The sequence below is a fragment of the Colius striatus genome, chromosome 7 (assembly GCF_028858725.1).
Source record: "Colius striatus isolate bColStr4 chromosome 7, bColStr4.1.hap1, whole genome shotgun sequence".
NCBI lineage: Eukaryota > Metazoa > Chordata > Aves > Coliiformes > Coliidae > Colius > Colius striatus.
The window spans coordinates 17,468,018-17,612,196 of NC_084765.1; the positions used below are offsets into that span (position 1 = coordinate 17,468,018).

The 144,179-nt window shown below is 39.2% G+C and overlaps 2 protein-coding genes across 2 annotated transcripts; both read right to left on the bottom strand.

Moving 5' to 3' along the window:
- Positions 1-574: 574 nt before the first annotated feature.
- LOC104552520 (mucin-5B) lies at positions 575-47,197 on the bottom strand. Its single transcript, XM_061999694.1, has 47 exons — positions 47,116-47,197; positions 45,185-45,440; positions 43,560-43,674; positions 42,143-42,230; positions 40,056-40,189; positions 39,461-39,686; positions 38,534-38,659; positions 38,022-38,139; positions 36,700-36,838; positions 36,013-36,114; positions 34,949-35,018; positions 34,557-34,694; positions 33,708-33,872; positions 32,752-32,846; positions 31,150-31,276; positions 27,218-27,470; positions 26,423-26,475; positions 25,929-26,029; positions 25,492-25,643; positions 23,653-23,791; positions 22,831-22,941; positions 21,933-22,112; positions 21,318-21,554; positions 20,302-20,458; positions 19,986-20,114; positions 19,467-19,551; positions 19,238-19,275; positions 18,043-18,198; positions 16,730-16,822; positions 15,831-16,072; positions 15,128-15,305; positions 14,679-14,929; positions 14,089-14,272; positions 13,345-13,537; positions 12,489-12,667; positions 11,879-11,948; positions 11,611-11,732; positions 11,176-11,207; positions 9,743-9,920; positions 8,671-8,775; positions 8,137-8,177; positions 7,486-7,608; positions 6,669-6,764; positions 5,384-5,512; positions 2,106-2,145; positions 1,287-1,410; positions 575-755 (listed from the first exon to the last, which is right to left on the bottom strand). Exons 1-47 carry the CDS (start codon positions 47,195-47,197, stop codon positions 575-577), a joined length of 6,333 nt encoding a protein of 2,110 aa, XP_061855678.1.
- A 10,903-nt stretch (positions 47,198-58,100) lies between these two features.
- Positions 58,101-112,128, bottom strand: MUC2 (mucin 2, oligomeric mucus/gel-forming). Its single transcript, XM_061999695.1, has 52 exons — positions 112,059-112,128; positions 110,270-110,534; positions 107,718-107,832; positions 106,943-107,033; positions 106,517-106,626; positions 106,069-106,285; positions 105,508-105,633; positions 104,667-104,784; positions 104,204-104,342; positions 103,397-103,507; positions 101,962-102,031; positions 97,953-98,090; positions 97,217-97,381; positions 96,514-96,608; positions 95,492-95,618; positions 94,585-94,840; positions 93,719-93,771; positions 93,399-93,508; positions 92,825-92,976; positions 92,253-92,391; positions 91,567-91,677; positions 91,032-91,211; positions 89,794-90,033; positions 87,694-87,850; positions 87,146-87,274; positions 85,312-85,459; positions 84,432-84,475; positions 83,719-83,916; positions 83,309-83,338; positions 82,468-82,943; positions 81,507-81,547; positions 81,241-81,449; positions 79,585-80,175; positions 71,104-78,594; positions 70,541-70,839; positions 69,274-69,448; positions 68,468-68,715; positions 67,169-67,352; positions 66,839-67,043; positions 65,935-66,122; positions 65,275-65,344; positions 64,855-64,955; positions 64,690-64,721; positions 64,346-64,523; positions 63,627-63,731; positions 62,997-63,037; positions 62,274-62,396; positions 61,687-61,785; positions 60,899-61,027; positions 60,172-60,211; positions 59,778-59,907; positions 58,101-58,356 (listed from the first exon to the last, which is right to left on the bottom strand). Exons 1-52 carry the CDS (start codon positions 112,126-112,128, stop codon positions 58,101-58,103), a joined length of 15,315 nt encoding a protein of 5,104 aa, XP_061855679.1.
- Positions 112,129-144,179: the final 32,051 nt, after the last annotated feature.

The following is a 144,179-nucleotide window of genomic DNA, read 5'->3' on the forward strand; positions in this document are numbered from 1 at the left end:
AATTTTGTAGTGTACATGTAAAACGTGTTTTTATAGTTCTGACTGTGCAGAAGGGAAAATCACCTTACTTTCCTCCAATGACTCAGAGTCACAGCTGAAGTAGGTTCAGGAATAATGGGGAGAACACAAATGTGCCTTTGAGCAGAGGATCCTGCTTTTCCGACTGAGCCTCAGTTGTGGAAGTGATTGCTGTTTCCCTTCCAAGGGAAATGAAGTGATATGTGTTGTTATGGTTTTACAATTTGCAGTTTCTTCAGGTAGGACTTTTGAAAGGCATAAACTGTCTCTGGAGTGTCTTGTAATAACCTTGGTTTATACACAACTATGAGATTAAAGACATCAGCCACTTTGCCCCATTAGCAGCATCACTGAAACAGAAGAACAAGCCCTCTTTGAAATGAAGTTTATTCTACAAACATTTAGAGTAAAATCTTCAGCTAATTTCCATAACTGTGTATAATATCAGAAGGAAAAAGCACAAGGGTATGGTCATTTGAAGGTTATTCACAACTGTTTTCTAAACTACTCACTTGCTAGAGAGGCATTAAATGGGAGCTGAAAGATTTCCTTTAGTTTATGTTCGTGTTCTCCTCATTGGACATTTTGTTTCCACACATCCACATTCATCTATATGGACGTATTTGAACTGGACTGTCTTATGCTGAGAGCAAACCAGTTCCACCTTCACTTCATGACTCCTCTTTTCATGGCAGCAAATACATTTGTGTTCCATTTCCCTGGTCTCAAAGGAATACCTACAGAAATAAAATGTGTATGTCAGCCTGCTGCCTGTTGTCTTCCCAGACTGATCTATATTTGCTGCTTTAAGGAGCAGAAGAGGAAAATTTCATATCTATTTTTCTGTTTATTCACAACAGTCTTTCCTCAGCCATGCAGAGCCATATGCTCTGAAACTAATGGGGAAAATTCCTGTAACACCAATGGATTTTGGATGAGGCCCACTCTGGGAAGAGAGAGAGGAACAATTCCCTCAGAGACCAAAGAGCAGAAAAAACTCCACTAAACATCATAGCTGTTGAAAACTCACATAAGGACATGTTTAAGAACAGGTAGTTAATAAATGTAGCTGATATCTTTTCAAAGTTATAAGAGATAAGGTACTCCTGTCACACTAAAGACGTTTGGTCACACTGCTAATGAGTGCTGTTCTACACACCCAGCTTCCCAACCAGGTCTCTTTAAACAGTAGGAGTGGGACAGACAGTTGTAGCCCATTGGTGTAACCCAGGATGACCAGACATGACAGAGAGAAGTTTCCTACTTACACAGAATAGGTACTGCACGTCCCTTCACAAAAAGGCATGGAGATTGGAGCAGCTGACCTACAGTTCTTGTGGCTGATATACTGCTGCTTCACGTTGCGTTTGCATTTATGTGGCAGGTCTATACCTGTGCAGGAGAATGCCTCTGTTAGACTTTTTCAGACTGGGGAGTAAATGTTTTGAAAGGTATGTTCTAGGAAACTGAGGGCAGATCATTCTATTAAACCTTTATACATATAATACAAATAATTACAAATGCATAACCAAAAAAACCCAAATAAGGATGCAAAAAGACACTACATTAGCAAAGTAATTTCCTACTGGTGAAAGCACTTTTCTATTTCTGGACTACCTTAAATGAAGACTTACGTATATGTAAAGATACTGTTAACAAAGATTTAAAGGATACATGAAGGGCTTGGTTTTTTAAAATTACTAGAAATGACATTTGTGACTCTATAGCAACCTATGATTTCTGGGTGGATGCTACAGAAAAAAGACCCTTTTTTCCCATGCAATTGCAAGAGGAAGAATACAGAGCAAATTTTCTATAAAGATTCCTGTTGGGAGTATAGTTTGAACTAACAGTATTTCTGTTATTTAAAAACACAGAAAAAGAGATCAAAGAACTTTAATGTCCACTTTGGAAGAATGAGGCAGATTTTTAGCTTCATCTGTGTGGTAAAAAACAGCGTTGCTGCTGTAAAAAGAGTCTTCCAGTCTGTGGCACCTGCATGTTCTCAGAACATACAGAAACAGGAATAGAAGCCAGGGAGAACCTAATAGTATTTTAATAGGGAATCAGTAATTGAATGCACTCACATGTCTTACAACAGCCATCTGGAGTCACATCAACTGTCCCCTGGATTGAAAGCAAACATAACCAGAACAGTTCAGATGCACATATTGCTAAGCAGGTAGTAGCAACAACGAGAGCTCAGGTATGTTCCCTCATCTCTAACCAACAAACACTCCTCATATGGTCTGTTTGTGTACCAATTATATATAAAACTACTTAAAAAAAAATCCATCAAGGAAGAGATTGAATTTTCTTAAAACTGTTTAACCTCTCACAAGCCAGGTAAGGTGTTCTGTAACACATCCCTGACCTTATGTAGGTGCCACCGGAGCCAGTACAAAACAACCAGCCCCAGAGAATGACAGCTGTTCCTGGAAGTGAACAGCCTAACCTGCAGAACCTAATCTAAAGCTAATTCAAGTTAATGGCTGGCTTGGTCCCAGCTTTGGTTTCCAGATCTGCTGCAAAGTCTAACAACTCTTCTGAAAGTTAATGTAAACCACTAATGGCTGAAAGTCAGAGCATTCCAGCAGGTTCCTGGAATGTGTGGAGGACAACTTCCTCACCCAGCTGGTAAGTGAACCGATGAGGGAGGGTGCCCTGCTGGAGCTCTTGTTTGTGAACAGAGAAGGTCTTGTGGAGGATGTGGCAGTTGGAGGCCATCTGGGGAACATTGATCACAAAATTATTCAGTTCTTTATTCATAGAGATGTTAGGAGGCGGGACTGCAAAGCTGGCACTTTGGACTTTCAGTGGGCAGACTTTGACTTGTTTAGGAGGTTACTTGATAGAGTCCCTTGGGAGTCAGTTTTGAAGGGTATAGGAGTCCAGGAAGGTTGGACACTTTCTAAGAAGGAAATCCTAAAGATCCAGGAACAGGCCATCCCCACATGCCATAAGATGAGCCAGAGGTAAAGAAGACTGGCCTGGCTGAGTAGGGAGATTTGGATTAAAATCAGGAAAAAGAAACGAGTTTATGGCCTCTTGAAGAAGGGGCAGACCACTCACAATGAGTACAGGAACGTTGTTAGGTTATGTATGGAATTAATTAGAAGGTCAAAAGCCCAATTAGAAGATAAACTGGCCTTAGAGGTAAAGGGTAATAAGAAAAATTTCTATAAATATATTAACGATAAAATAAAGACCAGGGAGAGCCTCCATCCCCTATTATATCCAGAAGGAAATTTGGTATTAAAAGATGAGTATAAGGCTGAGGTGCCTAATGCCTTCTTTGCCTCAGTCTTTAGTAATAGCTGCATTTCCACTGGGGAAAGTCAGCCCCACAAGCCAAGAGACAGGGGTAGGGAGCACAATGTCCCCCCTACAATTCAGCAGGAGATGGTCAGTGACCTGCTGCTCCACATTGATATACACAAATCTATGGGGCTGGATGGAGTGTATGCTGGAGTGCTGAGGGAACTGACAGGGGTGCTCGCCAATCCACTGTCCATCATTTATCAGCAGTCCTGGCTGACTGGGGAGGTCCTATCTGATTGGAAGGAAGCCAGTGTAACACCTATATATAAGAAGAGGTGGAAAGAGGATCTGAAAAATTACAGGCGTGTCAGTTTGACTTCAGTGCCCGGGAAGCTGATGGAGTAGATCACCCTAAGTTCTGTTATGCAGCACATGCAGGACAACCAGGTGATCAGGCCCAGTCAGCATGGGCTTATGAAGGGCAGGTCCTGTTTAACAAACCTGATCTCTTTCTATGACAGGATGATCCACTTGTTGGATGAAAGACAGGCTGTAGATGTTGTCTACCTTGACTTTACTAAGGCATTTGACAGTGTTTCCCACAACATTCTCCTGGGGAAATTGGCTGTTCTTGGTTTGGATGAGCATACACTTTCCTGGTTGAAAAACTGGTTAGACAGTAGAGTCCAAAGAGTCATGGACAATGGAATTAAATCCAGTTGGCAGTTGGTCACGAGTGGTGTCCTTCAGAGCTCAGTGCTGGGGCCACTCCTGTTTAACATCTTTATTAAAAAACTGGATGAGGGGATAGAGTGCACTCTTAGTAAGTTTGCAGATGACACCAAGTTGGATGGAAGTTTCGATCTGCTTGAAGGTAGGGGAGGCTTTACAGAGAGATCTAGATAGGTTGGATGGCTGGGCCAAGGCCAATTCCATGAGTTTCAATAAGGCCAAGTGCCACGTCCTGCACTTTGGCCACAACAAACCCCAGCAGTGCTACAGGCTTGGGGAGGAGTAGCTGGAAAGCTGCCAGGCAGAGAGAGACCTGGGAGTGTTGATTGACAGTGGCTGAACATGAGCCAGCAGTGTGCCCAAGTCACCAATGGCATTTTGACCTGTATCAGAACAATGTTGTTAGCAGGAGGAGGGAAGTGATCATTCCCCTGTACTTGGCTTTGGTGAGGCCACACCTCGAATACTGTGTCCAGTTTTGGTCCCCTCTCTGCAAGAAGAACATGGAGGTGCTGGAGAGGATCCAGAGGCAGGCTACCAAGCTAGTGAAGGATTTGGAGCATGTCTCATATGAGGAATAGCTGACGGATCTGGGGCTGTTTAGTCTGGAGGAAGAAGGCTCAGGGGAGACCTTATTGCTCCCTACAACTACCTGAAAGGAAGTTGTAACAAGGAGGTTGGTCTGTTCTCCCTAGTGACAAGCAACAGAACAAGAGGAAATGGCCTCAAGTTGCACTAGGGGAGGTTCAGGCTGGATATGAGGAGGAATTTCTTTACTGAAAGGGTTGTCAGGCATTGGAATGGGCTGCCCAGAGAGGTGATGGAGTCATTGTCCTTGGAGGTGTTTAAGAGATGATTGGATGTTGCACTTAGGGAAATGGTCTAGTGGTTGATAGGACTAGGACTAAGACTGGACCTGATCTCAAAGGTCTCTTCCAGCTGAAATAATTGTATGATTCTATGAATGATACACCTTGCTCATTTGTGTATCATTTCTTTACTTAGTGATACATAGCAGAAGGTGTGTTAACCAGTTCCCCAGGGGGCCATGGCAAGTTAACATTTGTTCAATTGCATTTCCTAAAACGGGTGTTTCTCAATGAAAAATCCCACCTTTCTATTGCCCCAATACTCTTTTTTCAAGTTCTAGTGCTTTTCTCATAACAAATAAAAGTGAGTTGCTTACAAATAGGTTTTGTTTACTTCCATGAGACACTCCATTTAGGGCTGAAAAAACTCATTTCTTTCAAACAAGGATGATAAGCTTAGAAAAACTAAGAAAAACTGAAGTGGCTCATAAAAATCAGTCAATTCTCAGACCAACAGCGGAGCTCATTCCAGAAGTCTTTTTTTCTGGCTCTAAAATACTTACTGGGACACAGTTTGATTCTTCAAATGGTAGACAGACCTTTACTGTACTAGTTAAGGAAAATTGTCCTGCCGATTCAGTGCATGTGTAATGAGTACAGTTATCATATGGAGCTTTATAACTCTTTCCAACCTGAATAAAAACAGGGGAAAAAAAATCACCAATCCAAAATAGCAATGAAAACACAACAATGCAACAGAGATTTGCATAAGTAAAACAGAGAAACTTTCCCTCTGAAAGGGTTGAGATGTCTGGAACTCACATCTGTAAATCATACACCAAGTTCACTCGCTACCAGCCTATACAAAATCCCTTCTGGGTCCACCTAGGTGGAAAGAATCAAAAAGTGCTTGTGGGATAAGAATAGAGCTATGACCACAAATGTCAGAAGGTGGGTGTGTTAGTGTATGTGGAATAAAATATATAGAAAAAAAAATGTATGTAAAGGATTTCAACAGGTTTTTCAATAGATGGAAGAAAAGTAAAAGTTGTGAAACAGAAGAAAAAAATCTTCATAACAGAAGTTAATGGATAAATGCTAAAGCCTCCTCATGGAAACATAAAAATTGCATATTGGACTGGAGAAGCTAGTTTGCAAGATAAATTATCAAGGAATAAAAGCATGAAGAAGAAAAGATACAGAGCACAGGAGCTGCTAGAGAAGCATGTCAGACAATAGTCACTGGTTCAGATAGCTTCCTTAGCCATTCATGGGATTAGCAGGCTGTAATAAAACCGAAGAGCTAGCCTGAGGCTGAGCCCTTGTCTACACAACCCTATCATCACAAGACATGGTATGTTACCTGGAAGTGTTACCAAGTCACACTACACTAATGCAGCTATGACACTTTTGATTTCTCCCTCAGCAAACACAGAAGTGGTGGTAGTACAGCTCTATCTGCTGCCTCACACTATTTAGTTCTGTAACTCCAGTTTCCAGATTGTAGCAGTACAATGCGAAGGCAGCTCACGAATCTCTGTAAGAGTAGTTTTATGAAAGATCACCACTCCTTCCAAATTCTTTCTCTCTGATTTATGTTGGGGGTGGGTGGATGTGTGTGTAACATGATTTCCATACCTACCAGAGGTGAATAATTTTCAACACAGTGGTGCCCGTGAGATGCACAGAGCAAAGAGTAGCTGTATTAACATCTACATTTGCTTTGGAAATGCAAACATTTTAAAATCTCCTAGAGCTCTTCCCAACCTCAAAATGTATGACTGACTCAAAAACTGTTGAGGTCTTTCTGATAATTCAGCCTTTTCTACAGACCAAGGGAGTGCTTACCTCAATGGTCACATTGCCAAATGGAAAATTTGCCACACATGCCACTTGCTGGCACTGGCTGCAGCACTGACCCTCCTCTTCCACATAGCGGAAACCCTGTGGGAATAAAGTTCTCATTGAGCCATGTTACCTGATGTTTGTTCATGAAGCTCCTTTGGATCAAAGCCACACTGGAGATGGCAGAGGAAATGAGACAATCCTCTGTTTCATTTATGTTGACTTTAGAACCATGTTGGAACTAGTTTATGCCTGACAATCAATGCAATCAATGCAGTTATTTTATTCCCTGTGTTTTACGTATTCATTCACTTTTTGGTGGCTGGCTTTAGGATAAAGGATAATGGTTATATCCATTTTTAAGATTTGTGCTGGGTATGGCCTTATCTGAGTAAGAATGGAAAAGAAACCACTCTGATTACATTCAGTAACCGAACAGTTTGTGTGCAAACTCTCAGTCCATAAGTACTGGTAAGCGCCTGGAAACATATAAACCACTGTGCAGTTTGTTTAAAGTGTTGATTTTTATGCTGCTAATGGGCCAACATCAACAGAATGGCACAAACGTTGCTTTCTGCAGTTGGATTTCTCTTCAGCAGGTTTGCAGTTGTTCTCCCTCAGGGTATCTTTCCAAGGATGACCTCTTAAATTTTTCCAGAGTAAATATAACCAGCACCTTAGAAAGGACTTTACAAAAAATCTAATAGCAGAGGACATAATGCTATCTTTCAGTGAGGATGCAGCTCTACTACCCCAGTTTACAGCACATCCCCTCAATGGCCATTGTTGGTGGTTGGGAGGCTGAGCATGCAGCACTGACCTGCTGGCAGGTGCTTTGGCATTTCACTGGAACACATCGGATGCGATTGGTGTGTGTCAAAACGTCCTGCTCATCTGTGCAGACACAGTCCTCACAAGAGCTTTTAGGCACCATAGCCCCAGGCTTGAAATAGAGAGGAGACAGGTCATAGGAAGAATTCAGTCAGTTCTAGAGTAAACACAGAACCTGTGGATTATCAGAAATTGATGCTTATGGTTGGGATTTATTTTTGGAAAAACTTCACGAAATTAATACCTCCAGACCTCACACTATCTCTGTCCCAAAATGAATACATGGCTGACACTCCAAGTTCATCATTGTGTTAAATCTCATAAATTCCATGCATCAATTTCCCAGTTTGACCAGTTTGAGCTAGTAATTAATCTTACAACATCCAATGATATTTAAAATTTGTATTCAATCACAATTCTGATGTCTTGACTCTAAAAACATAGGTAAAGTCTCATTTAGTAAGCAAGCTATTGGTCTCCAGCATTGCCTAATCAGTAACATTTCAATGGTACATAAGAATATTATCAGGGAAAAATTATGGATTGTTCTAATCTTGGTTTTTATGTAAGTGTTGACAATAACAGCTTCAGAAAATTCTGACTTGGGCAGCATTAACCTGTGGAAAGAAAGAAGGCATACCTTAAATTCAACTCCTTCAGAAACACAGACACCTTTTGGTACTGTAAAAAAAAATAAAGTGAAAAGAATGTTTTAGGACTGGTGTAAACAGTTACTGGCCTCATCTCTGGATTGTGAGTGATTTAGAGGAGACAAAGAGTAGATCTGAGCTTTCTCCTTAGACTTAATGGCCTGTACAAATGGAGAAAGGCAGAAGTAACTAGTACATGGTGCTAATTGTTATGCATGAAGTGGGAGTTAACTCTATATGCTGGTATTTTCCATATGGAAAACTCTATTTATCTGATGTTTTTTTACTCATACTTGAAACTAGTTGAGATTTCCTTATTGTTACTTTGCTGGTAACAGATTCGAGGGGACGCTGTGTCAGGTATATGAATCTGTAACTATAATGTGGCAGTAGAGCCTTAGGATGGGTTCAGTGTAACTGATATTCAGTATCTAATCAATAATTAACATTCACTGATACTAATCTCATTTTGACTCATTCAGAAAAAATAGTTCAAAAGCACCTTAAGGAAACATGGTACTTACTACAGGAGAAAATAGGACAACAACCACCCTCAGATATAGCAATCACTGGTTGGAAGCCTGTGTCACATGCAGTTTTGTTGATAATGCAGGTTTTTATATCACATTCTGCAATAGACAACAGAGATAAAGTAAGCCAAAGCATCTTGTCTAGCAGTGTTACTTGCAAACAAAGCCTGAACATCCAAAAATTGTGAAGAAATAGATACCTTTTGAACCATACATTTTTGGAATTTGGGGCATGTTCAGGTGAAGTATCTCTAAGCTTGCTCTACTGTAAAGATCCTCCCTGGATATCTACTTCTGAGCTCCTCTTCTCCCACTGGATATCACCTCTAAAAAAACTAAACATTCATCTCAGAGAAGTGACAGAGGTACAAGTTTTGGTAAAAGTAAATGGGTCAGAAAGTGAAAAAAAAAGGAAGACATAGTGGATGAGAGCCAAAGATGTAAAGGTTGGGACATACAAAGCAAAGCACCTGACAGTGCTCACTGCTCCCTCCAGGCATCAAGGAGCCTAACAGACCTCTGCCTGGCAGCATGAAGGGATGAGGAACAGAAAAACATCCCACTACCATTGCTAAGATCCCTTGTCCTTCAACTTCCTATAGGTGCTTAGAATGACCAGGGTTAGGAGCAGGCTCATAAGAAGGTCCCCTACTGTGGTGGGACTGGGAGGATATGAAAGGAAAGATGAGGGCAAACATACAGGAGGCCTTGGGGGAGTCTAGAAGATTAATACATTCTCTCTTACTGGATGGATCTCTGTGCAAGGATCACACTTTCATTTAAGAAGGGACAAGAGCCAGAAGATCCTCTGAAGCACCACGTGGTCCAAATGATCCATGGGAAACTTTCCAAAGAATCTCACAGCCATGGCACTAGTTTAGAATACAAGCTGTACCAGAGGAGGTATCTTCTGATAGCAAGAGCTTCTGGCGTGTAAATGGAAGAAATGACCACTCCAATGCATTTACTTGAATCTGTGAGTTACCTGTGAGGTACTAGATCTCTCTTGAGGATGGCTACTAAAGGTAAATCAAACTGCATAACGACATCTAAATTATCTACTCACCACAGACTGTCTCTGTGCAGCATGGATCATCTAGGCGTGGTTTTATTTTGCGTACAAAGCCCTCTTTAGTGCAGTTGATAGGTGGAGATTTAACACAAGGACGGGGGAAGCAAGAGATATTCAAGGTCTCTTCATCACAAGTACAGTATTGGCAATTGTGCTCCCAAGCCTCTCTAGGCTGTGAAAACAACAGACATAGTAGGTCAGAGAGCAAAATCTAGAAGCATTATATTAATAAATGCTTGCTCCAAGACAGTGTAGGGCTGGATTACCCTAACTTATTGTGTAGGAAAATCAGAGTACAAATCCCAGACGAGGGAAAAGGCAACAGTAAAAAAAAATGTCATTATGTTTCACCTTTCTTTGCAGTTCTACCAGAAAATGGTGATTCCTACAAAATTCTATTTCTTCTTTAGTACCTCAAGTGATTAATCAAGTTCTGGAGTTAATAAAATTTATTATTTTGTTCCCCACTGTCATACAATCATAGAATCATTATAATTGGAAAAGATCATTTAAGATCATTGAGTCCAACTACTAACCTCACACTGTTAAGCCCATCACTAAACTAAACCATAACCTTCAGCACCTCATCTATGCATCTCTAGGCACCGTGACTTCCCCATCTCCATGGGAAGCCTATTCCAGTGCTTAACAACCCTCTCAGTAAAAGAGAGTCTTTGCAACTGTTGTTGTAGTTTGCTGATATTTAAGCTTAGAATTTAAAGAAAAAACTCATACTGTAATTAAAAAAGAGATCACAGGAGATAGATTAAAATAGTCTGTACTAGGTCCAGATACATAGATGCTTCATAGACAGAACTAATACTAAGATTTTACTGACCAAAACAAACATCACTCGTAAAGGATGTCCTGGAATACATGGACTCAGGACAGACAAGTTTCTAATTAAGTTTCTAAAGAATAAGCCAAAGTGGCAGAGTGAAGCAAGGTCAATGCACCATTAACTGAACTGCATTAAAAATATATTGCCTAAGGATGAGAGACCATTATCAACAGCTTGATGGGGTGGGCCTGGTTGCTTTGTATATGCAACTGGATAAGGACTGTATTCTTGGAGAAGGACCAGAGAGTGATAAGGATGGAACCTGCTTCCCTGCCAGGTGCCAGAGTCTGGATGATTACTTATGGAACCTACATGTCAGGCGACGGACTCACTAAATAGAAAAACAATATGTATTAGATAAGATTTTGTATAAATACAGCACAAGATGTACTGGTGAGGGTACTGGCTTTGTGGAGTTACCTGCTAGCACCTGTTTCTGCACAGACACAGAACAAAGTAGTATCTTGACTCTGTGGCTTATTGCACACTGGGGACAAATCTGCTTTTAGGACAACAATATAGTAATTTTTACAGGAGGTCACAGCACCCAGCTATAGTATAGAGACATTATTTTCCTTTTTCTTACCTGTTTCACTGACCCATCTTGTGCAGTGCAACCTACAAAATGAATTACAGGTTCCTTTAATGATAACTGAAATAGAGTAAAAATACCCCAGAAGCAGGAGGACAAGAAGGAAGGTCTTTAAATCTGAGAAACAGCCACAAAGAGAGAGATTCACAGTGCGAAGTCATAGATTGTATACCCAAACCTCTTAAAGATCCTCTTTTTTCTTTTGAAAATTGCACTTTCTGCATAAGGACAGGCAGAAACTGCTGATCTGAAACATTTCCAGCTTTATTGTAATGTGTCAGTATCAAGGTCTCTTCTGTTTCCTGTGTACCCAGAATATCCTCTTTAGTGTGCATTTCTAGTCAGGCTCTTATCTCCCATCCCATCCCATCCCATCCCATCCCATCCCATCCCATCCCATCCCATCCCACTTTTTACATTATTTCTTACCACAGACAGAAACACAAGTGCCATCACGATCATTCAGCAGAATTTTTCCATCAGAACAGTAGCATCCCTCAACAAACACTGGTGTGTTATTTCGGAAGGGGAGGGTATCCTTAATGACTTCCCTGCACAATTAGAATAGAAACAGGAATGAATGAGAAACACGAATGTACCTGAAGTCAACCAGACAGCTAATCGTTGGAGAGCTTCCAGCCTTCCTCAGCAATTTAAAAAGTCCTGGACTTGAAAAGTGCCTCAGGAAATAACTGACCTGTTGAAACAAGTGTTACTTTTTGCTTCCCCACATGGCTTGTACACCTGATCCTGAGCGCAGTTGACCTCTGTGGAGCATTACAACACACAGATTAGAAAGCCCATACCCATACCTGTGCATACCCTTTGATGCACAATGGATGAACAACACATACTAATACAGCCCACCCTACAGGTCTGCAGAGCCTAGATTCTTGCCCAGCAAGGGTGCTACTGCAGCTTCAGCAAGAGCGATCAATGGATTCAGTAAGGTGCTTGCAATAGTGCTAGCAGTGCTTGCAGTAGTGCTAGCAGTACTTGCCCCTGAATTGCTGGGTCCTGCTGAGCAGGGCAAAGTACACAGAGGGAAGCTGTATTTTGCTGTCTGGGGATGTAGCTCTGGGGAACACACACGGCTCCTCAGCTGGGCTGCTCAGTAGAGACTATGGGCCTATTTCCCTCTTGCTTTGCACCAGCTCTGGATTTGTTCCTGCTTTGTCTCAGGTCCAGAGCAGCATAGGGAAGACTGAAGCCTGACGATGTGGTGGGACACAAACATGCATGTAGGTGAGGAAAGAACAGGAACCAGAGTTGCTTCAGCATCAGCAGTAGGTCTTTCCCTGGCCTACCGCACTGCCCATCCGCCTGCCACCTCCAGTCCACGCAGATGCCATGGAGTCCGCACAAGGCTGCGTATGTCTGCATGCTCTGGCACTCGGTGCTGGGGTTCTGCTCTGAGCACGCGCTGGCCACACATGCCTCGTAGTAGGGCTGCGGGGGAACCACACTGTGGCACTCGGTCAGGTTCCTTCACAAAGCAAGGAGACAAACATGACATTTTACTGGCTTGTGCTCCTTCCAAGGAAGAATTCAACTCAGAACCAAGCCCATCCCCAACCAGAGAAAGCCTTTACAATAAGAAAGTTGTAAAGCTAAAACTACAAATTGCTCTGATGGTTAATATGGCTAATTAAATATGAGCTTTATCTCCCAGGCTTACAATCCTTTGAAAGGAAGCAATGTTAGGCTGCACTGATACCTGAAAAGTCTTCTGCACAGCTCACAGCTATTATTCTATGTGCTGATATTTTTTATATCAGCATGTTTTACAATCCTGTTTTAAACCACAAAAATATTTTCAAAACATACACATGTATTTGCATACTATATTCTGACTGTGTTTCTTTTCATCCAAAGCTTTCATATAATGAATTATAGCTAGTTTCTAGTTGACTTGTCCAGAACAGACAGGGAGAAGGAGTCCTAAACAGCAGATGTTATTAAGGTAGGATGGATTTTGATGATGCAACTAAAAAATATTTGCCAGACTCGGGAACATTTATATATCAGTTCAGTGTTCAGGTTTTCAGGATATGCTAGGCTTCATATTTTCATCATGGTCTATAATCAGTTCACCCGGGTCATGTAAAATGACAAAATTATCTTGTGGACTTCTTTTTCTGTCACTTCCAGGAATTGTCTTACCAAATGATTTTACACAGTTTGGAAAGCTCGCAGTGCTGATGATATTCAGTCTCAACTGGTTTTGAGACACCTGGATTACAGTATCTATTGGTAGGATCTGGGACTTTCCAGTCTAATGCCATCTCTTTGAAGGACTCGGTAACCTTGCCATCCCTCTTCATAGCATCATCAGACTTCTGATTAGTGCAGGTACCTGGCAGCAATATAAAAGCAAAGTGACAATCAGGGGACAACTGATGCTGACAAAGCAGCTTTTAGAGAAAATCTGGAGAGAAATTCTCCTCCTTGTTGAAAAGTCACAACACACAGAGTCTTGGATCAGTTCACAAGAACTGTTTGTAGGAAGAGAAGGCTAGAAGAAATAGTTTGCCAATTACTCATGAAAACCAGAGCTGACACATTGATTGATGCATTTCTCCAGATGGTTAAAGTGATTGAGATGGCTCTGTTTAGCACAGGACTCTCCAGATTTTGTACATTCCCATATCAAGGGATATGATCAAGAGAAAGGGCATAGAGAGAGCCTATCTCCATCCACCAACATACTATTAACAGAATCAAAGGAAATGACTTAAAGTTCTGGCTATTGACATTGTCTTTCCACCAAAGAGAGATACATTTTCTTAAAATTTGAGAGAAATGGAAATCAGTGGAATTATAAGCATTTAGAGATGTTTGCAAGGAGACAAGACAAAGGAGGAAAAACTGTTGCACTCATTACTTCCAGCTGATGAGGACACTCACCACAGAGTCCCATGGTATTGTTATAAAACTTTCCAAAAGGGAGCTTTATATAAAATGCAAGTCGACTGTAGGAGATATAAACTTCTAATTGAGGTATTTCAACTATGATGTAAAGGCTAGAACTGGTTATGCTGATACCATTCTTGTAAATGTCTGGAACAACTTTCTTACCATTGAACAAAACCTAAAAAGAAGAGAAACAAAAGGTCTCTATAGACACCCTTCTGTTGAGTAAGGTACACAGCTTGTGCAACTGGAGAGTAGATCAGTGCAAATTCAGATCTCAGCTGCACTAAGTGAAGTCTGTCAAAGGCAGTCCTTTAAGCAATTCTCCATGATTCCTTTTCAATATGTTGTAATTTATATTTGAATATTCACATCAAGAAGCGAAAAAATGAATTTCCCTTGTTTTTAGAATATACAATTTTTTGTTGACACAAACAAAAAAAGAGGAAAAGCAATGCAATTGTATTTCCTATCTATTCCATCTTTTACAAGTTTCATCCTTTATTATGACAGGACATTTGGCAGCACAGTAAAATAATTACAGCAAAATAATACTGATAATTCATTTTAACACAATACTTTACCAAGTTTATTTCTCTTCCGTGTTCCATTGCTCGTGTCAGAATAACAACAGAGTTAGAGTGAAAAATGAGAAGGGACATTGAACAAATTGCTCCATCGATGGCACCACAGTAGTAGCTGTCTATGTGAATTGAGAAGTTTCGAAAGGCGGGATGAATTGATTTCACAAGAACATAGGTGCAGTTTTCTTTAAAATTATAATACGTTCCATCAAAGGTCACATAATGCTCATTTCCCCATCCACTGCAAATACCTGGAAGACAAAGCAATAGGCTTCGAGTTTGGACTCTGAGCTTCCTTCCTGTAAGTTCAAGCTGGTTTTAACCCTTTTACTCACTTCCAGTGAGAGCTGAAATAATCAATTTGATAAAGAAAAATTAACCTAGTAAAGACACTCTTATCTGCTCTAAACAACTAGTGTTTTAGATGAGGCTACAGACACAGTACTTACACTGACACTGAAAGACCTCACAGCAACCTGTTTTATCATAGTGTTTTGTGAATGGGAAACCATTGACACAGAGTTTCAGTTGCTGAGGAGGGCAGGCCATGCTGGACAGTTTAATATTGTTTCCTTCTCCCAGGCAAGTGGCAATCTGGCAGTTTCCGAAGTTCCATGTTTCGTTAAACTGTTGACGGATTAAGACAAAAGAGGAGTAGGCAATGTAAGAAGAGGCGTAATGTAATAAAATCTTTAAAAGCACAGGAGGCAGCTACGCTCCATTCAGTTAATTGTCTAGCATAGCATGTTCACTATCTACTCTCTCTCAGGAAACAAGGCAACATGAAACATGTAGCAATCAGCAGAGCCTTGATATCAACTTCTGTTCTAAAACATTTTGGATAGGACTCGGTATTAAGGTCCTGACCTCTTCTGATGATGGGGTACTGCGAGATGTGGCTTCTTAGCCTTTCTTCAGCTTAGGTAGCTCTGCTCACATTCAATCATTCAGATGTTTCAGGTGAACAGAATAATCTTTAAACTATTCCCTCTATTCTTTGAGGGCTTCTGGTATACTTCTAAATCATCTAATTCAGCCACAGCTCCAGTTGAGCTGCAGTAGTGGTTACCAGTATCAGAGGAGAACAACAAATCTTGGCTGCAGGCAATTCTGTTCCTGAAGAAACACATCTTCTTATTTCAAATTTCTCACCTTTCTGGGAGGAATGAGCCCAGGACAATCGCTCACAGGAGTCCCCATAAAAGCAGGAACTCGGCTTCTTGCACTGGGAGCAGCCGGTGGTGTACAGGCTTTGGAGTCTGGATGACAGGTCTTGAGTGCCTCAGTATGACTAGTTTTGCACTCTGCCCAAATTAATTCAATCTGACACGATGCGTTGCAAATGGAGTAAGCACAATGACCTGATATATTCACTGGCAGAGAAACATTTTCTCCTGCAAGGCCAAAACCCAACTGTTAGAACTGGTAACTCTGGTTACCTATTCAGCCCTGCATTTAACTAGCTGCATCTGCCTGTACCCAAAGGCCATATTCAGGTATGACCACGGGACTGTAACTCCTTTAATTCAGTGACTGAACCAGAGCTCAATTGGTCCAAATGGCAAAAGCAGAGAGAAGGCCACAGAGGTGGCTAATCTGAAGTTCTGCTCTTTAGTACATTAGTAGGAATTGAAAATAAGTACAATAGGAGAGAATATTGAATACATAATTGTGTTCGTCTGGTCTTCACAAAGACCAGAAGATAGCTGGTTCAGGAGCTACTCAGAGATGAAGAGTTCTCCTTCCTTTGTTTTTGGAATATGACCATGGATTGCAAACCCACATCCATCAGTTTAGGATTCAGGGTTTGTGCTGGAGTCCACCGAAGTTAATGTCTGGTGTAATTTTCCTTACACTAGGGATATACAAAACAAGACAAAGTTATAGGATATGGGAGTGTTGTAATTCTGAAAGTCTTAGTTACATTTCAAAGATGTAATATATTGTGGTAATGTGTAACTGCTGAATGAGCACTTGATGAAGCCTCTTTATCTAACAGTATACCTTCCCATATCGATGGTGATGGAAAAAAAATTTGCTTGGTTTCTCACCCATTTGTATCAATTGTCCATTGTCACTGCAGAAGCAGGGAGTGGCTACCGTTGACAATGGACGTGCAGATGTTACAGGTTGCATATGTGGTTCTGCAGGAAACAAAATAAATTAGTATTCAAATCCTCTGTTATTCTACTTTCAAGCCCTATGGCATATACTACATTCTCTACAATCACAAAAAGAGGAAAAAAATAACCATTTTTATACCCCCACTACATCCTGTCTGTATATATATATATATATATATATATATATATATATATATACGCTCTCTTGATTACACTCTATGCTGCTAGAACAATACACACATATTCCCCCTTGTAGTTAGGGTTTTTTTTTTTTCTGTATAGAATACAATAAACTGTCTTTTTACTGTCACTTATTCATTGCAATTTAAGGTTTCTTTGAGCTTTTTACTGCAGGGTGTCACCTGACTTTGGAGAGGTGATTTCCAGTGGCAATCCATTTGGCCTTTTAATTTGTTGTTGCAAATAATCTGTTGGTTTAAACACAGACAGACCATTTAGACATTTTACTATGCCACCTATAATCTGCTTTCAATAATCCTTCCTTTCCTAACTATTATTCCATTATACCTCTTATTCTACTTGTTAACAGATTTAGTGAATGCAAACACACAGGCTCATGAATAAGTCTTTAACTCTTCCATTTGAGTAGAGAAGCTTTTAATTTTCCTTGTCCCTCTTGTATAATTTGCTACCATAAAAATACATATTTTTTTTTATAACTTACTTTTCTTCGCTATAACCATGTGGCAAAATTCCACCTTTTCTTTATTTTCTTTATTTCTTTCCTGTTCATTCACATCTCCTTCAGTCTGCAACTTCTCTTTTGGGAAGGCAGTAAATCATTGGGCAGCTTCATTTTCTTGCTTCAGTGACTCTTTTAAGACTAACTTATTCCAATGCAGAAAACAATACAATAAGAACCATAGTGGCGTATAGGTGATGAGAAGGAGAAAAACAACGTTTAGAACTATGAAATATTGAGACTACCACAAGAGAATGTCAACTGTGGTACACTCAATACTGTGCTGTACTAAAAAATGGCCAAATCTCTCTGCTTTTTACCCCATTGCCAATAAGAATCTATTAAAATTACACTTTTGGTCCCCATCATGAGACCCACAAGCCCATAAGCTCTAACTTCTCATTTCTCAACCTTCAACTGCCTTAAATCCTATTCTTATCCTAGATATGCAGTAGGAGTCTTTTTCCAAGATGGAGGAATCTAATTACCATTACAGACTTTTGGAAAATCACTACCAAATCGCTCATAAATCTAATACCTTGTGCTGGTGTGGGTGGTGTTCTGCAAGGGATGACTGTTTCAATGATTTCCCCGTTAGGGCCACAGACAGCACCACCACACTCTGTCCTATATACTTGGCTGTACACATTCTCATTGAAGGTGTAGGTCTTTCCATTGTAGCAGCAAAGGCAATCTGAGGCACCAAAAGAGCAAATGCTACATTAACAGGAAACACTTGAAATATAAATATAAATACAAATTAAAAGAAAAACAAACTCTGGATTTACCATTCTGTAGCTCATATTATCAAACATTAATTACATGACTGAAAAATTTTATCAGTTTCTACTTGAGAAGTTGCACTGGTAGTCTACCTTGTTTATTAAAGTAGTTGGATTTTTTTTTTTTGTTTACTGGAGCCAGCTTGCATCTCTATGGAATTACTAGTTGGTGAAAGCATCAGGACTAGCACTGTCCTCACCCAGCATGGAGCACAGGTGCATTCCCTCTTGTCAGGGAATGTGACTGGGATTTCAGCCTTGATGAATAATAAAAGACTGACTCAGAAGGTGTGGCATTGCCATCTCCATCCTCTAATGAGGAACATGCAATGATAAACATTTTCATTTAAAATACGAGAAACTCTTCAGGTTTTGGAGAATGTACATTTAGGAGTCCAAGGGAATATATCTATAACTGTAACAAAATCAGCAAAACTGAAGATGTGCTGTCTGCTGGGTCACCCTGCATTTTGCAATGTGGTTTCTCCAAAGTGTGGGAATGATCTGATACTATACCTTAAGCAAGAGTGTCCTTTAGGCACATAGACATGTCTCTCAAAGCTAGCTTATTTTGAAATTAATGGACAGGAAATAACATCTCTACAAGATCTACCCTGTTCCAGAAGTGCTGTTTAAAACAGGTTCTCTGAATGGCCTACTTTCTGTTTGTCTTCATGGACTGCCAAGGAAGTGTAAAGGTGGAGAGATGATATTTAACTGAGATGAATCCCACATTTCATGTCTCTCTTCTTCCTCCCTATTATTATCCTTTAGACAGTTCTTCTGGTCAAAGACTGTCTTGCTTATCAAAGTATATCTGTACTGCTGTGCATACACCTATTGAACTAGCTAGTTGAAGTCTTATCACCAATACACTTGCAGTAACACGAAATGTTGGGTTGTTTCATTACTATTGGCACTTGATTAATGGTGAGCATCATGAAAAGTTACCTCTGGAATCTTCAGTACATAGTTCCTCTTCAGGATTGCTGAAGATAAAAAGAGGAAAGTTGTTTTATTAACTTCAATCACAGTATGTGGAAAAATAATGTCTGCAACAGTGTTTACATTTACATAAAAGCCTACTCCTGGAGGATTTAATGGTGATTGCCACTTCCTGTGAACATGAATCTTGCCCTTTCCAGTCCTATTCTGCCTCTCGCATCAGCAACTGACCTACCATGAAGTGCAGTTGAGGAGGGAGACACACTCCCTGGTCTCCTCATCAAAATATGGCTTGTCAGGGCTACACTCCGGGTAACAGCCTGGAACATTAAAGTGAACAAAGCATTCTTAGTCTGCTTTACATAGATGCAGGGAAAACACATAAATACCTCAATCAGATGCAGATTTTACCCCAAAACAAATGTGATCTCAATATGAATGTTCTTTATACTACAAACTATTTTTCCATGTCCTCTTTTTTCCTCTCTCCCTTTTTACTTAACTCTGTCAACAGACACTTATTCTTCGTAATTTTAGACTGAAAGATCTTTTAACTCTCCCCAGATATACTGGCAGCAGGGAAATTATGCTATGAATGGCACCGTCACACGAGAAATTAGACCAGGCTAGGCATGGTCAGTGAGGTTCCAGGGTAAATGGGATAGCTTTTCAGCAAACTTGATACTTAAGAAATGTAAAGCCACACTAATAGCTTCAGCTCCCGTAAACTGCATCAAAGTCAAGCAAGAATTACCTTCTAAACTGTACAGCAAATTCCCACATTTTCCTTGTGGGTTTTTGCAGGTCTTCAGACAAGGAGCTCCACAGGGTTTATAGAACCACTCATGTTTGTCAGGTGGATTATAGTAATCACAGAACACAGCTGCAATAGAATAAAAAAGCCCCCAAGTCTCAGACACTAAACAGAGGTTGTTTTTTAAATCTTGCAAACATGAGCTTGTTAAGTCATGCATGCACAGCAATGTTACAATTCAGCTCTTCTTTTTCTTCCACATGCCTGAGTGCATGAAGCAGTGCTTCTCTGACTGCATTTTCAGTGCAATACATACGGCAAATGGTAGGCGTTCTCCAGTCAATGCAGACACCAGCTCTGCTACAGCTTCTTGAATAAGCAGCAACTGAAGTACAAAAGCACTCGCAGTCTCCTACACTGTCACAGCCACAGAAGTCAGTAACACAAGATTCATAATATGGTATTGGGTTCACCTATCAAAACATCAACAGATCTGTTACCACAGATATACATGCTGCACTGTGTTTTGGTGAGGAAAAGAGCTCTGAACGTCTGCCATCCTCTTGCGGTTTCGTTGGCAAAACCAGGCTGTTTGTGACAGACTGGGATTGTCATGAAGGAGCTATCATATTTTACAATAGGTAGTTTTATATTTTTACCTATCTAGTAGAACTGGACTCTAAAATTCAATACTCAAAATGTCTTTCCAGTGTAATTTCTACAGTACTAAAATATCTTGCTTTGGGTTAGCATAAGTATCTAATGCTTGCACTCTCTAACTGACAGATGGTGATTGAGCATAAAAAGAAATCTTTTTTTCCATTGAATTTCACGTCTCTTGTGTTTTAACCAAGGAAATGAAGTTTACTTTTAAAATGGCTTACTAAACTGCATGGATGTTTTATATCGACATTCTCAGAAAGAATTAGTAGTCTTGTTTCTGTTTAGATTAATTAAATTTGCATCTAAAACAAATACACTAACTAATCTCTTTAAGGTAGTTTGAATAAACTTTCCCAAGGACTTCCATACAAACAATCCTATGCTAACTTATCTCTACATTTTACAAACTGCTACCTAACTTTTTACTTCTGGTAAATAACTATTATCCTCCGTGTTTTCATTTGGTCAAAACAGGCACTGCTGTTTCCTCAATACTGTGCAATAGGATTCAGCTGACATGGTGGAAAGGTGAGGTTTTGAGAGAGGTAGTCCTTGTACTCAGGGAAGCTGTGTAGTAGCTTTTAATAGCAAAGAACTGTGTGCAGATGTACTGCCTAATTGCAACAAATGCCAAGTGTGAAACTACAGAGGATGAGAGAACAGGATTACCTTACTGTGACAGGCTTCAAAGACAGTACTCTTAATGATGCTGCAGTGCTTCTGTCCCAGGGCAGACTTGAAGGGCTGATTAGCACACAGGTCTGTTGTGTTTATAATTGAGCAAGTGCTTGTTATTTTCCAGCTGTTTCCAAATTCCTGGATGCTCATCTCCATAGACTGACCTCTGCTTGTGAAGTCATTCCTTGAGCGGCCATCAAAGTCCCCACAAAGGCCACAGACTTTTCCCTGAGTGAATTTTGTAGGCAAAGTAAATGGTTCATTTATTTTGAGTACAGCCCACTGTTCAACAGAAATAAACTATAGACAAGGCCAAGGCAAAATAGTTGTACATTTCTAAACAGCCATCAAAACACAGCTTAGAAATACAGCTGGACTTCAAGTGACAAGATAACTCTGTTAGCCCTCCAATACTGCAAAGTGTCTGGCTTTACGTCTAGCTCCAAGTGTGCTGGAGCATTTTATACTGACTGAACAATCCTGCTTGCTTCGTCTTGTCCACTGAACTGAACACTTTTCCAAGCCCTGATTTTCAAACTGGGACTCCAGTCCTGGATGTATAACTTTGAGTTTAAAATCATAACTCTGAGTCCATCCCATACCTACCTGAAAAGATGGTGCCACGTGAACAACAACAGTAGTCTTCTGGTCCCACATGAAGTTCATTCCTTGATTTGTTTCAATCACAATATAACCTCCTCTGAGATCCACTTTGTAGTTCTTCTCAGCTCCTGGATCAGTGGCTATCTCCTGAATTCTTCCTTCCAAGAGCCTGATTTCACTGCTCTACAAGGAACAGATCCATTGCATGGAAGGAAATTGAATAGAAAACGTAGTGTAACAGCATTTGTTGTTATTATTATGTCATCTTATTTTTCTGTAGTCTTTACATCAATCTTGGTTTATCATCAAGTACATGAGCCACAGTCAAGGCCCACTGAGTTCAATGGGAAATATTTGCCATTGTCATGGCCAAAGTCATGGCCAAAGAAATTGTCCTCATTCTAGATGAAATCTGTTCTGCTGGCACAGCAGCTCCTGAAAGGGCATACTAGAACATCCCTTGTCACACTGCTTTGTTTCACCATCTCTTCATCCCTCATTATGGAAGAAATCTCTGTTGTGTATACTTTGGGGAATTGCTAAGCCTGAGCTGGGGGGAGGAAACTTCACTCTGTAGTTACATCTGCCTTATTTTCAAACCATGGATCAGAAACGTGTTCCTCTACAAACTTTACCATCACTCCTATACCATTAATGTCACATGTATACACACATACACAGAGTGCAGTTGACTCCCTCATCGATACCCTCACCTGTAGAAGTGTCAAGCTCTGCTAACACCAAATACTTAAACCTTTCCCAGCTCGCCTGTCTCTGCTTCCTGGCTGTTTGTCTTCCATAGGTACTTTCTAGCAGCAACTGTGTTGGGATATAAGGGGATATTATACTGACTGCTACAAAATCAAGTCTACAACTCAGTCCTAACCAGTTCTAGACAAACCTCAAAAATCAGGGTGATCTTTAGGGAGCAGATGGAGAGTGACTTCCCACAGGCGTTATTTTGGATTACAATTCGGAAGGTGCCGGCATCCACGTTATTGGGGCAAAAATCCTTAGAAAAATATATAATGTTGTATTAGATCTTTCAGGCAACTCTTAAACATTTTCAGAAGCCTTAAATGAATGGCAATCGAATCTGACTTCTGCTATGTTGTCACTTCTTTTTTCACCAAAGCTCTGGGCATTTTAGAAGAACCTGATGGCAGCTGACTTGGTGGCAAGTTCATACTTAACCAGGAATTTCAAAGAGAAAAGCTAAGGAAAAAAACCCCTGAGCTTTTCATAACACCAGTCCTGCACAGACAAAAAGGTTAAAATATTTTTTCTTAAAACGACCAAAACCAACTGTAATTTGGGGAAGACTGAGTACTGTCTCCACAAGGCTCACACATTGACTAACCCCTATGTGCTTCTGTCACAACAAAAATATTTTCAGTCTTGGATGGATGAGAGAAATATATTTTTAACACCACACCAATTCCTTTCCCTTGTAGATGCTGGAACTAGATGGAATTAGGATTAGGACTGTCCAGCCCAGGAGTTAATAGTTTAGAATCACACAGTGCCCTCTTGTGTCACTTCTGAGGGTTAGTTGCTTCGTTTTTATATGGAGAATTTCAATGTATATGCTCTAGGTACAAGAAGAGGGGAGTATGTTCTGCTATATTTTACATGGGATAACCCTTTAACTACTTGGACTGAATCCTACAGTGTAAACTGTGAAAAGCATATGGACAAGAAAGTGAAAAAAAAAAAATTATACCTGAGCTAGGATATAGTCACAGTCTCCCAGGAAATCAAACTTCTCCCCATCAAAGCTCATGTAATGTCCATTCCCATACACAGTGCAGGTTCCTTTGCAGGGATTGTCAGTGCAGTTCCACTGCCTTTTATTACAGGTGCTGGGAGTGAAATGCAAAGAATCATAATCTTTGTATAAAGCTTGTTTTTATCTTAACCCCAATCAGGGGCACAGAATAATTCAAAACAATCACCTCTCACTCTTCCAAGCTTGCCCTCTCTGCTGTTCTGAGACCATGCCATGAGATGTCTTACTAATCAGACAGTCAATGTTTACTACCAAGAAACGTTTGAACTTTGTCTACTTTTATTTTATTTTTTCCTTCAAATATATTTTACATCATTAAGTCCTAGCAGCAGTCCTAGTGAGTTTGGATTTAGAAGGTAAATTCAAGGTGAAGAACTGAATATTTCAACCATTTCTGAATATTAATCTGTGAGGTACCATATGGTCAGGTCTGTCTCTGACTACAGTGGTGTAAACCAATAACATCCCTGTCTTCCCTTGTCTGTTAGGTCTGGCTGTGGTGGAGTTAATTTTCTCCACAGCAGACCTCACCATGGGCTAAAACAGCCTTAGTAACACCCCAGTGCTTTGGCTCCTGCTGAGTAGTGCTTCGGAGCATTGAAGGTATCTTGTATCTCCAGTGTTATTCTCCACTCTGGGGCTGAGAGTGGGCACAGCTGACCTAAACTGACCAAAGGGATATTCTGAACTATAGGATGTCTGCTAAGCAATAAAAGCTTAGAGGAGGAGTGGCGGCATTTTTTATTACGATGTTTGTCTCCTGGAGCAACCTCTACATGTACTGAAGCCCTGTTTCCTGGGAAGTGGCTGGACATTGCCTGCTGATGGGAAGTAGAGAACAATATTTTTTTTGTGATCCCTTGCTTCTGTACACAGCCTTTGCTTTTGCTTTATCAATAAACTGCATTTATCTTGACCAATGAGTTTTTTTCATCTTATTTTTTCCCCACCTCATGCTACAGATATAGTTGCTTTATGGGCACCTGGTGTCCAGCCAAGGTCAACTCAACAAACTTTACCTCCAGCTCAGGGAAACCACAAACAGAAATTTTTAGTTGTTATACCCTTGACACAGAGGCCGAATTTTTTTTCCCATGGGTGTTATATTCTCCTAAGAAAACAAGGCCTCACTGTAATAAAACCTCCTAATTGTCTCTGATATCAACAACTGCTTATCAGGGCTTGGTTTAACAAGTTTAACATTCTTGTACCAGTGGAGATCAGATCAAAGTGTTTCTGGCTATTATTTTCTCTGCATCCTCTGGGCAGGACTGTACAGTCTCAAGCACTTTATCCAGTAATAACAATGAAGTCTATGGCAGAGTTATACCAGGAACTGGAGTATTCATTTACCTTCTTTGAGAGCTACACACTTGGAACCACTGCAAGTCCCTGGAAGATTGCTGAGATACCTTCTTCTTCTAAATTACATTCTTTTCTGGGGTTCAGTTGTACCCAACAGGCATAGACTCAATTCCTTGTAGAATGACCCACCACAGACCAACCTGAATGAGGCTAGTACTTTTAGTACTGTTACGGAAGTGGTTTGCAGAAAAGGATGGAAAGAGTTTGACAGAAGATCTTGGTATTAGTTCTTCCCAAGTGCAGGCTCATGAATTGAGTTGCAGAGAAAAAATGTTTCCCCTTTTATTTTCACTAGAAGCTTGACGGTTCTGATGGTGAACAGGAAGGCTTCAAAATACATCCTACCCCATGGACACACTATACACTGACAGCCTTTGTTATAAAACAAGTCTCCCTGGAATAACATACCACGTGTTGCAGTCCACTTTGATGGTTTCCCCAGGTTTATAAAAGTGTCCTCCATGGACACATGGGCATTGATCTTTGGGAATACATCCTCCACTGCCATCCAATACCAGCCCATCAGGACACATGCAGCCAGAAACACATTCTGTGACATACTGTGTATATAAAGACACAACACAGGGCAATTTTTTAAGGCACAGAAAGTACAGAGAAGGAGTAGAGGTCCTAGCTCTGAAAGGCAAACTTGGATTTCTTTTTAAATCCCACAAGTTAGTGACAATCAAACCCCAGGTATCACAGCTGCGTGGGTAGCTATAGCCGCTGTATTGCCAGTAAATCAGTTGCTCTCTGAACAGCAAAAGACATTACCATTGGCATTTGTTAACCATACATGTACAATCATGTTTTCCCATGCTCCTACTGGAAGGCGAAGTCCTTACACAGTGCATGTCCTGCGTCTTACAACTCTTCTGACACTCGGATCCAGTCGCACCAGGACCTGCAGAGCTGCAGTTGAAGTAATACATAGGAGCTGGGCAATCTACAGGAGGAAGGAAACATTTTAGGAAGGTAATGCAGTGAAAGCAATAATGATGCCATCAGCAATTGTGAAACAGAGACGAGTGTTTCAGAGGACAGCGTGTATCTCTCATTTACAGTTTCTATTAGTTTTTGCTTCTGTCCACTAATGGGGCAGGGAGAAGGAGGCAGGTAACTTCCAAGATTTAGGAAATATCTTAATCTTTTAAAGAATTCAGTGAGTCTGGTGACATTTTTACAGACAACTATTATCAATAACCAGCACATTTCAGGGAGAAGGCAAAATTGTTACTAAAAATATAATCCTAAAATGCTACAGAAAGTGAGAGATAACACAGGAAAACATTATAAATACTAGCTGACACCATAATGCCATTATTTAACAAGATCTCACCTTTTACCAGGACAGTTTCTCCAATGCAGTCTAATCTTCCTTGAATGCATTTGCTAAAGAGATTCCATAAAATGAAACACATCAGCTTTTTGTGCATTTCTCTCTCAGTAGACAGAAAGGTATTAGAAAGCTTCACTAGTCACACAAATAATATATTCCTATCAAAATGAATACTTGGTACACCTATCAGATTCACAGGCATGAATTGCCATCCCCAGATAGTAGATTAAGACATCCTACTCTTAAATATTCTTCCTTCATTTGCCTCTGGTTTACTTTCTTCTTCACCGCAGATGCAAATCAGTTATGTTATTTTTAGTATTTTTCCCCAAATTTTTCTCTCTTTTAATACATCTCAGTTTAAAAACTGAGATTTGAGGGGTTTTTTCCTGGACTATTTTCATATTTTAAATAGTCTGCAGGATGGTGTGTTGGAGAGTGGTTTTCACTTCGCTTTTACATTTCAAAACCAGAAACTCCCCCAAGCCTCCTGTCTTCCAGAAAAAATGCTGTCACTGTATACAGACATTTTTTACACAATGATGAACTTTGCACAGAAATAGATTGCAAACATTAATATGTTTTCAGGTACTAATCTGATAGCAGGAATACAGGTTCTTAACCTTTGCCACACTTCCTCCCAGGGGAATATTTGCTTTGGTACAATCTGGGAGAAATTCGTCATTCTTCCTTACCATAGATAAAATGCATCGTTCAGGTATGAGAGCAGGGACTTCCCCAGTGACCTGTGATGTCACCCAGGTATACAGCCTCTGCATCATCAGAGCAGCTTACCACATCAGTTTGTCCTCTTGGAAGGAGCTACCAGGCTGAACAATCTTGCCTTTGTAGTAGCAGGGGCAGTCATCTGGAGTTACACATTCCTCCTCGTCATTGAGGTAGGTCCCGTCAGGGCAGCCACAGCCCTCCATCTGAGCGATCTGAACTTTACACAGCGGATCAGGCTCATCCAGCGAGCGGCAAGACTGGTTACAGTACTTCACGCTATAGTTATAAACCATAGTCTCAGGACACTCTGCAGAGGGATCTTTGCAAGAGAAATAGAATGGATGTATAGACTCCTTTGTGTAGTCATTGCCCATTCAGTTAATGCAGCTTTCTGCACAATGATAGCCATAAACGTGCTCCTTTCAAATGAGAAGGCTTTGTCTCCCAGTGTCTAGGGGAAGTCCCATAGCCTAAACTATGTGACACTCAATAGAAAAATACACAGCAGGGCATATCTTGATTAAACAAAGGAAGCAGTATAATTTTGTAATTGATACAATTTACATTTTTATCTATGCTGAAAACTAAAACCAGTAACTTCTGGCTTGTCTTTGTCTTTTTTAGTAATAGTTTCTTTGGCTGGGAATAATTTAAGAAATGAGCATATTTTGTAATTGGTAGATTTTGACATTAAATGGGCAGTGTCATGCAACTCTGCTAACCATTTGATGCTACCAAAGAATACACGTTTGAATTTTCATAAATGTCTTGAGGAAAACTTTTGTTGCCATCCTTTGGGAAAATGAGAAACAACAGTTTCTAAGACATTTGGATGGACCTAACAGTGAAATACAAAAATCTAAAGAGCTCAGCTGACTCTGAAAGATAGAGAATATCATGTTAATTGTCACAGGCTACAAAGAAACACCACCATAGAATCTGCAGTAGTGATCCATACAGATGACGTTGCATTTTTTCAGGAAATATCACCTGCATTAAGACTGGGGTTTTCAAGGAAGCTGGGCATCCAGATTCTTTCAAAATTCAATGAGAACTGAGGATAATCTTGGACCTCTTTCTGACTAACATCCATAGATTTATCTCCACAGATGTTTTTCATTTACATACTGAGGTACTGGAAGGTCTAGGGGAGTTGTCCATGGGCAATTGTACTAATCAACTCTGCAGCAATGCTATCACCATATCAGCAGTAGATTCCATGCTTAAGCAAATCTATGTATGGTTTTCCAGTGCGTGCCCACAGTACACTTTCTTAGATTAGTCAGTGTACTAGGTTTGTGTACGTGTTCAAAACCGCCACCTCCACCAACGAAAAACTGTTGGTTTCCTGGTCTTAGCTGGAGCAGACACAATATCCTATGTATAAATTGGGCAGGCCATATTCTTCTACTTTACAGGCATATTATGAAAATGCAGCAACTGGTATTTGTAAATCAGAATAGGCCAAATAAGAAAGATATTAATAAAGATGTTGAACATGAGTTTACATGAGATTTACTTGAGTGAGTATCTCAATTGTTAGTTATTAATGCAGTAAAATAATGTGTTTGCTTTCTCCTTTTAATTTTTCATAGAAGAAAAAGATCAATTTGGGTAAAGTGAGATCTGGTAAAAAAATATCTTATTTGATTATAGTACTCATTGTCACAAATTTGTAGTCTTAGATTACGTATATGACAACTGGAAGTGTGAGTATACCAGAGATAGCTTCAAGCCAGCTTTCACGAGGAGTTCTAGAAGCACAGTGCCGTGACTTAGCAGAGGCTATTAATCTCACTGGTCTTCTGGGTAACCAGTAACTTGGGTAATGGTTCATGATTCCTCTTAAGATTGTGTCACATACGTGCACTGCCAACAGTCAGCTAGTAGGGTTTATTTCATACACTGTGCTGACTGCAGTGTAGACATCCTCTTAGGATACAACCTGCCTTGGATGCTGCCTGCAGCCCAGGACAGCTGGACACAGCTACAGGGGCTGGAAGAGCTTTTCCAACCCTTACAATAGGACAGACCACTGAGAGTGACTGTTCTGGCCCTTTTAATCTTTCAGTCATGAATAGTGCAACCTTCTATCTTATCACAGGCATGTTCCTGAAAGATTATTTCTTCTTAAGCAAGGTCTAAAGTGATTGTGCTGATTAAGCCATTAGCTTTTTTTTTTTTACCAACAGTACCGTAGTGTTTGAGTCAATATTGTCAATTTGGTGTACGTGGCAGGATGGCAAAAAGTATCACTGATTACTTATGGAAGCATGGAATAAGTGTGAGCCCCAGATTCTCAGAAGAACGGGCTTGCATGCCAGATGACTCTCACTCTGAGCAAGGATGCCTGTGAAGGTTTGAGATTCCTTTGTTCACAACAGATCTTTGCTAAGTGACTGATAGCATGCTGAATTTATACTTATGAAATCCATGTAGCTAATTCCATTGCATATAAAACATTGGTTTTATATCTAAAACTAAGAGATCAACTCTGAGACTAAGACTGGACCTCGCTGCACCTCAGCTCCATCAGGAATTTAGAAAGCAAGGGGATCCACTCCGAACCTCATGGCTTGGTAGGACGGTCTTTCTTACCCATTCACATCTCTGGTCTCTGTGTAAATAATTCTAAATGGATTCTAACTTGATTTTCCTTTGTATGTTTCTTCCATGTAGTAAGTAGTAGAGTGAACCTTACCATCAAACTTTGTGAAGCTCTTACAAATCTGTATTAATATGACTTTTGCTAATATCTTTGACAGTATTTGTCTAAGCAATCTAAATGACTCATCTGAGAAAAATTGGCAACACATACTGCGCCATGAGTCCACAGATTGCAGTCCAACTCATGCTGCAAAACAGTCTCACTTTGGCATAAAAAAAAATATTTTTAAGCTGTCAATAAACAGAAGCTGTGTCTAGTACATAAATCTGCATGGTTCTAGGATAATTTGCTGTGGACTACACTGTGTTCTCTTTGAATTACTTTAGCACAGGTTTGTTAAATTGTTCTTATTACAAACTTAAATAACTTTGACAAAGGACCATATTGGTTACATTTTTTGTCTCTATTACATATCTCAGATAGCCTCTGAGGCAGGCAATTAAATAGAACATAGCTGCATCAAAGCTGCACAACAATAGAATCATAGAATCACAGAATCATAGAATCGTAGGGGTTGGAAGGGACCTTTAGAGATCATCTAGTCCAACTCCCCTGCAGAATGTTTCCTATTCCCACGTGTTTTTAGTCAAGAAATTCATACATCTATTTACATGTTTATATAGGTAAATATTGATGGCTATCTGGTCATCAATGGAAAATGGAAATATTGAAGTAAAACTCAGAATCTGGGACTTGTGAATTTTATTCTCAGCTCTGATACCATGTCATGAGAAATGCTGGAAGTGTCAAAGAAAAATATGTATGTATGTGGACTTTAAACCCAGGCTTTAGTAACAATGTGTATGACCAAGAAACTTTAATTCATTTGTTAGTTAGTCTTGAGCTGAAAATGCCTTTAAACACTTTCATATTCTTCAATATCCCCAGTTTATAGCTATTAAAAAACATTAGTATTCTATTGTAACATGGAAACATACAGTTAACAGGAGTGATACCATTTGTATGGGCAATCTCTGAGACAAGAGGGCTGAAATGAACAGCAAAAAGGTATCAGAATTAAAACAAATGCTGAGGCCCATGTGTTCAAAACTAACCTAATTGCAGCTCCCTGGTGTGATTTGGTTAACACACTCTTTTGGTTGAGTACTGAATTCACCTAATATTTTACAGAAGGAATAGGCATCATAAGAACATGAGAACATGATATCAACTGATTTTGTCAGGCAGAAGCTTTTTATAGAATATATACTTGTTCTGTTTTTCAAAGACCTGCTAGATAACTAACCACAAAATATACTGACTGCCAGAAACTGGGCCCTCCTGAAGCTGTTATCTCATAGCCCTACCCAAGGTATTTTAGGATGCATACCACAGATGCCCTGTCTCCAGCCCTGCAGGGACATGCCTGCCGCAGCGCAGTCTCTGGAGTAAGTAGAGAGTACACTACACAGCGCAACTTCACTCTTCTCAGCATTACAGGTGTCATACATACATTTCTGGGGGACAGAAAATGGGTATTATTATTCCCAGCTCACAGAAGAAACAGGGAAACATTTAGCAATTAAAAAAGTAGTTATTCAATATATTTTTGAAAAAGTATTGTTCCCAATGAAACTCAGAGAAAATGCATGCTGATGAAATATTATGAAAATCTCAGAAACAGGAAATCAATTGCAGTAATATAACTGCAAGCACTTTATGTCTAACACTCGTGAACAGAGGAATAATAAAACAAGGGCACCTATAGTTCATTAAAGCATTAAGAAATGTCTACACCAGCCTCTCACAAGGACGTACAACCTAGGACATGTCAAAATATGTCCTCTGAAAATACACAGAACAGGAAATACTGCACAGCAATGACTGGCACTTGTGTACCTACCTAGTGTATAGATAGGATACAGCCAAGATACAGTATAATAGAAGATGGTTTAATAGGGGATCATATGCAATGACATCTAAGGAATGAGTTAGGTGAGTATAAAGAGTTTTAAAGCTCGAGTTATTTTAATTGGGTGGCTAGACAGAAGAACCCAGACACAGCCATTCACTCAAGACCAGTAGGGTCATACTGTGTAGATGGTGACTTATACCCTGCCATTACTGATGTCGTGGAAAATGCACCCATGAATCATGGTTTAAAATCTGATAAGATCAGTAGGACTAAAGCATATCCAGAAGAAAATTATTATTGCTTTTCCTTAACTGACAATTGCAAATTCTTATTTTACTTACAGTTAACATGAATTCTCAAACAGACATATTTTCTAGAGGGAAACTTGGGGGAGGTAAAACATAAGCCATATTACTAAAGGTACCTGAAGACATATTAATTTAGGTAAAATTTGAGGCTCCAATATTTTCTCAGAAAGCTGTATCACACACATCCCCTAGATAAATTTTCTGCATTTTTCAGACTCACATAAATACAGCAACTGTCTAGCTCAGCCAGTTTCCACAACAACGTTATAGATTTGCACATCAAGGATACTCATGGGCAGCTTTCTGAATTTTAAATGTGAGTAGATGTGATTCTACAGCAATAAATAGGATATAATAAAAGTGAAAATAGTACACATTGTCCTAGCAGACATGAATTTTAAACCAGTCAGAGGAAATCTATGGGGCCAACAACACTTTCAGCTTAATTCCACACAGAAACACTGATTTGTCTTTTTAAGGATTGAACAGTTTTCAAGAACATTTAGCCCATGTCTTCCTATTTTGCTTCAGCATCATGCAACACACCTGTCAGTGATGGGAGTCACTTCGTATTTTCAGGACTATGGCCAAAAAGCCCATCATATCTTGCCTAAACTCTCATTTTATTTTTTTTTTTCTCATAATCATCAGTGAACTGCTTTGCAAACAGGTATTACTGCAACCTGCTTCACTTCCCTAGGCTAGACCACCTTCATGGTAGATCAGTCCCTGGACTAGATTAAACCACCCATGTAGACCAATGCCTTACCTTGACGTACACAGAAGGGTCTACAACAGAATGACAGGCAGCAAACACACTGTTTGTGTTAGACAGAAGAGCACACCAATGCTGGGCAAATTTTTCTGAAGTGGAAAAAAATATCATTGTTCTCAGTCACTTAAATCACATTACTATCTGAATCAGTATTCTAATCAGATATCACACAAAGCTAGAATGTCCTGGAATGTTCAAATAGTTCCAGAGGGAAATAGAGGACATGAACATTTCAAAGTGATAAGCATAGTTGGGTGGGTGACTAGCTATCTCTTAACAAGAGAGGTTTCATCTCCCAAGTACTAGTATTATTACTGTGGCTGGATTTGCAGAACATCTGCAAAAGCTCTCCATTTTCATTGTTTTCCATCAAACTTGCCTAATTCTTTAATGTCAGGCAATTCTTTACAGTCAACCAATAACATTAAGCATGTAATAATCAGTGTGCTGAGTGTCTATGAGCTGCAGCTTTAATTACATGTGGCAATATCTAGGAGAGTACAGTTTGAATTCTATATACATCCAAATCCACTGAAAGTGAGAAATCAGACAGGGCACTAGTACAATGCAGTGCTTGCCGAAGTCAGTACTGTTGATAACATTCATTTTTTACTTCAGCACAGCTGTAATAACCTAGACTGGGTTAAGATCTTCCCCAAATATTGACAACCAAGTATGCTTAGATTTGAACATAAATTCTTCTTAATGGTGTTCTATGTGCTTTTCAAGTCATAAGTGAAGAAGGTGTTGACTCTTTCTCCAGTAGTGCAGTCTTTTTGTTTTAAAAACAAGGCTGTCACCTTTAATATCCATAAAACCCAAGGTATTCTCTCTAGTGTAGCCTCAAAGTCAGTGTCTTTTGATGTTTATGAGATTTCTAAAGCTGTTCTGGCTATTCATCTTGTGAAAATTATTTAGCACTGGTAAACCAGGGATAAAAAGCCTGCTACCTTTATCCACGCTGTTTGAGCAAGGATCTTCAAAGATGTCCTCAACATCAAAACAGCTGGCTCTAGTTTTCCATGAGTTACCAAAAGCAGAAGCTGAATCTTCCACTGCTCCAGTGACTGTTCTGAAGTCATCAGCCTGGATGTTATTGAAATTGCCACAAAGACCTTGTGTGGGTGGCAGAAAAAGGGGGAAAAAAAAAAAAAAGAAGGAATCACTACATAAATGGAAAAAAGAATGAATAATCTTAGCTTTATAATGGACCAAGATGGACCAAGCCTGAGAAGCACATTTTTCTTCAGAGACATCCTGATGTTCCCACAAATCAGACAAGAACTTGTCTTTAGAGTGTAATTACTACTTTTCTGCATTACAGTAGCACCTAGTGATAGCACAGTGATCAGAAACTGCTTAAATGCATTTCAGTAAACACTGACAGACAGAGAAATACCTTCCCCAAATGCCTGTAAACAAAGGAAATGGCAAAAGCAAAACTAAACAGGTCAGAGAGAGAGGATGTAATTCCATTACATAGATAGGAAGCAGAAGTAGAAAAAGCTTAAATGATATAAACAAGAGATAGGCAGCAAAACCAAGGGCGTAGTCTGCATCTCATACGTCTCTGATGAAGGCCTGCTTTTACAAGTAGGGTCTGAAAGACCTGCACATACTAAATATCTCAGAGGTCATCTAATTTTCTTTAGCTAACTGAATTGGTAAATTGTTTAGCTAATGCTTTATTTCAGGAAGGCTATAGACTTTACCAGGGGTTCCATTTGTTCCCTTAAAGTGATAGACAAGCAGCTATAACTCAGCTTAAGAGCAAACTGATAGACCATGATGTGCCCTACCAGATATGTGATTCTGGTAAGAATGATCAACTGTTATGGAGAGCTGCATTATAGGTTTAATTTGCACTTGAATCTGTACACCCCTCGAGCTCAAGATTTCAATGAAAAATGTAGAGGGTCTGAAGATGGTGATGCCACCTAGAGAGAAAAAAAAAGGAAAAAAAAGATGCATGTTACTGTGAATCTTTCTGGAGCTGAGTAATCAGCAACTTCTGTTCATCAGCACATCCAGTATAAAACAGGAATTCCCAGGGAGCTCCCAACCTAGTATCCACTTTAATCAAACAACCTAACAATTAGCAGGACCAGGTTCGTTTCAGAGAAAGGAGTGGGAAATTAGCCTGTAATTAGATGTAGGCTAGTCTGGGGAAGAGGTGAGGAAGGATGTTTACCTTTGCTTACTGGCAGCTTCACAATGAAATTGTTCATGTAGATATTTCCACAGGAACATATTTTTATGGTCTGTAGAGAAAATGGAAAAAGAAAAAGCCCATAGCAATGAATGCACATGACATGAGACAGACAACAGCAACCTGACAAGTTTTATTAATCATTAAGAAGTAGTGTTTTCAATAGATGATGACCTCTAGAGTCAATGAAGCTCAGCATCCGGATACTAGACAGTCACATAGAGCAAATCTCCAGGTCATAACAAAAAAAAATTAAAAATCTCCTTGCACACCTAAGAAGTAAGTTATTTTTTTTAGAATCTCACACAAAATGTTACGTGTAGGTTTGGATCCATCTCACTGAAATTGCAACATCCACAAAATGAGATCTGACTGCCTCAGCAGTTAATACAGGGAGATGGGCACCTCCAGAAGAACACTTCATACATCATATGTGCTAATTTGTCCTTTGGAGATCTTCACCTTCCTTTATTGACTGTAGAAGCAGGTTAGGATGTCGGATCACGTAACAAGGTTAGGACTGCACCGGTTAAATATCAGGTGGACAGAATAAATCTGTATAACTTCATGAGTGCATAAATACCAGCCCTAACTCGGCTTCCACTGAATTCAGTTTGAATCTTGACGTAATCTTCAGAAGGAGAAGTCTCTGGATTTCATTTGGAAAATTCCATTACTTCACTCATTGCGCTAGGAAAAAAAAGTCTCAGAACTATCGTAAAAAGAAGGGTATTGTTTCTTCAGAAGTCTTAATCCTTCAAAAAGAAAGAAATGAAAAAGTTTGAAGCCATGTAAAAGAGAAAGGATAATTTTTATCCATCTACCTCTAAATAAATGTAAATGCCAGAATCCAAAAGAAATTGGAAAGGAAATAACACTAATATAGAGCAAAATCAATAAATACACCAGCACAATCTACTGGTATTAATCTTGCAAACTCAGGAGTGCAACAGACCAAAATGACTCCACAGTGTTTGAGAAATCCCCTCTGTGAACCTAAATAAAAGTGCCATATTATGTGTCAATAATTAAAGCAAGTTACTTACAATTCTTCCTAGTGTGACTACTACATTCTTTAAGCAAGTCATTGTCTTTGAAGTCCCACACTGGATTATCTCTCCAATGACCACAAATGTGTCATCAATATTCTGAAAAGATGTGAGAAAAAGGATGTGTGGACATTGCTATCGTGTTACAAGGGAACTAGAAGACAAAAAAGGACATCTCTGACATCTTAAAATGGAATAATGAAAGAACTGGGGCATTTAATCTGTAAATGTAAACTGCTCTGTTTCTTCTCTAAAATCAATAATGTTCACTGCCCTTCCTCAACACTGTTTCCTAGCTAGTGACCCATGTAGATTGCATACTTCAGACAATCATACAGAATTAAATGTGTTTGTAGGAATTTTTGCTCATCTACCTCTTTTTGACAGTCATACATGAAGAAAGTTTCAGGACAAATGATTAAATCTACAGTAAGACATCCACTAAGAAAATTAATTCATTTTAAAAAATAAAACTATGTTGAAGTTGCCAAACTTTGATGCTAAGCATGAGTCAATTGACTTGCAACCCATTGCAAATGGGAAGATTTATGGGGTTTAGGATTGAGCATTTGTTGAAGTGTTTTGCTGAATTGTTGCCGTTTTATTAAATTAACTTGTATAAAGCTCTAACACAGATTAACTGTTCATTCAACTCCAGAGATTTAGGAGTGACATGGTTCATACCTTAGCCAAGACATAATGGCAGTTGCCATGAAAATTGAATCTCTTATTATCAAATGTTGTAATATGGAATCCTCCATCTATATTGCAACTTCCAGAACAGGGCAGAGAGGTACAGCTCCAGTGGCCTCCTTTGCAAGTACTGTACAAAACCCATAAAGGAGCAGTTAGAATAAACATAGCTTTAAAGAAACAAAGGTGAGATAACACCGATATCTGAATCTGCATAGATGACACCCTATTTGTCTTTTTAGCTTGTTATTCATCTGCTTTTTAAGTCTCTGTGTGAGCAAGACTTTATATTAAGCTCTTAAAATGTGAAGGTTGAATGCCTCTCAATGACAGTTAGCTGCTTCAAAAAGATACTGAGTTGATAGAGCAACAAATGTTTAATTGACTTTGTAAAGAGCTAACGGGCCTTCTCCAGTAGGATCATGTCATATTTTATGCTACTGACTCAACTCTTGAGCAAGCTGCTGGTACAACTTTTCATTAACTAATTGTGGAGGACCTGAGATAATGAGCAGTTACAATTCTTGAAGCCGTGCACATGAGAACAGCCCAGACCAGCTTTGTGAGGACTAAGTAATGATATGGCTAGATGGGAACCACTCAGAGCCCATCAAGTTCATTTCCTTATAATTGTAGGTTTTGAGGGGAATTTCCTCAAAATGCAGGAAATATTTGATCCAAAGGGGTTGACAAAACATCTCACCTACTCTGCCATGTACTACAGCATATTTCATTCCTCCCTGTAGTAAAGGTTAGGCCTATAATCAAGAAATGATGGTGTGTCAAAGGGGGTCAAATAACATGTACAATTGTTCATTCATTAGATAGATATCAGTGTAAGAAAGAAAAACTCTTTTGAGAACTATATGCCTGAGATCTTATCACCTTTCACTAGAGCAAAGTGGAAACAGCTTCAAGCTACAGGTTTTTTCTAAATCGAATCATTCTCAGGGATCAGGATTTTTGAGATCCAGGCTTTGAAACAACTTTTTGTACATCTAGAAGTGGTTGGAAATGTAATTTATTAACATTATGATGCTTGACCTCACTTTAATGGTCAATGTCTCTGAGATAGCCAGTGAAGAGTTTAATTTTTATACATTGTGAAATCTTGAGCTCAATTTCTGCTGGCAGTTGAAAGTGAGGATGGTAACTGAATTTTTCTGCACTGTTGAAATTTGAGCCCAAGTTTTGCATTATTATTTAAGACAAATGTTAAGATAAAAAAATAAAAGAAGGAAATAACAAAATGCAACTAATCAACAATATGAAATAAATCCCTCTGCCTTGTTAGTGCAAAGTCATAACAGTACCAGTTTTGACAGGGAGTGGAGTAAGTCCTTCCAGAGGAGTAGACTTTGCCTTGAAACATACAGGGGCAGCTGTCTCTGGGGATGCAATTTTTGCCTCCAAGGTCATCAAGGATAGTTCCTGTCCAGAAACATCATCTAGTTAATGTTCCTTTGGTGATTTTTTTTTATGTGTGACAAATCACAGCAAGATCATAACAACTTAGCACTTCATTAGACATCTTTACCTGCGTTCTTACTGTCTAAAGAACACCTCTTTTCACATCTGTACCACTTTTTTTTTTTTTCTGTCTGATCCTTAGAAATCATTCCCTCCCCTCCTCTAGCATCAGGTTCTTAAATCTTTAGATATCTGTTTTGTTTAAGAAGAAAGTTGTTAAATTATGCTAGAAGAAACAATTAATTTGGTTTAGTATAAAATCTTAAAGAAAAAAATTGCCATTAACTGAAAGGCAACAAATTCCTACTTTGTCCGTTGATATGTGTGATTCCTTGGAAGAACTGAACTGCCTTACCAGAAGGACAGAAACAGCCATCAGTACATGGGGCTTTACAAATTTTACTCCTTTCTGGGTCAGCGCATGTGTCAGCACAGGAGTTTCCACATTCCATATACTCCATGTTGTTTGGGCACTGCTGATCTGCAAGATCAAATGAAAGTAGGGTATGTTAATGATGTCTTTATAAGAGTTCTCAAATCATTCAATCACTAACCCAACTCCTCCCTCCTTTGCCCCCATTTGTTGTTTGCAAAACTTTCTATCCAGTTGTGTCACCTTTTTTTTATCCTCTAAGGGAACATTTTATGGTCACCTTTATTTCACCTGTGGAGAAAACAGTACTGATGAGAAATATGTGTTATTTGACATCATTTTACTAGGTCAAAGTTGGCTGATGTCATGATACAAACAAAGGACACCATAAGATTTTATGGAGTCCTAATTGTTTTACTTTTGCCTGAAGCATCAGTTGTTCTGTTATTAATTTTCTATCTCAGTTCAGATCAGCAGTTTGGAAGAACTACCTGTAGCCTTCCCTCCTGGATTTACAGTGATTTCCTGCTCAGGAGCTGCAACTGCCAAGTATGAAAACATGGGATAAGCTAAGGACAAACACATTAGACTTCTTGTGACTTCTTCCAACTAGATGTCAACATTTAAAACTGGCTATTTATGAATTAACCAAGCATGGCAAAATTAAAAAAGAGAACCAGAGAAAACCTTGCCGTAAGGAGGAGTGGGACAATATTAAGATAGAGTTCTAATTTAAGGAGCAAAATCAAGTTAAATTTGTAGAAGCTTTTCCCTTAACAATGTTTCTGTCAGAGTACTTCTACAGATCAACTCACAGTAGTTAACAGAGGTCCTAGCTTTCTTTGGGATCAGAATACATGCTTAGGCATATCTAACTGGAGAGAAATCTCCAGACCTTTAGTTACTTACAGCAAAGTTCTTTGGTTCTCCATTCCCCAGGGTCTCCCTTCCTCAGGACACAGTCTCGAGAGTACTGGTTTAAAGTGCTGCATATGCAGCTGGAAACCAGGTCAGAGTGAGAGGAATTAACTGCACAGTGGCACATATCCTCAATACAGGTTTCTACATAGTCATCAAATACAACCACTTTGGGGCAGTTTCCAAAGCGGGACATCAGCTTCTTGCATTCTTTTTTCTGTATAAGAGAAAATAAGGAAAAGAAAAACAATACTTGGCATTTTACTATCTTTCAGGTTTATGGACGTGAGTTCAAATTTTTGATGACATGATTCCAGTCACAGAATAGTTCAGTTTGGAAGGGACCTTGGGAAATTATCCTGTCTGACTTATTCTATCATAAGGTCCCTTTTCTTAGACTGGAAGCTGTCATTCAATTGTGCATTTTCTATTTGACACTATTATAGGATATTCTTTCAGCTATAAAATCAACACTTTGCTCAGATTCACAGGCAGACTCCGGCAAATTGCATGCTCTGTAATTAACACTTGTTTCTCCAGGGCTGTAGTTTAGAAGAGTTTATATTTCTTGGCCACACATACTTACATATTTACTGCATCTATCATCTTCCCTCCTAGGATGTCTTCCAGTGTGCTCATCTGGACTCACATCAGCACACTTTCCTGATGGATCTTCTACTTTGTGGAAGTTCCCAAACTGCCTCGGATGCATTTTATACCCTATAAAATACCCAGGTTCATCTGAGTAACTACTTGCAATTCTTTAGATCAGTTAATAGGCTATAAAGCTGCGCTTGATCCTTGGGCTCTGTGACAGTATGCTCTTCACTGAATGACACATTTTAACCACAGCACTCATACTGTGGAGGATGACAGCCTGATATCATTTCTGTCGAGCTACACCCAGGAACTTGGGATATTTGTATCAGGGTCTGCTGTCAGTCTGGGCATTTATAATGACATGGGAGTCTTTACTGTTCTATTGCACCTCATCACTTCCAAAGCATTCTGGTCATTATCAGTGTGTTTGACCTCACAGTTTTGTATTTGTGTGTGTAATGGTCATATATTTTAGTTTTCCTTCTGCCATCACGACCTAAATTACAGCCTTAGGTGTAATTTAGGTTTGTAATAGTTACTAGATCTATTAATTTTTAAAGGATACAGAAGATGGGAAGAGGGAGCAAGAGGAAGACAGGCACACAATACATTTATGTAACAATTACACTAGCTGGAGGGGTGCATTTTCCCAAAGCATTACCAGAAACTTGATTCTGGATATGAGAAATCTTTCTAAGAGGGGTTGAAATTCATATATTTTTGTGGAGAGGATGCATAAATTGCCATTCTCTGCTTTTTTTTTTTAAGAGTTTAATAGACAGATTTCTGACTAGGTTTATTCTCCTACGCTAGCTCAGTCCCTTAACTAAGTGCAGACCTGAGCAAATGACTTACACAAAAGGCTTGTTTTCAGGTGCTTTACAACTAAATTTATGGAAACAGAAGCCCTCTCAAAGCCCCTGATCTTGGAGTCATGGGATTTGCCAAGGATTTCAACTGACATGAAATAATAAAACAGTTTCAAGATTACCTACTCCATGCCAAAACAGGTTTTTTCTTCCTAATACTTTTCTTCCTCAAGAGAAAAGAGTCTGATAGTGAGAAAAAACATTGGACCTTTATATGCTGTGGATCTCAGCCTGGGCAGGCGGCCAGACTGCTGCCTGCTCAGTCTAGGGAGAAGGATGAGTTCAGAGCAGATAGGAGGGATATGGGAAGCCTCTTGGTCCCTGGATGTGAGAATCTATTACCTGTGGAACCAAACGAGTAAAAGAAGGGCCTGTTTTTCTTAGAGCAGTGTTTTTCAGTAGCAAACTATTTCTTCAGAAAAATTTGAGTGAGTTGCAGCTTTTACCTATTGCACTTGTGAAGGAAAGGGCAGAAACATGACTCAGATGCATCCAAAAAGCCCAATATGCAATAACAAAATGAACCTGAAATTTATCACTAGAAGTGGTATTATTAATCAAATCTCCATATTCTTTCTGAATGGATGAGGCAGATGACAATATTTTTCTGGTAACTTAGAAGGCTTAGAAGCACTACATAAAGAGATGATATTATTACTTTGACTTCAATTCTGCAGCTAATATCCCAGGACTGTAGCCTCAGCCGTTTGCTGTGTTGGCCTTTCCAGTTTAGTGCAATACCTGAAGGTGTCAGTGGATGGCATTACAGTTTCTACAAAGATGCTCGGTGAAATCTGGCTCAGTGACGCTTTCACTTCATTACAGAGACAAAAATAATCACACTTGATACCCAACCGTAAAAGGATAAAAATGGAAGGTCTTAACATGCATTGTAGTCTCATTTGAGACTACAAGTTCCTTAAAGTTTGCTACTGTCAGTGCAGAATCTGGCAATGTCGCTGCATGATAGTCAGGAAATTAATTTAGGTCAAAGAGGCTTGAGCCTTGCAAGCCTGCAAAAAAGCAGAGGAACCCAAATCGTCCTGGAAGCTCTTGAAATATATCTTCTGTATATGGGAATATTTGTGTATTTCAGAACGTTTGTTAGGAAATCTGGAACCCTATTTAGAGAAAACAGATCACAAGTTTTGTAACACCTATTTACAGTTCTGTTCTATGTGGATATGGTGCATTCATGGCCTACCATCCAAAATCAAATCATTCTTCTCATTGCCATCATAATTTCCACATAGACCACATATTTTCTCTTTATATGTTTCTTCCAGGTCCAGCTACAAAACAAAAGGAAAGAGGAAACTGAGAGTTTAAAGTCTTTTCCCCACATCAGCAGTACATTTTACAAAGTGGTTCACAATCACAAAGCCATAGAAGCAGAAAAACAAAACACTGATTACCAATTTGCAACATTCTCTTTTGCTGTTACAAAATTTGTCATAAAACTTACCTGGAGACTGTTTGGATTTAAATGGGGCGCTAGTCCCCTAGAAATTGTCATTCCTACCTACTAAAGAGCTAACTGAAGCAGGCTGAACACTGGACTAATCCTTGGATTGATGTAGATATAGAGACGCATAGCAAATAGCCATGTGTTATCACTTGCAATGTACAGCAGTTCCATTCTGGACAGGTCAGATAACTATGCTCTGATGCTGGATGCTGTGAAGAAGCCACTTCTGGTCATCTTTTGGCTGTATTTAAGGCTTTTACTAATCTATAGGCTAAAAAGGAAACTTCACAACATTTCTAGGGAGTTGTCTGTCCAGTGTAATTTGTTCTTCCCATACTTGGGGGATAATAAAAAGCCAGGTTAGTCAGATAAAACTATTGCATCTAATCGCTCCTACATGCTTGGAAGGTGATAACAGTCCACAGAAAAAAAAAGGCAGTGCTTTTCCTAAAAGTATGTCACCCTTAAATTGTGTCTTCTCTACAGGTGGTTCCTGTAATATTTCAGGTAAGCATAGGGAATGGGAGGAAGTGAATACTTCATTAAATCTGCATTTGAATACCACTTGATTGCTTCCTGATTTTTTTTTTTCTCTACCTTCTACCCTCTTTCTGTCTTTCTGAACTGCAAAAATCTCGTACGACTTTAAATTTATTTAATCCAGTCCTGATTGTGGAGAAAAAATTTTCACACACAAAGGTGTAAATATGCTGTTGCAGAAGAGGATATTTGGGGTAGATGATTAGAGGGGAACTATGGCATAACAAACTTTTGGAATGAGAGAGGCCAAGGCCTGAACTGGCCACATAGAGTAGTTTCCTACACAAGATGTACATTGAGACAGAGAGTAACTAAGAAGTCAGAGTTGGAGGGACAAGCTGTGCTACTGTCCGTGTCTCATGGAGGAAACAGAATACTGTAGAGATGCTGTCTCCAAGGTTAACAGTGGCACCTTTTGTCACAGAGAATTAGTTGAGAATGCCTGGGATCTGGGACTCCATGTCCCTGCCCCATGAAACTATTATCTATTTTGGTATGTCCCTATCAGCTTATGTCCCTCCACAATGTCTTATATCAACATGGTGCCTACATCTAGCTCTTCCGTCATTGATTAGGTTCACCAAGAGAAAAACGACTAACTGGCTCTTCATACTAGGAGAGTGTCAGCCCAGTTCCACTTGAGTATCAGGCCCAGCTTGGAAGTAACTTGGAAGTAAGTACAGGTGTCCTCAATCAGGATGCTCTTCAAGCTGAAGGGCATGGAAATCCTGGAAATTGGAGGGAACAAAAAAGATTGCATTGAAAAAAAGACTAAGGAAATTCTCTGAGACATACAGGAAAAAACCCCCTAGAGTTAAAAGGAGCTAAATAAGGCATAGGAACATTCTTTTCGAGATGAGCCTTCACCCACACAATGCATTATATTTAGGTATAGTCACTTTGTCCATTGTGACCTATTATCAACCTTAATGTACAACAGCATGTATTTTCATCATGAGCGTGTCAGTACTGTATTAACCACTTGACTGATACCAATGCAGATCTACTTGTTTACATATCCTGAGAACTTAATCCAAAAGGTTATAAGGAACAAAGATCACAACACTGGAAAATGGCTCTCCGTATGAGAATACTAGAGGCACTAGTCATCTCTCCAGGCTTTCATTAACATTTGAGATTCAAGGAGCTGTAAAAAGAGCTCTGTTCTGCTGCCCATGTACTGACTTGACCCAGATCTACACTACTTTTTCATGTCACCTAGACAATTATATTTCATTTTCCCAGAGCCATAAAAACTGAGAAAATCATAAAATGGCTCAAAGTTAAGAGGTTTCTTTTGAGGTCCCTTCCAACCCTTAAGATTCTGTGATTCTTGCCTCTTTGATTTACAAGATACATCTGGGCTTTGCTACTATAATTACAGCCAAATGATGCTATTCTATATTTGATTGTTTCTAGAAGACTGACAAGAGAAGATAGCCCATATGTTTGCAATTTTCTCTCCAACAAGTTTGTAAGGGTTTTTCCCAGACTCATAGCTTGCCTTGGCCCTTTGTATCTATGTGCTGGGAGCAGGTCACTGAAGTTCTCATGAGGGCTGCCCTTCAAATTGAGCCAAACTTTCAGCTACTGTTGCATGTGACTTTTTACTTATAGATTATTTTTACCCTTCTGGTTACAGGGTTTTTTCTGGTCCATTTCAGATTGGAATTAAAGATGTGGATTTTGACTTCTGAAATTTGTAGCTTTTGTGAGAAGAACCCAAGGCAAGCCGTGATCTGTAAAGCAGTGCAATTTTCTAGACTAATCAGAAACAGAAATCTTTTCCTAAAAGGACCATCTGTTCCTAAACAGCAACATACAACAGTAGAGTCAGTACCACAAAAATAACATTTTGAGAAAAAAAACCACCAAGGTTTCTATAGAATCAAAACCTTCTATAAATAAAGTGTTGATTTTATCTCTTTCCTTCTACCCCTCCCTCTCAAAGGAAAGCAACATTAAAGAAGCCTACACCTCCTGGTTTTATAACATACACACTACCTTTTCCTTAACATGTTGATGTTGATCTCCAGCAAATGTAGTTTACTTATGTCTTGCCCTCTCCACCACTAAGGGGTGGACTCTGCAATATCCTGCTCCAAGTGCTTTAAACATATCATACATACACAATTTACACCTCTACATAACAGGGCCACTCTCTAGGCAGACCACCTGTTGCAAATACCTAGCAATAAAACTGCTGAACAAGAAAACAATAGAATGGTCTTAACTCACTTGTTCCCATTCACTGTGATGCCTGTCTCCTTCACCTCCAAGAACACTCCATCAATGGTAACAGTGAAGTAGATTGGGAAGCTATTCTTGTCACTGCGCCTGATTTGGATGTTAAAGTCCTGATAACTGTCATTGCAATGTGAAGCGAAGACATATGTGCAGGTTCCAGGAAAAGTAAACTTGACGTGGTCAAATGTATGAAAGTGGAAATTGCCCCAGGTAGCACATTCACTCCTACTGACAGTAGAGACCTGGACTAAAGAAAGAATCACAGGAGGGGAGCTTAGAAATTCACCTCACATGAGATACTTCACACTTTTTTTTGTTGTAAAATATTAGGAAATATTTTCAAAGGCAAGATACAAGAAGATACTAACTTGTGTGACAGAGTTTCATCTCACTGAGCTTTTGAAGTTTATGCCACAGCACTGCCTCTAGTGTCGGCAGATGAGCCCAGACTCTTGAAATTAATAGTGAGATGCAGAAGAGGTTCAGCTTCCCTACCTAGGAAGCTATCTGGGATCTAGGATGTAGCTTATCTACCTAGGAAGAAGATGCTCCAAGACTGCATGTTTCTCTCTATTGTCTATAAAGATTGCTGAGAGGTGTCAACTGAGAGATGTAGATACAACTCTTCAGCATTTGCACTGTAGGAACATTTACAGTGTGGATATTTAAAGTGAAGGCAGTGGAATCTCTTCCTGGCGGCCTAAATCTCATTTCTACTTTTGAAATCCTGCTTTTTAATATGGGCAAGACTTTGGTTCAAAGTCTTGAACTGAGGCTGTTCCAAGAGATATCAGACATGGCATGACTTGTCAGCAAAATTGCAGCTGCTCATCTCAGCAGTTGTGGCTGCCTCCAGCTCCAGCAGTTGTCTCAGAGCTACTTCTTCATCTCATCCAAAACTAATGTCTTGGATCTGTGAGTTGTACCTCTCTTAAAGGTATGGATACATACTTTAACTGCACATAAGTACTTCAGAAACTAAATTTCAGAGTGTAATTTTCATACCACTAAGCTGCACAAAGCCAATGTGAATCACTTTGAATTAAATAAGATATGCTTTCTACAAAATGCTTTTAGCCTTTCTTCTAAGCCTCTCTGAAAGAGTGACAAATAAATTTCTTTGTGCTGTTTCTGTAGCATGTTTAAGAAAATCGGCATAACAGTATCCATCACAGATCATAATCAAACGTTCATTAACATACTCAAGGAACTGCAAAATAATATTGAATATTCCAACCTAAGAACCATCGTGGGAGACTGAAAGAAATCAGATCTTGATTCTAGAAATGTGCAACATAGACTTAAGTACCAAGAAATCTTTTGCAGCACTAAAGGGGAGTAGGGTTATTTATCACTTTTCTACCAAATAATGAGGGAAAATGAGACAGTTTGGCTCTTGGAAGTGGAGTTGCTAAAATTGCTAAGATGGTAACAACTGCCACATCAATTATTTGTATATTAAGCAACTGGGAAAAGTGTAAGACATTGAATAGAAACCAGGAGATAACAGTGCAGAAGATCACAAAAAATGTGATTAACTCCTAATGCAATACCTCATACTGACCAACCAGGTCTCTCAGGTAATATGTTAACATACTTCTTCTATAAAGAATATCTGTGAAATGTGTTGAAAAGGATGTCCTCATTTTATTATGATGTAAACTGCAGCCAGAGAGTCTCCTCTTTAAAATTAGTCAATTAGGACATAAAGCAGTTGATAAACTAGCTAGTATTGGTGGGAGAGGGGAAGTAAAAGACTTTAATGGTTGACATTAAGGATGAAAATGTAGAAAGTTAAATAGTACCTGGCATGCCTACAGCTTTTACATGACTGTTACATCTTTTCGTTTGAAAACTTTATTTCTCACCTATGGAGAGCAATATGTAAGCAAATTATCTGAGAATTAGATTTCTTTTCTTACCTATTTGAACCGGCTCCTTGCCCTTGCAAAAACTCCAAATTAGACAGAAGATCCAAAATGAACTCTGTTTTTTTATTTCCATCTTGCCATGAAGCAGTTACTTGACAATCCGTTTGGGGAAGTGTTTTTTTCTTGGCTTATAGGCAGATTTTTATAGCCCAGGAATTTGGCATGAGAGCAAAACATCGATGGCAGGGTCCCTGAAAGGTGGAGCTTCATTCAGTTTTCTTTCAGTGGTTCATGTTTAGCACCCAACAAACTCCTGTCTTCCAGACAAGAAATACTCTATTCTCTCTTGTTCTATGTGGAGACAGAGAGCTGTCCTTTTCCTGTTTCCTTTCTTTAATACAGATCCCCCCACCTCTCACCCCCACTGTGTTGCTTTTTCTTTGGCAATAATAGTTTTTCTTTCTCATAACATTTGATTAGCAACAAGCAATTAATGCCCTCTTTCAGAACTTTTCTCTGACTTAACACATCAGCATAGTCCCCCAGCTCAAGAAAAAATGTTCATTGCCTCTGCTAGCTTCTAGATGTTGAGGCAAAGAAAATATTGTAAGGTTAGGCATAGTGTGTGGTTTATTTAGAGCAAAAAAATGGCAGGAGAGTAATATCCTTTAAGAACAGTGTGCAAAATATCCTACAAAGAAGGTCGGAGATTTACTGCTTTAAAAGGCCAGGAATGACATTAGTCCACAATGTGCAAACTTCTCACTTCTACTACACAAATGGAATTTAATTGCATCAATCAGACATGGGAAGTTAATTTATTCTTTGTGCACTCAGATATGGTGATTTCTCCAAACAGCATAAGGGAGCAGCACCCAAGCCTCATCAAAATGTAGACCACAACTCATTCTTTCACCTCCTAAATTACACTGTGGCAAAAGGGTCCCTTGATGCTATCAGAGTGCTTTAATACCCTAACACATACCCATGAAACATCCAGAAGGTTAAGTTATGAGCAGATCTACATTTCACTATAGGGCAGTTCTTAGATATCCTGTCCTAGATATTTGAGGTCAGTAACTTTAGGGTCTACTTTAGAGATCTACGTGCTCTGTTGGCACAAGGTAACCTAGCCATTTTTCACCTTATCCATGCTGTGAGGGAACTGCTCCTGACACAGGGGAAGCCTCTTGCCTATTCCCATAAAATTAAACACAGGTTGCAGACATTCCCATACCTTCAAGTACTCTGTGCCTCTTTGGGAATATACTAATGCCAGAATGATTGCCAGTAGTATGTGGGTACAAACATAGTTTAAAGCAGACTTAGGTTTTACCACTGTTTCAAGTTCTCAAGTTGAGTCTGTCCATGCACTCACTGGGGAATATGCATCCTCTTTTATCTGGTTGGCAGACAGTAAACTGGTCCTTAAGAATTGCAACTTGCTTACTGCTTTACCAAGCTTTCCATCATTTACAAAGTTAAGTACCCTAAAGCTGGCCCACTTCTTTCAGTTGTTCCTCTAACTACAAGCACTTGCTAAGTAACTTGCACAATTGCAGGTGCAAACATCTGCCAGACAAAGATTTGCTGCAGCTCTTGCTCCTAAGAAAAGCCTGCACTAGCAGTGAGAGTATTGTGCAGGACATGAAACATGAGTTCATGTTACCCCTTTCCCACTGTCTGTGCTCCATTAATTCCATTGTGAGTCTTACTTGAGGCAGGGCACTACTGGAAGGTAAAGTCTGTTCTTGAAGTCCTGCCATTTTGGCTGGGATACAGAACCAGCAGACTTTATGGCACCAATGATGGAAGTAACAGGCTGCTGCTGCTTTTCCTTTTAATCAGAACACATCTTCACTGCTAATCTCCATCCAAACAGCTACAATGTGAACCAGCAGAATATCTCATAGATAAATCAACCATGAGAATATGACATTGTAGATACGAGGATGATCTGAAATCAAATACCATGCAATAGTAACACTCAAATTCATCAGATGTCTGTGGCAACTTTCAGACTGAGTTCTTGTTCCGGCCACTAAATAGTGTTAATGGCAGGTGTGGAGCAGACCACAGACACCCACAAAGAGAGCTTAGCTGAGGGCAAAGATGAAAAGCTGTAACCTATTAATTTTCCCAGATCAAGGCTAGTGTCAAAGCCTAAATGCAGAGCTCTGCTGAGATAGAGTCCATTCTAAAAAAATCATGATCCTATTCCTTTCCTATACCCACAGACAATCAAGACACCTATTGATGTGAGAGTAGAAACAAGAATAAGAGTCAGAGTGCGATTCCTGACTCTAGGAAAAAATCCCCAAAGCAGCGGGAACCATATATGGAACTACTTGCCAAAGACACTCTTCAGGTTGGAGTAGTACTTAGATGACAAACACATGGTGAAGCTGACCACTGCTACTCCCTGCCCTTTTCCTTCTGCGTATGGGTGGTTCAGGAGAACACTAAGATGGGAAGGAGGGATGAGATAATTCATCATTTCCCCCTACAAGTCCTGCTTAGCACTTAGGGGCCTGCGAAGAGCATCAACAGTAGATGTTAAAACTGGATCCAAGGAATAGACAGAATAAAATGAGTAACTCGTTGAACCACCATTCACTTAAGCTCCACTCAGCAGAGGAAGTAGTATCAGCCATCTCGAATTCTCTCCTGAGAAAAGTAAGAGTTCAGAGAAACAGGAAACTCAGTCCTCTCACTCTGTACCTAGCCATTTTCTTACCTCTGCTTGTCTGCTCTGTCAGTTTTGCCATTCCTTTGCCATTTCTTGGGGAGCAGAGTTCCTGTCAATAACTAATCAGAGCTGCTGCTTCTAGATTCTCTGTGGAGAGTGCTGGCTACATTCCTTAGGAATCACTGGGTGCAATGATTTCAGGGCTACTGAAGGTGAAGGATATTTGCATTCAAATGAAGTTTTTATATTCAAGTGTGGTAATGCTGAGGTTTTCAGAAGAAATACGTGGAAGCTTTTCAGAAGGAAATTCAAGACTGACAGGGAGCTTGTGAATATGTTGATCACTTACACTGTTATTGCAGGCATGCAAGGTATAACTATTCCCCCTGCAGTGACATACTGGGATTAATAACTCTTCCCTTTATTGGGCCTTGCAGCGTAAGAGGCTGCTGCTGCAGCTGTACTAGCAAAAAGAACAATTCCTCTTGGCCCTTTTACAGCCCATTTCATGGATCATTTGCTGTTAAAGGGTATGTGATTTTAGTAAATACAATAGGTAAATATTAACTCAGTTTCCTTATCGCCACTGACTCACTGGAGATAAACCATGGTGAAGCTAACGTAATACACCACTGACTCACATCTCACATTTTTTGATGCAAATTTTGTAAAGAGGCATTCAAATCAGGGCCATCTGGTGGATTCATGCCATTCTTAGTCAGACACTGTACTGAAGCCTGGCAGTTGCATTTGTATGCACCTCTTCTGTCAAAAGGCGATCCCAAACGTACTATGAAGCATTAAAGCTACCAAGACTTTTGTAACTCACTGTCTTGGGTCAGTCTAATAAACCGTTTCATTTCAGGTGAAGATCATACTATTTCTTAAAATGTGAATCAACTATGAAATGGTGTTTTACAAACACTGCCTAGATAATAACTCCAGAAAAATGCTGGATACTTCATTAACAAGGTAATGTTAGCTAGGCAAACAAATAATTTGGATTTTGTGTCAAGCTTTCTTGTGCCAAAAAGATGATAAGAACATCAGAAGTTAATTTTGCAAAATATTTTACATATCTGATGTAAACAGTAATTTGCTCATCAAAAATTATCAGAAAAATTCAAGAACCACATGGATTATACCTGTATCTTTGATGTAATCCCACAGAATTTAGGAAATTCATATAAAATATTTATTTGATCCATCAAGTTTACATCTGCCACACAGTTTGAAACTGCTGGCAATAGCTCTAAGGTGATGTGCAATAGACAGAGGAAAAACAGGGAATGAATCTCTGTCATTAATAGTTGATTAAAATATATGAACAATAACTTTAGTATTTTACTTTTAACAGGAGATGGTTGGATATTTTCTTACATTTTGCCTTAGAATGAACACATAGCTCTGTAACTTCTCATCTTGCCATAGGGTTCCTTGACTTTTCCTGAACTACCAAGAGCATTAGTTATTTGTGTTTGCAAGGAATATATTCAGCTCCTTTTTTTCTGTTTTTTTTTTTTATTTTATTTCAGGTTTTAGGGTTTTTTTGGTCTTCTTGTTTTTTTTTAAGGAAGGTGTAGATCTTTCAAAATCCACAAAGAGGGAGTAATGACATGGCTGGTTAGTGTTTGTGCACACAGGTCTCATTGACCTATTGGCACTTCTTCACGTAAGAATGACTCCCTGCATAGAGAGCCATCTCGTCAGGAGGTTAGGTCCTTGAGGTTTTTTCTATTTGAAAAATTTTTCTTTAAACATCCTTCCTGGTGAAAAATATGGATTAGCAGAACAAAGGGAACCCAGAGCTCTGTGTAGGAAAGGATATGGGCATTCTTCTTTAAGAATTAGATCTTTATGAATTTCAAGCTAGAGCAGAATACATGCTTTTTTAAAAAAGCAATTTCTTATTTCATGGATCCCAAAACAATGCAGAAGCAGCCACTGACCACTGAACAGAGAACCACAGAATCTTAAGTGTTGGAAGGGACCTTGAAAGATCAACTAGTTCAATCCCTCTGCCAGAGCAGGACCATCTACAGTAGGTCACACAGGAACTTGTCCAGATGGGTTTTGAATGTCCCCAGAGAAGTCGACTCCACCACCTATTTGGGCAGCCCATTCTGGAGCTCCATCACCCTCACAGTAAAGAAGTTTTTCCTTAAGTTTCTTTGGAACCTCTTGTGTTCTGGTTTGTACCCGTTGCTCCTTATCCTATCATTGGACATCATTGAGAAGACCCTGGCTCCATCCTCCTGACACCTGCCTTTTATATACTTGTGAACATTAGTGAGATCACCCTCCAGAAGTCTGTATAACCCTGAAATTACATGAAATTGCATACCCAGTAACCATGTCCACCATCACTGAAAGTTATTACAAGCCTAAAGAAAGGCAGAGAGATAGGGCAGAGAAAAAGTTGAGGTGAGAAGCTAAACAACTTTGGCCTGTTTGAGGTGTTTTTTCCTAAAAAAAGTGTACTTACACCATGTCTCTATCCAGGACCAGATCTAAAATTCTGTCAGAATTTTTACTGGACTCATGAGATTGTGATCCTTTCAACATGAACTGTGGTATATTGCAATAAAGCAAGTCACTACTTTGTGTTCAAGATTCAGAGTTTGCCTTGCCTTCAATGCTGCAGTCATTAAATCCAAAGCAGTTTTGTAGGTGGCTGAACACCTTTAAGAAAAACAAAAAAAATCAAATTACTTCTTAGAGAGAGGAAAACCAAGACAATTGGTGCCACAGTCTTTCCCCAGACATCTGCTTAGCATGCTGCAGAAGTTGAAATTAGAAACCCAATAGGTAATTGCCTTTAATGTGTTATGTTTAGCTCAGGCTCCCTGTCTTTTTAAGAAGAATGAGTGTATAGCTCCCATAGATACTGCAAAGATCAAGAAGTTCTCAACTACACTAATCCAAAGGTAGAGTTTATTGAAATTTCACTGCCATGTAAGAGCACAGGTACTGCATAAAGCTGTGTTTTAGATCACAGTTCCTATTGCCTTTTGTTATTGCTTAAAAGAGAGCTGCAAAAAGCAAAGGTACTACTTCTTCTTAACTCCATCTCTGCCATACTTCCTCTTGACTTGGTTTCTGTCAAATACAATAGTTGTATGTATGTTGCTTCATTTAGTACCGGAGCTTTCTTCTCTATCTTACTCCTCCCATACATACTAATCTTTGCACAATTTGAAAATCTGTGATGTTTCTCATTTTATTGGGTCAAACTGAGATTAATGGCCTTGGCATGGTCGGGTAGTATCTTCTTCAATGTGTAAAGATTATAATTTGTATGACTAACTGAATTATGGTCTCGTGACTAGTCCTTCCTTTCAACCTTAAAAGCAAATTAGAAGGTTTTCACCTGTCAAATATACAATATTATATGACCAGGAACAGATATCCAGAATTATTTTTACAAGCTACTGTTTGTAAAAGTAATTGTTTATCAATGGGATATCCATGATTTCCTGGATTTCAAGGATTCCGTTTTCCTGGAACCAAGAAAGCTCAATTACAATTTTCAAAACAAATTCATTTCTCAAATGTGGAGAGGAGGCTTGCCAAAAGCATAGTAAAAGGTCACATAAAGTGTTTTCTATCTTTAAACCACTATGCAACAGAAAGATATTCTGATATGAGAGTTGTTGTACTGAAGGAATACAGAAGATACACGGAGTTCTACATTTGATGAGTTTTCTCAAAGCCTTGGAATAAGGAAAAAAAAAAAACATTGGTGTTTTTCAGTGTTCTAGAGACAAGTGATAGGAATTCAATCATTTTATATATAAAAGCTGAAAAACTGAAACATTAAAGGAAGTTCAATTTGAACACACCAGACTTTTAAAAGGATGATATTGAAAAAGAATTTACCAAAATGTTGTATGTTAGTGGTGGGAATATAATCTATGTAGTCTGATTTGAAGCAAGTCTGAGAGGTAGCCATTTAAGAATACAGTTGTTTGTGGTAGCCTGAAAAGACTGAATTAATTTAGGAAATTTGGCCTAGAAAGAAGGCTGCTTAACTTGAAGAACTTATTCTGCCTTAAAATACCCCTACCTCTCAATTTTGTTAGAGGATGAAATATCAGAAATTGTATATCACTATTACTGTTATTTAAATGTATTTCAGTTTTTGTGGACCTAAAACTTACCACAACTTTCTTTATTATGATCTTAGAGTATGTAAGTCTTTTTCTGCCTGTTTTCCCTGTATCTGAGTTTGCTTTGCTACACAAGTTCAAATAGTGTATAACAAGCACAGTAACTACTCGACTGTTTACTTAGGGCTTTGCCTTTGCTGAAGCCCTTTCATTGGGTCTTATGTGCAGAATTACATGTGCTTAGTTCAGTCAAGTGTTGTTTAGCAAAGTATGGTCCAATAGTAAACAGAAGAAAATTTTATCTCACCTTTCCTCTCCTATAGTACAAAATGATAATAACACATAGTTAATAAATCACTAAACAAGGTAGTTATTTGGTCAGATATTCCTACTTTGTATTCTTTTGGGGAGGATTCTTCTTGGTTTGCATGTGGCTTTTTCCTCTCTTCTGAATGACATCTGCCTCCCATCAGATAGCAACAGTGGTTTTTCCAGGTTGCTAACAAGGTTTTTCCTTTCTGCTAGTTATGTTGTCAAAGCACTTGTGCCATAATGGTTCAGCAAAAAAAAACTGTGCTCACTTTGTCAGCATATCTTCCAAGAATTCCTTTTAAACTCCAAATGAAAGTTCTCACTGTATTACTGTAGTCATATGAAAAATGTTGAGTTTCCAGTGCATCTCTAGGTAATTAGGAAGAAATTTTCTGAGCTTTTTTTTTTTTTTTTCCTCGTGAGTGGCCAAGTGGGTGAAGAGCTGCACTGAAGGCACTCAGCTGCAGTGGTCTTGACTTGTGAGGCAATAGCACCCTCCCTGAGCTGCAGCCAACTCACTCAGGTTTGCTCCAACATTGTCAGTGGTCTCCTACAGATAGCTTTATGCTGTAAGAAGCTTCCTGTAAGACTGCACCTGCCTAAGAAGGGTTTGATTGAGCTTCCAGCTGCCTTGGAGAAGCCTGCACCTAAGGCAAGGACTCAAAATTACAGCTTCTGGCAACCAGGGCAGTAATCATGCTAAAGGTAGATCACAGCTCCAGCCTGTACTTGGGAACTTCAACCTGCCCATATCTTCCCTTCTTTCCCTTAGGGGGAAAACAGTATTCAGGCCATGATTTCTTTGGTTTTTTGTTTTATTTTGTTCACTAGAATGTCCAAGCAAGTTCAAGCCCTTCTTTGAGGGCCTCAGGGATGTGATAAGAGGAACATGCTTAGAGGAACTCTGCTCATCTCTTGCTTAGGGACAACGTGACAAAGTAAGGACGAACCAAGCAGCTCTTAGAGGGCAAGAGTTAGCGTCCTAGCTTTTGGTGACTTCAAATGCTGTGTAGGTAGAGGTCCTATTTGCCTCCCAAGAATGTTTCCTCAAAAAGTATCAAAACAAAAAGAAACCATTTGCCACTAATGAAAGTGGGAGGCTAGACAGGAGGTCTGGGAGGAGGTGGACACAAGACTCGGACATCGAGACATGGCAATTAGCCACTCTATCACTCAGCTAACTCTACTAGGTCTCTTGATACTACTTCCTTCTTACTAGACTCCGAAAGACAAGGAATATCCTGGAGAATGGAGTCATTCTTAGAGAATAGAGGAAAGCAAGCCCATTCCCTTCCAGCACCAATGCTTTCATGAAGCTGTCACTGCCCCCTGCAGTAGGTCCTGCCTAGGACACAATGGGTCAGAAGACTCTACCGTCTACCCTGACCTCCTAAAGGGCTGACATTGCCTCGTAAGAGATTTCTTCAGTTTGTTCTCTGGGTTTTCCAGATAAATCTCTGGTTCTGACCTGCAGACCCTACAGTTCTTGCTTAAGAAACTCCAAGGAATCAGGTAGAACAGCTCTCCATTTACTTTCAAGAGGGATCCGGAAAGACGCAAAAGTGCTGCTCACCTGCCACTGTTATTCTCTTTGTAAGGGTTCACAGTTAAAGATTCTTTCCTTCGTTTCTTTTGAAAAGATTATTTGTGGATTTCTCTGCTGGAAAAAGTTTTATCTGTTCTATTTTTTCATCCAATTCCAAGGGAAATACAGGTGCAAACTGAACTGTGAAGTTCTAAGGTGAGTAAGAATGCACAAAGGGGAGGAGGTTTGACATGTACAGTTTGACCTGGAACTGCCAAGCACTTGTAAGTAAGAATTCTCTGACAGGCCCAACTTGAGAGCTTGCTTATGGGCAGCACTGACCCAACACGAAAATTGGAAGGGGTTGCTATGATCCAGAGCACTGTAAGGAACATCATCTATATGCAGACATGTAGATCCCCGTTGGAAACCTTTTTTTCACTGCTTGATAAGAGCGTACAAGAGCCTGTGGGGAATTATCAGCATTCATTCTTCTCAGAGATAAAACCATCTACTTAAAAAAGAACAAACTTCCTTTTTGGTGGCAGCTTACTTTTTTTGTGTACAGTGTTTTGCATTTTTAGCCATACACTGCCCTGCAGTGGTGAAGCCAAAATCTGCAGCTTTACTGAGTTTTATAGAGGATCTTTTAAATTCCTTATTTAGAAGTAGTTTGCCCATCACTAGAAGGGGCAGAAAAAGCCTGTGCAAACTAGAGCCAATGAAAAAATGAAGCAAGTGACATTTTTGTCTTCAGTGTACATATAATGTGCAGCAAAATGCCACTACTGACTTGAAATATTTTATCTGTTTTTCAGAAGAAACAAGACAGATTTCATCAGACCTTGTATCTGTCTCCAGAAGCTATTTGCTGACTTCAGACAAATTTAACTGCAAAAATTAAGATCTCAAATATACCTAAATGTCAACAGATTTTTAGAAAAATCACTTTTGTAAATACTGTGTGGAAACACATGACTGCAGTGTCAGCACAGAAATTGTTAGACAAGAAAGAATTCTCAGAAGAGCACGACCTTGTAAATGCCCCAGGAATAAAGCCTCAGTCACATCTCACAATGAATCTAGAGAGAGAAATCCTTAGAAACCTATACTAAACTAGAAATCAGGCTTCATTAGTTCTGTGACGTGCATTGTAAGCTGACGAAACTTCCTTCAGCTAGCTGGTTCTCCCTCTACAGAAATTAGATCTCTAATCGTAGTATTCTAAAGATGCAAAAGTTCTGGAGGTTCATCTTCTGTACATTCCTACCAGCTTCTGGATTCTAAGCTGCATTCTAGGATGCAACACATTTGACAGAGCTAGTAGTAGCACAGAATGGTGACACCAACTCTTTGATTAGCAAAAATGCTGGTATTCAGATTGACTGTGGCTCAAGCAGTTACTTCAAGTTCTCAGAAGGGTAACACACAATTAATGTTCATTAACAGAGACAAAATAATACCCAAAACATTTTTTCACACACAACAGATGGTATGAATTATCCTCATTGTACTTCAGATGATTCAAGACATATGTCCACCTCTCAATCTCCTTCAGTTTCCCTTACAGTAAGATCAGATAAACAGGCACTTTAGAATGCAGTTAAGCTAACATCCTAGCCTTTGTTGTGAGATAAGTGAACATCAAAAACAGTTATTTCTCTCTATTTCCAGTAGAGGAATCCTAGGATTACTATCTCAGAGACTGTCATTTGTTTTGCAAATGTTGGAGTTTAGAGATCTCTTTCTATAGTACTAACTCTACATCCCTCAAGCATTTTTAACTGCACATTCTTATAGTCAAGGGAGTACTTTCTTAGTGAAAGTACATAGTAGTGATGAACTGAGACAGTTCTAACATAGACAGTTTTGCTAAAATGAGATCTAATGCAGAACTAGAGGTTTATCTGAGTCATCTGAATTACTTCATGATGCAATTTTCATATTTGTTCTGTCAGACAACATCAACTGCTGCCCCACACTACATGTTGGGTCCTCCAGGCAGTGCCTTCTGATATTTCAGCATTTCAGGAGCCAGAAATAGATACCCCCAAAATTTAGTCCTTTGACTTTCTACACCTTGGAAAAGAACCTTTCTTCTCTTTTAAAACTCAAGCTCATCAAGACAGCACATGAATAAGTACAAACTCATGCTTTTTTTTATGTGCTTTTAATCACTCAGAGAAAATAAGATGATTACAAAAGGACCCAAAAGGCTGTGAACTTGGAAAAACACAATTTTATGTTCTTATTTGGTGCACAGATAAAAAGAGCACTGTTAAAAATAATCAAGAAAACAAACAGCATACAATAACTGGTAAAAGCAAAGTTCAGAAGTCATCAAGGAAGGTGAGAATAGTGCATAGTTGTTTTAGTTGAGTGCTATTAGGTTTTTTCTCCTTCATTTTGCTGTTAAGCTGATGGCCCTCTTGATGCGATCCAGGGTGCTCTCCTCATCATTTTCCTCTGTACTCTGTGACTCACTGGATTGTGAGTCACTGCATTCAGTGTCTTTGCAGCTGCAGCTTTCCACATATATATACTTATAGGAAATTGAATCCCCAGTGGGGCATATCAGTTCCACTTCCTTCATAGTAGTGCTTGATTCCCTGCAGCAGGAACAGCTGTGGTCCATAGAGTTGGCCTCAGCAGAGTATCTGTTAACATGGAAAATGGCAACATTACTCTTTGCCAAAAGCCAGCGTGGAGGAGAAGGTGAAGTTAGGTATAGAACTCCTGTGAAAAGTTTGGAATACTCTGTAGAGGAGTCATAGTCATGGCTTATGAAGGTGCTGAGATCACCTGGCAGTGCAGTGGTTATGACAATGTGCTTTTAAAATTCATTGCATTTACTGAGTTTTTTGTTTGTTTGGTTGGTTTTTTTTAGTAAAATAGTATCAAAATCCTTGTAAAAGCACCTAGTGATTTCTAGGAGTTCAGCTTCCTTAGATTCCTCTCATCATCTCAGCACTGACTAATGTTAAATACAACAGATCAACAATGAAGGGCAGACAAAGCTCTAACCTGAACAAGAAAACTGCATAGAGAAGTGACTACACAGCCATTTACAATGACATCACATCAATAAACTGGCTACAAGGGCTACAGTTGCATCATATGAATCAGAGAGCCCAAGCCAAGTACTGTTCACAGGAAGGGAAATCCGCAGCTCTTTCTGTTCTTATGTCACAGCAAAGTACTTCTGTAGCCTTGTGTTCATCGGCTTCCCCAGCACTATTCCTAACCTGCAGAACCTGTCAATGTCAGCTACAAACTATGTCAAGATCTTTTCCTTGTATTTGTGTGAAGAGGCAAAGACAACAAGACTGTAAGATTATAAGGTATTTCAAAATACTAATAAACCTCCATGCAAATAAGGGTTCAATCTGAGACTAAAGGTGAGTTTTCTCCCAAGTAAGGTGCCCCGTGGCATATTCAATGGTAGGAAGCAAATGACAGTTCTTTGGGGACTTAGAATTATGTTTCTCCAGTGTTTTAATTGCTTGATAGCAGGTGTCCTACCAGCCACCTTTTTTATAGCCACTTTCTTGCAGATTCTCTCATTTCAGAGAAAAATGTACAGGGCAACTACTCTAGTAACATAACCCCAAAAGTATTTGTTTTCTGATTTCTTTACTGTATAAAAATTGTACACATTTCAATCTTCCTTCAAAAGATGTGTGTGCATTTCATTTTAGATGTTAATTATTGAGAAGCAGCTTCTCAGGTCATCAGTATCAAGCCTGGCCACTTTCTGTGCTCATTCCCATTACAGGAAATAATCTATGTTATTTTCTGATGATTTCTAACCAAGGTGACACGAATGTCAGAAAACCCAGCTCTTAATGGATGGATTGTCCTTGTCATAGTTGTCCAAATCCTAAGGCAATTTAAATATCCTTTTTATTAAGGCAAATCAGCTGTTCAGTCACAGACTTCATGTTTTTGTGCCCATGATTTGGATAGCTGACAGTTTCAGGTCTTCTACCATTCCATAGTCCATATTTATTGTTCATTTTACCTAAACAAGTTCAGTGCCAGCAGAATTCAAACCTCGTTGTCCAATCAGTTTACTTACACTGAGAAAGTTCCACATGTTCCTTCACATTCAGTCATGACAACTCTGTTCACAGAACGGCAGCCCTTATGGACAATAAAATCTTCTCTTTGACGGACAGAACATGGTGTAGAACTATCCAGAGGTGCACCTATAGTGAAAGATGAGAAAATACTTTCAGTGAAATAGCTCCAGAATAGCTTGCAGTTCAGCACTCTCTAGGCTTCACTAATTCACTTACAGAATTCTCTTAAGTGATCTTTCTGCTTCAGTTTAAACTTTACCAGAGAGAACAACAAAAATATAGAAATATCTATTTACATACTAACATCAGCTTCTATGGTTAGAAAATGGGTTGATTTAAGAAGGAAAGTCATTCTCTGTATTGTTGATTCAGGTACACTGGCATACTTACAGGTTTTGCAACAACCATTTGGTAAGAATGCAATAGTTCCCTAAAAGAACAAAGAAACAGGAAAAAGAATATTATTATCTTTCCCTACATTAAACAGGCTTTTAGGCCAATAACTGAGGAAAACAATTTCTCAACAGCTGGAAAAATCAATGAAAAATGTAGCATTGATCTGAACAAACAAAGGTAATAGTCTCTTCCACACTTGAAATCTATCAATATACAAAAGATTGTAGAAATAAAGATAATGTTTGAAGGCAGTCTACAGTTAACACGTGATTTTTTTTTTAGAAACAGTTACAAAAAAGTGTTTTCTCAGAGATGTCTGTATTTGAATCTGGAGTATGCACGGTCTTATAGGGAGTGTGCACTGGCAGCTTACTGTCTGAACAGCTTGTATTTCTGTAATATTCAAGAAAACATGGTTCTTGTTCAGACAGGAACCCACAGAAAGCAGTCAGCAAGGACTTTGTACCTCGGTGCTGACCAGTATTTTGGTTATTGAGAGGCAACTGCCAATTATAACCCCTAAACTCTCATCCAGATGTCTTATTTTATACATTCTATAGGTCTATGCATAGACGCAGCAGAAACTTTTCCCCTTGGGACTGAAAAACTTTGGTGAAGGTTCATCAGAGCTTAATTTGACTTCTGTTACTAGGTAGGTGGCTGAACTAAACTGAAACAATCTAAGCACTGAGCAGAGAGTACATTTTCCATATTTACTCACAGGTTTGCAGCTGTCTTCATTGAATGCTGGGCAAGTGATCTCAGATGTGGAAGAGATAAACTGGTTGTGGATATTTACACAGCTATAAATGGTGCAGTTGTCATAAGGATCATTTTTAAACTCTCCAGGCTGAAAGAAAAATACAAAATATAATAAGGAAAGCTGAAGGGAGCTCAGACAGAAATTTTCCTCTCCTCTGACAATGACTTTCCTCTTGTTTCCCAGTCAATCATTTTTAGGTTAACAGCCATTTCGGATACAGAATATTACATGTGTTGCAGCACACCATACATGGAGAGAAACTTCAGCTTCAAATGGGATTTCCCTTGGGAAAGAAAAATCCCTTTAAAGTATGTGAGTACACTAGAGTTATTAACAAATTCATCCATGGCAATGGATTATGCCTAGGGAAAGCTAAGTGGTAGTTAAGAACAATTCTAAACTTTCACCCAACAGGGGCAATAAAATTGTTTCATATGCAGGCTTTACTAGTGTTCTTCGGTGCACAGAAGTAAAAAATATAGAAAAGCTTAAACTTCCAGACACTGCAAGAAGAATGCTTCCAATGGTATTGGATTTGTCATTTCAACAAAAGCCTTCCAGAAAACTTGATTTCATGAGTCCCTTCTTCAGGCCAAAATTTTGTAGATAGCCTTTGCTTTAGGTGAGCCTCTGGCTTTTCTGATATATACTTACACTAATCTTTGTCTCTGACAAAGAGTCAATTCCTCTCTCAAAGGGAGAACTTAACAGATTTGGTAGAGATGTAAAATGTAGAGCATACTTACACTGAGGATGAGTTCAGACTTATCTGCTGTATGAATAACACATTTAGTCTGCACACATTTTCCACAACATTCACCTTCCACTGACTGAAGTTCATATCCCTAGAAATTAAAATTAATTAAGAATGAACCCATCTTGCATTTTCATGTATTTTGCATTTTTATGCAAAATGAAAGCACAACGCATTTTTGAGAAATTAATGAAAACATAACTAACAGTTATTAATTATGCTTTGAAGTACACTCAAGATTTGTACCTTTCTGTGTTCCAACCCAACAGAAAACAAATAATGAAAGTAGGCCAGAGACCAAATAGCTTAAAACACTATAATAAATAGGTCTAATAATCAAGTGTCACTCTATTAAGTGCTCTACAGAGATTTCCCAGCTAATCCTCTTAATGTGAACAAATACTCTTAAGTTACACAGTCAAGCTTCATGCAATAGATTACTCAAGGACAGTTGGTATTCACACTAGACACTGGATTTCCATTCCCTTTCTTTTGTTTATACCATTCCTTGATCAAATTGCATTTCACGTCATTGTTATTTTGGGGTAGGTTTCAATTTGTTTTAAGTTTGTCACTTACTGGTTCACAATATGTGTTGCATGGAATATGTTCGCACGAGATGATATTCAGTTGAGTGCTGACATTAACTTCATTAGTGCAGAAGCAATTATGACACTTATCAACAAAGACTGAGGAATTAGGCTATAAATGTTAAGAAAAAAAGGGGAGTATATTAATAAGATATGACACGTGTAACAGAAGTTTATTAATTTCCAAAAAATCTGTAATCCAAGCAAGGGAGAAGGAAACAATCATAAACACTATGGATAGTTATTTGGCTATCTGTTGATGAGGACAACACTTTAAATACTGAATTTAATTTGTGTGTTGTTATTGAAGTCCTATTGTGCAATGATAAACATGGATATTAAAAGGGCAGGTGTCATAAAACAATTACTAGATCAAATAGAACTCATTTACATATCTTTTCATTTTTTTAAGCAAAATCTTAAAACTGCCATAAGGTACTGACAGTAAATTTGGACTCACTTTTTAAAATGCATGCACACTCAACCCTAAATGCAAATCTCTGATGCTTACATACAAACAGCTCTTCAGCCTCTTTCATACACAGTAACCTTTTCAGAAAAGATTTAGACTTTGTGAAATCAATGAACTCCTGACAGAAATTGGAAAGATTTTAAAATATCAATTGTTCTAAAGTTCCTAATGACAACTCAGATAAAGCATACTAAGTGGCCTTTTAAGCATTTTCAGAAGACAGTTGAAATAGGAACTTACCAAGAACTCAGCATTCTGATGTACACAAACCCTCTTGGGAACTGTTAACAAGCAAGGAGTTAGCTGGTTACATAGGGAAAAATCAAACAAACAGTCTTCACCCCACTCTAGCCAAATTCATTTATTCCAATAAGTCACAATGCATATGGTCAAATATATTGTTTATTCCCTATTCCTGATAGCAGATATGACATATGTGCAAAAAAACAGGGAGATTTGGCCCAACACATGCAATCTGGTTCATAGCCAAGAGCACCCATATAACAGATACAAGTAGTTTCTTGTCTCAATTGCCAAGAACAAAGAAAACTTTGTAAAGCAACCTCCTATTGGGAATGCTTATAGGGACCTTGTACTAGACTGAGACTACAGTCTCAGTAAATTCTATATCTGTTCTTACATGGGCTCACAACCAGGAAAATTGAACTTGAGCCACCTAAGATATATCTGATTTTGTAGATGTTTGTCATAACCATAGCAGTAGTAACCAATGTTACTAGAAACCAATTGGTAGAATCTGACTGGTTATTGTCTCTTTCATTAGGCTATTGTATACAGTCTTACTGAATATAATGCTAAATTATGTAATATATAATGTCAAGTATTGTAATATATTTCCAAGGGACTTACCACACTCGTACACAGGACAGCACTGACCACTAGGAATATAAGAATAAACTTCAAATCCCAGAGAACACTTGGGGGCTTTAGCTGTGCAGAAGCTTGTATTGCATTCTGGGGAAAAAATAAGGAAAAAAAAAAAAAAAAAAGAATAAGCCAGAAAGTACACTAAATCACAGCTGCTAGAAATAGGCATCTATCAAAGCATTTAGGATGGACCTTCCATTGACAGGAAAAAATCCAGATCCTCTCCAAAGAAATAAATTGCAAAAAGAGAACACATCTTTCTAGTGAATCCAGTCACTGGACTGGGGAACTACACTAGTTTATGAAACTTTTTCTATTGTGCAGTTACCAAATGTTAAAAAATCTCAATTCTTTGAAGAGAATTGAGAAGAAGAAGAGTAGTGGACAGCTGTTACTGTCCCACCTAGAATTATACTCACCTAGAACTACATAATCTATCTGCATTTTACTTGAATAAAGTGTGATCCTGAACTCAAGAGCTATAGATTCAGTTATGCTGAGTCCCATATTTGAAAATTCAGTTATAAATCATTGCAATATTAAAACTATTTTTCCTAACGCAATGCAAGCTGATTTTAAAAAACAAGGATACTGTTTTTTGACTCTGAACCAGGTGTCTCTGGTGCTGAACTAGTTCAGTGCTCTTTTCATTTTTATTTCTAAAAAGTATAGAAAGACTAGAAACAAAAGTATAAACTCACTGCAGGTGACAATGGGGCAGCAGGAGTCTTCAGAATTGACTACAGTGACCTCATAGAAGCCTTCTCCATCACAACTGGTTTTATTTTGTTTGGCACATTCATGAGGTTTACATACAATGCCACTTCCACCTTCCAGGCAAATACAGTCCTGACAGTCTACTGTAAACTTTTCCCCAAACTGTCATGAAAGAAAATACAGCGAGTGATTGCATGGTTACCAACTAAGGAGAACAGAATTTAAAACAGGAGTGAAAAGTTGAGAGCACAAGAACAACTGCAGCAGTGGAGACCAATCTCCTCATCCCCAACCTCTACCTGAAATACAAAAGCATATGGTGGCATACCTCTCTTGGTATCCTATCCACTCCAACACAGCCTGTGAAAAATGAAAACAATTTTCCATTACCACTCATATAAGAATAGATATCCCTTCTATATTTTTGTACTGCATGAAAAGAAAACAACAAAGAGTATACAAATACGCATCCAAATGAAGCAGTAAAACTCACCACAGGTTTTCACACAGACATCCACACCAGAGTCATACAGCATTGTTCCATTAGGACAGAAACAGCCTTCCACTTGTTTAGTTGAAGTTTCATTTTGTTGACTGAATGAGATAAAATGTTCAGAGGAGCATCATTACTGTCAGGTATGCAGAGGAAAATTGTGCCAAATAACCTTTCACTGAAGACGCAGTAGCAAATGATCTACATATTTGCAATTTAGGAATTGTCAGTGTTCATATTTGGTATAGTCAGACAACATAAACAGTGCAAGTAGACAGATTTGGGATCAAGAGGACAGTGGTACTAAATTTGATAGTCAGTTTAAGACATGACAGGAGGTTGATTTCTCTCATACACCCATCTATTAAGGATGACTGAGCAGTTGTATGAGCTATAACTAACAGTGAAGGAATTATTTACCTTGTTTTGCAGGTTATTTCTTTAATAGGACCACATGCTCTATATTCTTTATTTGAGGGACACTGATGAGCTGTAATGAGAGCATAAAAAGGAGGAAGAGCTCAGTAACAATGTAATATAAAAGCCCCATGACCTTATGACAAGAAATTAAACACTGACTGCTCATTTTATCTCTGACAATCTTGAGAAGCAAAGAGAAAAAAAAAAGAAACTGGATATCAGACTCATATCTCTGAATCTGTTTTATGCAATTAAGTCGTAGAGATATAACATCATACATCAAAGAGATAAAGCCAAAAGTCTACATCTTGATTATATATTTTTTTAATAATTTGATCTCTTGCACAGGTTCCTAAAGTTTCCTTACCCTCTGGCCTCTTCTTACTACAGCTGAAAATGAATGTGGCACTAAATTTAGAAAAAAAAAATCTACTGATCTACTGATGCAGATGTTTCTGGCACAGCCAATAGATATATGTTTTTACAGGTTCGTTTGTCATTTCTATTGTTAAAAATGTTACTTGTAAAATTACTTAAGGAAAATAGATACTATGATTCATCACCCTCTTCATTGCTCAGAAAGCAACGTGATTTACCATTAGGATATTATTACCAAAACAGTTCCCTAGTAGCTTCCCTAACAATACAAGATAAACAGACAATACTTACAGCAAACACCATTGGTATGACTTCTCCAGTCAATGCACACATTTTGATCAGCACAGGTGGCAGCGTAGACCTGCAGACTTGAGCATTCCAGGTCTAAGTTGGGAAGTACACAGCTATCAAAAACGCAGGCTGCATAGTACTTGTCAGGTTGGACAACTGCGTGGCAAGGCTCAAACACACTAGAAACAGTAACATTTATCACTATTAGTTACTGAATAACTCATTAATTCTTCATTGTACTTAACATGTTATAATGTGGCAACAGTGATACTTAAGGAGATGTGAATAAACACTATTAGTGAGATATTTTTACTAAGAGCACCTATCTAGATTGTAACCTTTCAACATAAAGTATTATTTGATAGCCTACTAAACACTCAGACACCAATATTTTCTGTCCAGGAGATACAGGAATATCACTGAGTATAGCCATTAAGTACTTTTCTAAAAATATGTTGAGGTTTTGTTTGTTTGGTTTGTTTTTGGGTTTGGTTTTGTTTGGTTTTAAATTCTGACACACCATTCTAAAAATGTCTAAACTCTTTTCAGTTGTACTCTGTTTTCTTTCAAATGAGTGTGGGAAAAGGCAAAGTCATAGGACAGTGGAGGGTAAAGAGCATAGAAGAATCATAGAATCACAGAATCATAAAATGGTAAGGGCTGGAAGGGATGTTAGAAGTTTAAGAAAGGTTGATGTAGTAGACAAAGAGTTGGAAGCAAACTATTAGCAAAGTATGACATCTAGAAGCAGCAAAAGGAATGGAAGCAACCCAGAAAGCTACAAGAACTGGAACAACAGTTTAATCTTCAAATTAAGGGGCAATTTAAGATTCATTTATAAATAAAAAGTTTTTCTATCTGTTCTTAGGCTTATAAATCCCAGAGAAATGTTTACCTTCCAAAAAGAAGCTCACAGATGGAAGATTCTTTGCACGGCTGTACTGGAGTTGTGCTAGGTGCTTTTGTAGGGACCAGGCCAGGAGAGCACTGTGGTTTGGAAGGATCAACAACTTGCCAGTGATCTGCCATGGTTTCACAGTTTTCTGCAATGTTTCCATTTGGCAACATACAGTCATCTGCTGTGTTGTTATTGCAAGTACCTAAGATTGGTAAGGGGAAAAAGAATTTGTTCACAGATCTATTATCAAATTCCATTCATTTTTGTGACAGGACTGTCAATTACCTGTTTTGTCATTTTCCAAGAGTACAAAAGAGTAAGCCTTACCACACTGTCCGTGAGTGTTGTTGCCAAACAGACTGTAGGGCATTCTGATAGAAAAGGCCAAGCCATTGTAGGTCACATTCATTTTTAGTTCAGGAATTTCCACTACGCTATTTATGCCTGACTCATAGATGCTCACACCAAATTTCTTGTAAGGCAAAGCCACTGCCTGTTTGTTTACTGTCACCTAATAAATAAAACAGGAAACGTATATTTAGTTTGGCTTTAGAAGACAACTGACTGTTCATTAATTTTCATTGAACATAGAATGTAAAGGAAATAATGAGCATTCGGTTTGTAACAACTGTCCTTGTTTCTTTTTATGTTGCTGGAAAGTTTTATTCTCTGAGCTAAAGAAAAGGCCCGTTAGTTATTGGCAAACTAGGCTAAAATTCAGACCTTAAATGAGCTAAATTCTATGACTCAACAGATTCATTAGAATGACTGTGGCATTGAGGACATCCTAAGAAAGTGCAATAAAATTCTCCTAAATTTCTAGTGCACGCAATTTTAACTTTCTTGGCATAAAGGGAATGTGCTTGTAGGAAAATTATATGTAGGAAATAAGCCAAAATCTGTATTATTTATTTAAATACACTAGCTGTGAAATATCTATGGAACTAATATTACTACTTTTACTCAGCAATGGTTGACTTCCCTGCTTTTGAGAAAACAAAGAGGTCTAAACGTTGCAAATTTTCAACAATATGCTGCAACCTAACTTGTAATAGTCACACACAGTAAAAACTAAATAAAACAAATTCCACACAAATCCAAAATCAAATATTTCTCACACAATTTTGAAGACCCAAGACTGGGACGTCATGTTTATCAATGAAATATAAACACCTAAGAGCCACTGTTCTGAAAAATTAAAAGAGTGACACCACTCAAAGCTAATAATGGTACTTTTAAAATATGCTTAAGCCTAGTACTTTATTGTTATGTCTAATTTATGTTGTACCCTCCTATTGAACATTTTTTCTTTTCCTTTGTTACATTAATATTAATTATAAATTAATTTATTTTGTATCCTTAACTCATCCACATTTGTGTATTTAGGAAAGATAAGGCACCGCAAATATTTGAGATAAAAAAAGGAAGAAGCTGTAGAAATTTTTCCTCATACTGGGAGTGAAAAAACAGTCCTTCAAAGATAGTCTTATTTTATGATCTAAATTACTATTCAATCTAAAACACAGATAACTTTTTTTTTTTCCTAATGTCGTGAATGTAATTAACAGCTTGATGTTGTATTAATCTTTTAATCAAGAAATCAAGAAAGGTAAGATTCTCCAGTACCTTTACTTGTAGAGTATTTGGCTTGGCTACTGCTAAGCGTACTTCCTGAGTCTCGTGTCTCACAATGAGCGTTCGAGGACAGGAGACTACATCCCGTGTATCACAGTGGTAATTATCGATGTAGACACCAAAGTTGTCAACTTGCTTATTAATTTCTTCCACGAGGACATATGTACAATTCCCTTGATAGCTGTAGTACAGTCCATCAAAGGTCATGTAATGTGGGTCTCCCCAGCCAGTGCAGTAACCTACAAAAGCATACAGATAGGTTAATTTCTTATGGCAACATACGGAATTAGATCAGTCTCCAAACAAGATCTGTAGATGCGGGATTCATCTCATCTAACTCTATTTAAATTTTTGAAGTGTATATGTCAATGCATGAGTTCATTATCTAGAACTCATCATTAACAAAGAAAACAGGCACTTTCAGGCACAATTCATTTGACTTATCTAATAGACAACTGAGAATAGCATTAACTGCACCCTAGATATATCTTTACTGACAGTCTGAACAAGTAATATGTGTTTAGGCTTCTAGCCTATAGTTGTCTGCATCTGGGCATTTAAATCCCGCCTTGAGAGACCAATTTATTCTACTAACACAACAGTTATGTAGAAATGACGGCAAATTCCGTAAAATTGTCTAATTAGCTAAAAGAATCAAAAAACCACTCCAAAGTTACCAACACTAGAAGTCTGAGGGTCACAGCATTTTATGATGCTTTTCTCCTGATAAATATTTTTGCTTTTGACACTATTATGTTCCCACAGGAGATAAAATACTCAACAAAACATGTACTTACAATCACACTCCCAGTGCCAACAGCATCCATCTTCATCAATGACTGGGACGGGAGAAAGCCCATTGGAACATGAAGGTTTAGGAGGTGGATTACAGATGATGGGAACCACCTGGACTATATTGTCTTCTATACATATTGCCTTAGTGCAGTTACAGAGCCACCATGACTCACCTGTCTGTGTTTAGAAAGAGAGAAACCTTAAAAAGCAGTCAGACTCATGAAAGTTATGCCTGAATCTCCTTTTCAGAGTTTGAAAATGTCCTGTGTTTATTGACAATTTTTACCCACCAAAAGCCTGAAAATGAGAAGGAATTGCAGCAGTCAGCACCATCAAGGTCTGCAAGACGAACTGACACCACTGAAAGCTGCTAAGTGAAAAGCATTACTTAGAAAAGTCAAGTCAGTAACCAAGTCAGTTGGAATTGCCTTTTTAGTCTCGGCTAGGTGTCTGATCTTATCACATCATCTAGACTACCTCTCTAGTCAACAGTGGAAGACACTGATCAATATCATCAATACTCTTCCATGAATGCCTAGAATAGATTAACAGCTAAAGCTACAGTTACCACCAACTGTTTGGGGAGTAATGTCTAAGTTGATTTACATGCATGCATTGTGATAGTATGCATTTTTTTATATCTTTCACCATTTTTTAAAACATATTTAATTTTTATTACTGCAGATCTTTTGAGAAAGTTGGTAGAGCTAAGCTCTAAGGAGGCTTTGAAAATACACAAGACATTAGCTTGTCTGTGTGACAGGTGGAGCATTCCAGAACACTCAGAATTCAGTCAAATTTCACAGGTGCTTGAAAGTGGCAATCTGTTCCACAACCCTGTCCCAAAATCAGTCTATTACCAAGCATTCCTAGTTCAGCCCTGTAGCATAATACTGAACTGTAAAGGCAAAAGTTTTCCCCACTCTGATCTTATTTAGAAGCAGAAACCTCAGCATGACTTAACTTTGGATGCTTCTTTATCAAAGATATCCACAAATAAAGAGAGATCTTGATGTGAGATTTAACATCTGGAAGAAAGCCTTTTTAAATTTATCTTTGAAAAGAAATTTAAATATATAAATCATCAAACTGAGTATCATTAGAACTCATACTAATATACGAGAAAAAACAAACAAAGAGAATGGACGGATACTTTCTTTTCCATAAAGATTAATTCCTACACTGCCTGCCAGTAACACTAAAATTGTGTAACTAGTCTCCACCAATAGAAGATAGCTACAAAAAAAAATAATACAGCAATCTACTTACTACATAAGTTTCATTTGGTGAAATAGTACAATTTTTCCGAAGAGTGGTTAGCGGTGGACTTGTAGTTGAACTTGAAGAACTGAATGGAGTAACTGTACTGTACGTAGAACTTCCTGAAATGGTGACTGCACTTGAAGTTGAAATTGTCCCAGAAGTACTCGTTGAGCCAGAGATGACAAATTCAGATGGAGTAGTGGTAGTAGTTACAGTGTTTATGGAAAAACTACTAGAAGTTGTCTCAGAAGTGGTGGTAAAAGATTTTGTTGGAGTTGTACCAGAGGTGGTGATTATAACAGGAGGTAATGATGGTGATGCTGTTGGTGGTAGCGTGCTGACATTTGTAGGATGTGGAAAGGATGGTCCCAAGGTCGTGGTGCTAACAAAAGCGGTAGAGGATCCCACTGGAGGAGTTCCAGGCCCAGTGGTACTGGTCTGGTGGCTGGAGGTTTCTGTTGTGGTGGTGGTACTGTGGGGAGGTGTTCCTGAGGGTGTGGGACCTGCAGAGGTGGTTTTGCTGGTCACTCCTGTCTCTGTGACTCCAGAGGTGGTGATGATCTCTGTGGTTGTTGATACGGAGGGTGGTTGTGACAACGTGGTGCCGGTATTAGGCTGTTCAGAGGATGATCCTGAGCTCGTGGTGCTAACGGGAGTGGTAGAGGATCCCACTGGAGGAGTCCAAGGCCCAGTGGTACTGGTCTGGTGGCTGGAAGTTTCTGTTCTGGTTGTGGTACTGTGGGGAGGTGTTCCTGAGGGTGTGGGGCCTGCAGAGGTGGTTTTGCTGGTCACTCCTGTCTCCGTGACTCCAGAGGTGGTGATAATCTCTGTGGTTGTTGATATGGAGGGTGGTTGTGACAATGTGGTGCCAGTACTAGGCTGTGGAGAGGATGGTCCTGAGGTTGTGGTGCTAACAAGAGTGGTAGAGGATCCCACTGGAGGAGTCCAAGGCCCAGTGGTACTGGTCTGGTGGCTGGAAGTTTCTGTTCTGGTTGTGGTACTGTGGGGAGGTGTTCCTGAGGGTGTGGGGCCTGCAGAGGTGGTTTTGCTGGTCACTCCTGTCTCTGTGACTCCAGAGGTGGTGATGATCTCTGTGGTTGTTGATATGGAGGGTGGTTGTGACAACGTGGTGCCGGTACTAGGCTGTGGAGAAGATGGTCCTGAGGTCGTGGTACTAGAAAGAGTTGTAGAGGATCCCACTGGAGGAGTTCCAGGCCCAGTGGTACTGGTCTGGTGGCTGGAGGTTTCTGTTGTGGTGGTGGTACTGTGGGGAGGTGTTCCTGAGGGTGTGGGGCCTGCAGAGGTGGTTTTGCTGGTCACTCCTGTCTCCGTGACTCCAGAGGTGGTGATGATCTCTGTGGTTGTTGATATGGAGGGTGGTTGTGACAACGTGGTGCCGGTACTAGGCTGTGGAGAGGATGGTCCTGAGGTTGTGGTGCTAACAAGAGTGGTAGAGGATCCCACTGGAGGAGTCCAAGGCCCAGTGGTACTGGTCTGGTGGCTGGAAGTTTCTGTTGTGCTGGTGGTACTGTGGGGAGGTGTTCCTGAGGGTGTGGGGCCTGCAGAGGTGGTTTTGCTGGTCACTCCTGTCACCGTGACTCCAGAGGTGGTGATGATCTCTGTGGTTGTTGATATGGAGGGTGGCTGTGACAACGTGGTGCCGGTACTAGGCTGTGGAGAGGATGGTCCCGAGGTTGTGGTACTAGAAAGAGTGGTAGAGGATCCCACTGGATGAGTTCCAGGCCCAGTGGTACTGGTCTGGTGACTGGAGGTTTCTGTTGTGCTGGTGGTACTGTGGGGAGGTGTTCCTGAGGGTGTGGGGCCTGCAGAGGTGGTTTTGCTGGTCACTCCTGTCTCTGTGACTCCAGAGGTGGTGATAATCTCTGTGGTTGTTGATATGGAGGGTGGTTGTGACAATGTGGTGCCGGTACTAGGCTGTGGAGAGGATGGTCCCTGGGTTGTGGTACTAACAAGAGTGGTAGAGGATCCCACTGGAGGAGTCCAAGGCCCAGTGGTACTGGTCTGGTGACTGGAAGATTCTGTTGTGCTGGTGGTACTGTGAGGAGGTGTTCCTGAGGGTGTGGGGCCTGCAGAGGTGGTTTTGCTGGTCACTCCTGTCTCTGTGACTCCAGAGGTGGTGATGATCTCTGTGGCTGTTGATATGGAGGGTGGTTGTGACAACGTGGTGCCGGTACTAGGCTGTGGAGAGGATGGTCCCGAGGTCGTGGTGCTAACAAGAGTGGTAGAGGATCCCACTGGAGGAGTTCCAGGCCCAGTGGTACTGGTCTGGTGACTGGAGGTTTCTGTTGTGCTGGTGGTACTGTGGGGAGGTGTTCCTGAGGGTGTGGGGCCTGCAGAGGTGGTTTTGCTGGTCACTCCTGTCTCCGTGACTCCAGAGGTGGTGATGATCTCTGTGGTTGTTGATATGGAGGGTGGTTGTGACAACGTGGTGCCGGTACTAGGCTGTGGAGAGGATGGTCCTGAGGTTGTGGTGCTAAGAGGAGTGGTAGAGGATCCCACTGGAGGAGTTCCAGGCCCAGTGGTACTGGTCTGGTGGCTGGAAGTTTCTGTTGTGCTGGTGGTACTGTGGGGAGGTGTTCCTGAGGGTGTGGGGCCTGCAGAGGTGGTTTTGCTGGTCACTCCTGTCTCCGTGACTCCAGAGGTGGTGATGATCTCTGTGGTTGTTGATATGGAGGGTGGTTGTGACAACGTGGTGCCGGTACTAGGCTGTGGAGAGGATGGTCCTGAGGTTGTGGTGCTAACAAGAGTGGTAGAGGATCCCACTGGAGGAGTCCAAGGCCCAGTGGTACTGGTCTGGTGGCTGGAAGTTTCTGTTGTGGTGGTGGTACTGTGGGGAGGTGTTCCTGAGGGTGTGGGCCCTGCAGAGGTGGTTTTGCTGGTCACTCCTGTCACCGTGACTCCAGAGGTGGTGATGATCTCTGTGGTTGTTGATATGGAGGGTGGCTGTGACAACGTGGTGCCGGTACTAGGCTGTGGAGAGGATGGTCCCGAGGTTGTGGTACTAGAAAGAGTGGTAGAGGATCCCACTGGATGAGTTCCAGGCCCAGTGGTACTGGTCTGGTGACTGGAGGTTTCTGTTGTGCTGGTGGTACTGTGGGGAGGTGTTCCTGAGGGTGTGGGGCCTGCAGAGGTGGTTTTGCTGGTCACTCCTGTCTCTGTGACTCCAGAGGTGGTGATAATCTCTGTGGTTGTTGATATGGAGGGTGGTTGTGACAATGTGGTGCCGGTACTAGGCTGTGGAGAGGATGGTCCCTGGGTTGTGGTACTAGAAAGAGTGGTAGAGGATCCCACTGGAGGAGTTGCAGGCCCAGTGGTACTGGTCTGGTGACTGGAAGATTCTGTTGTGCTGGTGGTACTGTGAGGAGGTGTTCCTGAGGGTGTGGGGCCTGCAGAGGTGGTTTTGCTGGTCACTCCTGTCTCTGTGACTCCAGAGGTGGTGATGATCTCTGTGGTTGTTGATATGGAGGGTGGTTGTGACAACGTGGTGCCGGTACTAGGCTGTGGAGAGGATGGTCCCGAGGTCGTGGTGCTAGAAAGAGTGGTAGAGGATCCCACTGGAGGAGTTCCAGGCCCAGTGGTACTGGTCTGGTGACTGGAGGTTTCTGTTGTGGTGGTGGTACTGTGGGGAGGTGTTCCTGAGGGTGTGGGGCCTGCAGAGGTGGTTTTGCTGGTCACTCCTGTCTCCGTGACTCCAGAGGTGGTGATGATCTCTGTGGTTGTTGATATGGAGGGTGGTTGTGACAACGTGGTGCCGGTACTAGGCTGTGGAGAGGATGGTCCTGAGGTTGTGGTGCTAAGAGGAGTGGTAGAGGATCCTACTGGAGGAGTTCCAGGCCCAGTGGTACTGGTCTGGTGGCTGGAAGTTTCTGTTGTTGTGGTGGTACTGTGGGGAGGTGTTCCTGAGGGTGTGGGGCCTGCAGAGGTGGTTTTGCTGGTCAGTCCTGTCTCAGTGACTCCAGAGGTGGTGATGATCTCTGTGGTTGTTGATATGGAGGGTGGTTGTGACAATGTGGTGCCGGTACTAGGCTGTGGAGAGGATAGTCCTGAGGTCGTGGTACTAGAAAGAGTGGTAGAGGATCCCACTGGAGGAGTTCCAGGCCCAGTGGTACTGGTCTGGTGGCTGGAGGTTTCTGTTGTGGTGGTGGTACTGTGGGGAGGTGTTCCTGAGGGTGTGGGACCTGCAGAGGTGGTTTTGCTGGTCACTCCTGTCTCTGTGACTCCAGAGGTGGTGATGATCTCTGTGGTTGTTGATATGGAGGGTGGTTGTGACAACGTGGTGCCGGTACTGGGCTGTTGAGAGGATGGTCCTAAGCTCGTGGTGCTAACAGGAGTGGTAGAGGATCCCGCTGGAGGAGTCCAAGGCCCAGTGGTACTGGTCTGGTGGCTGGAAGTTTCTGTTGTGCTTGTGGTACTGTGGGGAGGTGTTCCTGAGGGTGTGGGGCCTGCAGAGGTGGTTTTGCTGGTCACTCCTGTCACCGTGACTCCAGAGGTGGTGATGATCTCTGTGGTTGTTGATATGGAGGGTGGCTGTGACAACGTGGTGCCGGTACTAGGCTGTGGAGAGGATGGTCCCGAGGTTGTGGTACTAGAAAGAGTGGTAGAGGATCCCACTGGAGGAGTTCCAGGCCCAGTGGTACTGGTCTGGTGACTGGAGGTTTCTGTTGTGGTGGTGGTACTGTGGGGAGGTGTTCCTGAGGGTGTGGGGCCTGCAGAGGTGGTTTTGCTGGTCACTCCTGTCTCTGTGACTCCAGAGGTGGTGATAATCTCTGTGGTTGTTGATATGGAGGGTGGTTGTGACAATGTGGTGCCGGTACTAGGCTGTGGAGAGGATGGTCCCTGGGTTGTGGTACTAACAAGAGTGGTAGAGGATCCCACTGGAGGAGTTGCAGGCCCAGTGGTACTGGTCTGGTGACTGGAAGATTCTGTTGTGCTGGTGGTACTGTGAGGAGGTGTTCCTGAGGGTGTGGGGCCTGCAGAGGTGGTTTTGCTGGTCACTCCTGTCTCTGTGACTCCAGAGGTGGTGATGATCTCTGTGGTTGTTGATATGGAGGGTGGTTGTGACAACGTGGTGCCGGTACTAGGCTGTGGAGAGGATGGTCCCGAGGTCGTGGTGCTAGAAAGAGTGGTAGAGGATCCCACTGGAGGAGTTCCAGGCCCAGTGGTACTGGTCTGGTGACTGGAGGTTTCTGTTGTGGTGGTGGTACTGTGGGGAGGTGTTCCTGAGGGTGTGGGGCCTGCAGAGGTGGTTTTGCTGGTCACTCCTGTCTCCGTGACTCCAGAGGTGGTGATGATCTCTGTGGTTGTTGATATGGAGGGTGGTTGTGACAACGTGGTGCCGGTACTAGGCTGTGGAGAGGATGGTCCTGAGGTTGTGGTGCTAAGAGGAGTGGTAGAGGATCCCACTGGAGGAGTTCCAGGCCCAGTGGTACTGGTCTGGTGGCTGGAAGTTTCTGTTTTGCTTGTGGTACTGTGGGGAGGTGTTCCTGAGGGTGTGGGGCCTGCAGAGGTGGTTTTGCTGGTCACTCCTGTCACCGTGACTCCAGAGGTGGTGATGATCTCTGTGGTTGTTGATATGGAGGGTGGCTGTGACAACGTGGTGCCGGTACTAGGCTGTGGAGAGGATGGTCCCGAGGTTGTGGTACTAGAAAGAGTGGTAGAGGATCCCACTGGAGGAGTTCCAGGCCCAGTGGTACTGGTCTGGTGACTGGAGGTTTCTGTTGTGCTGGTGGTACTGTGGGGAGGTGTTCCTGAGGGTGTGGGGCCTGCAGAGGTGGTTTTGCTGGTCACTCCTGTCTCTGTGACTCCAGAGGTGGTGATGATCTCTGTGGTTGTTGATATGGAGGGTGGTTGTGACAACGTGGTGCCGGTACTAGGCTGTGGAGAGGATGGTCCCTGGGTTGTGGTACTAACAAGAGTGGTAGAGGATCCCACTGGATGAGTTCCAGGCCCAGTGGTACTGGTCTGGTGACTGGAAGATTCTGTTGTGCTGGTGGTACTGTGAGGAGGTGTTCCTGAGGGTGTGGGGCCTGCAGAGGTGGTTTTGCTGGTCACTCCTGTCTCCGTGACTCCAGAGGTGGTGATGATCTCTGTGGTTGTTGATATGGAGGGTGGTTGTGACAACGTGGTGCCGGTACTAGGCTGTGGAGAGGATGGTCCTGAGGTTGTGGTGCTAACAAGAGTGGTAGAGGATCCCACTGGAGGAGTCCAAGGCCCAGTGGTACTGGTCTGGTGGCTGGAAGTTTCTGTTGTGCTTGTGGTACTGTGGGGAGGTGTTCCTGAGGGTGTGGGGCCTGCAGAGGTGGTTTTGCTGGTCACTCCTGTCACCGTGACTCCAGAGGTGGTGATGATCTCTGTGGTTGTTGATATGGAGGGTGGTTGTGACAACGTGGTGCCGGTACTAGGCTGTGGAGAGGATGGTCCCGAGGTTGTGGTACTAGAAAGAGTGGTAGAGGATCCCACTGGAGGAGTTCCAGGCCCAGTGGTGCTGGTTTGGTGACTGGAGGTTTCTGTCGTGGTGGTGGTACTGTGGGGAGGTGTTCCTGAGGGTGTGGGGCCTGCAGAGGTGGTTTTGCTGGTCACTCCTGTCTCTGTGACTCCAGAGGTGGTGATGATCTCTGTGGTTGTTGATATGGAGGGTGGTTGTGACAACGTGGTGCCGGTACTAGGCTGTGGAGAGGATGGTCCCGAGGTTGTGGTACTAGAAAGAGTGGTAGAGGATCCCACTGGAGGAGTTCCAGGCCCAGTGGTACTGGTCTGGTGGCTGGAAGTTTCTGTTGTGCTTGTGGTACTGTGAGGAGGTGTTCCTGAGGGTGTGGGGCCTGCAGAGGTGGTTTTGCTGGTCACTCCTGTCACCGTGACTCCAGAGGTGGTGATGATCTCTGTGGTTGTTGATATGGAGGGTGGTTGTGACAACGTGGTGCCGGTACTAGGCTGTTGAGAGGATGGTCCCGAGGTTGTGGTGCTAACAAGAGTGGTAGAGGATCCCACTGGAGGAGTCCCAGGCCCAGTGGTCCTGGTTTGGTGGCTGGAGGTTTCTGTTGTGGTGGTGGTACTGTGTGGTGGTGTTCCTGAAGATGTGGGGCCTGCAGAGGTGGTTTTGCTGGTCACTCCTGTCTCAGTGACTCCAGAGGTGGTGATAATCTCTGTGGTTGTTGACAGGGAAGGTGGTTGTGACAACGTGGTGCCGGTACTAGGATGGGGAGAGGATGGTCCCGAGGTCGTGGTGCTAAGAGGAGTGGTAGAGGATCCCACTGGAGGAGTCCAAGGCCCAGTGGTCCTGGTCTGGTGACTGGAGGTTTCTGTTGTGCTGGTGGTACTGTGGGGAGGTGTTCCTGAGGGTGTGGGGCCTGCAGAGGTGGTTTTGCTGGTCACTCCTGTCTCCGTGACTCCAGAGGTGGTGATAATCTCTGTGGTTGTTGACAGGGAGGGTGGTTGTGACAACGTGGTGCCGGTACTGGGATGGGGAGAGGATGGTCCCGAGGTCGTGGTGCTAAGAGGAGTGGTAGAGGATCCCACTGGAGGAGTTCCAGGCCCAGTGGTACTGGTCTGGTGGCTGGAGGTTTCTGTTGTGGTGGTGGTACTGTGGGGAGGTGTTCCTGAGGGTGTGGGGCCTGCAGAAGTGGTTTTGCTGGTCACTCCTGTTTCAGTGACTCCAGAGGTGGTGATGATCTCTGTGGTTGTTGATATGGAGGGTGGTTGTGACAACGTGGTGCCGGTACTCGGATGGGGAGAGGATGGTCCCGAGGTCGTGGTGCTAAGAGGAGTGGTAGAGGATCCCACTGGAGGAGTTCCAGGCCCAGTGGTACTGGTCTGGTGGCTGGAAGTTTCTGTTGTGGTGGTGGTACTGTGAGGAGGTGTTCCTGAGGGTGTGGGGCCTGCAGAGGTGGTTTTGCTGGTCAGTCCTGTCTCAGTGACTCCAGAGGTGGTGATGATCTCTGTGGTTGTTGATATGGAGGGTGGTTGTGACAACGTGGTGCCGGTACTAGGCTGTGGAGAGGATGATCCTGAGATTGTGGTGCTGACAGTAGTGGTAGGGTATTCTATCAGGAGAAAATGAAGAAATATATGAATAGAATATTGAAAAGGAATAACGTAGAAACAGTTTTTCATTTTCTTTTGCTTAACAACATTATTATAGTAAAACTGTCTTTAAATGAAGCCCCACTGATGTGGCATACTACCCTTCCTAATAATTAACATCTGTCTAGGTTCAGGATGGATTCCAATAGCAGCGAAAGCAAAATCCTTCATCACTTCAGAGCCTGTCTAACTTGGGTATGGTCATAAGGTTGAAAAGACTTCAGATATTCCAAATAATGATTAAACGATTGGAATTGAGAATAAAAAACCTGTTTTATACTCCCTCTTTTAAAATCCAGATCTCCGTACAGGACTCTCTCTACTACAGCTTTTGAGATCACACCTGGTGTACTACATCTAGCTTTGAGATTCCCACTACAGTAAAGACATGAAATTGTTTCAGCCTGTCCACAGAAGGTATAAAAGTGATCTTTGGGCTAGACCACCTCCTCTGTGAAGAGAGGCTGAGAGAGATAGGGTTATTCAGCTAGGATAAGTCTCCAGGAAGACCTCATTGTGACCTCTGAATATATAAGGGAGACTTTCATCAAAGACAAAGGGAGACTTTTTACCAGGGTCTGTAGGTAACAGATCAGGGAAAACATTTTTAAAGTCAAAGAGGATAGATTTAGTTCGACATATTTCTTATGATGAGGGTATGAAACGTCAAAACAAGTTTCTGAGATAAGCTGTGGATGCGCAATCATTAGAAGCATTCATGGTCGGGTTGAGTGGGGCTGTGACCAATCTGATGTAGTGAAAGTTGACCTTGCCCATAGTAGGTTAATTGGACCTTCCAACCCAAATATTTTCTTTTTCTTTGATTTGTTTTCTGATATATGCATCAACTATACTCCTACAGAGTACAAAAATTACATCACATGTCATAATGCAAATAAACCTTGATTTCTCCTATAGCAAGGCAACAAATAACATAGCCAGAGAATTACTTATGTGATCTGTAGGCTGAGGTGGCTGTGTTTCGGTTCTTATTGGTGCAGGGAACGTGCTTTGAGTACTTGGAGTGGTTGTTGGTGTGCCAGGAAGAGTCATCGTCGTCCCTGGGGTGCTGCGGGTGCTGCTGCTGGAGGTTACTGTACTGGTGGTGACGCTAACAGTGGTGCTGGGAGTGGTGCTGAGATGGGTGGTGCTGGTGGTACTGAGAGGAGCTGATGGCGTTGCTGTGGCAGTGGTGGTCCATGTTTTGGTAGTCGTGGTAACACATTCTGGTATGTTGGGAACGCAGCACACACTGATCTCATAGTTGAGGCAGACTGGCATGGGTATTATACCTCCTATGACCTGATCTTTGTTGTTACAGATGAGCCCTGTGTTAACATTGCATTCCACCTTCTGCCCTAAATCTGCAATGGGAGTGTCAGGGAACTTCTGCGCTCTGCATGAAATATTCTCAGCTTTCACACACACCCAGGAGGAGTTGACCTTCTGAATGTTCTCAAAGGTTTCATAGTCACCACTGTTTCTGTCAGAACCATCTGGGTAACTCACATCAATCCAGTCCGTCCAAATGCACTTACACGCTGGAAGAAAATCATGAAAGGAACAATTAGAGATGTCCAGAACAGAGGCAACAAGTCAAGGCACCAGCACACCTGTGGCTCATGCTCTGGGAATCCACTGCATATGGGGAAGCCCCTCCAACTCTGCTACACCAGCCAAACAACTCTGGCCACAACAAAGCTCACTCATATGGGTAGGCCTCCCCTTTTTGGCCTTACAAAGCACATCAGGGCCACAGCAGGACATGGGCACTGCCAAACTACATGTGCCTCCCCCTCACAGACAGGGAACACTCCTGTATGGGGCTTCCCCTGCACAAAACTCTCATGTAAGTGCAACACATGATGTGCAGCAGGACAAAGCAGGGACTCCTGCCCCTCTTTGCACCCTCTCACGCTACTCACACCATCTCACGACCTCAGGGAGAAAACAAACACCAGGAAGAGTTGTGACCACAGAGGAGGAGGCACAGGACACATACTGCTGTGAAACATCAGCTTACTTCCAAGCAGTATGTGTACAGAAGGGGAACAACACTCATGGGTATGCTCAGAGAATCCAGATGTCCAGAGCTTTGGTCTATAGCAACGGCCAACTCATAGTCTGAACCCCTTCCCCAAAGCCTGATGGGGAAAACCTTCAAATCTTCCTACAGCCAGAACTGCGAGCAACTGGCAGCAATGGCCTCAGAGACAAGGCCAGGGAAGAAAGGGAAGAAAGTCCATGCCACTGCTCACAAACCATGCCTTAAATGACAGCGCCACAAAAAACAAGACACACTCCTGTGGCATAATACAGGTCCCTCTAAATACCTTCTCTCCAGCTGAAGGATGAGGTCCAACAACACCCAAAGCAAGATTTCCCATCACTTCAGTAGCTGCCTAAGTGGGGCAGAGGCACGAGGATGAAAAAGCTCCTCAGAACCTTGCTGGGTAAGGGAACACAAGACCTCAGAACTCAGGATCTCTGCACCCTCCTCACTTCTGGAACAGCCATCCCAGGGCTACCATGAGGCATGGGCCAATCCAGACAATGCACAACAAGTACTCACACCCCCTACAGAAGAAACAAGTTGAGGTTCTCACGATTTCTGGTGGTGCTGTGAGTGGTGCTGGTGGTGGTGCTGGTGGGAATGGTGCTGGTCGTGGTGGTGGGAATGGTGCTGGTGGTGCTGCTAGGAATACTACTGGTGGTGCTAGTGCTGCTAGGAATGCTGCTAGTGCTGCTGGGAATGGTGCTGCTGGTGGTACTTCTAGGCGTGGTGGTGGTACTGGTGCTGCTAGGAGTGGTGCTGCTGGGAATAGTGCTAACAGTGGTGCTGATGGTGCTGCTGGGAATGGTGCTGAGAGGCTTTGATGGCGTTGGTGCAGTTGTTGATATATATGGAGTGGACTCTGTGGTTGTTGTCGACGAAGGTCGGACTGTTAGAAATAGCAGGGACAAAGAAAACAGACAAATGTGAAATTTACATGAGGATGTACACAAATTTGTACTGACCAGAGGTTATATGTTAGACAACTGCCACAAATCTATAGTGGTCAGTCTACTTTTACCACAGTAAAGGCCTGTATCACTAGGGTTTCCTTTCTAGCCTGAGAAAGCATACTGGTTCCAGATTAGTGGACCAACAGGGTCCTGACAATCATTTGCTAGCAAAGACACGAGGGATGTAATGTGCTTGTCACTAAATCAACAAGATCTAGCAATAGGTAAGACATGAGGAGGAATAAGGCTTTGTGAGGCTTTATATTTCTGCCTTATTACTTAGAACACCTCGCTATCCAATGAAGTAGGAACTGAGGGTGGAAGCTGTGGTCTAGGAAGGAAGTATGCATAGGAATATATTCTTGCCTGATTGTCATGGAATTTCCCTGTAGTGAAATGTCAGCCTGATGAAGAGGTACTAATACTAGAGCCTACTAGTGGATCTCAGGAGACAAAGGTCACAGTTCACAGCTGGCAGCCTGCAGAGTGAAACTTTTCCCAAAGCCTGCCAGGGGAATCCTTTCCTCTCAGATCTACAACCACAGACAAACGTTTGTAGTTACAGAAGGGAGAGAAAGGGCAGGAATTCTGCACAGCCCCACCCAGACAATGCCTAAAGTGATAGTACTCTAAATCAAGGCCTACTCTAATTTCACACAGTGGGTCCTTCTAGGCATCTTCTTACCAGGAGAGCTCCAAATCAGTTTAAGACTTCCTGCCAGCTCAATATCTGTTGCCTTTAGTAGCCAACAGTCCTTTATTTCTCCTATGGGAAAGCAAGAGCAAAGAGTACTGATCTGCTAAATACCTGGAGTGGTTGAAGGTACTGGGGTGGTGATGGATGGTGTGAATTCACTTGTGATGGTTGGGGTGGGTATAGGCGTGGTGGTAATTACTGTTGGCTGCCTGGATGTAGTGGTGCTGGATACTGTTGTGCTGGTGGTGGTTGAAGTTGCAGTTGGTGTTGGACTCATTGTACTTGGAGTCTCACAAGAAATTTCACTCCACTCACAACAGTTTACCCTGATTTCATAATTATAGCAAAGTTGCCACCCAGTTGCATCTTGATCCTCATTTTTACAGATTAGTCCATATGTAACATTGCACTCTACTTTCTGGCCAAGTTCCTCTAAGCTCACATGGGGATTATCTTTAGCTCTGCACTGAATTTGTTCAGGAGCTTCACATATTTCATTTCCATGTTTTTTTATTTCATCGTAGGTTTCATAGTCACCACCATCTTCTTCAGGTTTACTAACATCAAACCACTGACTCCAATTACAGATTAATCCAAAGCATGGAGCTGCAAGAAAATACATAGATTCAGCATCTGATCTTACAGAAAACATTGTAAGAGATTGATTTTTTTATTCTGTTCCATTAAAGACTAGAGTAATATATTGCAATCTGTCATTTTTCCAAGAGATGGGAGTTCTAAAATTCATTCTATATTACCAGCTTTTCCAACAGCAAGCTTTGTATCAAAATAAAATCACCAAGCTGAAGCCTTTAAAGGTTTTTCTCTCCCTATACTTAACACATTTTTGCAATTAAAAAAGAATTTTTTTTTTTTAATATATTTTTCTGTAGTGTCTGTCTTTATTTTAGTCTTCCTTTAAATGTTCCTTTGACACTTTTTAACAACTTAGTTTTCTATTTAAAACTTACTTGTAGTTACTGGAGGTCTTGTAGTAGTAACTAAAACAGAAAAAAAAATATTCCATCATCTACAAGCTTCAGAAAAAAAAGATAAAAAATATATAGTTTTAAATAATCTAATTATATTTTTTTTACTGAAACTACTGAGGCAATTTCTACTATCTCAACATGATGTTGAGATGGTAGGGTGTTTTTCAGATTTAGGAGCATTTAGTGTTCAACTATAGTTCAAATTTCTTACATGAGAAGCAAATAAACTCAAAGTATTAAAAACCTCTCTTAGTGTAATGCTATAAAATGATTCATGAGTATTACTCTATCTGTGTCAACTATAAGCCCATAGAATTGTACATTATATCTTTAAAGTATTTTACTTAAATGAAATAATTTTTAAATGTTCATCTCTGTTGAAGATTTACCTGTGGTGGTAAGAGTACTGGTAGGACTGGAGGTTGAAATGATTGTAGGTGAACTAGATGTCGGACAAGGATAAGTGTCCTTAACAACTATAGAACCATTCTCTGCACAAATGTATGTTATACATATGCTGCCATTCTGTATTTGTGCAACAACTGAATTCACTTCATAACTGGTTCCATTGATGACACAAGGACAACCTGCAAGAAAGAGCTTTACTGTGCAATTTTTCAACTACTAGGTAAGAGACAAAGGCAAAACCCTTATGAACAAGTAAGCATTTACATGAGCCATGCGTGCCCCTTTCAGAGCTATACCTGGAGCTTAGATCTAATACATTCCACTAAGTTATCTTTACATTTAGCACTACATAAAACTCTTCGAAAAATACACTTACAAACTAGGTTTTAAAATGTTCTGACAGAAATAACAACTGCAATTTACAATCTGACACTTATCTATACTATTTCGTGTCATGGGAGTACAAACTCTTGTAGTAAAATGAGAAACGGGGAAAGAATGACAAATGAGAAAGAAATTGAAGGAGACACAAGAAAGAGGTTGAACAAGATGTACTAACAGCAAAGTTCGGCAAAAATGCTGCCCTACTTAATTTGGCCACAACTTTCAGTTACTCTGGAAATAATTACCACAGATCTCTACTAAGTCTTTTTTAGGGACAAACGTAGCAGTTCTTCTTTTTCTTTTTATTTACCTTTGAGTGGAGCACACTGGATAGATCCTGAGGGGGTACAGACACTAAAAACAAAATTTTCAAAAATGTAAATGTTGCAGATGTTTTATGGCATCTGTTAGTAGAGTCAAGAGCACAGAAATATGGGAAATTGTCACTTGATCTTGATGCATTCTACTGTCTGTTTTTCTAGGTATAATATTTTCCAGTAGTTTCAAGCTAAGTCATCACTTTTGGTTTCTGAGCAAAACTTGAAACTATCATGAACTACTTTTTGTTGCAAGTTGTAATAGTGTAATATTAACAATTGCTTTCAGAGCAGTGAACTTACAGGATTTTTTTTTTTTCTTTTGGTCACCATATGGAGTCATAGCTGTCAGTGCTATTATTAATAAAGCTCTAGGAATGAGTATTTAGGACCATGTCATTCAGGGCTAGTACAGATAATTTCTGGTTACAGTGATCTTGAAATTTCAGTTTTAAGTGAGAATACAAGCTTCTGTCTTCCCAAAGCACCATGAGAATCAAAAAGTTGTTCTAGAGACACACACAGGTTTTATGCCATTGTATAATTTATGACACCTCAAAGAGTACATTTGTTGAATTTGATAAAACACTTACTATATGACACTATCAACCTGAAATCTGGATTATTATGGGTCCTGAAAGTAATGAATAAAAAGTTTAGAATCTATATGTATTCTAAGCACAGTAGTTTTTAAGTCTCAATTGGAATAAATGGAATTGTTTTCTGATTTGTATAGGTAAATGCTAGAATATATTGGCTCTTCAGTTGAAGTTGTGTCTCTATTTGCTTGAAGCCCAGTAAAGTAAATGAGGGGCTTAGCATCCATAAATTCTTTTCTGAAATACTGGTACCGTTTTTGTATTTTTTACATACCATTTTGTACAGTTCTCTTCTGTGGGTATTTCTTGCCCAGGGATATAATGAGTTCCATTGACATAACACCCACACTGATCTTCACGCACACATTCCTTTGTCTCTTCATTATAAACAGGCTTGTTCTCAGGGCATCTGGGGTAGCAACCTGTCAATGACAAACAGAATAGCATGCAGGATGAAGAAAAAGTATAAGGGGTCAACTCAATTATAGGATACCTTCTGAAGGTAAATGAATCTCTCTGAATCAAGCATAGTGAAAGAAACAAAAAATTTCTAATTCAAATTAACCCTTGAATAACTAATCTTTTGAAAAGACTTAAACAATTCTCGTTGATAATATTGGAGTGAAGAGGATTAAATAAGAATTGAGTCATTAAAACTAGTGTTTTTTCCTAGTTCAATAACTTAGGGAAACCTCTAATTTATATTAAATTCTATGGGCAGTTAGTAATTTTAAGACAAAGAAACATCTGGATTTCCCTACAGATATTGAAATGTCATCACTGTATCAATAACACTTTTGTGAAGAATATAGAAGTGGATTCATTAACAAACAAATTTTCACTATATTTCACAGAAGTAGAGAATCACAGAAGAGATAAACATTTATTGGAACATTATCTCCTGTTTCTGTGCCTTTAATAGAACAGGTAATCACTCCAAAAAGGTAATCTGCATTTTTCTGTACCACCGTACAATAACCCAAACCCCATCTTCAAGAATCAATTGTCTGTCAGTTCTCATTGTATTTTTAATATAAATGAACTTCTAAAAAATTGTGTCCTGCTTCCAAACAAACTTATAAAATCCAACTCTTAATTATTCAAAATCCTCTTTATACTGTACAGGTGTTCTAGCTAGCCTATAAACTGAATGTCCATATAATTAACTAGTACTTAAAAGTGACTTCACAGTGCCAGACTGTACTAAAGGTATCCTAACAAAAGTAAACATGCTTTTTATTTCTGCTGAAGATAAAACTCAAAAATACTTTAGAAAAATAATTTGGTATACAATAATCTGCCTTCTGACATTTTTCTAATAATCTAAGACAATCTATTTCAAAACATAGCATTATTTTTTTGTATATATAATTTGGTTAGGGCTTGTGGGTTTGGTTTTTTTTTCTTTTGTGACCAGTAGTTCAAGAATTAAAATAGCGAAGTTAAACTCTGGGCATTTCTTTCCAATTCCTAAACTGAAGACATCTGTTTATCATCCAGACCAAAAAGACTGTGTAGCCAAAAGCACATCTGTCTTCCCCAAATTTATTGTCTCATAAACCAGGAAATTTGTAAAGTCATTCACATTCTCAGATCATTGCAGTCCAAATAACATGAAATTCTATTTCAATTATCAAGCACAAGGACTTTCACCTACTAACTCTACAAATGCAAGAAACTAAAAATGGAGGTAGCCTCCCCAAGTCCTCTGACACTTCTTCTTTAAGAATCCAATATACAGCAGCATTAAATAGATCTGATGCATAAAGATAAGGTTAAAAAAACCCAACTATCAGTCATCTGCTTCTTTGCCATGTAAAAGCTTTTTCTCCTCCTGAAATGCCCTTACGATGGGATGCAAAGTAACAGTAAGGTAATAATCTTGCATGTTTCAGGATGTTTCAGGACCTAGTTCTATGTCTGACAGTAATGTAACTACTAGTCACTGACGTTAATAAACAACTACATTCTAGGAGACATTTAGATAAAACTGCAGACAAATTCAACATAACAATCTTGGCAAGCTGACTGACTGTTCCATATTCATTAAATGATACCTGGGCAAAGTTACCTGAAATAAAATACAAAATTGGCAAGGAATTTATTACCTTCCAGATATGGTACTGAAAAGTTGGTGGCAACATTATTGATCATCCTGCATGTCATGATATTACTGCCACAAGGCTCATAGTGCCACTCACATTCATCACGAGGATTGTAGTAGTCACAAAATATTGCTAATGAGAAAAAAAACAGAAGTTGATTAAAACCCACGGTTGCCAGCATGCAGCTCTTATCAGATCTTTAAAGATACAAGCTAAATGAAGTTACATGTTAAGCTAGTAAAATTTCTCTTGAGGGGTAGGACCTGGATAAAGAAAAAAAAAAGAAGGAAAAGAAAGAGAAAATAAAGAAAAATAAAAAGAAAGGAAGAAAAAGAAAAAGAAGGAAAATATATAGAAGAAAAAAATTTCCAGTCTGAATAAAAGATAATTGAAATATACAAATTTACTATTTCTTTTAGTTCCTTGTTATGCTGAAAAAATAAATCGCTTCACGTAGTCAGCACGACCTTGCAGTGATAGTATAAATTATTTATTTGATAAACTTTCTGAAAACAACCAGAAAGATGCATTTATGTTTAATTGTTACTCACGGCATATATCAGGCGTTCTCCAGAAAACACAGGCCTGAGCCTTGCTACATTCTTGAGCATATGCAGCAACTGCAGAACAGAAGCACTCACAATCTCCACCAGTGTCACAAGAACAGGCATCATGAACACAAGCATCATAGAAAGGATTTGGGTCTACCTGTTGGGGAAAGAAATGATTCCCTAGTTAGTCTCCAAACTAGTTTTCAAACTAACAAGTTTGAGAAGTCTCCGGACAAATGGGAATTGAGCTGGGCAGGAATGAGACTTTCTAAGAATTATCTTTGACTTGAATTCAATAAGCTTGAAGCTTCCTAGTGTATTTTCACAGAATCACAGAATCTCAAGGGTTGGATGGGACTTCAAAAGATCATCTAGTCCAATCCCGCTGCCAGAGCAGGACCACCTAGAGTAGGTTACACAGGAACTTGTCCAGATGGGTTTTAAATGTTTCCAGAGAAGGAGACACAACAGTCCATCTGGGCAGCCTGTTCCGGTGCTTCATCACCTTCACAGTGAAGAAATTTTATTTCGTATTTCTTTGGAACTTCTTATGTTCCAGCTTGTACTCATTGTCCCTTGTCCTATCATTGGATATCACTGAGAACAGCCTGGCTCCATCCTCCTGACACCCACCCTTTATGCATTTGTAAACATTAATGAGATTACTCCTCAGTCTCCTCCAAGCTAAAGAGCCCCGGCTCTCTCAGCCTTTCATCATAAGGGAGAGGGTCCATAGACTTAAAGTAATATAGTACCTTCATAATTTGCTATGACTGAAAAAAATAAAGAGTCCTTGGCAGTGCCTACATTTTTTAACAGAGTTCCACGTTACTTTTCTCAAAACCAAGTTGGATTGATGCCAATGAAGCCTTATCTTCCAGCAAGCTTTGTCAATGAAGGAGTAAGCAATATCAGAAAGACTACACTTCACAGCAAATATAAAGCAAAAAATTTTGTGCTTGCCAGTTTTTTAAGATTATCTAATGACATATTAGCAATTTTTTTTTCTCTTGCGACCATAAGAGGAGAAACTTAGACTTCAACTATGTTGAAAGAATCAACATAGAAATACATAGTAGGTTAATTAAATTAATAATTCTTTGTCACTTTTCCGGTCTGAACTAAGACCAAACTGTTGTTAACATTACCATACTCCAGTAAAGACACAAGGAATGGAGTGGAGTGTTTTCTGTGCACTGTGCTCTGGAAGCTGTGGGCCTGACATAGAATCACAGAATCACAGAATGGTAGGGGTTGGAAGGGACCTTTAGAGATCACCTAGTCCAACCCCCCTGCAGAAGCAGGTTCACCTAGATCAGGTCGCATAGGAACATATCCAGGTGCGTCTTGAAGACCTCCAAGGAAGGAGACTCCACAACCCCTCTGGGCAGCCTGTGCCAGGGCTCCCTCACCCTCACAGTAAAATAGTATTTTCTTATGTTTAAGTGAAACTTTTTGTGTTCCAGCTTCATGCCATTACCCCTTGTCCTGTTGCTAGCTACAATAGAAAAAAGGGATGCCCCAACCTCCTGACACCCACCATTTAGATATTTGTAAATGTTAATAAAGATCTCCCCTCAGTCTCCTCTTTTCTAGACTAAACAGCTCCAGTTCCCATGGCCTTTCCTCATATGAAAGATGTTCCAGTCATACTGTATGCTATGACAACATGGAGGAACTGTACTACTACTACTGTATTACTGTACTACTACAGTGTTAGCTAAGCCTGCCTAAACTGGATTATGTCAGCAGTTTCCAAGAAGATCCCTTCTGTGGTTTAACCAGGAGCAGCGGTCTCTTCAACAACTACCTTTCATGGATAGTGTACATTTCTGTCAGAAGACGGGCCTGATGATCCCAAGGCTGTTTAGAAGTTATTAACACTCTTTCAACAAATGATGGTGCAACTGCAGCACAGACACAGATACTCAAAACTGCTTTGACTTAGTTTAGCTGAACTCTGCTGACACCTGTAGGTGTACTGAAGATTTAACTGAAGATCGCTCTATTTAACCAGCTCTTTGTTAATTTCTGTTGGTCCCTCTGCTTTAGTAACAGAGATGCACTGTGTTGTCCCACCACTTACTGCCCTCTACACACCTTGGAGCGACAAATTTTAAAGACATCACTCAGGATGATGCTGCACTCTTTCTCTGCCCAGGACTTTCGATGTGGGTTCAGATCACAGGGCTTAATCTCTTCTGTGACATCTGGGCACGTAGAAGTATGTTTCCAAGAATTCCCAAACTTCAGAGCACTAGTCTCCAGCAGCCCATCCCTTGTTGTAAAGTCATTATTAGCCTTGTCATCAAAGTTGCCGCACAGACCACACAGTTTTCCCTGGAAAACATGCATAGCTTTTAAATATACCATGAAAGTGAGGAGCAAAGTCCAGTAGGGAGAAAAACAATGACATTAAAAAGGACAACTGACTTTCCATGTAAATCACAGAATCACAGAGTTTTGTTGTTAGTTCCAAACAATTTGTACTGAAATTAAATCTTTATTTCTCTGTATACTCAGCAAATTATTTAACTGCTATGTTACAACCAGTGTATTTCTTTGTGGCAGCCCTTTCTCTGTCTTATAACACTAAAGAGCGGCTAAGCTCCTTTCAGCTGAGAAGAATTAATTTCTGATTCTTTAACATAACTCATCTGTTAATATAATCCTGAGGAAATTTAATTGTGCTCAAAATTGTTTTATTAAATGCTTATAACATAATGAGTAACACTTCTCCAGCCATGGCAAAAAAACCCCAAAAAACCAAAAAAAAACAGAGACTCATTTTTCTCAAAAGAATAAATTTAGGAACTTCCCCACAAAAGGGACTTTACGGTATTGCTATTTAAAGTACATCAGTCACTTCAGGCAATGATATGTCCCTGCTTATACAGCTCCCCACACCTCTTCATTCAGCCCAATGAATTCAGTATTCTGTAATTGAGCACATGGATTTTCAGAACTCAGCACCATCTCCACACGTTGCATAGAGAGTTTGGTTTTAACTCAGGGCTGAGATTCCATGCAGGTTTTAAAGTGCACATACATTCAGTTCACATTTCCTAAATTACTTTGAATGTTTGGTTCTTAATATTCACAACTCAAAATGCCTTAGATATTCAGCTTTACTACAATCCTATGCTATGCATCCTCTACAATGCTTTATAATGGACTGTGAGGAGCTCCAGCAGCATATAGTAATAATGCAAGCTAATCATCACTGTGCAGAGGATATAGGAACTAAACATGAAGTCAGAATAAAAAAACTTTTATGTCTCCTTATCTCATTTCTCTATTCATATTACTATTTCAGAAAAAGATAGATAGGTCCTAACTTTGTAATCAGGGGTCAGTTTGATGAAAACAGTAGTCTTCTTATCCCAGATAAGCATCACACCGTTGCTAGCCTCAATAACAAGGTAAAGGCCTACTGTCCTGTTCCAGTAATGCACATCATCACCAATATCTCTCTGAACTTCTTTGTAATCTTTGTCCTCCAATTTCAGTTCAGTTTTCTGAAAGATAAAAGAGAAATATTGTAATGCTAACTTTTAGTATGAGATGCTTGTAATAATACGAGTCATTCTGAAACCAGTAGCTCAAAGTCTGGAATTATTTTCCAAGATGACAGAAAGTGGGTTTGCATTTTTGTTTGAAAGAGATTTCAGCACCTGAGTATCTACACCTTTACAGATTAATTTAACCCTTATTTGTTACAGCTGCTTTTAGGAATGTGGCTTTGGAACATCTCTTTTTGAAAACACTCAAATCATAGAATCACAGGATCTCAAGGGTTGGAAGGGACCTCAAAAGATCATCTAGTCCAAACCCCTAAATACAGTTACATACTCACTGAGTACCATTACTCACCCCTAGAAAGACTTTAATAGCCTTTGAGCAGGTGACTCCTGTAGTTCCACAAGGGACATTCTCTGTGATGATACTGAATGAGCCGCTGGAATTCTTGTCGCCACAAAAATCCTATTGCAAAAGGAAAAAAATGAACATTTTCTTCCTTTAGGTAGAAATTAGGTAGACTATTTATATTTTAGTTCTGTCTCATAATAATTACAATCATTTAAATCTCAACGTCTATAAATTATTACTGCTGCTTTACGTGTGATATGCTATATATATTTTTAGACACACAAACATACACACATACACCTCTGTATTATATCTCAATAATACAGTCTCATGTGTGGCAAAACTCGTGAAACAGGTGAGACAATAAAACAAAATTAGGAATATATCTTTAAATAGAAATAGCTTTGTTTTGTAAGCTTAGAATTTTAATTTCTTTCACAAATGACAATGAGTCCTTGGCTCTCACTATAAAATAGTCCTATTACACAGAGTTTATGACCACTATATCAGAAAAACACCTTAACACATTCAAACAGCTTGGCTGCACTGAAAGTACAGAATTTATTCTGTCAGAATGTATAAAAACCTCAGGAGCAGTGATGGCAGGCAATACGAAAAGATAAGACCGAAGAGGAAAGTAGATCTTCAAGACAATTGGATGCCATTTCATCCCTCTTGATGAGCATTACCTGAGTAGCAACATATTCACAACTTCCATCAAAGTCATAGAATTTTCCATCAAAGGTGATAAAATGGCCACTTCCATATATCATACAAGTCCCATAGCACACATTTTCAGTGCAGCTCCAAATACCTTTTTGGCATGTACTAGAAGAGAGCAGAAAAGTTGAACTTTAAGATTGCATCAGGTGTGTACTGTTAGGAAAACTGCAAAACAAACCAAGCAGCTGCCTAATGCAAAGTGACAATGTGCACAATATCCATTTCTGTGTCCCAGAGTGTCTTAAGTCTCAACTTCATTAGCTTAGCTAGTTTTTAAGCCTATAACATAATTTTTAACTCTATCCAATGACAAATGAGTGCCATTTTCTCAAAAAGAGATGCCTACTGAAAACAGAAGTAATTGTTTTCACCTCAGTATTTTCAGCACAATCTGTTTTTTCTTGGATGGCAAAAAATATGCCTGAAAATAAAGGTTTATACTTGCAACTATTGCAGCCATTGGTTACATAAACCAACACATGACTATTAATTTACTGCATAGAAATATTCTAGAAGAGAGTACAAAGGTATAAGGTACCAGGTGTTGCAGTCTACTGTTAAATCCTCTCCTGAAGAATACCACTGGTTGTTATGAATGCATGGGCAGTCCTTCTCTTCAACACAGCCCCCTCTTCCATCATCAAATAGACCTTCAGGACACACACAGCCTGAGGAACACACTGCCTGGAACTAAAGAGTACAAGGAGAAATTGTTACTTTATGAAAAAGCACTCCACTTTGATTCCACTTCTTCATAAGTACTTTTGTAAAAACTGCATTTATAACAGTTGAATATGGATTAGTTTTATAAGGTTTTTCTTTCTGGGTTTCTAACATTTTTCTTTTCATTTTTGATTGTCTGGGAACCTAAATTTCACTTGAGAGGTACAACTCTACTGAAGACACAGTAAAAAAAAAAAAGGAGAGGAGGAACCATAAAGAAAATCATCATGAAATTGGCAACAATGTAATATCATTGTGGAAAAGAGAAAAAAGAAGATTAAATCAAAGGGAAATAAACTTTTAGCTATAAATGTATTTTATGTGTTGCATTGTCATTTAAAGAATACGGAATAAAGGAAACGTGACATGGAGAAGAATTAAATACATACATGATCAGTTCGAGGAGTATGACAGCTGAGTTGTACAGGGGTTTGCGAAGTCCACTGTGGAGATGTGTTGCAGTCAAAGTATATCTTATTAGGAGAACAATCTGTTGCATCTGAAAAGTACATTGTTTGTTTAGATGAATCAAGAAAAGTTTAAAGAAATGTGTGTGAAAAGTGGTAGTTACACAGAAATTTCAGGGCATGTCTAACGTTATAAAAAAAGGATGCTCAGTGAAGACAGAACAATGTGAAAATATGCAATTGTTTCACGTAAAGAGAAAAATCAAATACACAAAGAAGAAAAATTAGAGAATGTCACTTACTTTTTATTGTTACTGACACTGAAGTACACTGGACTTTTGCATTTCGGCAAACACTAGAAAAGAAGTGAAGTAGAAATTTATTTTAGAAGTAAGGTCAATGTCTTTAATTTAAATCTAAGGATTTGTCTATATAAATTTAAGAGTATTTATCAGAGACATTCTGCATAATTTCTACTGATATTTCAATGTGAACTCTGTTGCAGTGCACTCATGAATTTTCTCTTGGAGAAAAAGTGTAGCATAATGCACTGAAAGGTTATATTTTAAGGAATAACAGCTATTTTGCTAATCCTACTATGCTTTTAGATGACTTGGGAAGCAAATAATGATAACTAAAATCAAAGCCTACATTTGGATACACAGTGAAGTTTCACACCTATTCAACTCATATGCTGCAAATTTGTTGGTCTGTATGCTTCATCTCCGAGATTAGAGAAGGATTTCACAGTTTGCACTGATGACTCATGCAATAAACAATTGTCAGAATTTATGATAAAAAATATCATAATTATGGAAAACAGCAATCTGTCTGACAGAAAAGGAAATAGCAATGTAACTTTGTTACAAGGCCTTTGTTCCTTGTTTTACCTCTCTGCTCAACAAAGCCCTGTTAACAGTGCAGCTTCAGAGTAACACCTGTGTGTGAAGTCCAGTACTCACACCTCCAAAGTTACACTTCTCAAGTATCAATAAATCACATTGCAACAGGATGATGTTTTGCTCAGCATGAAGATGTTGTGAATTGTTTTCCAAGTGTTAAATGCTAATTAAAACACTAAAAACAGTTAAACAGATGAAACCTAATAAGGAAATTTCAGAAGAGCTTTTTTATCTCCACAAACAAAAAGACACAAAAAAACCCATACCAACGTTCTCCATCTTTTGTGACATATTCTCCTGGTTGCAGGTATGATCCCTTATAATAACACGGGCATTTGGAGATAGGCACACAGGTATCCTGGTCATCCAAATATGTATTATATGGGCAAGCACAGCCATCCACTGGGGCAGAATCTTGCAAGCAATGCTTTTCACCATCAGCAAGGGAACGACAGGTTTGCTGGCACAATGTAAGATTGTAAAGGAAGATTTGATTTCCTGAGCAGGTAGACTCTTCAGTAGCTAGAGGGAAAATTTAAAAGATGGGTAGATAAGGGATGTAGCATGGCTAACTTGCACCTTGATGTTTCCATTTTGGTTTCTTTGACTGTGTGTCATGTAATGTCAAGAATCTTTAAATTTTACCAAAGTATAAAAATACCTTAAGTCACAAGTAATGCTACCCTAACTTGGTTTATCAGTTGAACACTTCTTCTTAACTGCCATTATTAGTCTCTACTTTAATATCCATATTCGTTTTACACGCTGATAATCAGGGAGAGAGCACAATATAATAAACTCCTAGTCTTAATAATACTATACTGTTAACAAAAAGCAAATGTAATGATAGACTGAAAAGCAAAGACAATGTAAAAGCTATCACGACTGGGATTCTGTTAGTCAAAGAAAGAAACAGCATTATTATTTAAATTGGAGAAAGAAGGTGAATGTGAAAAGCATTGCTTTCTGCTTTTAAATGTCATGAACAATTGACAGCTAAAGATAAAAGATGAATTAGTAAACTTTATAAGCATTGTATCTTTCAAGTCCGTTTTACATTTCTAAGATACTCCAAATCCCTTAACAATGAGATCACTGACAACCAAATTCAGAAAGAACCCACTTATTTCTCGTGGCTAATTAATTCCACAGGGATTACACTCCACTACTTACTGCAGACACTTTGTCTCCAGTCTCCCAGTATGATCCCTTTGAAAGCACAGGCTTTTGAGTAAGAGGACAGGGCAGCACACAAGCATTTTTCACTGTCTTCACAGAGGCAGGTGTCATATTTACATTTCTGAAAAAAATCCAAAAGGGTCAATAAGCCTACAGGACACCAGTGGTCATTTGCAACTCAATTGCCATGAAATGTCCTACATCCTCTTTCTCACATTGTTTTTCATACTCAAAATCAGAGAACAATGGAATGAATGGACAAAGACCAGAGACCAAAAGTGGTGCTTCATTTCATATCAATGAAAATGTTTGAATGCTTATCCTAACCTAAGTCAACCCTTTAAAACCATTAGAAAGTAGCCAGACTCTTAGCAACACCTTTCTTAAAGGATCTTGACACAATTTTTTCTTAATTACAAATTAGAGATCCAGAAATCCACAAAAATTAAAAAACATAATGGTAAAATATTAACCGGATCTATTAAAACCTTCACAAAATTTGAGCTCAAAATTCCAGGTATGAGAAAAAACTTCAAAATGTTTTCTTTTTTGCTCAGATAAGCCTCACCCTTGAGCATAGGGGAAAAAGAAACTAAGGAGATTACGACATGAAAATGTTTTGGTGTTACATTCTATACAATACTGGAAAATTCACAATTCCTTTTCTTTTTTTCCTCCTTGACTTAATAGCAGATACCGTGTAACGGTACACTTAAACTTTCTGTGAACACCTACATCTTTTGAATCTTCATTGTAGATCTAACATCCAATCCAATAAAAATATACATTAAATACAAAACATAAGAAACCAGAAGAACAAATCTGCCTCTTCTTCAGATTCTCATCATAGGAGATACTTTGGGTGCATGCTATGCTGCCTCAATTGATTGCCACAAAACCTTCTGTAGCTTTTATGAGCAAGCTGCTCAGCAATGTCTCAATTGTTTGAACGATGATAAATATCTATAGTTATCTATCTGAAATAAAAAACTAAAAAGAATGCAAGCTTACAATACCTTATAGTATTCTGAAGGATCAATGGCTGAGTGACATCTTGCAAAAGGACCCTCTGAATTCTTGAGCAAAGAACACCAGTGCTCAGCATAATTTGCTACAAAAAAGGAAAAAAAAGAAATCATATCATTATGTTCATTACATTCATTTCTCTTCCTTGAGCTATGTCTAAGTCATGTTGTCATGTAAATGCAATGCAGCAATACAAATGAGAGAATTGTGCTCACTTTGGAGAGTGGAGAAACTACATGCAATCACCGTATATATGTTTATATTCTCTGACTCAGCTATCTAACAGTAGACACATAATCATAAAATCAAAAATTCTACCTTACTGATGCAACTTGTCTACATGGAATTGTGGCAGCCCTTTCCATTTGGGGATCATAAAGGTAAGTTAAACATAAGGATAAATACCACTGGGAAATATGAACTGCCTTTGTAAATAATATAAACTAATGACTTTGATTCCAAATCTTCCAGTTCAGAATTCCTCTACAATCATCTCCTAAATTTTCACTTCAATTTGATGGGAAATTGGTGCTAGTATGTATATATACCTGTAGAAATTCATTATTAATTTGACAGACCTCTAAAAAAATTTTGATACCACACTACAAGTCTTACACGTCCATTAATAAAAATATACAGCAAATACTGCTGATTCTGGCAAAAGCCAACCATCTGGCTTATTAGTATGCTTACCACTTTCAAAGCTGAGGCTGCAGGGGTCTTCGAGATTTTCTTCTTGGTCTGTACAGGTGGACTGAGCTTTCCATGAGTTAGCAAAGGCAGATCCTGTAGCTTCTACAAGCCCACTAGTTGTTCTGAAGTCATCACCTTCCATTCCATTAAAGTTTCCGCAAAGACCTATTGAAAAGGAAGGTAAAATTTGTACCTAATTACGATATACCATTCCCATTCTAGAAGGTCAAAGGGAAATGGACAATTAATCAAAAATATTAGAAACAGAAGTTCATACAACTGATTATTCTTCAATATTAGTGCATACTATAAGTACTGAAGATTTAGGAACCCTATTTTAAATCTTTTACCTCTTGAGAAGAATAATATTGAGAAGAATAGTTTTCACGAGTATATCTCTGCCTCAGGAGATCACTTCCCTAACCCCCCTAACCTGTATATTTTTATGTATATTTAATCCATCAAAAGCCTGGTTTTGTGGATAGTTGAAAGTGAACACAAAGGCAACGAATATACTAAAGATATTCATGTACTGGCACCATGATTGGTTCTTCTAATATGAAATAATAAAAACTAATTTCTTGTTTGCTTGAGTTTATTCTCCTCCAATATTTGAGTTTCTGCTTTTAGCTTCTTCCTGTTGAATCAACAGCATGAATTATCAGTTATCTAAATAATACATGACTCTTCAGCTGTGGAACTGTATGGCTTTACTTCCATTTGCATAGACACTTGCCTTGAAGTTTTCCTTGAACTGATTGATCCACAGTGGCAAACAGTTGCATGACTGGAAACAACTGGATCTGCAGCTGAAGCCCAAAAGATGTTTGTACAATAAGGTAATAGGACGATGGCTTGAATACTGAGAAGCTGGCTGAAAAACAAAACATCATCTGTGCAGTAAACATACAATAAGGCTGCTGAAAGAAACACTACTTTTTAGATTCTAAGGTAATACCTGCCACAAAAACTCTGACATTAGGACTAAATTAATATTTTTTTTCCCTAAAAATCACTGGCCAAATAGATACAGTGCCAGTCATCACTAACTTAACAAGTTTATTACATGAAATGACTCATCCTTGGGATTAGAACCAAATTTAGATCTTCTGCAATACAGCTTCTATGCTAACTCACTAATGCTGAGTGATCTGAAGAGCAAGAGATTTTCTGATCAGTACTGTTGCATATTGTAATACATATGTCTCTACAAGTCACTACATAACTAAGTACTACTAAAATGTTAGATGCTTATACATAAGTTAATCAAGCCATTATAGAAACATCAGCAGAACTGATATACAAAAGCAGCATAGTGGGGGAACTGGGCTTCCTAATAAGAACCATAGAATGTTTCAAGTTGGAAAGGATCCATAAGGATTGTTGAGTCCAACTCCTTGCTCCTCATAGGACTAACTAAAACTAAACCATATGACTAAGAGTGTCATCCAGGTGCTCCTTGAATTCTGACAGGCTTGATGTCCTGACCACTTCCTTGGGGAGCATGTTCCAGTCACTGATCCTTCTCTTAGTGAAAAACCTTTTCTCAATGTCCAATCTGAACTTCTCTGATGTTCAACTATTTCCTTATGTCCTATCACTGGCCATCAGAGAGACATGAGCACCTCCTACTCTGGTGTTCCTCTTGAGGAAGCTGTAGACTGCAATGAAGTCACCCCTCAGCCTTTCTAAACTGAATAAATCAAGTGATCTCAGCAGTTTCTTAACAAGTCTTGCCCTAGAGACCTTTCACGATCTTGGTCACTCTCCCCTGGATACTAATAATTTTATGTCCTTATATTGAGGTGCCCAAAATTGCACATAGTATTCGAGACAGGGCCACACCAGTGCAGTGGGGAGTGGGACAGTCACTTCCCTCAAATGCATAACTATACTATGCTTGATGTACCCCAACATACAGGTAGCCCTTCAAGGTGACAGGTCACACTGTTGAATGATATTCATCATCAACCCAACCCCCAGATCTCTTTCCACAGGTGTGTTCTCCAGACCCTCATGCCACAATATGTATGTATAACCAGGATTATACATCCCAGATGCAGAATCTGTCATTTACTTTGCTAAATTTCATACAATTGATGATTGCGCAGTTCTCCAGTCTACCAGATCTTTCTGCTCTTGAGGGAGCCCAGAGCTCATGCTAATTTAATGAATATTTTACTTCTGCATGCAGACCGTTAATGAAAACTTTTAAAAGCACTGGACCTAAAATTGAGTCATGGGAGCCCCTCTGCTGAATAGTCACCAGCCCAATGTAACATTCATTTGCCACAACTCTTTGAGCTTCACCAATGAGCCAATTGTTGACCCAAGGTATTATGGATTTCTCTGGCTGTATGCTAGACATTTTGTCCAAAAGGATACTCTGAAAAAGTATCAAAAGCTTTTCTGGCATTCAAAAAACCACAGGTGAACCGATTTCTTCCAGCAAATCAATTAATATATGCTCTATATGCTCTATATATCCGTTCCATATACTTATTAGGTGGTCTATTTCATTGCCTAGAGCACTTTAATTTCTCTAAACTTCCAGCTACACACTGTAATTGCTTTTGCACAAGCATTGATGAACCTATTAGCCTATGAATTGTCATTTAGCCAGTTCTTGATCCACCTCACTGGCTTGGATGAGTGGACGGTGAGTTAGATCGAGAGCTGGCTGAATGACAGAGCCCAGAAGGTGGTGATCAATGGCACAGAGTAGAGTTGGAGGCCTGTGGCCAGTGGAGTTCCACAGGGATCAGTTCTGGGACCAGGCTTGTTCAACATCTTCATCAACGGCCTGGATGAGGGGACAGAGTGTACCCTCAGCAAGTTCCCTGATGACACCAAACTGGGAGGACTGGCTGATTCCCCAGAGGCTGTGCTGCCATTCAGCGGGATTTCGACTGGCTTGGCAGTTGGGCAGAGAGGAACCTCATGAGGTTCAACAAGGACAAGTGCAGAGTTCTGCACCTGGGAAGGAACAACTCCATGCACCAGGACAGGCTGGAGATTGACCTGCTGAAGAGCAGCTCTGCAGAGAGAGACCTGGGAGTCCTGATTGATAATAAACTAAATATGAGCCAGCAATGTGCCCTCATGGCCAAGCAGGCCAATGGCATCCTGAGATGCATCAAGAAAAGTGTGGTCATCAGGTCAAGGGAGGTTCTACTCCTCATCTGCTCTGCCCTGGTGAGGCCTTATCTGGAGTCCTGTGTCCAGTTCTGGGCTCTCTGTCTCAAGAGGAACAGAGAACTTCTGGAGAGAGTCCAGTGCAGAGTCACCAAGATGATCAGGGAACTGGAGCAATTTCCTTTTGAGAAAAGGCTGTGAGAACTGAAGCTGTTTAGTCTAGAAAAGAGGAGACTGAGAGGGGTTCTCATTAATATTTATATCAATGGTGACTGACAGGAGTTCTGTCATTCTATGATTCTGTGAATACTTGTACTTTCAGATAAAGAATAACTTTCTTGCAAGTAACTTATAAAACTTATAAACTGATAAACTTAAAATGATAAAGCTAGGTTCTGAGTGGAGTGATCTCTGTGCACTGTGCTCTGGAAGCTGTGGGTCTGACACAGAATCACAGAATGTTAGGGGCTGGAAGTGACCTTTAGAGATCACCTAGTCCAATCTCCCTGCAGAAGCAGATTCACCTAGATCAAGTCACATAGGAACATGTCCAGGTGGGTCTTGAAGACCTCCAAGGAAGGAGACTCCACAATCCCTCTGGGCAGTCTGTGCCAGGGCTCCCTCACCTGAACAGTGAAATAGTTTTTTCTTATGTTCAAGTGGAACTTTCTGTGTTCCACCATCATCCCATTACCCCTTGTCCTGTTGCTAGCTACTATAGAGAAAAGGGATGTCCCAACCTCCTGACACTCACCGTTTAGTTATTTGTAAATGTTAATAAGATCTCTCCTCAGTCTCCTCTTCTCCAGACTAAACAGCCCCAGTTCCCACAGTCTTTCCTCATATGAAAGATGTTCCAGTCCCCTGATCATCTTGGTGACCCTGCGCTGGACTCTGTCTAGAGGTTGTCTGTCCCTCTTGAGCTGGAGAGCCCAGAACTGGACACAGTACTCCAGATGAGGCCTCACCAGAGCTCACAGCTGATGTCTGGCAGTGACCTTCCACCAGATGTTAGGTGCCTAAATTAGGTGATCTGAGTCAGCTTCTGAAAGTGTCTATTTAAATCCACTGATCATACAAAATGATGTTGATGTCTCAAGTGAGCTAAGAACCTGAGAGGATGCTACAGAGTACATCCTTACTTCCTGCCCTGGTTGACCAGAAAATATTGTAGTTACTTTCTGATAGGCTTTCTTCCCACAGGAAAAAAAAACCAAACAAACGTGGAAGAATTGGGGTGGACATCCCTGAGCCTCACCATGACTGAAAGCTTGGACATGCCCACATCATGCAGGCAGACTTGGAAAGTGCTAAATATCTACCTTTATAGAGAGACTGTTATCTGCTTTAAATTTAAGCCAGGCTACTTGCCAAATTGTACTAAAAATGTATGGAAATGTGAAAGTACTTTTTTTTAAATAACCAACTGTACAGAGTCAATCTGCCCATCAAATTCTTTATCATCATCATATGTCCATTTATCTCCAAGTTGTTCTAAAATTCAGAACAAATTTCATATGCTTAACTTCCACTTTTGCCCACAGAAAAAGTACACCCCCACATGAGAAGTCATGTATGTGGCATGTGACACACAATGCTATGTCCCTTACCTGACACATGAGGCACATTCACTGTCATCTCGTTCAGTAACACACTGCCATCTGATCTGAAAACCACCACCTGTATAATAGCAAACAAAATCAATGAGTTTCCAAGTACTGAGAAGAAAAATATTAATTAAAAAAAGAGGGGAGACACTTTGCACATTTAGCCTGTGACTAGAATTTAAAATCTTTGAGAGGAAGAATTTATCTGAAAATTGAATGTGGCAGCAGACCTGTAGGGTACAAGTTAGATTTTGTCTTGCTACTCAGAGTTTCACTTACACCTGATTAGAAGAATTTACAGCAGTAATGAAATGCAAATCTCATTTATATGGGCCACTTTGGTTTCAGCAACCAAAATAAAATATTGGGCCTTCACAATCTGTAGCAAGTTCCTATTCCCTACAAAAACAGGTGTCACACCTTCAGTGTAATGATTTTGTATGACTCTGGCATGGTAGGAGATAAGTTTGTTATACTTTCTCGTAAAATACTAGTTCGTACATAAAGAAACATAGACTAAAAGGGTACTGATTAGTTCAGTTTGGTTTTGTTCTAGTTATGCTGGAACATCTCACTCATGAGAAAAGGCTGCAGGAACTGGAGCTGTTTAGTCTAGAGAAGAGGAGACCAAGGGAGGAATCTCATTAATATTTATATCAATGGTAGATGACAGGAGGCCAAGGCATCCCTTTTTTCTATTGTACCTAACAGCAGGACAAGGGGTAAGGGGATGAAGCTGGGACACAAAAAGTTCCATTTAAACATAAGAAAAACTATTTCACTGTTCAGGTGAGGGAGCCCTGGCACAGGCTGCCCAGGGAGGGTGTGGAGTCTCCTTCCTTGGAGATCTTCAAGATCCACCTGGACATGTTCCTGTGTGACCTGATCTAGGTGGACGTGCTTCTGCAGGGGAGTTAGACCAGATGATCTCTAACGGTCCCTTCCAAATCTCTCCCATTCTATACTGGCAAGGACATGGAAGGTCAGAAACACAGGAGGAAAATTATGTGTGTGTGTACGTATGCAAAATGTAGTTTAGTCATGTAACCAAAGAGAATATTGAAGTGAACAAAAATAAAAATATTTAAGGTAAGATCTGAAAAAGACTCAATTAGATCTATAAAATTATATCTACATAAAGTAAAATACTGTGAGGAGGTGAAAAATGGTACTCTTGCAGCTAGTCTGGAATACAACGCGAATAATCATATAGAGCAGAGAAGGGAAGAGTAGAAAAATGGCACATTATTTGAATCTCATCTTTTGTTAAGTTTAGGTCTATTGTGAGTTCTCAAAGCAGAAGACTGAGTTGGTTTTCAGCCTTTTTCGTATGCCTTATCTATCCACAATAGCAACTCCAGAAGAATGATTTACTGTTCCACAGTAAGGGAAATAAGCTAATCTTCAACATATCCAGCATAACCCACAGAACACTTACATTTTTTTTGTTATCTGCTAACAGCACAACAGTCTTTAAACAGGTCTGTCTGTCTGTTGAGCCACAGGGAGCCAGTTCTGCCAGGAGAGCATGACTGTCATTTGCAGTACCCTACAACACACGGGAAAAAAATGTCCATTAATCCAATCAAAAATCTCACAAGATGATTTCCAAAAGAAAGACTAGATGTCTAATGTCATCAGTTATATTCACAATTACTGTAGAATTTAGCTATTAAGTTCACCATTTCAGTACTGGCTCTGGAAGCTGAACTGTTTCAAACAAATTTACTGGTATTGTTCAACAAGATCTTTTTCATTCTCTAGAAGAACAGGCATCAGATAATTTAGGGACAGATGAATGAAAAAGCTGCTTAGCACCTTTTCCTAGTTGACTTTGACACTCCGACACAGAAATAGCTATTACAGATCTGGCTGAGAGAGTCTAACATTGGAAACTACTAATTTTTGCAATCTATCTATGCATGAGGCTAGAGACATCCATATATATTTCTTATATATAGAATTTCTTATATCATTATACATTTCTTATGCTTGAGGGATTCTGCTGGATAACGACATCATACATAGTCTAACATCTGACCAAGTTAACAACCCATTGCAGTAAGTGCCCAATATCACTCTGGGGCTCTTAAAGCCTATCTTGAATTTTCCAGTATAGTTTTTAGAAATTCTACTTCCCTCATCCCATAGAAATGGAATAAAACAACAATTCACACCTGTTACATACTAGCACAAAGACACTTGTATTTACTCTGCAAGAGAAAAGCACTACAGTACACAATACCTTGGCCAACATGTAGTAACAGTCTCCATGGAAGGTGTATTTTTTCCCATCAAAGGTGGTAATATGGGAACCACCTTCTACTGAACATGTGCCTGGACAGGGTAAATCTTTGCATGTCCATCTCCCTGAATCACAGGTGCTATAAACAGACAAATAATAAAATAAATGCTTGTACATTTTACTAGAGCTGAGAGATCTGAAAGCATCTGCATACTTAGCAAACAGACAGATATCCACAGGTATTTTAAAGCTGCATCTTTGACCATTTCCTTGAGATTTCTACTTTGCTGTATACCACAGATTAAAGAAAACTTTTCAGAAAATTGGTTGTATATACAGGTAACATAAACATTAACCTCAGAATGTTTTCTCAAAGTCTCCTATGACTAAGTGGAAGGTTGAAAAATTTAGACCCATTTGCAATCTTTAAAATAAAGGTTGTACAAACAACCATGATCCTTACCATTCTTCACACTCATTGGTAATGTTTGCTCCAGGTGAATACTGCTCTCCATGGAGTTTGCAGTAGCACTGACTAGCAGGTATGCAACCTTTCTCAGTAATATCATCGTACACAGTTCCTGTAAAGCACAAGAGAACACCATTCTAGCTCTTTCTGAAACAAGCAATTTCCACAGAGAAGAAACTCTCAGAGGAGGCATACTTTCAACTTGACACAGAAAGCAGAGGTTTAGATCATCAAAACTGTGAAGAACATTGTTTCTATTTTTTGTAATATAAGATATGAAAAACATGTTTATTCAGCTTTGAAATTCTATGTCTGTCCATTTCAATAAGTATACACAGATGAAAAGTTCAATATAAGTATACAAATAAAATCTCAGAATTTTATATATTTAGATTCAGTCCTTCTGGTGTGGTCTATAGACTATCATTGCAATCTTTTTGCCCTAAGGTTGACAGCAAGTCTGAGAATTTAACTCACTATCCCTTATTATTGTTCTCTGGACAAATGATGTTCACTGACTAAAAATATAGTCAACCTAAAAAGCATGATTTTCTCTACACTAGCAGAAGTCCATTTCTTGAGGAAAAAAAAAGCAGATTTATTAGGTGTCATTGTGTTAATATGACTTAATTATAAAATTATTGATTAATCAATTATTAAATTGATTTTTAAATCTTTTTAAAAACTCTTATCATCACATTCCACTGGGGGGAAATAATGAATAGTAGTACTAACTATTAATATATATATCGACTACATTTAATATTTCAGCTATGAGCTACTTTGGTAGAGCTCTTGGTTCTGTTCCATATAGAACAGCTAGAGTAACACTTGCCTTCAGGGCAGAAGCAACCATCCATGTAGTGTTCTTCACAAAGGCTGCTGACTTCCAAGTGCGAGCAAGTATCCATGCAGGGTGAGCTGCTTTCTTTATAGATCATGGTATCAGGACAAGTCTTGGCTGAAAGAATGAGAAAGACATCACCAGTTATTTGAGTGTAAACTCCATAATTCCTCAGAAACTACAGATCATGTCTCCTATTCCCCTCAAGTCAATGGTGTACGAAGCCAATCTCCATCTGACAAAGCAGATTTTGCTCTTTCTGAAATGTTTTCCCTGATTTTGGTTTTGAACACATCAAATTATCCCAGTCATCTGCTGCATCAGACCTCGAAGTTTTTTAATGGGAATAGAATTTCTACCTGATGAAAAACATTTCTTAATAACAAGGGTAATAGAGGAACAGGAAGAACATAGCATGTAGTTTATTGCACTACTTGCTTGAAATTTATAGTATGTGCCTATAGTTTTGTAAAGAAGGAATGAATTTAAGTCTTTCACTGTGTTACATCCATGAAATATTTGTTTCTTTGTAAAATTTATGTAACTGCTTACGGCAAAAGTCCTGTGTCCTCCATTCACCCGGCCGGCCACCTGCATGTGAACACTGACGAGAATACTCAGAGATGGTGCTGCAGAGGCAGAAGGAGTCCTCACTTCCATTACAGGCACACTTGTCCTGCATGCAGGCTTGAATGTACATTTCCAAATTGAGACGTAACCAACAATCAGCAAATGCAGAGGAAGTCAGCAAGTTCTCACACTCATCACGCTAAGAAGGAAGAGTAATAATATTTAAGAGATATTATGAACACCTGAGCTGCTAGGAACTTCCTGTCTTGTTATAGAAACTATTGTCTTCTGGACAGCAACAGTTATCCAAGAAGAAAACATTTGGCCAGGAAGGGGCAAAGTCTTTCTGCACCTCGCACACTAAAGCCCCATAGCACAAGGATGTCTTCATGTGCCCATGCAAATGTAGTTCAACAACAGGAATACTCACATGCTCATTACAGCTTGGAAGAGCCTGAGTTTCATCAGGATCCTCACATTTGGCAGTGGGTTTGACAATCTTCTGTAAATTCCCATATGTAATTGAATTATAGCTTGCAACTATGAGAAAAAAATACAGAGGATTTGCTGAGTCCCAAAAATTGACAAGAAGCATCTGATTCCTGGGATTCTACTGATCAAGGAAAACAGTTACTATGGTATCAAACAAGCCTGTCAAACACAGATCTATGCTCTGAATTATGTCTATTATGTCTAAGTGTGCTCAAAAATTTCAAGTTGTAACAAAAAAAAGATGCACTGGGTCGTATTTATTCTGGAGCAATCATAAATCTCTCAGGCAAAATTTACTCACTTGTGATTCTCCTATGCACAATGCTTATCATATTATTATTTTTAATATGGTAGAATGACTCACTTCCATTGATAAATTCATTGTAGATTGGAACTCCATTGTAATCCCCACAAAGACCACATGTATAGTTATTAAATTTGTTGTCCAGCTCCACCTAGGTAATGGAAAGAAAAAGAAAAAAACAGAAAATAATTGCCTGGAGCATGAAGACATTGCAAAGTAAATAGATTTAAATGAAAGGGAAGTTGGTAAATTACAGAAATGATGGCAAACTCAGAACTGTTAAAGAAGTCGCTATTGCAAATGAATTTGTAACATAGTTAATAAACACACCAGTGCAAAAAATAAACCCATAGAAAACAGAAAGAAGTGACTGAATCTCCTCTATCTCAGTAATGGCAAATACCACTATGCTGATAATGATGAAAAGGAAAGCACTCTTAAAATCACAGCACTTTTTTTCCCCCTCCTTTTCTTCTCTACTGGTATAACATTTAAGTCTTGCTATAAATTAGGAAAGTTGATTATAGCAGTTCTTTAAAAGACAAATGAAGAAAAATGTAGATTGCAGGTAGTATAGGGAAAGCATAAGCTATTTCTCAGAAAACTCCTTCCTTTCTTATGATCAGCAAGATCATCTGCATGCTATACCACAATCTTTATCCCGTTTCAGAGAAGAGTTTTATATTCTTTAAAATAAGCTACTGTGAGTGTCAGTTGGATGAGTCAGCCTATCACTCTAGCTCTGTTCAGTTCATGAGATTCTAATTTTGTTCTGTACACAGTAGTCTGTTAAACCCAGGAAAAAACAATAAAAAAATACTTGGATCATACATACCATCAGTGCATCTTCCTGATTCCATATCAGAACCAATCCTAATTTGGCATAAACCTTGGTGTAAATGTTATTGCTCTCTATGAGCACACCAGAGCTGTAGTAAGGTGTCTTCACACTAGGAAGAAAATCAGACAATTTGTATTAGTACAAAAACACAAGGGGTGACATAAATGTCTGTAATAAGTCAAATACTGTAATGAATAAAGAAACCAGTCTCTAATTCTAGATACACAGGATGTCTTGTTTTAATGTGGCATAAAATCCTCTCTGGCATTTGACATGGTAAACAATTGCCTTTAAAAGGCAAAACAATTTTTAAGGCAAAGCCTCCCTGAGGGTATGGGTTCTTTAAGAAAAAAGCCAAAATGTCAGATGCCTTCAAATTATTCAAAGGAAAATCCATCATCATTGTGGTATTAACAGAGGATATTAGAACACTCATTAACAATTTACTGCAATGAAAGAAGTAACTAGATAAATGGAAGCTTTTCTTTACCAAAAGATCTGAAAACCATTTCAGAGACAAAGCATGTTCCTTTGCTAGGGAGTTCTTCCTCCTCAAGGGGGAGTTAAAAAAGCACAGACAGGTACAAAAAACACAGGCAGATGCAAAAAGCATAGGTATGTACAAGGACTGCCAACAAAAGTTTGAAAATAAAGGATAGTATTAACATGAATCTAGTAGTTTGTTTCAGAAGTTGCTTTATTAGTTATCATTTGACAGGACCAAGGTTGTTAATGGTGACAGCAGGGCATGTTAATGTGACAGAAGATACTTTGCAGAAGAATGAGCATAGATGGTTTTGTCTGATAAGGAATCAATTCACCAGATCTCTCCTCTGTTCTCTGTCTTAGAGAGCACTGGGTAACAAGTCACTAAGTTGAATTTCTTTCAACAATAAAGGGTCTGTATCCAGCAGCCTCATCCTACACGGTCTAAAAACCTAGAGTTTCTTCAGTTACAAAAAGTGTAAACTGGAATTCAGTCAAAATAACCAGTTCATTTTCCACAAATTTGTCAATATAATTGTTCTCTGTCAGAATTCATTTGTGTTTATCCATCTCTTTTCTTAAATAGTCTTTTGGTTGGGAAAATTTTACCTCCTAATCTCCTGTCATTAGGATTTTTCCAACTACTAACCTCAAGTTTTTTTTGACATGATCAAATGACTTACATATCTATATACCAGACAGGAATTCAGAAGCCATCACTTCTACTTTTGGCTGCATTTTTCATCCCTTGAACAATGAGGTCATAAGAGATCATGTTTTTGGAGAGGCATTGCAAAATATCAGGCAGCATCTCACCTTTCAGCTATCACAGCGTGGAGCATTTCTTTCAGGTACCAAAGGAGAAATTCCCACATTTTTTCTACTTTATTGTTTTCACTTCCATAGCAGGGATTGTTATTTTACATAATTTTACATTATAATGGATCACATGTCATTTTAAATGAAAGAAGTGAAATCCTCTAATGCAGCAAAAACCTGTTTGGAAGGGATCTACTGTTTTATGAACATTACTTAAGTCAAAAAGAGGCTTGGTTTAAGAAATACACTATTTAAAAAATTTTTAAACTTGTTTTTTACTGAGCTCTTTTTTAGATCTGAGTACACAACAAGGGGCTTTTTCAGTCAGGGGCAAGAAAGCATTTTTTTATAAATTCATGTTATTTTTTTAATGTGTTCTGGTATCATCCTTGGAAAATTGAATGTTATTTTCTATATTTGAACGGTTTCCAAACTTCAGGACAAGAGCTGAATTCTGGTCAAAACCCAGATTTTTAAAAAATTATGCTAAAACAGACTAACATCCAGTTTCTTCTGTCTTCAGATCATATGAGTTGCTTCACTGATTCAGTGCATATACATATAAGCACTGAAAGGATACACTAAAGATAGGAAGGGTTAGGTTAAAACACTACTAGTAATGGTGCCAGAATAGTTTGTTGTGCAACTAGGAGAAGAAAAATAGTGTAGATCACTGTGAAAAAGTCCATATTGCCACATTAAAAAAAATAGTGTAAATTTTAACCTACATTATCCCTTTTATAATCAAGGAATGGCCATCAGACCTGTAAGAATTATTGATGAAAATTGAAAATAACATCTTTTTTCTGCTCCAAAATGACTGGGGAGGGAAAAAAAAAAAAAGGAAAAATGCATCCTCCTTTGTTCAGGGTTTGTTAGACCTTTTGCTAAGGTAAATTCAAGGTGATGCTATAAAACAAATGAAGCTCTGTCATTTTAATCCAGCAAAAGATCTGGTTTATGACCTGCATTGTTTCCTGCAAAACTAGAAAAACAATTCACTTAAATGTCTTCCTGGCTTACATTTAAATCATACCTTACACCAGTATAGAAATTACAAGTAATACTAAACCTCCTCTCCAAAGTAATTTTTATACTGGATTTCAAAAGTCTTTTTTTTCACTTGTGGAAATGCTTGTAGCAGTTACCTTAATAGTAAATACAGCTATGTAATTAATCAAACCTTTTATTTTCCTAGCACGTTTCTCAAAGATACTATTACCCTGAAGGAATTTACTTACATTCGCCCATCCACCACAGCCACTTTTGGTCTGAGGTACACTGTGAAGTCCTTGATTGTTAATAGAATATACTGGATCTCAGGGTGGTTATTACTGTTCAGAGCACGCTGAATGTGGACAGAGAACTCCTTGTAAGACTCTTGGCAGTCAGAAACAAAATTGTACTCGCAAATGCCAGGAAATTGATAGATGTCTCCATCAAAAGTTTTGAAGTGGTTGTTTCCCCAAGTGCTGCAGACATAGTGACCATGGTTTCTTGTCCTTCCTGTTAAGTAATGAAAAACGAATGAAAAAAGTTAAATGAATGAGCTAGCATCAAAGACAGGTAAGTGATGAATTTTACAGTAGAAACCACTGGCAATTGTGTCCACAGTGATTCTGCAGATCTCAAGCCTGATCACATATCTGCCTATTAAGCAGAAGGGATATGGATCTCTAGTAGAAAACAAGACATAAACAAATATGTCTGAGACCTGATTATTCCTATAGTCCTTACAGAGGTGAAGGAACCTGTCTTTTTGAGGTGGGGAAATGTAACCCTCTTAACCCTCTGTCTGCTAACAAGTTAGTGCATCAGTGTAATGGATCACTATTTTTAGCAATATTAAATATTTCTAAAAGCTAGTTTCTTCCCTGATGCAACATGTACGAGAAAGGAAACAGTTATGAAACCAAGGAAGTACCATTCCTACTCTGGAAACAAGTCAAATATTATGAAAGGACTCATGCACAACAAGAATTTTTTAAGAATTCCTTATTTTCCTAACAAAAATAGTGATTTCTATTACTATAGACTAGAAATTCTTCAGAAGATGATAATGTTGATTCTTTTTTCCTTTCCTAACAACAAATAACACATAGGAACACAGTATCTGGTAAATCTCAACATACTGTAGATTAAAGGTGAATATAAAAGCTGAGCACACATGCCATTTGTCTTCACAAGATTTAAGGTTTTCTTGCAGTATTTTTTTGAGAAAGTGAAACTAACAAGTTTCTCAGTTACTGTACTTTGATGTTGTCAATCACAGCACACACATCCAGCTAAGCTAGTATGCTTCTCTTTGCAGAAGTAAGGCTACACAGAGATTCTTCCAGAGCTCACAGCTGGGATATCTTTCCTCCCATTGCTGAATTCATAATCCAGTAGACCTAGACCAATACCCCAAAACTATTCACTGCACAGAATTCATAACTTATTCCTCCCAATATTGTTTTCACTATGAGAGCTCCATTTCAACACTTCAAACAAAGTTATTAACTAATACAGTATAGTAGAGTTTTTACAGATGGATTATTATTGTCCTGAATGACAAAATTAGTTTTATCCAATATTATTACATTCACCTTTGACACAAATATTTCTGTAATTCCAAAATAACTTTGACACAAATATTTCTGTAATTCCAAAATAACAGAAGGCACAATTATTTTCTTTCTTCATTACTATAGCAATGAATCTCCCAAACACCCTAAGCTGCTTTCTACCAAGTAGTTGCCATATCTAGGAAAGTCTTAACACATGGAAAGAAAAGTAGCACTGTAGGTATTATCAGAGCACAACAAACTAGAGATTAATGCAATAGATTTAGTTACTAATCTCTCCAAAGAGAGCAGTATCTGCCTATGTTGGCTGAGCCATGTAGCTGTAGTATTTGAAAGTTTAAGAAACTTAAGGTACCTTAAAACTTACTGAAATAAATTGCCTCATTCTACCTCTGCAGTGGTATTTTAATTCTCTCCCATTTTTCCAGGATAAAACTGCTACTATTTCATTTCTAGAGCTTACCTTTTCTTATTTCAGTTGCATAGCAAAGAGCCAGCCATAGTATAAAAAGGCTGGCAACTCTTAGCCCCATGGTGGCTAAGCTGAGTGAACTGGGAACTCCACTGAAAACTTTTCTTTATATAATGTCCACTGATGCAATTGATTCTATCACAGGGGAGGAGATACAAAGGGAGGAGGAAAGAGGAGGGGTAAAAAAATAGGTGTGTTATTTAGAGAAGATAAGAAGTAAATAGACAGGTATTTTTCACCATAAATGAAGGAATTCATGTACAGGAAATGGTACAATATTGATTCAGTAGTCATGAAAATTTTTTATTGCTCTATTTCATCTACAGGATGCTATGCTTTAAATCCTTCAAATGCGCTTCAAGTTTAACCTTCAGTAACTCCTAAAGCAAATAGTGAACTTTGGAGTAGTTGAACAACAAAATCCTTTGAAGGAAGTTTAGGATGAGATACCTTCAAACAGCACCTTCCAACCAAAGAATTTTCCTTTTTCATCATCACATAGAATGATGTCTGTAAAAATTAAACCATGCTTTTGAAGCTCCTTGTAGACAACAGTAGGCCTTATAAATAAAAATGCTACATCATTTATTATAAAATAATCTTTCAGACAGTTGTTAGATTCCTTTCATTTGTAAAAGTCTAGGGAGCATCTAAAGGTATAACATCAGCCAAGGTATAGCACATGCTTCGTATTGAACTCAAAACATAACTGAGATGAGATGACAAGTTCAAGGAATTCAAAGCAAAAGAGCTGCTCTATGGAATATCATAGTGCAACAGAAAGTTCACCAAAAAAAAAAAGGTTGTAGAGTCTGTCAAAACATATTAAGCTTTAGAAGAGAACCAAAAAAAAAAAAAACCCAAACCACAAAAACAACATAAAAAGTAAAAAGACGAGAACATTACCGTCCAGACTGAGTAACAATTGTTTTCAGACAGAATCTCCCTAAACAGCTCATTCTTGCTTACCTTCTACATGAATGAAAAGTTTAGTCTGCTATCCCATCGGATCCTACAAAAGCTATAGGATCAGCTTTGCTTTTTGCCGCGAATGATAAAGAGGGTCCTTGGGAGAAGAGGAAAGTGGAAAACAGAACCAGGAACTGATTGAGTAAGCTGCTTCAGCAATACAAGATTTCCACATGTATTGTATTTTAGTCTGAAAAAATCCTTTGAGAAGAGATATCCACAACTCTCTTCAGAAAGACAAAACATAGGCTCCTTGAGGTATAATACTCTTAGTTCAACAGATCTTCTAAGATGTCTGCTTCACAGCAGTAAAAGGGTTTACTTCTTAAAGCTTCTAGGTCAAGCTTTATATTTTCTCACCAAAAGTTTCTCAGTGCAGTGTCTAGAAATCACTAATCCTCTTAATTGTTCAGAGTGTTCCATAATTTCATTACTCAAATTATAGGGAGAACTTTTGTATTTTGTTAAACATTGAGGAAAACTCCTCACTTAGTCCTTTTTACTGCTCTAGTCAATTAAAAACAGTCTTTTGTCATAGAGGTATGATCTTTACCTGTTGTTTTCTTTTATTTGTGATTTTTTTTTTCTCAAGCACAGCTCAACCCAAACATCTTCCTGTTTTCCATCAATACATCTCAAAAGATTTTAGACATTCTGCGTTTCCTATTGAGGGATACAGACTTGCACTTCTCTCATACTTACATAGTGTATCATTCACTTGCTCCTCATGACTGAAAACAAGTAGTTGCCCTTTTCTCCTTTGGGAGTCTATCACTAGAAGAATATATATAATTGATTTTTCTCTTGGAAAATAAAAATAAAACCAGTAATAACCACTTAGAACAAATCATTTAGAGAAAAAGGAAGAAATGCTGTCCTCAGTCTTTCCTTTATGGTTAGTTTAGCAGGTCTAACTTAATATGATACCTCAGAGGCATCTCTCTTCTTTGAATTTTCTGATTTTTATGCCACCAAAACTCTTAGTTCTGAAATGTTTTCTAAAGATACCTATGAGATTCCCGAAGGACTTTATGTTGAGCTTTTCTTTTCTTATCTGTACTTTTCCAGACAGTTGTCTGGAACTACGATTGCCCCAGAAAAAAGAGTCTTTATGACTTAATTAATTGCAAACTGTAACAGAAACTCCACACACACAGCAGACTTGACTCCTATTTAGATTAAATTAGATGTATATTGTCACCGGTGTAAGCTGGGAAATTGTGAATTTCCCATCCACGTTTCTTTGTCATGAAACTTCTAGATCTAGAACCACCCTCATTCTTTTACTGGGACTGTGAAAGGTACTCACCCTTCATCTAGACATGCAACATCCCTTAGTTCAAAATGCTAGTATTTTTCTCCTATGCAGATGAGAGATACACCTTTCTCTGGATGATATGGAACAGGCTGCCCAGGGGAGTTGTGGAGTCTCCTTCCTTGGAGGTCTTCAAGACCTACCTGGACATGTTCCTGTGTGACCTGATCTAGGTGACCCTGCTTCTGCAGGGGGGTTGGACTAGATGATCTCTAAAGGTCCCTTCCAACCCCTACCATTCTATGATTGATTCTATGATCTAAGCCCTTAAAGAACTACTCTTAGCCAAGCACCACTAAATTTCAGTGACTGATTTTCTCTGCTCCATGATTCTTTCTTAGGCTATAAAATTGAAACAAGGTTCTGTGGCTCTCTGTGACAACCCAAACTGGAGAATAAGGGAAAGTAACATGTCTTTGAGCATTGAGACAGACCACTGTTTCAGAATTTGCACTATAGACTGTGCTGATCTGTGCTGATCTGTGCTGATCACTGAGGAGAAGCAAGTATGGTTCCTTATGTTCACAATTCATAAGTAGTTAGATGTTTGCTAGCATAAGAAAGTGTCCTATACTATGCTATCTCGGTTTCCTTATTGCCAGAAGGATAATGATCCTGTCTACCAGCTGCTTTATATGACTTCTAGTAGATTCTTGAGGTAGAATACCTAGCCTGTTTTATTTCATGCTAGCTACATTACAGTTTCTTGGATTATACACTTTAATACAGAAGAATCTTAAAGTTAATGGACAGATAATTCTTCATCCATATTCATCTATCACAATAATTTATTTACTACAAATTGTTTCACAACCTGAAGTAATCAGTCCATTTTGGAATTAAGACAATTCTGCTTTACCGTTAGTATCTTTGCTTTAAGCTTACATCAGTTTTCTACATCTGAGTTGACCCGTCAGTAGAACATCATGTCATTCCTTGCTTAATTAGAAGATAATCAGACGTTATCTTCTGATTAATAGTTCTTGCTTAACCAGAAGTTATCTTCCACTTTCTAGTACCAGGTGTTCATTTGCTTTTAATACCAATGACATTTCCTATAATTCTACATGGTCTTCAATCCTCTATCATCAGGCACACTACAAGTGAAAACATATGGAATCCTAACTGAGCAAAAGCTATCACTGTGCAAGTGGCATCACCAGAAGAAGTGATAAGATGGAGTGTTTTTATATTTAGTTCCCAATGCTGAATGTTAAAAGGGACAATTTTAAAAAAATATTCCTGGAGTCTGTGAGAAGAAATACAAGTTCCTATAATTTTTCACTATAGGCTTGACCTAGGAGCCCCAACAGCAGTGCTACAACAGACAATACTAAAATTAAAAGTTTAAAAAAATCCAGTTAATTGCATGGCAAGCCTGTTTGTTCTAGCAGCAGATGCAGGAGAGACATAAAAAAATGTTTTGAGTCATAGCTATGTCAATGCATTGAGTGTTTCCCTACCCTTAAACTTTTATGAGACTATTTCTAATCATTCTTTCAGCATAGCTAACTTTTAATGCCCATACTAATTACAGTGTAAATTTATTTTGCTATATATTTTCGGTTTAAAAGAGAACCTACACAGAAGATGATCTTCATTTTGACTCATACTGCAGAAGAGAATGGTTTATATAAAAAATTTATATTACTTAAAGATATAATTAAGCACAGATCTGGTTAGGCTTATTGTTCTACAAAAAAATAAATAATTTTTCACAAATTTGGGTTCTGTTCCTATGTGTTAACATATCAAGAGGAAATCTCATTGCAGCCTTGTCACAGCAACCCCAAGAAGACCACTTCATGAATATCTCAAAAGCACAATTACATTTAGTGACAGATATTTTTTTTTTCCATATCTGCTTTTGTATTTCTGACTTGCTGTAGATCACAGGTTGTCAAACCAAGAGGAATATTTTATAAGTGATGTTGCTCTGCAGAAGTAGCCATGGGATTTTGTTCTGCCACTTTTTCACCTGCCATCATTTCAACAGGACACACAAAGCCTTCCACATGACCATCCAACTACACGACATACACATCACCCCCTTTATCTCAACCACAGAGGTAGGTTGTCTGAACTCCCTAGCAGTCATTCTAAAAGAGCTCTGACAAAATATAAGCAGATTGTGAATTAAGAGATGTCTGACATGCAATCACTGCACTTCCTTGACTGAGACACCAGTAAGCACTCTATAGTGTGCCTTGACAAAAACTTAATGCACGGATACAAGCGACAGAAGGTTGAACGTGAAAAAGAGTGTTAAAGCAATGACATAGAAGTAATGGAGATCCATTTCCTTTTGATATGTATGCTGTCAAGAGATTAACCTAAAATTATCAACACAAAAAGTGTCAGTGTTTATTGGGAAGTTCAAATGGTATAAAATCGCTGAAATTATTTAAGGTTTTTATATTATTAAAGAATTAAAAACAAGCGATAAAACTCATGGCTATAACCTATTTATTGCTCTCAGACTTTCTAATAAGGAGTCATTAACTATTATTCTTACAAAAAAAAAATTCATACACAGAATATCCATTTAAATTTATCCAAAAGTCAAGCTTTTATTTAAGGATATATTGCAAAAACTTAAACACTTTTGATCGATTCTAGATATCTTCTGGAAACAGGCTAATAGCATGTAATAAATTATCACATCATTTTACCCTAAGGTACTTGATTTATGATTGCAATTAATCAGCTCTACCACTACTTTCATTGCTGTGACTTTGAATGATTCTTTGGGCTATTGGCATTCTATTTTATTCAAACAAATGCAATAGCATAGGATATCTGCTGATACTCACTGGAGTATAACATTCTCTTGTACCCTTCTTGAAGTGATACTTATAAAACCTTCTTTTTGCCAGTAGCTTGTACTCTGAGATTAAGATTGCAAAACATTTCTTTCTCTTCCAGTTAAATGCAGATGGAGATAAATGTGTGACGCTGATTAGGAATGGATGTAATAAGTAATAACTAGTAAACTTTCCTACTGATACTTGCTAGAAAAGGTATATCTGTGAAAAGTCTCGGCATGACAGCTTCTGTATCAATAAATATGGAAAAATATTTTCCCCTTTGCTAAAGCATTTCTGGGTTTCATCACAGGTAAATGGGCACAGCCAAGAAGAGATGACATAGAAAAGGCATCAAAGCAGTCACATTCCACATTCCTTTCTCTTTGGTAATTTTATTCCAGTAGTGTGGGATTTTCCCAGTCTTTTATTTTCTCTCTAGGAAAAGGTGGAAAGAAAAATACTACCAAAATATGCCTTTTTTTCCTATGACGAAGAATTTTTTGTTCTGAAAATATAGCTCACAAAGAAGCTGGGAAATGTTGTACACGAAACTTGTACACCTAAACTTGTGTTCTCTCAGTGGAGTTCTCCTATCAAGGAGATGTTAGATGTTTGAACAAGAAACAAAGTAAACATACTTGCTTTAATTGTAATTTTGCTCCACTAATATTTTCTACTATCTCCATGTCTCAAAATTCCTCTGGACACTGAAGGTGGAACTGAAATAAATTTACATTTACTTAATATTTTCAGGTTTTATGTGTGAAATCAGATCCATCTTACTGCCACAAACAGACCTAGAAAGAATTCTTCACTCTTTCCTTTGTTTTTGCAAGTGTATATGGATATGGTCTCCAAGTTAACATTTGCTATGAATTATTTTTTTAGCTTGCAAACCCAGAATTTTCCAATGACAATCCAAATATTAACTGAATGCCTCCTTAAATATATTATATTCTCCTATTCTAAAAAATATCCAGTCTAGTCATGTGACTGGTAGATTAAACTTTTCCCATTTCGCTTAAGTCTTGATGGAATGGCTTACTTAATGTCACACACTTAACACTTCTAATGACAGAATTTAATATGTTTAAGATCTAACATCAAATAGATAAGGTAAACAATATTCTGAGCCATGATATAACTACAGTGATGGTTCCACGAGACACTGTGAAAACTTCAGATCATTTGCATGAACATTTAGCTAAGAATCTTTAATCTGCCTTGTCCTACCACCAAATGTTATGATCCTACTGGTACAATTTACTATTCTTATCATGGTTATGGTAAACTTTAACTTTTTTCTTCTATGTAAATAAGCAGTTTCGTAATTAATAGTGCCTCCTGCTGTGTGTGAGGAAAAAAACTACGTCAAATGCAAAAATAAATCTGACTCATATCCATCCAAGTGTTCCAGCTGCAAGGCACATTTTCTAACAACATTACTTTAACTTTTGAATCATCAAAAAGACAACACTGTTAATACAGAGTACTGTATCTCAGCAACATTATTAATGTAACAGTGTACATTGAAGAACGCTGAGAGCTGCAACCTCCCACACAGCAAAGGAGAGAGAAGGGTGAATTAGACAGCCTGAGAAATATTTTCCTTCACACACTTCCATGATATTTTTCAGAGTTTGTGTTTCTTTTCCATAAATTTTCAAAATTTGAATCTGATCACTCATTAAAGTGTCTTTAGAACAAGAAAAAAATAGAGTACAAAACCAGGAGGAAAGCTACAAAACACCTTTTAGCATTCCTTAATGCTTTTCCTTTTCAGTTGCTGCTTTTTAAAATATAAATTCTCAGAAGCAGATCACCTGCACCATAAAACACCAGCAGTGAGATTCAGTTCATGCTATCCAGTGATGTACTGCATCTACTAGGACTACATTTAAATTTTGGAAAGGATGAATAAAAACAATTTGAGGGAAAAAAAAAATATTATAACTTTGAATTACTATAACTTTGAATTATTATAACTTTGAATTGATGTCCAGAGGAACTGTTCCCCAGAGAAGCAGGATACTCCACTGTTCTGATGTATGTCTCCACAAAATTCTTGTCTCAATATTTACAGCTGCAGAATTAAACACACACCCAGAGATATAGAACCACAAAAGTACTTAGGCAATATATGGCAATGGTTCAAAATCAGATGCACACATCCAGCATTCAGAGTAACGAGTTGACTGAATCAGGCAACAGGGAAATCCCAGAAAAAATAAAATGTCTAGATTTTAGGGGTTTTCTATTTTTTTTGTGGATCAAGGACTAATAACTTCAAAGACATAACTCTTTCCATGAAAATAGATGCTTCACTCCTTTAAAAAGACAGAGTCCTTTTTCAAAATTATGCTCTTTGTTCTACAGCTCACTGAGTACTCATTCACACCTAAATCTGTCTTGGGAACTCAGATTCACATCCTCTGTGAGAATATTTGATCTTGAGGTGGTTTACATGGCATCAGGGTTATTTCAAAGAGAAGGGCTACACCTGTCACAAAGGGGGAAAAAGATCCTGGTATAAGAGTTCACAGAGCTCAATGAGAGAGCTGTAAACTACATTTGAAGGAGGAAAAGGACAAAATCAGACTTGACAATCTTAACAAGCCTGGGACAGCATGCCAGTATTTGAGGCATAGTCTACTGCCAACATCCTTTGGTCTCCCATCTCTAAGGAGTCAGAAAACAGAGATCCTTGTAGCAACAAAGAGGCAAGGGTTAATGTATTTGAGGCCACAGAAACCCCTGAAAATTGTTATGTACCCAATACGAGGTCCTTCCCACGGGATACAGTCCTTAACAAACTTCTTTTGTGTGGGTTCTTCCCAACAGCTACAGCTTCTGCCAATAGAGAATCCCTCACAGAGGACATGGCCTCCTCTGGGCATTGTCACTATCCCTGGCATAGCGTCTTTAATGAAGTGCAAATAAATCTCTGCCTCACCAGTCCTCTCCACAGAATACAGGGGGGTCCCTGCTCCAGCACACCTCCTCCTCTTTTCCCTCATTGACCTTGGGGTTCACATGGTCACATCTCTCTCTCTTACAATTCCTTGCACCACCACCAGCCAGAAAAAGAAGGAAGAACAGAAAAAGAAGGAACAGGAAGAACCCTTCTTTTCTGGCTTCTTCTTCCTTAAAAAGTGATCATGGAGGCATCTACTTGGCTCAGGCCCAGAAGTGTGTCTGGCTCAGAGCTGAGGAGAGCTTCAAGAAACTTCTTACAGGAGCCATCTTTACAGCCCATTTCCAGAAATGGCTCCACACAAAACCATGACAGAGCCAACAAAGGAAGGTTCCTTGCATGACCTGGTGTTTGTGAATAGAGAAGGGTATTGAGTGATGTGATGGGTGGAAGCTGTCTTAGGCGTAGTGACCACAAAAATTATTAAGTTCCTGATTCTCAGCAAAGCAAGGAGAGGGGTCAGTAGAACTGCTACCTTAGACTTGAGGAGAGCAGTTTTTGAGACATTGGAAGTTGGTTGCCATTATGGTACTTAGTAGATGAGGGAAAGGTTGTGGATGTGGTCTACCTTGATTTTAGCAAAGCCTTCAACAGCATCTCCCAAAGCGTCGTACTGGAGAATTGGCTGCCTATAACTTGGATGGACCTACTCTTCGCTGGGTCGAAAACTATCTGGATGGATGGGCCCAGAGAGATGGTGAACAGAGTTAAATGTAGTTGGCAGCCAGTGGTGTTTCCCAGGGCTCAGTGTTGGGTCCTGTTCTGTTTAACATCTTTATCAATGATCTTAATGAGGGGATCGAGTGCACCCTCAGTAACTTTGTAGATGATACGAAGCTGGATGGGAGTGCAGATCTGCTTGAGGCAGGAACGCTCTTCAGAGGGATCTGGAAAGGCTAGATCAATAGGCTGAGGCCAATCGTATGAAGTTTAACAAAGCTCAGTGCTGGGTCCTGTACTTGAGTCACACTAACCACATGCAAACTACAGACTTGGGGATGTGTGGCTGCAAAGCTATCTGTTGGAAAAGGATCTGGAGGTGTTGATTAACACCTGTCTGAACATGAGCCAGCAGTGTGCCCAGGTGGCCAAGAAGGCCAATGGCTTCCTGGCTTGTATCAGAAATAGCTGACCGGTAGGACCGCGGAAGAGATTATGTCCCTGTACTCAGTGCTAGTTAAGCTACACTTTGAATACTGTGTTCAGTTTTGAGCCCTTGGCTCCAGTACCATTGAGGTACTGGAGCATGTCCAGAGGTGGGCAACAGAGTTGTCGAAGGGTCTGGAGTCTTATAAGGAGTGGATGAAGGATCTGAGGATGTTTAGTCTGGAGAAGAGGCTGAGGGGAGACATGATTACTCTGTATAACTACCTGAAGAGAGGTTGTAGTGAAGTGGGAGTTGGTCTCTTCTCCCAAGTAACAAGTAATAGGACAAGAGGAAGTGGCCTCACATTGTGACAAGAGAGGTTTAGATTGGAGATTAGGAAGACTTTTTTCACTGAGAGGGTTGTTAGAGACCGGAATGGGCTGCCTGTGGAGATGGTGGAGTCTCCATCCCTAGAGATATTTCAAATATATGAGGGATGTGATTTAGTGATGGGCTTGGCAGTGGAAAGTTAGGGATTGGACTCAAAGATCTTAAAGGTCTTTTCCAACTTAGATGATTCTATGATTCCATGACTAGAGTTGGACTAGATGCTTATTGTAGGTCGCTTCTAACTAAACAGTTCTTTTCTGATACCTGCATCCCTGGGTTTTAAGGCTCCTTCATCCTTTTGAAACTTTTAAACTTTGCACAGAATATTTCCAAAGACAAGGAAAGCAGGAGTGAACATGACTCAGAAATTAGAGGGCTTTGCTGATGAGAAGAGAGAGGAGGGACTTGGGACTTCGACGACATTTTATGTTTGATATGAAATATAGCTCATGTCCTGGGAATAGAAACTTTGGTGTGGCTGTGACTCCAAATTGCTTAAAGTCATTTAAAAAGATGTTTCTTAGTTTATGGAAAGAGAAAGATTAATTTAAAAGAAAAGTTAAATCCTTATCTTGACCTGAACAGTAAGACTTAGTTTCCCCAGCAGATATTGCTGACGTGTAAAAGCACACAGAAGAACACAGAAAAACCATCTTTATCTGTCTTATCCAAGGAACAGTTATTTTTTCAGCATTGCATCCATATGTTAGAAAAAGTATTTCGTAACAACTCTGTAAGAGATGTTTGCTGTAAGTAAATAGCTTAAAGTAAAAAAAAAGAAAAAAGCTTAAAGTAAAAAGGCTAAATAGAAAGAAGGTCCAGGAGATAAGTGATAATATCTTCTCTTTACTTTCCCAAGACAGAAATCAGAATAAAGTTTCCAGTTCAGAGCATCAATACTGCACTAAGTGTTGCTGTAGTCAGGCAAACCTGTCATTAGATTTAAAAAAATCTTTATGTTTTCCTGCTATGCTGAGTCAAATTTGGTTGGCAGTGAACCCTCACCAAGCAGCTCTCTCACTCCCCCTAATCAACAGGATGTTTCTTCCTGCCCCCTCTCTCACTGCACAATTGAACAGCGTTTTTCTCTTTCTTAAATGTTTATCCACAGAGGCAGCACCAGCTTGGCCAAAGAGCTCAGCTGTGTGCAGTGATGGCTCCGCTGGAGCCATTTTCTGACAGCATGTGTGTCCAGCACAGGGTAGCCCCAGCCTCTTCCTACAGAGTCCCCCCTTGCAGCTCCTCTGCTACCAAAATCTTGCCATGTACACCAAATAAAACCTGAACATAAATTATTACAGAAACATCTTTTTACAATCTCAGACAGACATATATGTCAAAAAGGAACTTTTTACAGTATATTAAACCAGATTGAACATCCTTGTCTATAAAATAAATACAATTAGACATTTACTCTACAGGTATTGAATCTATGTACTAGCACTGGCTGACAATAGCAAGCACTCTTCTGTAAACCATACATCATTCAAAAAAGGTGTTGAAAACAACAAAATGGTTAAAAATAGTCAGACCTTAATATAGATTTATCACAAAGTACTCAAGGTAACTTAGGATATCACAGACATGGAAAGACATGAGATATTGAAGAAGATTATTATAATAATACAAAACATAAATAATACTTTTAGCCATCACATGAAAAAATGTTGCTTTCTGTTAATGCTAAATGTATTTGAGAGTAAACCTTTCCCTTTCTTTGCAAAAAATTTGTGGGAATACAGATATGTCAAAGAAAAACCCATCAACTCTTTGGTCTCTTGTCCTAAAGACTTTGTTTTCATTTTGTCACCACAGGAATCTTTTTAGATTGCACAATTCAAATTAAAGCAAAAAAATCCCCCTAAGCTGACTGAGGATGCATGAGATTTAAATTTGTTGCTAACTATAGAAGGGAAGGGGTTGAATATAAACAAAACTGTTTCAAACACACAGAACAGGAACTGATTAAATATATGTATTATAAAACATGGAATATCTGAGTTTTAATAGGCGCTACTTTGTAGCTGTTGTAGGAAAAACTTCCTCTTTTGAAGAAACCACCATTTTCATGTGGTGACCCTGAATTTGCCAGGTCTCTCTCATGCAAGCTAGTATGTGGAACTCAGCCAAAATAAACTGCAAATAGAAAAAATCACATAACAGGGGAATTCAGTGAACTTGGAAAAAGTAATTCACCTCATCCTAATCAGGGATGCATAGAAGAGTCCAGAACCAACAGAACTTGGTTTTATGAAGCTAAACATTATTTGTATAATTCTGTGTGTTATCTTGACTCCTGTTGTATAAATAATGCTAAAATAAGCTAGCAAACAAAGCAACCACGTGAATGAACGTGGAAGTGATTGATGCTTGACTTATGGTATTTACCTTCATAGTATGATCTCTAATTGACTAAGGTGTATCCTCTTTGTGTGCTTGCTGATAAACTACCCTACAATCTGATAACTCCCATTTAACAAAGTAAATTTAAAAAATATAAAAGTAGTCTGATGTGAACAGAAGATTAGTGTATGCTACTGAGTCACTGAGTGTGAGTTAGGTAACAGTATAAGCAGTCTACGTGAGTCTTAGGAAAAAGCTTTATTTTATTAATTAGAAGAGAACAAAACAGAACTAAGGATATATACAGCAAATGAAAGAATAAAAGTTTTTAATTTTCTACACAATTCATAAACAGACAGTTGCATTCAGTTCAAGAAAGGTATGTCAGAACAATGATTGCCCAAATATTGTTATTTGCATAGACCAATGTACTGGAGTTTAGTTCCTTCATATCTTTCTTCGCCACCATTCAGCCCATATAGTAATCCCACGTAGTGATCATGCACCTCATACATCAAATGTATCTCATAAAAGCTACTTCATGTCCAGAACTGCTTCAATACAAAACTCAATAAAGAAACAGGAACCAAAAGCTGCAAAAGAACAGTAAAATATCCAGCAACAGTAAAATATTTCCCCTCTGGGGAAAATGTAATGAAAATATTCAAGTGATCCTGAGCATTGCTAGTTGCAAATATATTAACAGGAGACATAGTCGGATTTTCCTATACCTCCCTAGACCTACAACTAATTAGTTTTCATATCTCCTCTGCAACATAAATCACAGAGAGACAGTATTACAAAAGACAATTAGATATAGAACACTTACTGGCCTAATACCTCAGTCCATATCTTACATACCTACTTCAGAAAGTTGACACAGTAGCCTCTTTCTGTTGCAGGTTTATGGCTTATCCGTGTGGGATATAGTTTGTTCAGCTACTAAAACAGCAGCAGTTTTGAGTCAAGGAGTCATTTTTGTCTACATTATCAACAAGTCTTTTTAGAAGTGACTTTTTTTTTTGGTTAGCAGATTCGCAAATTCTATTGTAACACATATATAGTGTGATTTATTTGTTTTTCTCTAAATGTTAGGTGGCAGGGCTGTTTGGAGGGATTTTCGTTTGTTTTTCTTGCACATGAATATTAGCTAAGAACAAGATTTTCAATAAGGGAGAGACTACCAGACCTAGAGTATTGGGAATCTCATTACAGAGCATAGAGACAACTGGGTTTTCAGGGTGTCTGTGTGGGGCTTGTTCAATACAGGTAGGAATGGAGATATGAAAGTCTATAATAATGGCTTTATATATATAACTAAACACCTATAGGAGCAATAAAGCCATTAATAGCAGATAAATATTTAACTCTAAGAAACAGGGAATGCCCATGATCAAGTGAAACAGTCAAAATAAGGAATGGCTTGGTCATTCTTTGAAGGCACCAAATTAAAGGCTCCAAATAGGAGAATACCACCAATCAAAAGAGACCTAAAAGGACTAGAAATGAGAACAAAGGCCAGCATGGCGAAGCAACACAGTAGTAGATGCAAAATAACATCTCAGTACAAACAGAAGGAAATGAGATCCAAATAATAACAAAAAAAGTATTAACTTTAATGTAGGACAGGCTTACAAAGGCCTTAAGCAGCGGTTAGCTCCTTGAGTCATTCGAAAACCATAACATAATATTCAATTATATTAAAAGGAGGTAAACTGCTACTTAATGAAGTGGGAGGTGACAAAAATAACATTCAAGGAAGAAATTATAACAGTTGAAGAATAAAATTACGATTTTCTACCTTGTTTACTACAGAAACGATAACTCATTCTGGAAAGATACTCTTACATAATAACCACTTTTAATGGAGTATGCGTCAGAGGCATTCTTGCAATTGCATGTATGAAAACACAAGATTTTAGAATAAATCAATAAAAAGAACAGTAAACAAACTGCTAAGGTTGGGTGGCATTCCTTAAGTGTTCTAAAGAAGCTGAAGTATTAAATTGCTGAAGTTCAACAAAAGCTCTGAAAAGGACAAGCTCCCATAGGTGGTCACTTCCTGGATTAGCAATTTAGAGATTTAAACAAACTGTAGAAAGTCAGTTGCCACAGTAAACAGAAATAATTGATGAGCTCCCTCAAGGTTTAAGAGTAGTGAACTGTGAAGTCACATGGTTTGTTAAGATCCTAGATTATCCAAGAGAGAAAAAAATTAACTGAAAGAGAACTGCAGAACTAGCCTGGAATACTGAGAGGGAATATAGTAAGAGATAAAAGTCAGTGACTACCTATATAAATGCAAAAAACCCACAGTGAATGCAAAAAAAGCACTACAATGTGCCCACATTGTCTTCCTATCTCACACACACAACGCTGATCATCAAGTCTTAGAAAAAAAAAAGTTTTAAACCAATGTGATAAATACTGAAATATTACCATCTAAGAGAATAGTGATGGTCAAAACGATAATATAGTGTCAGAAAAGGCAAGGAGAAAAAAACCACAAACACTGCAAAACTCTATATGCATTCGTGGAGAGACCACGTTTTTAAAAATGTGGTGGCCCATTCTGGTCAGTCCATTCCAAGAAGTATATTTTAAAACTAGAAAACGTACTGAGAAGCAAAACAAAAGTCAGGATTGGACGCATTCCCAAGTGTCCAAAAGTTCACTTGTAAGGTTCCAATGATACCTGCTAACCACGTATAAGGACCTTGTATGTCTCTAGATGCATCTCATGGACTGCATATGGACATCTATGCACATGGATGACTATGGCTGACTGTCATCTTCTACACTCTTTTTTCCATTGCTAAGTATAAATTATATTAAGCGCCATTGAGTGTGGGTTACATCATTAAAAGACAACGATTTCCAGAACTGGATAATGGAGAGATCCAGTAATGTTCAAGTAGTCTGTTCTAAAATCATAGTGTTGGACTTTATAGAACTTTTGTTAAAAAAATCAAAATCAAAACAACATCACTTCCATGTAGGACACAGCAGGCTGATGAGCCGAGGCACAATATCCCTTGTCATGCATCTGAAACAAAATTTCTAATTCATCAAGTAATGCCACCAGAACATGAAATGCATACTAAACAACAGATTTTAAATGGGGAATTGAGAAACATTAAGCTTTGGAAAATCTTACATGCTTGGCCTACTCACCAGGAAACTGTCACTTTTTGAGTACTCCCAAGATGCTTAAATGATGTTCCTACCTTGAAAGAGATCATAAAAACATCCGTGAATTCCTCAGGTTTTCTCTTGTGTTTGTGACAATGCACTTGTTCTCACGGATTTTTGCTTCTCTTGGCCATAGGCAGCAAACATGAACAACAATGTATGTGACAGCTGAATTCTACAAACACAAAAACATCCATTCAGTCACAACTAGCTATGCAAATATACTTTTCAAGATGACAGATGAAAGTGAAGATCCAGTTTAGGCTATTAAAACATTTTCAGAATCAATGACCCGTGATTTGGGACTGGTATGAAAATGAATGTAAATGTGTATGCTCTTAAGCACTAGAAGAAGCAGCAGAAAAAGGGTTGAACAAACAGCATAGAATTATAATGAAGGACACTGTCCCCAAGACCTTGCTCACAATGGATAAAGGGGAAGAGTGTTGTGTACATTCACAAAAAAAGGTCTGCACTCTTCTGAGACCACAGCACAGATGGCTTGACAGCAGAATACTCTGCATCCTGATGTCAGGAGGATTGCAGTAAAGCAGCAGCATATTACATCTACTATTCCTTTTCCCATTTGTTCAGCAAGAAAATTTAGATATTTTATAAATAAGTGTCATTTTCCTTTTCCCTAAGATCTCATATTTAATTTTCTTACATAAGGTTTCTTATAGAGTGATAATCCACTGTTTACAAACTGATTTGGGGTTGTGGGCACCAGTTAAGAATACCATTTTTATAAGTGCAGTACAGATGCAGAAAGAGAAACACAGTTGTGCACATCCTTCATATTCTTTATCCACTCTCTGAAGCTAAATTATGCCTTCAGATTCAGTTTTGAGTTTCTTAAACATACTGTTTTTCTCATGCTTGAAGTATGTTTCCTAGAATAAACCTTTGAAATCCTGACTTGTGGAGCTAAAGAAGAAACCAAATAAAACATCACCAAAGAGGATATGACTATAGTTCCTTTTGGCCTTGATTTAGAATCTGTTCCTTTCTTATTAAGAGATTATAAGTAATACTGTTATTTACCGTACTTGTTGGTGGCTCTGACTGTTAATGGCTATTAGAAGGAAGGGGAAATCAACAAGCATTTTCGTGCCTGGCAAACCTAGCTGACCACATGCCAGTGAAAATACCTCATCTGGTGAAAGTATGGCCAGAAACATACCCATAGTAAACTTATTTTTTATTCCAAATAATTTGTACGTGGTCTCTCTCACGGATTCACCACCTTGTGCTCTGGCCATGGTTCTGAAAACAAAACCGTGCTCCGGCACATGCTTGCGTTCATTTCCTTGGTGCAAGAATGTAGCCCGACTTGCTCACCTGAGGAGCTTTGGGGCCAAAATCTCAAAGGAAGTAAACAGAACACTGACCAGTCACTGGCACATAAAGAATAAGACTAGAGGTAATTAGATGCATTCTAAGTAGCTTAGTTTGGTCATTTTTATTTATGAAATCCCACACACTCTCAATAAAGGTGGTGATGAATATGGACTCTAATAAGGTTATAAAATATTTGAGACAGTCCTATCTCATATAGTAACGAGATTTTTGATCAATCTTCTCATCAAGACTTTTTGTCAGCAAACCAGAGTACAGTATTGTATGGTTTGTAGTACAGTGCCATGGTTATTCTGACTGGCTTGAGAATTCACAGAGTAGATGTATGTGCTCCAGAAAGTGTATGTAGTTAGTAAATATATTATTTTCAAACTAATTTTAAAGGTTTTTGTGGTTTGGGGGTGGTGGTGGGTTTTTTCCAGATGTGTATTTTGAAGACTAAATTTCATCATCTTTAAAAAAGAAAAAAAAAAAAAAAAGTGTGAGGAAAAAAACAGTATCAGTTCTTTTTAAAATATAACTTCTGTGCATATACACTACTAATCAGACAAATACTGTCTTCTCTCACTCATATCTGCTTCCTCTCCTTCTTCTGACTCTGTTTTCCACTTCTGCCTTTTCCTATGTTACACGTATAATTGATACTCCTAACATAGTTCTAGCACGTAATCAGCATCTTCCCCAAAGTAGGATAGGATTCATAGAATCATAGAATGGTAGGAATTGGAAGGGATCTTGAGAGATCATCTAGTCCAATCCCCCTGCAGAAGCAAGTTCACCTAGATCAAGTCACATAGGAACATGTCCAGGGAGGTCTTGAAGACCTCCAAGGAAGGAGACTCCACAATCCCTCTGGGCAGCCTGTGCCAGGGCTCCCTCACCTGAACAGTGAAATAGTTTTTTATTATGTTTAAGTGGAATTTTTTGTGTTCCAGCTTCATCCCATTACCCCTTGTCCTGTTGCTAGCTACTATAGAAAAAAGGGATGTCCCAACCTCCTGACACCCACCATTTAGATATTTGTAAATGTTAATAAGATCCCCTCAGTCTCTTCTTTTCTAGACTGAATAGCCCCAGTTCCCGCAGCCTTTCCTTGTATGAAAGATGTTCCATTCCCCTGATCATCTTGATCGCCCTGCACTGGGCTCTCTCTAGAAGTTCTCTGTCCCTCTTGAGCTGAAGAGCCCTGAACTGGACACAGGACTCCAGATAAGGTCTCACCAGGGCAGAGTAGAGGGGGAGAAGAATCTCCCTTGACTTGATGGCCACACTCTTCTTGATGCATCCCTAGATGTCATTGGCCTTCTTGGATTCTGTGTCTACATGTAGTACTGTGATTTTTGCTCCATTTTAGACATTATTTAGGGAAAAAAAGTTCTGAATTCCTCTTTGGGATTATCAGAAAAAATGTATTACCTACAAACAGGAAAAAAAAATCCAACTAAAAACAATATTAAGCACATTCTGACAAGATTGGACTTTTAAAATAAAAGCCGAAATTTGTCCCACAATTGACTGCTTATTAGTGTCTCTTCCTATCAGTTTTGCAGTGGGTACTTTGTAGACTTCTTTTACGGGGTTTATTTCTTAGAAAAGACTTGCATTTTCACCTTTATTTGCCTGCTTTATTTAAATGTATCCTTTTCACAAACTAAACTGCTTATGTACACAGTTTTATAGACACTAGTGCTAGTTCCTTCTCACGTCATAAAAGTTATTTCAAGCTATTGAAAAAAAAGAGATTTATATTTAAAAGCTATATTAAGAAAAATTAATATAAAACTATATTTCATCAGTCATGCAATATTCAGTTGTCCTGTCAAAGAAAACAGATGTGATATTGAAGTATATTGTCTAATCTATCTGAATGCAGAAATACACACTTCTTTTTATTTTCTCTGCTCTTTGCAGACATGCTTACTTTCTGAAGTATACTTACAATGTTCTTAAATCTAGCTGTAAATTGCTCAAATGATGGCATTTCCAGAACCTTCCTCTCCATAGATCCCTTCATTCATTTTGGGCTTCCAGAAATTATATTCCACTTCTTGACACGTACAGGCTTTGAGTAAATGTGAACAGGTGTTAGATATCCCTTTGTAGCTAAGCATAGTTCTAATATTTCCATATTTATGACTTAATCATGTTGGTACACTGAATAGTTAGGTTCTTATTAAATGTATTTTTAGTGTGTACTATACATACACATTTGACAGCAGCAAAACTAGTGTATCTTGCTAATACCTGCATTGCAATAAACTGTTGAGGACAATCTATTTTTCTTTGTCAAAAAGAGAAGGAAATAATGTTGATGACTGAACTACAACAGGATAGTAATTATTAAGGAAAAAAAAATCCCAGCTAACATTACATGTGCATTTATATGCATATATGACATACAGATTGACCAATCTCTTCATATTCTATACCAATAGTACCATATGCATTCCAACACATAGTACCAGCCTCAGTTTTTTAAAGCAGCAATTGAACGGGAAACAATGTTTAAAGGGTAATGAATAAGAGCACGTCATTACAGCTTAGCCTTTTCCTTTTACATGCCCTGTAATGTCATGGTAATGTCACCACACACCCAGTTTGAAACTAAACCTTTAGAGGTATGGCAACTTTCCTAGTGCACACACACAAAAGTAAGCAAGATTGGGAAAAAAATATTTAAAAGATACATTCTAAAGCATTGCTCATAAGAAGCAAAAGCATGAAGCCTGAAACAGGTTCCATGGTTTGCATTGTGCTCTGCACTGTAGACTATTAATCTTCTTAATAATTGTTAATGAGATTTAGGATCTTTTTATATCTTGACCAAAAACTGAAAACCAACTTAGATAATGGTACTGAGGTAAAATCATCATAACTTTAGTAGTATGTATATGAATGTGGTTTTTGCTTTCTAGCAAAACTGAATACAACAATCATTTGGAGGAAGAAGCACAAACTGTTACAGACTGTGTTTTACCAACTCTGTGGTTACATTAAGTTCTTTATACCCCCAGATGTAAACATTTATTCTATTCCTTATGTACTCAAGTATTTTTCAATTTAAAAATGGATACTTCACAACACGTTTCAGTAAATACATTCATTCTCAGAACAATTCCAATTAGAAAAAAATTACCAACTCTGTGCATAGTATTCTTCCAATCCCACAAATACAGAAAACACAGACTACTGTTTCTAAAACTGTCTAACCAAATACCATAACTGTATCCTCAACAAAGGCCTCTATCTTCCCAAATTGTATTGTAACAAGCTGTAACAACATGCAGCTCCACAGGTGAATGAAATCTCATTCATCACAATGCAGATAAGCACAATTCAATTTCCTGGACATAACACTTATTTTTCTTTAACTGGATTCTTGATCAAAAGCTCAGGCCATTAATAGTCAGCAATTACTCTTTGTGGAGGAAAGTATCTCTGAAACTGGATCACTTTGTTGTTGAAAAATCTGTGACTAGCTCTGGGGAAGAGCACTGAAGAGAAGCTAATGGTTCTGAAGAAGCAGTTTTAAAGCCTCACAATGCTATAGCCACACCGAAAACAAAAACCCTTTTACAATAAAGAAAGAACAGCACTCTCATTAAAGTATCTGCCTGGCCCAAGATAAACACCCAGTAAGGACAGTCATTATTTAATGTCTGCTCAGTTTCTGAAGGGAACAAACAATAAACGTTCTGGGAGGAACTGAAGAATTAACAACAGCTGCTTGCCACAGCTGATAAAAAAAAAATATAATGAGATTGCATCTATGCGGAGTTTGCACCCGTCTTCGTGTTTGTGACTTATGGCAAGTTCCTGGTGCAGGGAAAGTTCCGGCTTTGTAAACAAACGCCCTTCTTAAAAACTGTAGAATATAGGATTCTACTTACCATTTCCTGACAAAATTAGCTTCTTCCTGTAACTTAGACAGTTCTTATACATGGTAACATAGTGACATGTCATGTTTGTATGCAGCAGAGCAGGTCATTGAGTTGTGACTGTAGGTTAAAATGCAAAATATTCCATTGTTCAGTGTGTTTTCTTATAATCATTATACTGCTATGAAGTGATTGTTAAAACATCTGGATTGAAGACAGGGCTACAAGCAGAATTTTAAAATGTAAAAAAAAAAAATCTTTAGTTTACATTTAGGCTTGATAGCACAGTATATTGTCCACTTAAATACATTTCACTGACGTCTACTAAGTGCATAAACATTTTATTTTCCAATACTTTAACCCATGTGCCTTATTGCTATTACTTTAAAACAAATTATATTCTTAAATTTATGGATTTGCTATTATTTTTCAATGGATACTTTGTAACTACATCTGTTGGGGGCAGACTTAGACCACGGCAAGGAACTTTTAAAGACCTAGATCTACCATTTTGTAGCAGTAGCACAGCTTAACATCTCAATGTTGAAGTTAACGCATTTCACACAGATGTAACATTTTCTTTGTAAATGTGAATTCATTAATCTTATGGCAACTATCACAGAGTAAAAAGCAGCTTTTGCACATTCTAAATAATTCATCAAAATTCTTAGTTTTTTGAAAAAAATTATTTGGCCCAAATAGTAGGAATGAGTGACATATTTTGGTTAGATCTGTCCAAGGCTCTTACGCTATTATGGGCAAGATTGGCAACCAAGAAACTTCATAAAAGATTCAGGATGAATATAGCAAGAGAAGAGTATTGGAAATATAATGTCACATAAGGAGCTGTGGTAGAAGTCTCCCTAACACAAATACAGTGTATTTTATAACTTCTCACATCTTATATAAAAAGAGTATTTGTCATTTGGAGAAGTAACAATTTCAGAAAAAAATTTCTCTTGAAAAGTCATACACAGATTCTACCACTTCTTTTCATCACTTCTTAAAAAAAAAATGTTAGTGCTTGTTTCAAATCACTCTTCTTTCAGATTTGGCTTCAGACAGTATAATAGAGAATTAAAATCCTGAGTGTTTTCATGAAAGGTAATTAAACACCTGCAAGAAAGGGACATAGAGAAGTACATTTTACTGTTCCAGAGCTATGCTTACACTAAAGCCTAGCTCAGATGGGACACAATTGCTTTTGTCTGTCTGAGAAATGCGATGGCAAACACAGAGATTTCATATGATTAAGAAAAGCATCCAGATTGATAGAGAAACTAAGAAAGCTGTTTCAGTGATTATTTTTCATAAATCACAATGCTGACAGGTACACAGAGTCACTTAGGCACTTGCAGTTACTGTGCTTTACATTACAATCACCAGGAGGCATTACATAAAAAAGCGAACCATGTTTAGGGCCCTTCCCCTTCCCAGATGGCTGGGTTCCCTCATTCCTATCAAGGCTCCCTCTCATTTACTACCTGATTTTATCAATTATTTAGCCTCAGCAGGAATGGAGGGATATCCACCACTACATTCACACAATTTGATGGTGAAGACACTCTCAAAATTTATGTTTCAACTTTCTCAGGCTACAGCAACACTTTCATAGCCAATGTTGGCCTAAGTCTGACTCGGTACAGTCATGTGGAGTTAGGTATGTTCAGAGCATGCCAAACATACCAGTCTCTTCAAGGAGTTTAAATGGAAGTTTCTTCAGGGAGTTTAGTACCTGGATATATAGTACCAAGTAGGAGACAGGACACACAGACATCTTAAAACTAAGTCACAGATTATGAAACATGTATGTTAATGTACCTCTAGGCACTTTAAGAATTTTCTGCTGTAGTGGTTTTGTGTGGCCAGGTTTTGGCAGTGGGGGGATACAAGGGTGACTTCTTTAAACAAAGATGTGCTAGAAGCTTCCCCTGTAGCTGGTAGGGCCAGTGCCAGTTGGCTCTAAGAGGGTCCCTCTGCTGACCAAGGCCTTGCCAATCAGTGATTGAGGTAAGGTCTCTGTGAATAATGTATTTGAGAAGAAGAAGTTGCTGCACAGATGCTAAACAGCAGTAGCAGAAGAAGAGAGTGAGAATGTGAGAATATCATCTCCAGAGACATCAAAGTCAGTTAAGAAGGAGGACAAGAAGGTGCCCAGACACTGGAGGAGAGGCTCCCCTGTGACCTATGGTGCAGCTCATGGTGAGGCAGCTGTGCCCCTGCAGTCCATGGAGGCCACAGAGGAGCAGAGATCCACTCACAGCCCATGGAGGACCCCACACCAGAGCAAGTGGGTGCCTGCAGGAGGCTGTGACTCTGTGAGAAGCCCACACTGGGGCAAGTTCCTGGCAGGACCTGGAGCAGAGAGAGGAGTACACATTGGGCCAAGTTTACTGTCAGGACTTGTGACTCTGTGGGGAACCCATGCTGGAGCAATCTGTTCCTGAAGGACTGTTTCCCCATGGATGACCCACGTTGGAGCAGTGTGTGAAGTCCTGCATCCTGTGGGAAGGATCCATGCTGGAGCAGTTTGTGAAGAACTGTAGCCCATGGGAAGGATCCACATTGGACAAGTTCATGAGGGACTGTCCTCAGTGGGAGGGACCCCACACTGTGGCAAAATGTGAAGATGCCTCCCCCAAGAAGCAGCAGCAGCAAAGTCCATCTGTAATGAACTGACCATAACTCCCATCCCCTGCATAGCTTTGGAAGGGAGGAGGGAGAGTCCTGGGAAGAAGGGAGGAGTGAGGGGAGATTTTTAAGATTTGGTTTTATTGTCTCAACTTGTGAGTCTTTCATTATATTTCTCTTTCCCTGTTCTGTTTAGGAGGTAGAGGGATAGAACGACTTGATAGGCACCTGACATGCAGCCAGGGTTAAACCACTATGTAGGGGCATCTAGTCTTCCCCTTTCCCTTCCTGAGAGAATGGAGAAGCAATGAGAAGTCTGATCATTTCAACTGTATGGGGCAGGAAGGATTAGCTTTTAGTTTCTGCATTAATCCTCTTTTTCTTCTATGGGAGGTCTGACAAATATTTTTCAGTATACATTTGTACAAACACTAGTCTGTTCATTAGAAAAATGTTGGATATGTTCTGTCATCTGTAGCAACCCTAACTGGTTACATCTGTCTGCAGGCAGGGAAGGAAGAAAGGTTTCAAGTCAAACAATGCCTGCAATTCACGCAAAGGCTCAGTTCTGAGATCTCTCAAGATATGGCCACACTGGCATCAGCATAAGCCTAAAGAATTTTCTTTGCAAAATCTTGCTATGTTTCCTTCCTCCTCCATCCTTCAACTTCAGGAGAGTTTACTTCAACTTGGCCTTTAGTTGCCAAAACCCCAGGAAGTCAGAATCTTTTCTCTCTAGACACCTGTGCTATTCTCATTCACCATCCTGTAAGACAACTTTACCATACAAATGAGATGATAACTTCTGTTTAAGGGAAAGCGGCTGCTTCCTCTAGTCACACTTGTTTACATGGAAGATAAATTTATCAATTCCATTTGCAGCCAAAATGCACCTTGCTTCATCCTGCAGTTGGAAAAGATGATCTGGCAGAGAGAACAGTGTGACACCACACACCCTTTAGAGTCTCTCTGTAGTTATTCATGAAAAAGCACTCCCATAGCCTTCAAAAGGCCCAGGCTTTCAACCACCAGCATCCTGTGACCTACAAAAAATCTGTAAAATTAAACGAGGTCAAAACAGGAAACTTCCTCCATCTGTGTCCTCAGGATCAGCAGTTTTCTGCAAAGAGGAAGAACAGTGTCATTTGATTCGTATTCAAAAGGCAGAAAGCAAAGAAGCCAAATGGAACTACAATAAAGAAAAATATATTTCAGATAAGAAAAAAAGGCTGTTTACAAATTAATCTGGAGAATCATTTTCTTTTTTGTGATAGATCTTACACATTTTTCAATTTCAGCTCGTCATCTGCTGACTCCAGCACTATGAACATAATTTCAGATGTCCTGAGGTGACACAGTACTCTGCTACATTCTCTTCAGGTTTTTTTATATTTTCTGCATTTTCAGGAGGTGTGCTGAGATACAGAGGAATACATAGGGGAATAAGCAAAATGGGATTATAAAATGGATCCAAGTTTATGATGAAGAAATGACTTAAAGACAGAGTCACTTTGCAAAGGGCCAGTGGTTTGAGAGAAAGATTTAAAATCTGACAGTATCTGTGAATTACAGTCAGTGTTGAGAAGTTTCCCTCAAGCTAAGAGGAATGTGAACTGCTCTTCCAAGCTAAACTAAGAGAAGTCATAGGATCAACCTGCCAGATCAGGCTATTAAAAGTGTCAGAAAGACAGTAACCTTTCTTTCTGTGTCTTTCTAGACAATGCCACTGGTCAGGCATACCTAAAGAGTACACATTTCAGTAGCAAAGAAGACCATGACAACTATCACTGAATCTGCTTGTTTTCATGTCCCTGTCCTGGCAATGCAGCAACGTACCCACACCTTTCTAGAGAGTATGCTACAACATTCACACATGAGCTAGGCATTAAAAGAAAGACCAGAAAGAGCTGAGGAATCTCTGTTGTCTTTTCTTGTTGGCTTTACTGCTGAGATCACTGATTGTGGACAGAAGAGTCTGAAAATTTAGGCCTCCGGGCATTACAGCAAAGTCATAAATTAATCTGATTTTTCACAGGAAAATTGGTATTAACACTGTTTTACTAATTAATTAAACTATAATGAGCATCATAGTATTAATGTTTTGTTAAACTTCTTTATTAACAAAAGACCAATGGGTATTTGGAAGGAAAAGGTCTTATGTACATATTTTACTGATTCAACTCTCCATAACTCACAGATTTCACACAGAAGTGATTCCTTCGTTCTGGTATTTATGACCAAAATCAATGAATTAAACATGTAGGGGTGAAAAGGATTTGCAACTCACGAGGGGAAAAGACAAGCTCTATCAGGAAAGCACCGGAGCCCAGGCTGTCCTCCGCCAGGAGATGGCATCGTTACCTCTCCTGAGGATGAGGGATCACGGAAAAACATCTCCTTTACCAGCAAAAGCTATGGCCGCTACGTGGGTTTTTGTTCTTTTATTTTCGCATAAAATAGAATCCTCAGCCTTAGGTGGGTTTTTTCGTATTCCAGTGGACAGTGATAGACCATAGGCAACTTGACCACAGCATCAGGCTGATAGAAAGAGATAGAAAATCCTGAATCTCACAGTAATGGCACACTAAATATCTCCTATCTTGTGCCTGCACAAAAGCTGCATAGAGAGAATTTACAGAGACAGTTTCTTCTAATTCAAAACCCATACAAATTTCTAGGTATTGAATAAATAGTTATGAAATTTTCACATAAAAAAACATGTTTGTACATAGTTTTCTTTTAATCCTCATGCGCAGATGGAGTCAGGCTCTGAATTATAATATTTTTTAATTGTTTCTACAAATAGATAGCAAGTGATGTAATAATTCAAGAATAATCCTGTTAAGGAGAGCTACAGCCTCTACATAATGATATGAAGCTGTGTCATGTGAAGTTCAGACCAGACATTAGGAAAAGGTTCTTCACAGAGGAGAGGGAGTAGCTGGTCACTGGAACTGGCACTCTCAGGGGAGTGGTCATGGCATCAAGCCTGTCAGAGTTCAAAGAGCATCTGGACAGTGCTCTTGTTCATATGATTTCGTTTTGTGTAGTCTTGCAAGGAGCAAGATGATCCTCACAGATCCCGTCCAACTCAAGACATCATATGATTCTATTATATATATTAATAGAATTATATGTATTATCTATTATATATATAATCTATTATGTATATTAATATTAACTCAGTATGTATAATACTACATGTTAAACAACTACACACCTCTGTACAGTCAAGGAAGATTGCAACAATATTCTAGTATAGGTTAAATTTAATTGGAAATGTCTAGGTTTGGCTCTGTATAAAATCATGTTTTATTAAGAAATGCACACTAGAAAAGTACTTTTGGAAATATGTATCAGTGAAATAAAATAGGACCTCAGAATCTGTTGGGGGAAAAACTGGCTGTAGTGCATGAAGTACTTCATTGTCTCATTGGTTTGGAATTTTTGGCTTAAAATGTGTTTATCTCTGATATTTGACGGAAGATACAATATAACTGCAGATTTTAGGAGAAAGGTATTTGCCACCCTAAGATTTGAACCTGAAACTCAGAGATTTCTGATGATAGCATTTCTTTAATATGTTCTATGCCCTGGCCTGTAAATTACAATAATATAATAAGCTATTTAGAGTTGGCATACTGTACACAAAGCCATGGTTTTTACATCATTGCAGAATCATGAGTCTGTTATTTCCTGTTTTATTCATTACACAAAGTTAAGCAATCTTTAGTTATGTTCTGTACAGCAACTTCAACATTTATTCAATAATGACCAGGAAATTGTAAGAAATGCACTTGATTTGAGAGAGGTAAAAAAAATCCTTAAAAAAAAAGGACTCAAATTTTTGCTCACACCTCTACAAATCCGGATTTCTAAATCCAGTGTCTCAACTGTCTTATTTGTTTTCAACAATTACCACATCTACAGATTGCCAGTTGACTTTTTTCCCCTGAGGCTTACAGAGTTCTGATGCTTTACCCTGTATCACAGTAACAACAACAGAGGATGATCAAGCCAAGCATTGGGAATAACCAATGTCTTTCTAGGGTCATAGCACCAAAGTTTTTCTGCAACATTCAGGAGCTGTTTCACAGCACTGCTTAAATATCAAACATTCTTAGTCCACTCCATCTCCAAGAATAGAACTCAGTGGAGATCAGCACACCATTTACTACCTTATATTTGATTTTCCTCTATCATAGATTGATCAGAGAATGTATTGGAACTGAGTCTGTGAAAATACACAAAACCATTCCAAAATGACTGTTTTGCAATACTGTTCTAAACTCAAACACTTGGCTAAGAGGTGTGAAGACCTGGGCCTGCCTAATTCCCTGATAGATTGAATAAAAACAGACCAATAAGCCAGCCTGGACAAAAAGGAAGTAAGAAAACTGATTTTATATCTCCAGTCTTGCATCTAATTTGGTCTGATACAAACTACCAGAGAGCCTGATGTTTTTCAGCATTGAAATATTTTCCCAACTGTACAATACAAAAAAAGTGTGCACACATGCATGCAGCTGATGAAATTGACTTCCAAATCTGGATGCACTTTTTGCTTGCTATGCCTCAACTTTGGGAAATCATAACTCTCTTTTATATTTATTCCTAGATTACTTTTTTTCACTTTGTATGAATAAACATCCATATATAAACATCCATATATTTTTGAAGAGTTGTTCAATGATATTCATTTACATACTACCTTTTATCCAGATACCTGGAATTCTTCTACTAGTAGTATAGCCACTACTTTTGCTTAGAAATATTATGATAACTATTGAGAAGGAAGACAGAAAACATTAAAAAGTACATTTCATGTTAAGAGTAATTCTGAAGTTTTTATTTGTCCACCACTGAAACATAGTTAGATCTGGTATGAAGTGTACAAGTTATTTAAGCCTAAGGACCAATAATACAAAACAGTTCCAGCAGTAATATGATCATATGGTCATCTGCAGCATTAGTCTGTCAGAAAAATAATAATACCTCAGAAGACAGACTATTGGGTCTATTTTTCACTATACTAGGACACTAATTCACAGCTCAGAGAGAAAACCATAGAATCATAGAATCATACAATGGTAGGGGTTGAAAGGGACCTCTAGAGATCATCTACTCCAACCCCCCTGCAGAAGTAGGTTCACCTAGATCAGGTTGCACAGGAACATGTCCAGGCAGGTCTTGAAGACCTCCAAGGAGGGAGCCTCCACAACCCCTCTGGGCAGCCTGTTCCACTGCTCCATCACTCTCACGGTGAAATAGTTTTTATCTTATGTTTAAGTGGAACTTTTTGTGTTCCAGCTTCATCCCATTACCCCTTGTCCCGTTGTTAGCTACTATAGAAAAAAGGGATGTCCCAACCTCCTGACACCCACCCTTTAGATATTTATAAATGTTAATAAGATCACCCCTCAATCTTCTCTTCTCCAGACTAAACAGCCCCAGTTCCCTCAGCCTTTCCTCATATGAAAGATGTTCCTGTCTGTTATTTGTGATGTTTAAAGATGATTCTGGGCCAAAGGTGCTTGAACAATCAGCTCCATCTGCCTCTGCATGCCAGAAGAGGAACACCCACAGCTCCTCCACAGACTTCCTGGTTCCAGCACTGAGCCACTCAGAGGCACAGTTCTCAAAACCCACACAGCCTCCTGACTCACAAACTGAGCTCTTCTACAACCACCCTGATTTCTCCCTGCCAACTGAGAGGACCAGCTTCACAGGTATAAGCAAGAACTGTTGAATAAGAACTAGAAGTCCCTCAACAGCCGCTACTGAGCAAAGAGATCTTCCTGCATAGTCCATGAACACAGTGGTTCACTGTGATTAGCTGTGCTGAGCTCACTGATTCACTGCAGCACTGTGTTTGCTGCAGCAGCTGCTTCCAGCTTCTCACTGCAACAGTGTTCATGCCATAGACAGCCCTTCAGTCACTTCTCCATTATGCTCTTCCATCTCCCCCCCTTCCTCTGACAAAGAAATTGCAGATTCTAGGTGACAGGAAAAATTAGTGAAAGCACGATAACTGACTGATGGAAAGGACAGGTAAACCACAGTAATCTAGATGGTATTATAATTTATTCAGTAAATTCTACAATTTAGGCAGTAGTTTAAGCTAATCTGTTTTACCTTGCATTGCCTTGAACTAGGAACAAGATTTTCAAAGTTCAGATTATGTGGGCAACTGATGAAATTATAACTTTATTTCTAAGTTGTAACATTTATAAAAAGGAAGTTGTTCCTTGCTTGGCACCCAGTCTCCAAGATCCCAGATCAAGCAGCAATGTCACCTGACCTGCCCCAGCACTCAGATCTAGCAGCTGCCTACTCTTCAGTGCACATATCTCAGCAGATACAAACAAAGGGAGCATATAGAACAAGTGAAGATGGATAGAAGATTGACTAGAAGAAAACAAATACCAAAAGCATCACCGTAAACACAAGCTTTGGTTTCAGCAGAGGATTAGCTGTGTTGGCCATCTGGAGATGGAGTTGGTTAGTGGGGAGAGGAGAAGCTTGAAAGGGTTATTCTAAGTGACTCTGACCAGGACTCCACTGCTTTCCTAATGAAGAGGTAAATTCCTTTCCTATTGGCACCATTTTCAGGGACAGATTTTACAGACCTCTCTCTATAGCAGTAATGCCAACAGGCTTTGCAATCTCAGATGAGTCACTTCTCCATTTCTTACAGCAAAGCTAACAACATCTACCGCCCTAGCCCTGTGAGAAAATGCAAGCAGCAGACTGCCATTATACTGTTTTCCAAAGATGAAACTATCTGAATAAACATTAAGCAGTACTATCCTGATTCAATGGTAACATATGGCAGGGCTGCAAAAATAGAGACATTGCACAGGAAATGAAAAATACTAGGAAGGACCTTCTCTTGCTAGGAGTTGACCAAAGAAAGAAGGAAAGGGCAGGAAGTCTGCAAACAGTAATAACAGTCTCTCTTCATCATCATGTTTGTTCCCTTTATTCCTGGGCAAGCCCAAAGAATACAGACCTGTGCTTGTTCCCATAGGAAGATGCCAATTGCCAGTCTCATGCCCTGTATGACCTCTAATTAGCTCCTCTGTCAGCCAGTTGTGCTGCCCAAATTTCAGAATATTGAATAAAAAAACAACCAAATAGACAACAGCAAAAAACACAGCAATAAAACAGTCTGTGATCTCTGAAATTTTGCTATTTACTTTTCTGCAGCAACGTACATGAACTGTTGGTTCCTCATTGGCTTTTCACTGCATATATTCCAACATACTTCAAAGTAGTCTTTTCAAAACAAGACGCTACAAACCACTGTGTTGTGAAGCATGCACCATGAGCCAGGTCACTCACAATAAACTAACCCGAGGGCACTGTAACTTATTAACCAGCTTTCTCTCCTGGCACTGTTCACAGTTCTACAGCCAGAGAATGTCTGGGAGCCTGTTGCAATCATCAGCAACCAGCCTGTCTCAGGAAGTTACTCTATGGTATGACCAGAAAGAAAAGCTGGTTTACCCAGATTTCTTTGAAATGAGAGTAACAGGAAAACTTCAAATATGGCCTGCTAAGGATTTAGAATTATGCAATGATTTCTCTTTTAGATTCAGTGTTATGAGACAACTGATTCATATTCAACTGAGAATTTGTGATCTAATTTGGAGTGTTTTCTTCGAATTCTAGCATTTAAGTTAATTCAGTGCATTTTTGTCTCAGATAAAAAATAATGATGACTGCAAGGTTTCAAATTTCTCCTTCTACCTGACATAGTAGGCAAAAATAGCAAGATAGGAACAGACAACTGCTTCCCAAGAGAGGCAAACATGTCTCAGGGGAATAAAAAAAAAAGATACAAACTGTAAGACTAAATAATACTGGTTGTGAAAATCATGAGATGCTGCTGTACTAGTTAAAGGTAAGACTGATTTTGCTCCAAGAAGGAAAGAACTGCTACTCGCAGAGGGAAGCAAGAACAGGGTTTACTTTCTGGAATAATGACATGCCTGAAGCAGCAACACAGTGGCAATTCCAAAAGAGCAGGCTCTCTACTGCCACCCAATGAAGTTAAAAGTAAAAAACATGAGAAAGTTAGAAGTAACCTGAGTACGCAGAACTAACTCAGAGAGGGAGCAGAAACAAAGCTGATCTCGAGTGATGATGGAAAGAATATGACATAAAGACACCTTTCTACCACATATTTGCATATGCTACATGCCCTGGCACGTGAAAGGTAGAAATCACAGACATCACAGTGGTGCTATGTAAGCAGGATAACGTGTTACATATAACTATCAGGAATGAGTTTTCCCTTTCTTTTTGTTAGTCACTAAAATCTGCCATGACAGGGAAAACACCAAGATAGCTGCACTGATGTAATTACACAAGAACTTCTTTACAGTGTAATCCTCAGAAATCTGAAGTTCCATTTGCCTGAAGCATGGATTGGTGGAAAACAGATACATACCCAGAAGTAAGCACTGCCTCCATTCAGGATTGTCCACCATCAAAAAATGTAAACACATCTTTCAAGTTATTAGTTTCAGGTGTTAAGCACTGAGATCTGTAAGCTTTTAGTACTTTAGTTCTTGCAAAGGACTGCAATGAACCCAGGAATACAGTATGAACCTCCCACAAACCTTACTGATGAATCTCCCTATTTTGGCGCTACATGAACTCCACTAGGACATCCAATTTAGTACTTTGTAAAGCGCATCCAAGTATGTGTGAACTTCTAATAATGCTAATGACACAGCTACAAATTCCAGAATTATTCCTCAGTGTAATGACAGTGTACTACAAAATTTCTGAACCAGAATTTTGCAGGGCCAAATATATAGATCTTTCCACTTCCCAGATGAATGCCCTATCCCAGGAACCTTCAAGACTATGCTACTTTTCATATGCTTTATTCCTGCTCATAAGAATATTGTTGCCCAGTTCCACAGCATCAATAAGACAGGAAAAAATAGGATTGCTACACAGAGCAAAAGGCAGTTGTAAGTTGATCGGTGCACCCTAGTGAAATGCAAGAGAAGTGGTGAAATGCTTGAGAGTTGGATTCGTACTCACACAGACTGGGAGTGGAGTGGGGAGGAAGTGCAGAGCATTCTCTTTCCAATTAACTTCCTAGAGAAGACAGGAGTTCCTCAGGTTTTCTTACAGCCACAGATCTTTCA

Coding starts and splice junctions, on each gene's coding strand:
- LOC104552520 (XM_061999694.1), bottom strand. CDS start 47,197: ATGGAAATAAAAAAACAGAGTTCATTTTGGATCTTCTGTCTAATTTGG. Junction 25,644..25,928: donor AGACGCAGGACATGCACTGT/GTAAGGACTTCG, acceptor TTATATACACAG/TATGTCACAGAATGTGTTTC. Junction 15,306..15,830: donor GGCTCATTCCTCCCAGAAAG/GTGAGAAATTTG, acceptor ATCCGTCAACAG/TTTAACGAAACATGGAACTT.
- MUC2 (XM_061999695.1), bottom strand. CDS start 112,128: ATGGGGCTAAGAGTTGCCAGCCTTTTTATACTATGGCTGGCTCTTTGC. Junction 64,524..64,689: donor TGGATAGGATACCAAGAGAG/GTATGCCACCAT, acceptor CTTTCATGACAG/TTTGGGGAAAAGTTTACAGT. Junction 59,908..60,171: donor AAATGGTTGTTGCAAAACCT/GTAAGTATGCCA, acceptor CTTTCACTATAG/GTGCACCTCTGGATAGTTCT.